The following is a 144,179-nucleotide window of genomic DNA, read 5'->3' on the forward strand; positions in this document are numbered from 1 at the left end:
GGAGCAAAGAATAATGCCTGGCAGTGTTTGCAAAATAACAGAAAAAAAACATCCGCATACATCTGTATCGAAGGAGGCCGCAGAGAACCCACTAGTCTGTGCATTTGCATAAATAAACCATTTGGGTGGCGTATGTTTTTTTTAAAAAATAAAAATTTACATTTATATTTCACTATCACAGGACTTCACAAAGCGCTTCGCAGCCAATAAAATACTTATGAAGTGCAGTCATTTGTAATGTAGTAGCCAATTTGTGCACAGCAAGACACAGACAACAATGAAACAATGGAAATTTATTATTGGATGTTGGTTGAAGAATAAACTACTGGTCAAGGTAGGCATTCTTCCATCTGCGAGAGATGCAGCCTCAGAACTTTGGTGTGGTCAATTGAGATCATCTGCTGCACTTCTTTTGATAGCTGAACAAACCGATTCTGGAAAGGCAAAGTCTGCCACAAGTGCCGCATATGAAGTTGTCCCTTGCTGGTACTGCACCATGACCTCATCTGACAACTTGTTTGGAGGGCTGGAGTTTGCTTTGAAGCTTCTGAAACCACATGTCCTATGGTGCCAAATTTCTGCCCAACAGTTAGCTTAACATACCTCATTGGGAAACTGTTAGAGTCTATTATAAAGGATGTAATAGCAGAGCATTTAGAAATGCATAATATAATAATGCAGAGTCAGCATGGCTTCATGGAGGGGAAATCATGCCTGACAAATGTATTAGAATTCTTTGAGGAGGTAACAAGCAGGATACATAAAGGGGAACCAGTGGATGTTGCATATTTGGATTTCCAAAAGGTATTCAATAAGGTACCACACATAAGGCTACTTATTAAGATAAGAGCCCATGGTGTTGGGGGTAGTATATTAGCAAGGATAGAGGATTGGGTCACTGATAGAAGAAAGAGAGTTGGGATATGGGGCCATTTTCAGGATGGCAACCTATAACTAGTGGAGTGCCACAGGGGTCAGTGCTGAGGTCTCAATTATTTACAATATATATTAATGACTTGGATGAGGGAAATGAATGTACTATCACCAAGTTTGCAGATGATACAAAAATAGGTGGGAAGGTAACTGATGAGAATGATACAAGGAGTCTGCAGAGGGATATAGACAGGTTAAGTGAGTGGGCAAAAACTTGGCAGATGGAATATACTGTGGCAAAATGTAAGGTTATGCACTTTAGCAGGAAAAATTGAGGAACTGAATATTATTTAAATGGAGAAAAACTGCAGAAAGCTGCAGCACAGAGGGATTTAGGGGTCCTTGTGCATGAATCCCAAAAAGCTACAATATAAGTTCAGCAGGTAATAGGGAAGGCAAATTAAATATTGGCCTTTATTTCAAAGGGAATGGAGTATAAAAATAGGGAAGTCTTGCTAAAGCTATACAAGGCACTAGTTAGGCCACACCTAGAATACTGTGAACAGTTTTGGTTCCCTTATCTAAGAAAAGATGTACTGGCATTGGAGGCAGTCTAGAGAAGTTTCTCTAGGTTGATCCCAGGTATGGAGGGATTTTCTTATGAGGAGAGGTTGAGTAGGTTGGGCCTGTACTCATTGGAGTTTAGAAGAATGAAAGGCAACCTTATTGAAACATGTAAGATTCTTAAGGGTCCTAACAGGGTAGATGCTGAGAAGTTGTTTCCCCTTGTGGGAGAGTCTAGGACCAGAGGGCATAATCTCAGAGTAAGGGGTCACCCATTTAAGACAGAGATGAGGAGGAATTTCTTCTCTCAGAGAGTAGTGAATCTGTGGAATTCTTTATCACAGAGGACTGTAGAGGCTCGGTAGTTAAATATATTCAAGACTGAGATAGACAGGTTTGTAATCAGTAAGGGAATCAAGGGTTCTGGGTTAAAGACAGGAAAGTGGAGTTGAGGATTATCAGATCAACCATGATCGCATTGAATGGAGGAGCAGACTCGATGGGCTGAATGGCCTAATTCTGCTCCTACGTCTTATGGTCTAACAGCTGGTGTCACCTTTTGCATCTACCATCAGCTAGAGCTTCCCACTTGTCATAATTGATGTTGTGGGATTTCATGTCTCTATTGACAGCATCCTTGAATTGGAGATTAGGGCACCTTTCTAGTCTCCTGGCACGGGCTACCTCCCCGTACAGCATCTTTGTGGGGATGCGGCCATCTTCCATCCTGTGCACATACCTAAGCCAGCGAAGTCTTCTTTGCTTCATTCATGCTAGCATGCTCAGCATTTTTGCACTAGAAAGGATTGCTTCACTGGTGACTTTATCTTTCCATTTGATTGCTGAGGTTGCATCATAGATACCAGAGATGGAAGTTATTGTACCTTCTTTCTTGATAGGTGTAAGTTGTCCAAGCTTCACTGCTACACAGCAATGTGTTGAGGATACATGCTTTGTAAATGAGGTTCTTGGTCTTGTGGGTCAATTTGTTTTTTCTCCATGCCCATTTTGTTAATTTGCCAAAGTTGGTGGCTGCCTTTCCAATGTGTGTGCTGAGCTCTTTGACAAGAGACAGGTTGTCGGTCACCATAGACCCAAAGTAGCAGAATTCACTGACTGCTGCCAGTGGTTTGTTATTGAATCTGATCATAGGCAGAGACATAACACCCTGCCCTATAGCTACAATTTTCTTGACACTGATGGTGAGGGAGAACATGACACAGGCATGGGACAGATTCTATGAGCTTTTGGAGCTGGTTTTCTGTCTGGGCAACTAGTGCAGCAGCAGCATCATCAGCATACGGAAGTTCTCTGATCAGGACATGCTGGACTTCTGTCTTGGCTTTCAGTCTTGATAGGTTGAGGAATTTCCATCTGATCATGTGCGCGGAGGTACATTCCTTCCATGTCAGCAGGGAAAGCACAGGTCAGAAGGACCGAGAAAAAGATATAAATCAGAGTAGGTGATGGTTGAAGAAAAAAGTATTGGTCAACGCACCAGAGGGAACACACCATTTCTCCTTTGATTAATGCTCTGAGATTCTTTACATCCACCTGAGAGGGCATGGGGCTTTAATTTAACATCTCATCTACACATCCAACTGCAAAGCACTTCCATAGTACTGCACTGGAATGTTAGCCTAGATTTTGTACTCAAGACACTGGAATGGGATTTTATCCAACAATCTTCTGACTCAGAGGTGAGAATGCTATCAGTTGAGTTCTTGTTGGCATGCTTACTATGTATACACATATAAATGCTAGTTTTCCCTTTTCAGTAGAGGACAGAGACTCACACTTTATGAATGAAGTCAGGTCCTTTGTCTGTTCTCAGCGCTTTGGTGAAGTTGTGCACAGCAGTAGATTTGCAAACCAGGACCAGCTCCCAATACTTAGCAATAACAAAATGGATGCCTAACTGGAGCCAGTGGCATAACATTAGAGGCTATGTCCTCAACACATCCCTGAAGTGGTCAAACATTCCAGTCAACTCATGGGAGTCCCTGGTTTGTGACTAACCATCATGGTGAATGTTCATTCAGGAGGGCATCGACCATATTGCGAGACTTCATTGGGAACACAGAGAGGTAAAGTTGAGGCATCAGAGAAAATGCACAAAACTCCAAGAAATTCATCACTCCAACCCTCCAAGCACCACCTGCCTCACATGTGGTAGTGTCTGCATATCACATATTGGACTTGTCAGCCATCTCAGAACCCATTGAACCAAAGTGGAAGCCAGTCATCCCTGGTCCTGAGGGACTGCCTAAAAAAAAGAAGACAAGTCATCGCAACAGACTGCATTGAATTTGAGTCAAAGTTGATTAAAACGGATGTGAAGGAAACAAATTAGGGAAAGAGAGATCTCTTCGAAGGAAAGGCAAATTATACACAAGAAAACCTTTGGGAGGCAAGATCCAGTGAAGGAAGGTAATGGGAACTTTTAAGCCATGAATATTGGGACAGGAGGGAAAATGACAGATGGATTGTCGGTCAGAGAAGTTAAGGGAAACCAGTTTATGTGTGAATAGATTACTCAAAATTCTATCAAACTAAATTAAAAGGATAGCATTATTTGTTTTTTCCACATTCATATCATGTTTATTTTCTGAGTGACTAATTTTATTTAGGGTAGCTGCAATGTAATTTTAAGCTAGTTTATAATTATATTTGAGAAGTAGCTTTGCAGATCAGCACTGTCCAGAATGTATTAGTATTTTATTATCCCACATGAACAATGTTCTAAATCAAAAACAGAATTACCTGGAAAAACTCAGCAGGTCTGGCAGTATCGGCGGAGAAGAAAAGAGTTGACGTTTCAAGTCCTCATGACCCTTCAACAGAACTGTTCTAAATTGTGATGATCAATTAAGTCCAGAAGTTATGCAGATATGTAACTCAGCACCAGGGGCTTCTCAAGAGAGAGTGTAACACAGGACTGTCTTGTCTGTGAACTCTTCTCTGTTGTTAGAGAGAGGCAGCGGTTTTGGAGTATTATCAGGGTGATGCTCTGGGGACCCAGGTTCGAATCCCATTTGAATAAAAATCTGGAATAAAAAGTCTAATGATGACTGTGAAAAACCCATCTGGTTCACTAATGCCCTTTAGGGTAGGAAATCTGCCGTCCTTATTTGGTCTGACCTAATTGTGAATCCAGAATCACAACAATGTAGTTTAGTCTTAAATGGCCTCTGAAATGGGTAAGCAAGCCACTCAGTTGTATCAAACCACTAAAAAGTCTAAAAGGAATGGAACCAGACAGATCACCTCGCTTCGACCTAAGTGCCAGAAATGACAATGGCAAACTCAGCCCTGTCAACCCTGCAAAGTCCACCTTACTAACATCTGGGGGCTAGTGCCAAAGGTGGGCGAGCTATCTGACAGACTAGTCAAGCAACAGTCTGACATAGTCATACTCACAGAATCATACCTTATAGACAATGTCCCAGACACCACTATTACCAGCCCTGGATATGTACTGTCCCACCAGCAGGACAGAGCCAGCAAAGGTGGTGACACAGTGATATACAGTTGGGAGGGAGTTGCCCTGGGAGTCTTCAACATTGACTCTGGCTCCATGAAGTCTCATGGCATTAGGTCAAACATGTACAAGGAAACCTCCTGCTGATTATCACGTACTACACCCCTCGCCTCCTCCCACCACTTAGCTGATGAATCAGTACTTCTCCACATTGAACACCACTTGGAGGAAGCACTGAGGGTGGCAAAGGTGCAGAATGTACTTTGGGTGGGGGGCTTAAATTTCCATCACCGAGAGTGGCTGGATAGCACCACTACAGACCAAGCTGGCTGGGTGCTAAATGACATAGCTGCTAAATTAGGTCTTTGGCAGGTGAGGGAACTAACATGAGGGAAAAGCTTACTTGACCTCATCCTCACCACCCTGCCTGCTGCAGATGCATCTGCCCTTGACAGTATCGGTTGAGGTAACCACCGAACAGTTCTTGTGGAGATGATGTTCCGTCTGCACATTGAGGATACCTTCCATCATGTTGTGTGGAATTACCACCATGCTAAATGGGATAGACTTCGAACAGATCTAGCAATTCAAGGCTGGGCATCCATGAGGCACTATGGGCCATTAGCAACTGCAGAACTGTATTCAATTACAACCTGTATCCTCATGGCCTGGCATATTCCCCGCTCTACCATCGCCACCAAGCCAGAGGATCAACTCTGGTTCAATGAAGAGTACAGGAGAGCATGATAGGAGCAGTGCCAGGCATACACAAAATGAAGTCTCAACCTGGTGAAGCTACAACACAAGACTACTTGCATGCCAAATAACATAAACAGCAAAGCAATAGGCAGAGCTAAGCGATTCCACAACCAAAGGATCAGATCCAAGCTCTGCAGTCCTGCCACATCCAGATGTGAATGGTGGTGGGCAATTAAACAACTCACGGGTGGAGGAGGGTCCACAAATACCCCCATCCTCAATGATGGGTGAGCCCAGCACATCAGTGCAAAAGATAAGGCTGAAGCATTTGCAACAATCTTCAGCCAGAAGTGCTGAGTGGATGATCCATCTCGGCCTCCTCCAGAGGTCTCAACATCAAGAAATAGCTGAAGGCACTGGATACTGCAAAGGCAATGGGCCCTGATAATATTCTGGCAATAGTACTGAAGACTAGTGCTCCAAAACTTGCTACTCCCCTAGCTAAGCTGTTCCAGTACATCTACCCGGCTATGTGGAAAATTGCCCAGGTATATCCTGTACACAAAAAGCAGGACAAATACAACCCAGAAAATTACCGCCCCATCAGTCTGCTCTCGATCATCAGTAAAGTGATGGAAGGGGTCTTCAATAGTGCAATCGATAGGCACTTGTTCAGCAAATAACCTGCTCACTGTCAGTCAGTGTGGGTTCCTCCGTGGCCATGCAGCTCCTGACCTCATTACAGCCTTGGTTCAAACATGGATAAAAGAGCTAAACTCCAGAAGTGAGTTGAGAGTGACTGCCCTTGACATCAAGGCAGCATTTGACCGAGTCTGGCATCAAGGAGCCCTAGCAAAACTGGAGTCAATGGGAATCAAGGGGAAGAATCTCCACTGGTTGGAGTCATACCTAGAACAAAGGAAGACGGTTGTGGTTGTTGGATGTTAATCGTCTCAGTTCCAGGACATCACAGCAAGGGTATTGTCCTTGGCACAACCATCTTCAGCTGCTTCATCTATGACCTTCCTTCAATCATAAGAACAGGAATGGGGATGTTCACTGATGATTGCAGAATGTTCAGTACTATTTGTGACTCCTGAGATACTGAAGCAGTCCAAGTCCAAATGCAGCAAGATCTGGACAATATCCAGCCTTGGGCTGACAAGTGGCAAGTAACTTTTGCGCCTCACAAGTGTGAGGCAATGACCCTCTCCAAGAAGAGAGAATCTAACCATTGCCCTTTGACATTCAATGACATTACCATTGCTGAATCCTCCATGACCAACATCCTGGGGTTATTATTAACATAAGCTGAACTGGACCAGCTATTTAAATAGTGTGGCTACAAGAGCATATCAGAGGCTAGAAATCCCATTGTGAGTAACTCTCCTCCTGACTCCCCAAAGCCTGTCCACCATCTACAAGGCACAAGTCAGGAATGTGATATAATACTCTCCACTTACCTGAATGAGTGAAGATCCAACAACACTCAAGAAGCTTGACACCATCCAAGATAAAGCAACCTGCTTGATTGGTGCCCCATCCATAAACATTCACTCCCTCCACCACTGATACGCAGAAGCAGCAGTGTGGACCATCTACAAGATGCACTGCAGGAACTCACCAAGCCTCCTCACACAGCACCATCCAAACCCACGCCCGCTACCATCTTGAAGGACAAAGGCAGCAGACACATGAGGTTACCACCACCTGAAAGTTCTGCTTTAAGCCATTCATCATTCTGGCTTGGAAATGTATCGCTGTTCCTTCAATGTTGCTGGGTCAAAATCCTGGAACTCCTTCCCTAACAACACTGTGTGTGTACCTACACCACATGAACTGCAGCAGTTCAAGAGGGCAGCTCACCACCACCTTTTCAAGGGCAATTAGGGATGGGCAATAAATGCTGCCCATCCAGCAACTCCTGCATTCCATGAATGAATAAAAATAAACCTTCACTTTTCAGGAGCGTAACTTTCATTATTTTGAGATTTTCAATGGCAGCATGCATGCATAAGCCTTCCAATTGTCCCCTGGTTACATTTTAAGTAAAAATGACCAATTTCTGATAACTGCATTTCAGCTGGAAGTAATGTTACCATTTTTCACCAAAGCCATTTGGATGCAGCTTAGGAAAGCTCTTTTTACAAAATATAATTTCAGCTATTGTTTGTCCTCAATAATCAACTATTATGAAAAGTTTATTTATATTATTACAGCCTCTGTTGCAGGATTCACTGACTCTTGCCTCTATGCCAGCTCCTTAGTTCAGTGCAGTACCTTCAGTTACTTATTCTCTTGTACTTATATTATATTCTGTATGAAAAATTGTACCAAAGTTGTGAATTAAAATTTCTATAGGTATTTAGTATCAGGCAGTGGTACACATAACTTGTTGGTAGTCTGTTGCTTCTAAGTCACAAGGTTGTAAATTCGAATGCTGTGCAACACAGCTGGAGGCCCCGGCTTTTAAATAATATGTTAATCTGAGGCTCTCTTGGGTGAACATAAATGATCCCAAGGCACTATTCAACCATATTCTTCAACCACTATTATCTAGTCATTTATCTCATTATGTTTTGGGACCTTGTTGGATGGAAGCTGATTGTTGCAGTTGGCTACAAAACAACTGTAACAACGTAACAAATAACAAAAAACACATATTATATAGCATCCTTAAAGTAGTAAAATGCTCCAGTCATTTCACAGGAAGATTATAAAGCAAAACTAGATATTCAGCCGCATTAGACATGGAGCTATATTAGGTCAGATGGCCAAAACTCAGCCAAAAAAGTATGCTTTAAGGAGCGCCTTAAAGGAAGAAAGAGAGAGAGAGAGAGGCAAAGAGGCTTCAGGAGGGAATTCCAGAGCTTAAGGTGCAGACAATTTTAGTGATGGATCAGACTTGGGGTCAAATACAAAACTAACGTTGCAGTTTGATTTAGTTTCAGACAGTTGCCAGGGAGGGGGATAGAGTTGATAGTCAGGGAGCAGAGTTTGTAAATGGGGGCTGAAGACAATGACTTCAAACTTCGCAATATTTACTTGGAGGAAATTTCTGTTCATCTGGGACTGGATGGCAGATAAATAGTCCAATAATTTAGCAAGAAGGAGGAAGCGAGACAGGTAGTGATAACATAGAGCTAGGTGTTGTCAGCATATATGTGAGAACTAAAGGGCAGCAGATAGCTCAGAAATAAGAAGGAGCCAAGGATAGATCCTTGGGTGACACCAGAAGTGTGCAGAAGTGGGAAGAGAAGGTAAGAATGGAACCATATGAGTGTATTCCCACCCAGCTGGATGATAGTGGAGAGGCATCGGAGGAGAATGGTGTGGTCAACCATGTGAAAGGTTGCAGACAGGTCGAGAAGGGATAGTTTAACTTTATTACTGTCATGTATGATGTCATTTCTGACTTTGATAAAAGCTGTTTTGATACGATGGCATGGGTGATTGGAGGGATCCTGGGAAAGATGAAGATGGATTTGGGAGGCAACAATACTTTCAAGGACTTTGGAGAGGAAAGGTAGTCTGCAAGGATGATGGGGGTCAAAGGTTTGATTTTTGAGGAGATATACAGGAGAGATGGCGCCTGAAGAGAGAGAACCATTAACCATATCAGTTACCATGAGGACCAGGATGGGAAGTTGAATGATCAGCAGTTTAATGGGAATAGGGTCGAGGGAGCAAGGGGCGGGGGGCCTCATGGACAAGATGAGCTCAAAGTGGGCATAAGGGAAGATAAGAGAAAAACTAGAGAAAGAATAGGGTTCGGGGCTAGGGCAGGAGGGTGGGCTAATGGAAGGGAGGGAAGAGGCAGCTGATAGGATGAACTCAATCTTGGTGACAAAAAAGTCCACGATTTCTTTGCACCTATTGAGGGCAGATGAAGAGAGAGGTTGAAGAAGATAGTTTGCAGTAGAGAAAATAATTTGGTGGTTCTCTTTGCATTCCAGGGTGATCCTGGAATAGTGAGTTGTTTTAAGAGACAAGAGCAGGATCTGATCACGCTTTGTGGTACAGTCAGATCTGGTGGTGAATAGCTAAACTATTTGTTTCCACATCCCTTCATGCCTGTGCCCCTTAAACTTGAAGGGATGGAATTAATGGCCATACTGATAGGAATAGCCAGGATAAGAAAGACTAATCATTTTATTTGGGACTAGGGCATCAAAGGTAGAGGTGAGGGTGCAGTTGAGCAAATCAGTAGCTGCAGAAATGTTGTTGCAAATGGAGGACCAAAGGTTAGACAGCTAAAATTTTTAAAGTGCATTTGTACATGATTTGGGAATAGTTTTTTTCCAAGGGCAAATACAGAAGTACATCTGGCTGGGACATGGAAGGGGATTGTGGGTGAAGTGTGATGCAAGGAAGAGATCAGAGATGGCCTTACCTGTGAGTGATATGATAGGAGTAGCAACACCATGTGAAATGGCAAGGTCAAAGTCAAAAATAATTTAATGGCTTTAAAACAATTTGGGATATCCTTATTTGTGAAAGGTACTCCATAAATGAGACTTCATTCTTTCATTAATGCAGTGAACATCTTCATCCCATATCCTGTAATTAAAAGGAGTGCTTCAGAGTCTTTCCATCTCTGACAACGAACCTGTAATAGTGGACCAATGAGAAAACATCTCTATCAATGATCAAGGCAGATAGTCATATTACAGTCTACCTCATAGCACAAAACTCTAGGCAACCTGGTTGGTTCTGTTTCAGTTCTAAGTTTAAGACCAAAAAGATTCTTCCCTAAGGTTCAACAATCATATGGCATAACTGGGGTTGAGGGCAACACAACAATTGGATGTACGATTGTGAATAACTGGCCTTTGTGCTGGAGTGATTCATCTAGGAAGGCCAGTCTTACAAAGAGTATTGCTAATCGCAAAGCTTGGAAATATCTCTGTGCAACTACTAGTAGGACAAACTTGATGGTGGATGTTGTGGTCAATGGTACATAAATTGGAGCTGGTACCTATTAGCAGCTCATCCACTAGAGCATGATCCTTGTAAGTAAATTGGGAAGGAAAGTAAAGTCGTTACATGTAAACAGAGTGCCTTTGACTCCTTATTTGAAGCCTCTTCAGAGCTACTAAGAAGATTGATTATGATATATGTTACAAATTTTTCAGAAATTTCCTTTGTTGTAACTACAAGAAGGTAGCTTGTTTATATGAATGGGATCATGTTGTAATTATATTATTGTATATTGTAATTTTGATATTGTGATTATGTAATGGCCAGCCTGTACTACATCATGATGCACTTTCATTCTTTGGGAGTAGGTTTTGTTGCATGTGTTTATATCTGTTACGTGGCGAGCAATGATAGATTTCTTCATCATGTTACGATCCATGTAGATCCTGATAACTTTTAAAGAAAATATTTAAATTTCCAGTGACTGACTGAAAGAATAACACAGCATGATTTCAAGTTTTAAGACTTCCATTGTAACAAAGGAATTAAAAGTAACATTGGCTAGCTACTCGTTAGCAGGCAACTTATATTTTAAACCATTCTTTCATTAATGCAGTGAACATCTTCATCCCATATCCTGTAATTAAAAGGAGTGCTTCAGAGTCTTTCCATCTCTGACAACGAACCTGTAATAGTGGACCAATGAGAAAACATCTCTATCAATGATCAAGGCAGATAGTCATATTACAGTCTACCTCGTAGCACAAAACTCTAGGCAACCTGGTTGGTTCTGTTTCAGTTCTAAGTTTAAGACCAAAAAGATTCTTCCCTAAGGTTCAACAATCATATGGCATAACTGGGGTTGAGGGCAACACAACAATTGGATGTACGATTGTGAATAACTGGCCTTTGTGCTGGAGTGATTCATCTAGGAAGGCCAGTCTTACAAAGAGTATTGCTAATCGCAAAGCTTGGAAATATCTCTGTGCAACTACTAGTAGGACAAACTTGATGGTGGATGTTGTGGTCAATGGTACATAAATTGGAGCTGGTACCTATTAGCAGCTCATCCACTAGAGCATGATCCTTGTAAGTAAATTGGGAAGGAAAGTAAAGTCGTTACATGTAAACAGAGTGCCTTTGACTCCTTATTTGAAGCCTCTTCAGAGCTACTAAGAAGATTGATTATGATATATGTTACAAATTTTTCAGAAATTTCCTTTGTTGTAACTACAAGAAGGTAGCTTGTTTATATGAATGGGATCATGTTGTAATTATATTATTGTATATTGTAATTTTGATATTGTGATTATGTAATGGCCAGCCTGTACTACATCATGATGCACTTTCATTCTTTGGGAGTAGGTTTTGTTGCATGTGTTTATATCTGTTACGTGGCGAGCAATGATAGATTTCTTCATCATGTTACGATCCATGTAGATCCTGATAACTTTTAAAGAAAATATTTAAATTTCCAGTGACTGACTGAAAGAATAACACAGCATGATTTCAAGTTTTAAGACTTCCATTGTAACAAAGGAATTAAAAGTAACATTGGCTAGCTACTCGTTAGCAGGCAACTTATATTTTAAACCATTCTTTCATTAATGCAGTGAACATCTTCATCCCATATCCTGTAATTAAAAGGAGTGCTTCAGAGTCTTTCCATCTCTGACAACGAACCTGTAATAGTGGACCAATGAGAAAACATCTCTATCAATGATCAAGGCAGATAGTCATATTACAGTCTACCTCGTAGCACAAAACTCTAGGCAACCTGGTTGGTTCTGTTTCAGTTCTAAGTTTAAGACCAAAAAGATTCTTCCCTAAGGTTCGACAATCATATGGCATAACTGGGGTTGAGGGCAACACAACAATTGGATGTACGGTTGTAAATAACTGGCCTCTGTGCTGGAGTGATTCATCCAGGAAGGCCAGTCTTACAAAGAGTATTGCTAATCGCAAGTGACTTTTAAAATGACTGACAATCCCACAGCACAGTTATACTTAATGCCATCCCTTAAGTTGACACTTCATTCTCCAGGGACCAGTCCAAGGATATTCTCAGCTCCTGATAGACTGCTTTCTTTTTATTTTCCTAGCCAGGTAATTTCTAATCCCAGAACTGACTTTCATTGTGAGGGTTACGCTGGAGATCCCTTCCCTCTAGCCCAAGCTAGGTAAATCTTTTAGCTTCTTTTAAATCCTGACGAACTTGGCCTCTTCAATCTGATATGAGCTCCACCCGTGTTTCATGGTGACCAAATAAGTCAATATTTTCTCTGCTTCAGGTGTAGTACTAGCTGCCCCTACCTCTTGCTCTCTCACAGATAGCTGCAGGCTGACTTGTCTATGAGTTTTAGAGATATCTTAGAAAACGCACTACCCAATACTACAATGGCTTCTGATTGATTTTTCCCTTCCCAAAGCACATCTCCATGGTAATGTGAATCACGTGGTCCTTGTATCCAGGTAGAAATGCTAGTTAGCTGTCTTCTATACCACCAATTCCATTCTATCTAGGAATTAAACAGACAGTTTAATGTATAACAGTTTATAAAATTTGACATTCCTAACACCTCCCTATGAGACTTGGAGACTAACAGTCCACCCATAATCATCACAGGTGCCTTGCCATTGCCCACAGATGTGAACTTCTTTCCTGTAAGTCAACCTGGACCCCATCCAGTCTTCTTGTTGTTCAGTAGAATTTGGAGCAGTTCATATGACCATGTCCCCCCTATTCCTCCATTTTGCCTTAAATTAAACAAACAATCCCAAAACATAACATAATTTTGTATTCGTAACAACCACCATCCTCAAAATGTTCACCTATGCCCTTCTCTCCACCGATTTATAATTGCCCTGGTGCTAACTACTCCTTGATAGGTCATTCATGGTGACAGCATTCATGTCACCAGAATATCTCATTATTGTAGGTATCACAGCTATTTCCTGTTGCCATCTTATATCTGGTATTAGCACATCCAGCAAGATTCAATAGATAGAGGAGGAACATTCACCAATCTTTCCTTCCCACTTGGACCAATTTTAGTTCCCCCACTGTAGCCCTGCCTAAAATAACCAAACACACTACAAATTGCTGGTCAAACCTGTGACCTTTCAGATCTGTACAACCTAGCAATAGTCTGGATGAAAGAGCTGAGCCATCACAGTAACAATACAGTTACTGAGAATGTTGTCCAATTTATATGCTTTTGTGGAAATTGCACGCACTTTGTTGAGGATTCCGAATGTTGGTTGAATATTATTTTGAATGCTGATGAGTATGTTATTTACTCACAAGTATTGGTTGCTTTATGTTTCTCCTTGTAGAAAGAATAAAACAAGCATAAATTGTAGTTTTCAGCTGAGGACAGTGCTTATGGATCTGAAGTAGTGTTGCCTTGGTTACTGACGTCATGATTGCATGACAATGCAGGTCAGTTAGAATTTATGCAAAAGATAGTCTAGACAATTTTTCCCAAAGCAAAATACTGCATTACATAGAAGTTTATATTGCTCTTTGTGTATATACTGAGATACCTCACCAGTGATATTGAATTTATTTCATAAATGATAAGATTGGCAAGACCTGCAGTAGTGAGTCAATTGTGTAGATCTTTGTCAATGGTATTCAGTTTACTGTATCTCTGATACTAAAATAAATTCTTCTCAATTTTCTCACATCCCTCCTGAAGTCATTGACTCCTTCCTTGCATTTGGTTCCATGGGAGCCAGTCATCCTCCAGTACATTATCCAAGCGATCATTGTTCACTTATGAGGCCAAACAGTAACCGTCAAGTATCTATTATATCATAGCATGACATCACAGTTGATCCCAATTATATCTTCACCTTATGTCCACATTCCATCAGGATTGTTGGATGGTAATCAAGAGCAGGTAAATGCTGTAAAAGTAGATGCAATGCCTCAGAGATAGTGAGCAAAAATAGAATCAAGCAATCATTGTCTGATGACTCCTATTCATAGTGAGATAAGGATATTGCTGGAACTTTCAAACAAGGACCAAGATATAGCCTGGCTGGTGGTGAGAAGGACCTTCCCTATTATATACTTTCTGCATGCCTGGAATCTCACTCCCTCCGCACATTGCCCTTGAGGTGGCTGTGATGGGGAACAGACCATTGTTCATCTCCCTCTGGAATGTGCCTTTGCAAAGAAGGCCTGGAAAGATATGCAGAGGTTTTTGTCATGGTTCATCCTCTGTGCCACAGGACTCTATTCTATGTGTTCCCAGGGACACGCACCGAGATAAACATTAACTGGCTGGTGGACTATCAATTTGGTGAAAAATGCTCTTTGGTCTGCCCAAATCTTGCTGGTCTTCCAGTGCAAAGCATTGTCCTCGACTGAATGTTGCAGACTGACACGTTCCAAGGTCCAGGGCCATGTGCTGAAGGTCAGCCATGGTACATCGAGGGGCTGGAAACTGGGTAAAACCCCTTAGGCTGTATGTTTGACATGTAATGAATCTTGTAACTATTTTGGATCTTCTGAGCAGCGGCAATGATGGTCAGATTGCCCCTGTGTTCAGAAATTTCCCTGGCTGGACGCAACTGTGCATTTCTTCTGGGGCTTTCCAATCCTGACTTTCAGAGAAATGTGCAATGGAGTGTCCCTCAGAGAATTCCATTTGAGCAGAGTGGACTCTGGAGAAAACTGGACGTGCCCCCTTTTTACAGCACTAGCTGCCATATGGTAAGTTTAAAGGTCCAGCCTTTGAATGTTAGTGAATGGATGAGTGAACGGATGAATAGGTGAGTGGGTGAGTGAGTGAATGGGTAGATGGGAGAGGTGGGTAAGCAAGTAGTGTTGTATGTTCATCAGATCTCACTATTATACAGGTATGTGGTTAGGGGGTCGGTGGATGAGGTAGATAAGTGGTTAAGGGGATGAGGCGGATAAGTGGGTGAGGTATATAGGGTGGGTATGTAGATAGGAGGTAGGTGAGTAGGTAGGTAAGTGGGGAGTTGGGTCGGGTGGGGTCAGGTTGGGTTGAGATGTTAGTCAGGTGGTTGGGTTGGGTGGGGAGGGTAGTTGCATAGGGTCGGGAGGGGTAGTCAGATTGGGGGACCGTTGGGTGGTCTGGGGGTTAGCTGGGTGGTCGGGATGGGTGGTCAGATTGAGGGGGTAGTCGGGTGGTCAGGGGCATAGTCAGGTGGTCAGGTGGGTAATCAGATTGGGGAGTAATTGCGCAAATAGTCCCCAACAATTGGGGATGATAGTTAGGGGGGCTGGTTGGGTCGGGTCAGGTTGGGAGAGTAGCTGGGTGGTTGGGAGGAGTAGTTAGGTTGGGGGAGGGTAGTTGGGTCAGGCCAGATGGAGTAGTCAGGTTGGGGGTAGTCAGATAGGGTTGGGAGGGGTAGCCAGGTCAGGCCAGATAGTCTGGTTGATTCAGGAGAATGGTCTGCTCGGGAGAGGGGAGTTATTCAGGTGGTTGAGGGGTTAGTTGGGTGCTTGGGAGGGGTAGTCAGATGGTCAGGGGTAGTCAGGTCAGGGGAGGTAGTCAGTGGTCGGTAGGGTAGTGGTGTCAGGGGGTGGTCAGGTCAGGTTGGGAAGGTGGGTGTAGTCGAGTGCAGGACCTGGGAGAAAGGGGGGGCAGATGGTGCCAACCACTGAGGCCCGGAGCCTAGGGGCGGGGTTGATGAGTTTCTCATCATCCACACTGAGCAGTGTCATGAAGAGATATGAATGGCTATTAATGTTATTGGAAATTAGTTTTTAAAATAGAGTTTAGTGGTGTCTGTGTGTGTGTCTTAATTGGATTAAAGCCAGCTAGTCTGAGTGCTTTGATGTATAGAAAGAAGTAAGTTTGAAATGGTAATTAGATAAACATGGGAAAGTTTAGAAACATAGGTGTCAAGGGGGCAATTTGCATTTTCAAATAAACCATTCAAAAGAATGGGTGAAATCTTGCACCTAGCTGGGAGACACCAAGTAATGTGTTTATATTACTAATAAAATTAGTGGGATGAAAATGTTATTGTTAGAAGATGTGCCGTTAAAAGCCTAGGATACCATGGAAGATTTCCATTTAAAGGAAAAGCTAGGTATAAATAGAAAGGAGTTTGTGTGTGTAAGTCAGAGGCATTTAAGATCTAACCAGCCTGTAAGCCTACAACCGTGTCTGCGAAGGAACCAAATTGCAAGGAACCTCATTTTCAATTTGTAAGGTCAATTGTGCTTTGTCTGGTGTCTGTTTAAAATCTGGGTTACTGTTGCCTTGGTGAAGACTTACCTGGGAGTGATTAATTTGGCGATTTGTTTAAAAGTTATTATGGTACTAATTTGTAGGTATGTGTATGTGTCTAATTTGTTGCTAAATTAATAAATGTTTGATTTAGTTTTATATAAAAAACCTTTGGAGGCTTAGTGATTTTATTCCTGAATTCAGAGCTGCAAGTCAAACATATCAATTGAAAATATAAGTTATGACAGTTGTTCAAGTTTCCTCTGGGATTTAAACAACTCAGTCTTTACCAACTGCTGTGTCATAACAGCAGCCAGAGCTGCAGATCTGAAAGACCGGCTTATAAAAATGGATCTCTCAGGTTGCGGGTTCCGATTCTTTTAAAGCCAGTTGGTTAATGTCAGGGCAAATTCACTGAACTACTGCTCTACTTCTGACCTTTGGGCAGCTTTGTAATTCTGATATTTTTTTCAAAAGCTTGTTGAAAATCCCAAAGTCAGCAGCAGCGCAGCAACTGACAGCATTCTTGCTTGAAAAATGGTAAGTCAAATTCCTGTAATTTTAGAACCAATTGGATGCTGTGTGTGTTTGTGGGGCGGGGGGGAGCAGTGAGGTTAGAGGGGAGATTAGGGGAATTGAAGGGGGTTGGTAGAGTTTAGAGGGGGTTTGGAAGGGAGGTTAGAGGGGGGTTGGAGGGAGTTAGAAGGGTGTTGGAGGGGAGTTGGGGGAGGTTGGAGTGGGTGTTGAGGGGGTTGAAGTAGAGATTGGAGGGGGTATTGGTGCAGAGTTGAATTGTTTTTGTAAATGTAGTGATTTCTTTGTAGCCACTTTCTTAACATCAGATGATTGCTCTGTGATTAATTATCCTTAGAGAATCAGCATTGGGCTTTCAATTTCGCCATTGTTACAGTCACTCTGCCTACTGTAGGTAGGTGTAATGAAATAAAGACAAAACCTACATTTATCCAGCACCTTTCACAATGTCCCAATTCACTTTATAGCCAATTAAGTACTTATGATTTGTAGTCATTGGCATAATCTAGGCAATGTTATCAAATGGCAGAGCAGGCTCCTGCTCCTAATACATATGTTTGTATGTCATTCTGGGATGGATGAAATGAACTGGGTTAGATGGCCTTTGTCATCTATAATTATTTTGTGAACAGAGGGTGGAATCATGGCTGGAGTTCTGTTTATTTTGTTGCTAATGAAAGTTTACAGGAGTCCATTGTGGGCTCATAGTGAATCAATAACCTGTTTTACACTGCACATAATTCCCTAGAGTCTTTTCCATTGACTTCAATCTTGTCATTTTGTCTACTTGCCTAGTATCTCATTCTATCTTGGTGCTGTTTATGAGTTTTTTAAATTATTGGAATATTGCAATAAAATTGTGTTGCATAGTAGATATTGAAAGCATACTATAGTGAGAAAGAGCCATCAGCCGAGTCTTCAGATTTGTTGATCAAGAAAACACAGATATAATTGTGAACAATTCAATCTTTTTTCCTCTGGCCCCTTAAAAGTTATGTTGCACGGAGATACCTGAGGAATCCAATGCTTCTCACTGACAATGAAGACCTATGTTTGTTCAATCATTCCACTTTGTTACTCAGGAATTGTTTCTACCCTGTGAGATTCCTGATAAAATAGAATCCAATTACACCTCTTGTATGAAATAATTATATGAATAATATCATGCACCCAGAAGGGAGAAAGTCTTCTACTTCTACAGAATGGAAAAGATCTTGTGTAGTTTATCTGGGTTGCAAGTATTGAATCTTTCCCCCAAATATGAATTTACTGTCACTGTGTCCATATGGTGCAATGTGCAAAACATGTTAATGAGGGAAGAGGCAGTAACCAAAACCAGTGTCAACATCTGCACAGTTTTATAAATAACTAATGGATTATTTTCCTGTCAAATTAACAATATTGCACATGCTGCTAAAGTAAAATTTGTACTCTCTGGTTTGTGTAATAGTTGCTGTGGGGTCACATATAGGCTGTGCATAAACTAATACTGCATTATATCATTGCTGCTCTTAATATTAATGACCCATGCTGCATATATATTGAATGATATTTGTAACCAGATGCGAACAATGGGCATTATCATTTCACTAGGACCTTCTGGTGATTGTTGGTGAATTGATTGGTGAACCTTGAAAGGAGAAAAAATATCATGCATGATCGAGGGAAAGGGTTAAAGTGGGGGGGGGGGGGGGCGCTGGGGGCAGGAATAAGGGGGCTGGAAGCAGGAGAAGCGCTGGGGCTCATGATTTCTCTCCCTGGTCCTGCTTGAGTAGTCAGGGGGATAGTAAGGTTGAGGGTGTGGTGGGGAGGGGATATAGGTCTTCGGGAGGGGTAGTCAGGTTGGTGGCTAGTCAGGTCAAGGGTAGTCGGGTCAGTGGCTTAATCAGGGGGCCAGCGGGGTGATTGCAGTCACCCAGATTAGCCACATCCGTTTCTCATTTACATGCTGCCCCTTGGTGACATCATCCTTAAAAACAACCTTAGTTTCATAAGTATGCTGATGACACCCTGCTCTACTTCGCCACCAGCTCTCTCGACTCCTTTTCTAGTGCAAAATTATCAGATTGCTTATCCAACATCCCGGAAAAGATTAACAGAATTTTTTTTTTAAATTATTCTTTTATGGAATTAATGAAGGCATCACTGGCAAGGCCAAATTTTGTTGCTCATCCCTAATTGCCCTAGAACTGAATGGCTTGCAAGGCCATTTCAGAGGGCAGTTATGAGTCTGGAGTCACATGTAGGCCAGATCAGATAAGGACAGCAGATTTCCTTCCCCCAAAGGACATCAGTGAACCAGGTGAGTTTTTAAAAAATTCTTTCAAGGGATGCGTCACTGGCAAGGCCAGCATTTTTATTGCCTATCCCTAATTGCCCTTGCAATCCATGTGGTGTAGGTTAAGGAGGGAGTTCCAGGATTTTGACCCAGTGACAGTGAAGGAATGACAATATAGTTCCAAGTCAGGATGGTGTGTGGCTTGGAAGGGAACAGGTGGTGGTGTTCCGATCTATCTGCTGCCCTTGTCCTTCTAGGTGGTAGAGGTTGTTGGTTTGGAAGGTGCTGCTGAAGGTGCCTTGATGAACTGCTGCAGTGGTACACACTGCTGTCACCGTGCACCAGTGGTGGATGTTGGAGGTGGTGGATGGCCTGCCGATCAAGCGGGCTGCTTTGTCCTGGATGATGTTGAACTTCTTGAGTGTTGTTGGAGCTGCACTCATCCAGGCATGAGGGGAGTATTCTATCACACTCCTGAGTTGTGCCTTGTAGATGTTGGACAGCCTTTGGGAAGTCAGGAGGTGAGTTACTCTCCACTGAATTCCCAGCCTATGTCCTGCTGTTGTTGCCACAGTATTCTGGTCAATGGTACAGCAGTGTGATCAGGGCCCATGGAAGCATACTGTAGAAGAATAGAACATCTTCAGGAGAGGAAGAGGGAAGAATATTAGTAATAAAAGACGAGCATAAAGTGTTTGTACATCTTAAGCCCTCATCCAGCTCAAAGTGCTGACTCTATGCATATTGCTGAGGTCAGCATTATTTGCATAATAAGGAGAACTTAGGATTGCCAACCCTCCAGGAATAGCCTGGAGTCTCGAGGAATTGAAGAGCAATTTTTAGGACACTGCCGTCTGCAATCCTGGAGAAAAATGGGACATTAAAAATATAGTTTTTTTGTCATTTTCTTTGAACATTTCTCTTTACCAGCTATAAAACTATTGAAAATGGGGAAAAAAAGGCTATTTGGCAGTCAATCAAGGATCATCCAGTTGGGTAATAAATCCTTTTGCTTTCCAATTGGCATAGGAAGGCAGTGCGTTGCAAGGATGGACATGTTGGCAGACTAATGGCTGGAACGTGAGGACAGGTCATGTGATGAGACCTCCAGGAATACATTAATCACAGTTGGCAACTCGAGGTGAACTCCTGGTTCCACCTGTCATTGGAAGCACATCTGACAGAAAACGGGGCACCAGGTGCAGTTGCAAGATTCAAAAACCTGTTGCATGCAAAAGAGCAGCCATTGTAGTTTATAACTTTTCAAGGTGGCAGGATTTTTTGCTCATCTCCAACGTCTGATAGGAATTCTTCAGCATAGATAGCACCCATGTTTTCAGGCTAAACATCCTGCTGCAGGATGCAGGCCTCTGTTCAGGAAAGAATGTTGCAGCTTTCTGTGGTGCTCCTCCAGTTATTCCCAAAAAATTAAGTGCAGGGGCATTCCTTTAGGGAAATTCAGTGCACAATTATTAACAAGGTTGAGGCAAAAGCAATTGTTCTTGCAAATCACGCAATGACTGACGACTATCGAAGAGTATAAGAAAAATTAAAAATGACGATGAAATACTTGTATTCAGACGTTTCAAACATTCCTCATATATGGCTCTGTGAATATACTTCCATAGAATGTACAGTTCCTAATCATTTAGACACCCATATGAAACTGTTGATGGATAATTGAAACATGCTATACTGACATAAATGTGGGAATCTACTGTGGACAACATTATGATCTAAGTTTGAACTAATTTACATACTTCCACCCACAAAACTGGTAGAGGTACATAAAAATTATTTTAAAACTAAATCTACAGTATTCATAAGTCATGGTGTTAATTGGTTCTATAATTCTCACATTCTTGGCTTGGTAGCTGAAGGTTATGTGGTCAAGCTAAGACTTGAGCACGTAACCAACCATTTAAGTTCTGTATTGTTGGAGATGCTTTCATTCAGATGAGATGGGGAGGTGATGGTGTAGTGGTATTGTTGCTAGGCTAGTAATCCAGAAATCCAGGGTAAAGCTCTACTGGGTTTAAATCCTGCCATGGCAAATGGTGAAATTTGAATTCAATTTAATGGAATTAAAAGTCTAATGATGACCATGAAACCATTGTTGTAAAAACCCATCTAGTTCACTAAAGGGAAGGGAAGTGCTGTCCTTACCTGGTCTGGCCTACATGTGATTCCAGACCCAGAGCAATGTGGTTGACTCTTAAGTGCCTGAGGGATGAGCAATAAATGCTGGCCAACCAGTGATGCCCATAAATGAATAAAAAAAAATCCCCTCTGGCTTCTCAGGGGATGCTAAAAATCCCTTTGAAGAGCAGAATAATTCTCCCAGTGACCACTGTGTTTCTTTTATGCATCAAAAGTAATTTTTTGGTTGTCCTGTGGATATGACAGATGCTACAGAAATTCAAATTGTTTCTTTAAAAATTAATTCTGATGGAAAATAAAGTCAGTAAAACTCTCAAAATATGATGTTAACTGGCTTTGCAGTATTCCGGGTTTTTTTCTCCTCCCTCCTTTCTCAAAAACATTCACCCTTTACTGAGTTATGAATCCAAGGACATTCTGGTTGGGCTGATGGTGTGTTTCTGTACCGCCTTTCCTTGGTGCTCTCTGATACTTCACCCAAGTATCCGTTACCTGTTGTGTCTGATAGCAAATGATATTGGGTTAGATTTTGCAGTCAGCAGCGAAGTGACGGTGCTTACTGCTGACCTCGAAGAAAACTTCCCACAAAGATCTAGCAATCTCTGTGACGTAGACTTCCCCTTTATGGGAGTCAATTTGAATCGCCAAGGGGATCTCCAGGTGCTCAGCAAGGTATCATCAAACAGAGTAAGTAGCCAATCACTTTGAAGTATTCTCACGGACAGCAAACCATGAAGTATAAACCATGGAATCCCTTCACTTTTCATTTTAAAGTTTTATAGATGGCAAAATAAATGATTAGGGCATTCACGAAATTAAGGCAGATGCTATGATATCATAAAAAATGTGAAATGTCTTATAATGGGGTATTTGACATTCAACAAATATAAAATTTCTTTTTCAGTAAGGCTGTTTAAAAGTAATTGTCAACTTAACACACCATTAAAAACCTATTTACACTATATTCAACAAGATGTAACATTTTCAAGGATTTTTACAGCAAGACTATATGATATCTAATTGATTTTGGTCTCGGGGCACCCTAGTGGCATGTCCTCTGGAGAAGTGTAGAACCACTGACAGCAATTTCTGGATTTCCACATTTAACTATGGAAGTGAAGTTTCTCGAGGTTGCTGTTAGTTTCAATGGAGTAATGATGGTGAAGCTGACAGATTTGCTGTCAGTATTACTGTAAAACCTTGGCCTTTATAGCCAACTCTGCTCTAGTCCTTACCTGACATCCACATAGTTCTATTTCCAGCAGAGCTGGATAGCAAACAGGAGCAGTTGATATCAAGCCCATGATTTCTTGCCTCATCATTAAACCTGCCTGGAATCAGTTACTTCAATAAAGACCAGCGATCCCCTGCAAAGTTATTCAGCATAACCTAAAGGATTCCTAGAACAGACAGAAGTCTGATTAAGAACTCCTGTGAGTGGAGAAGTGTACAATGCATTGAATGACAATGATTAAATGTCAGGGTCAGACTGGGTTTTTCATAAGCAATGCAGGAGCAGGAGGCAGTTAATGCTAAGGATGTACATACTCCATGAACAAAATTAATACATCTTTCATGTGACTGATTATATTGTTATTTTAATGAAACTGAGTTTGAAGAAATAATTACTTAATTTTGCCAAGTCTAATTATTTTTTCCCTATTTGTAATAAGAACACAAGCAGAAGTTATCTGGTTGATGAGAGATGTTTTAATGGATCCAGATGAACAAGATTTCCAGAATCTAAGTTTTTTATTAATTACTAAATTAAGCTTGAGAAATTAAAGATCTATTTGAAACGTATTTTAAAAAGTGTATTAGCTTTGTAGCAAACCGCATATTTTAGGGCAGCTTAATTAAAATGAATAGATCGCAGAATAAAAAATAAATAAAATTACATAAATACTTACTCTGCAAATAGATAAATAAAACTGCATGTAACATGTATAGTGAAATAAATATGTATTGCTCATAGGCTAGTTACGTAAATTAATTTATGCAGATTACTGCTTTGGTATATATACAATAATTAACTAAGCACAAGCAACCAACAGTATACAGGATATACATTATATATACCTATATATAATGTAGAAAGTGTTATATATAAAGTTTAAAAAATATATATCTGAAGAAATATATAAAATTGTACAGAACTGAATAGCTTTAAGTTTATAATTTTATCAATAGTTAATTATACACAAATGTGCTTGTAAATATGTTTAATTATATATATCTTAAAAACAAGGTTACTATAAGTGAAACTGGAAATATAGGTATATATTCCCTATAATTATAATTATAAAGAATTTGCATTTATATAAATGTCTGTCACAGCCACTGATTCCAGTATGTTTCACAGTCAATTAAGTACTTTTAAAAAATTTATTCTTTCAGGGGATGTGGGCGTTGTTGGCTCAGTCAGCATTTATTGCCCACCCTTAAATGCTATTGAGAAGGTGATGGTGAGTCGCCTTCTTGAACTGCTAGAGTCCATGTGGTGTAGGTACAGCCACAGTGCTGTTAGGGAGGGAAGACTTTGTAGCAGTTTGATACAACTAGCAGTTTGCTAAACAATTTCAGAGTCAACCATATTGCTGTGGGTCTGGAGTCACATGTAGGCCAGCCCAGGTAAGGACAGCAGATTTCCTTCCTGCAGGACATTAGTAAACCAGATGGGTTTTTAAGGCAATCGTCAAACTACCAAGACAAGCTTTTTTTAAAATTCGAGATTTATTAATTGAATTTAAATTCCACCAGCTGCCGTGGTGGGATTCAAACATGTGCCCCCAGAGCATTAGCCTGGGTCTTTTGGTTACTAGGCCGATGACGTTACCACTACACCACCGTTTCCGCTATGGCTGGTCCAGTTCAGCTTCTGGTCAATAGTAACCCCCAGGATGTGATAATGGAAGATTCATAAATGGTAATGGCATTGAATTGCAGGGGTAGATGGTTGGATTTTTTCTTGTTGAAGATAGCCATTGCCTGGCACTTGTGTGGCATGAATGTTATTTGCCACTTATCAGCCCAAGCCTGAACATTGTGTAATCATCAATGAACATGTCCACTTCCGATCTTATGTTGGAGCAAAGGTCATTGATGAAGCAGCTGAAGATGGTTGGGCCCGGTACACTACCCTGAGGAACTCCTGCAGCGATTTCCTGGGACTGAGATGATAGACCTCCAACAAGCTCAACCATCTACCCCTGTCTTAGATATGCCTGCAACCGCTAGAAAGTTTTCCCCTGTTTCCCATTGACTCTAGTTTCGCTAGGGTTCCTTGATGCCACACTCGGTCAAATGCTGGGGCAGGGAGGTTCATTGATGGTCTTCTTGCCAGATGCTAATTGAGACCCTCAAGTGAACAATTAATACCCACTTAAGGGCCTCATCCAGGCATTGCTGGTACTTAAACAGCAGTGTGCGGGAAAGTCACCACAAAAGAAGCCCGAAAAGCAAACCTTGGCTGTTTGCTTGCGGGTCCCCAGGGGGTATCCCTCATTGTCAGGTGCACCTAAAAATGAGGTGTCAAACTGGTGAAGCTACAACACAGGGCTACTTACACGCCAAACAGCATAAACAGCATGTGATAGACAAAACTAAGTGATCCCCCAAACACAGGATCAGATCCAAGCTCTGCAGTCGTGCCACATCCAGTCATGAATGGTGGTGGACAATTAAACAACAGATGAATCGAGAAAGAGGTGCAAAGGTGGCAGGGTCCCCACCCCACACCTTCTAACCCAATTAAATGTCTCCCCATCTCCAAATTCACCTCTGGGGAAGCCATTAAATCCTGCTCTATATCTCCAGAGGTGGCTTCAATAACAACGTTTAGAGTCAGAGATGAAGGTGCTAGCCCTGAGCCAAGGCTGACACTATTTAAAATGACATATATGAGGTCTAACTGGGTTAGAGTTGTGGGCCAAGGTCAAGGCACAGAACCAGGTTATAGAATACCTTATTTGGCTGAGCCAGCCCTGGGTTTGGTGGTCTTGGATGCACAGGGGAAGAGATTGCGATGAAGTATCTCAAGTTGTTATGAGGGCTATGGGTGTAGGTTGAGATCTATCCTTGGATTATAAAATCATAGAATGATGCAGCACAAGAGAAGGCCACCATGCCAATGCTTGCTCTTTGGTAAACTATCTAATTAGTTCCACCCCCTTGCTCATTCCCTGTAGCTCTGTAAATTGCTTCCCTTCAAGTATTTGTCCAATTCTCTTTTGAAATTGAATACTCTATCTGCTTCCACCACCCTTTCAGGCAATGCATTCCAGATCACAAAAAATTGCTGCACAAGAAAATGTTTTCTCACTTTGCCTCTGGTTCTTTTGCCAATCAGCTTAAATGTGTGCCCCTGTTGACCGACCCTTCTGTCACTTAAAACAGTCTCTGCTCATTTATTCTATCACAACTATTCATGATTTCAAATAACTCTATCAAATCTTCCCTAATCCTTGCCTGGTCTAAGGAGAACAACCCCAACTTCTCCAGTCTCTTTACATAACTAAAGACCCTCATCCCTGGTATCACTTGAATAAATCTCTTCTGCACCTTCTCCAAGGCCTGAGCATCCTTCCTAAAGTGAGGTGCCCTGAATCGAACATAATGCTCCAGCTGAGCTGAACCAGTGTTTTATAAAGGTTAAGCATAACTTCCTTCCTTTTGTACTCTATGCCTCAATTAATAAAGCCAAAGATCTCGTGATTTTTAAAAGCCATCTCAATATTTCCTGCCAACTTCAAAGATTTGTGTAGGCACACCCCTGCTCCTGCACCTTCTTTAAAAATTGTACCATTTAGTTTATATTGCGGCTTAAGGTTGGAAGTCAGACTTCAGGGGTCTTTAAATACATAGGTTTAGACATTAAGCAGAGCAAGTGACAAACCCAACGAGAGGAGATGCAATTCTAGACCTAGTCTTGGGGAACGAAGAAGGGCAAGTGGGTGAAGTGACAGCTGGCGACCATATCAGAGACAGTGATCACAATTCAGTCAGATTTAGCATTACCATGGAAAAGGACAGAGGTAAGGCCGGAGTAAAAGTCTTGAACTGGGGGAAGGCAAATTTTGCAGAAATGAGAAGGGACTTGGCTAAGGTGGACTGGACAGCACTGCTGGAGGATACAACAGTGGAAAACCTGTGGGAAGCACTAAAAAGCAAGGTCCTAATTGTACAAAGTAGACATGTCCCCTACAAAAATAAGAGTGGTACTGCCAAATCTAGACCTCCCTGGTTGTCTAGAGGAATACAGGGGAAGATCAAACAGAAAAAGAAAGCGTACAATAGGCACAAAGAACTAAGCACTGCTGATAGCCTAGACGAACACAGGAAGTGCAGGGACGAATTAAAAAAGGAAATAAGGAAATCAAAGAGAGGGCATGAAAAAAGATTAGCAAGTAAAGTTAAACATAACCCAAAGATGGTTTACCAATACATTAATGCTAAAAGGTTTGTTAAGGAAAAAGTGGGACCTATCAGAGATGAAGGTGGAAACTTGTGTGTAGATGCAGAGGCTGTGGGAAGGGTTTTGAATGAATATTTTGTCTCCGTGTTAACAAAGGAAAGGGAGGATGTAGATATAATAGTCCAGGAGGAACACTGTGAGATATTGGATGGGATAGTCATAGAGAGGAAGTACTCGAAAGGTTGAAATCCTTGAAAGTTGATAAGTCGCCAGGGCCAGATGGATTGTTTCTGAGGCTGCTGAAGGAAGTCAGGGAGGAGATTGCAGATGCTCTGAGGATGATTTTTCCAATCTTCACTAGATACAGGGGAGGTACAGGAGGACTGGAGAAATGCAAACATAGCTCCATTGTTTAAAAAGGGATCAAAGGAAATGCCAAACAATTATAGGCCAGTTAGTCTTACATCGGTGGTGAGAAAATTGGTAGAATCAATCCTGAGAGATAGGATTAACTGTCATGTGGAAAGGCATGGACTAGTCAGGGATGGTCAGCATGGATTTGTTAAAGGAAGGTCTTGCCTCACAAATTTGATTGAATTCTTTGAGGAAGTGACAAGATGGGTTGATGAAGGTAGTGCAGTGGATGTTGTGTACATGGATTTTAGCAAGGCATTTGAAAATGGCAGACTAATCAGGAAAGTAAAAGCCCACGGGATTCAGGGTAATGTGACAAACTGGATAAATGGTTAGCTTTGTAACAGGAAACAAAGGGTAATGGTCGATGGATGCCCTTGCGAATGGAAAGTTGTCTCAAGTGGTGCTCCACAGGGCTCAGTGTTGGGACCCTTGCTGTTTGTGTTATCTATTAAAAATTTGGACGTGAATGTGGGGAGTACGATTGGGAAATTTGCAGATGATACAAAGATTGGCTGAGTAGTGGATAGTGTAGCGGATAGCCATAATCTCCCAAATGATATAGATGAGTTGGAGTGGGCGGTAAGGTGGCAGATGGATTTTAACATAGAGAAGTGTGAGGTCATACATTTAGGGACGTCAAACAGTTACAGGGATTATGAAATAAATGGGAATATATTAAGAGCAGTAGATGAAGTGAGAGATCTTGGCGTACAAGTACACAGGTCCCTGAAGGCAGCAGTTCAAGTAGACAAGGTTGTAAAGAAGGCATATGGAATGCTCTCCTTCATTGGTAGAGGTATAGAATATAAAAGTAAGGGTATAATGTTGCAATTGTATAAAACACTGGTGAGGTCACAACTGGAGTATTGTGTGCAGTTCTGGTCACCACATTACAGGAAGGACATAATAGCTCTGGAGAGAGTGCAGAGGAGGTTTACAAGAATGTTGCCGGGGTTAGAAAAATGTAGCTACGAGGAGAGATTGGATAAGTTGGGGTTATTTTCCTTGGAATAAAGAAGGCTGAGAGGTGACTTGATTGAGGTGTACAAAATTATGAGGGGAATAGATAGAGTAGACAGGATAAAATTGTTTCCCTTGATGGAGAATTCTAGAACCAGAGGACATAGATTCAAGATAAGTGGCAGAAGGTGTAGGGGGGGCATGAGGAAGAACTTTTTACGCAGAGGGTAGTGGGTGTCTGGAATTCGCTGCCCAAGTTGGTGGTAGTGGCAGAAACTTTAAACTCTTTTAAAAAGTACCTGGATCTGCACCTAAAGTGCTGTAAGCTGCAGCGCTATGGGCCGGGTGCAGGAGGGTGGGATTAGAAAGGGCACTTGGGTGTCTTCGGGCTGGCATGGACAAGATGGGCTGAATGGCCTCCTTTTGTGCTGTAAGTTTTCTATGGTTCTAAGTCATGAGTGACATTGAAGCAACAACCTTATCTAGAAAACATTAATCGTATTCCAATAAATCAGGTTAGACCCTTACAAAAAATATCCTGCGTCCAAGGAAGAAACAGGCCATTTAAGAAGTTTGATCAGGCAGTTGGACGGGTTATGCACTCAGACCAGATCTGACACTAGTTATGATGTTTTGGAGCTGAGTACCTTGATGAAATATCCTACTATTGAGGAAGTTCTGAGAACAAAATAGGTGATAGGCATTAGTTCACCCATCAAGATAGTATAATTCTGTATAGCTATAACACTGATGTGGAAGGGACTGGAAAAGTCTGATGCACTGAAGAGCTATCTTGAGAATAAAACAGCTTGAGGTAAAAGATTAGCTTTGGACTCATTTTTCCATGATAAGCACTTATTGTGAGTAATATGCAGCTCTAACAATTTGCCCAGTTCCACTTCTCTCATGATTGTAATTTTCTTGAATTCCTCCCTCCCTTTCATTTCCTGATTTACAGCTATTCCTGCGATGTTACTTGTATCCTCTGTAGTGAAGACTGATGCAAAATACCTGTTCAATTCATCTATTCCCAAAGCCTCTCCTCTTTGAAAGCCTCCCATTGTCAATTTAGGTTTTCCAACCAATTTTTGATACCAGACCACCTGGGATGGATCCCTTTTCAACTTACTAAAATGTGCCGACTTCCAGTCGTCTTTTTGTTGGTTGAGATGCATCTGGACCAGTTGGGGATGCAATGTCTTAGGTGCATATGGAATGGTGAAGCAAGCTCGAAGCAGAGTTTCAAGTTGATCCAAGCCATTTGCTGCTCTGTTGCATTGTGGAGGGGGAGTGACTAGTTCCAAAAATATGATAAATCCCCACCTAGTGCCCAAAGTGTGTAATTACACCATAACGACAATGATACCGTATAGGAACACTGGCCTGGACTTTGCTCTTAGCAGTGAAAAAATGGCTTTGCCATTCACCTTGCTGACAGCCGTGACAGACTTTTCATGACTTGTCATCGGAGATTTCCTTGCATCTGGCATCTTCTCCATTGTGGCACCCCGGTTTGTGAAGAGGGCTAGCGACAGTGAGATTCTTCAGTTGATCAGACTTGAGAATCCTCACTGAGGAGTGCTTGGTGCAATCCAGGATGTATAAAGCAGGAAATATAGATTTAATTGATATAGAGAAAGCACGATAAAGACTGAGAAATACAGATGGGATTAAGGGAGAGAGATCATGTGTGAGACAAGGAAAAGTGAAAAAAATTTAAATCTCCAACACTAATTTTCTTCTGAGTGAAAGAGATTTGACTCTTTCAAAATTAATTCTTCAGAAACAGAAGTTGTAACAAGCAACAATTATTTTTGCTTATTATGCCGTTAATCACTCACTCCTAAATGCACTAAATACACTTGCCCTAAATTTTTTCAACCTTTTTTAGTGCAAAAATAGCAGGCAAGTACCCCAATTTCCCACCATTGCAGATCATTTCATTGCTGAGCCAACTGGCAAGAATTGAAGCAGCGCATCATATCTGACTGTAAGCTACAGATTGCCATGTTTAACTACACGTGCATACTCCAGATGTCAATTTTCCTATATTATGAAAGGAGTGCTCATAGCCTCAACTTATTCTCATCGCAAATTCTGGATCACAAAGAAATGGGGACATAGGAATTTACAATGGGAAAATTGGACACAAAAGGTGGCCAAAAATGCAATTTTTAATTAAGAAAATCTAATGAGACTTAACATTTTTAACATCTCCATGGCATTGCATTTACTGAGTTAAGACCAAATGTAATTTTCAGGTAAACAAATTTGAGGCTGGGAGAAAAATGGAGCAGGGCTTGTAGGTGTAATTCAGTCTCTATTTGAAATCATAATGCCTGTACTTCTAAATAATAATATGGAATCAGAAAATGCCATTTATAGTGAAACATCAAAACTAATGACAATTTGGGAAGGCAAAAAGTACAGTTAGTTAGAATGTAGAAGTTTTTTTTCTGCAGTGTAGACTGAGTAGGTGTGTTGCAAAACTGAGATACTACACCACTTCCACTGAGAGGAAAGTATAATTACAGTGTGACAGGTTTACATAGGCAGTTTCTATTACAAACATGGACATAGAAATAACTAATGAAAAACACTGACACAAAGGTGCAACAAAATCATGCTGACAGAATTAAAGGACTTTCAAATGTCTTTTGAAACTCCTGAGAGACAATATCAATAGGCATTCTCCGATCCACTATTCTAGTTACATTCAGCAATGACCTTCACATATTCATTAATAGCTTTTTTTTTATAGAATTGTCACGGTTTGGAGACATCATATGGAGTGGGAATTGCAGTGATGGTAAGTTTTACTTAATTGAAAACAATATACCAAAATGACCAAAATTAAGATTTTACAACTGGTGATGAAAACTGTTAGCCTATTCATGGGTAATTTGAACACTTGATTGTCTTTGTTCCTTCATATGGAAAAATATTTTCAGGTTTTTTTATGCATACCATTAGAGATGATAGAAATCACACCACTAACTTTCCAGATTAGAGCACTTAACTTCTGCAGTGAAATAGGAGAAGTGCCTGTAATAAGCAATAATATAAGACTGCAAATCCATGGCTAGGACAGTCAGTCAGGTCAACTTGAAAACAAAAAAATCTTCATTCATGCCTATTTGTGGAATTCAAACAAATAACTTGACTTTTATAGTCAACAGCAATACATGCTACAAATTACGGTTGGTAATAATAGATGATGAATATTTAATGCATGATATTCACGTTAAAATAGTGGGAACATTAATTTTTAAAATAAGGTTATCATATGAATATGCTTTTGATTGGTCTATTATAATAGACCAATAACAATTTCTGTTTTAAGGTGTCAAAGACAGAAGATGTTCAAATGCTTAGTACATTGATTAGCATTCAATAAAGGAAAACGTAAGCTAATATTTTGGCAAGACAATTCATCGGACCCCAATTTTAAGTCTTTATTTTACTAATACTGATTTCCCCATTATCCCTCCCCAAGGTACTTAAGAATACAAATTACTAATGTAAATTTTTAACTTAGTCAATTTAAACTGGTCAATCCAAATAAATCCATGGGTTACCCTGGCCCTAAGACAATTAAAAGTGCAGTAGTAAATCAGTTTTGTCTTGGAAAATTGAGTGCTGGGCAATATTAGGTGTGTGTTCTAAAATGTTTCTGTTCATAAATAACAAATATGAAGCTGTACTTTGTATTTCCAGGTAGATCTGATTAATTGTTTTAACCTAGGGGTTGAAATCTATCAATACTCCAACTTGGACTATGTAAAATGTTATTGGAATACATACAACTTTTATTTTTTCCTTTGAACTCCACACCATGTTGATCCAAGATGGCCACTGCCAATCATATCTGGAACCAGTTATTTTGGAGTAGGCAAGAACACTTGTTAAACACTCTTTGCCTCCTTGTTGAGAAATTTCAAACATAAATCTACATCCTGTCACATCATAATTCATTAGAAGTAATTTGTTAAATTGATATACACCTGCATGAGGCAAGTTCTACTATAGTTGTATTTGAAATTTTGCAATTATAATACTTTTTTGATCACTTGGCAATTTCAAAACTCTTCTAGAAGGACAAAAGCAGCAGATGCATGGGAACACCACCACCCGGAAGTTCCCCTCCAAGAAACTCACCATCCTGACTTGGAAATATATCGCCGTTCCTTCACTCTTGCTGGGTCAAAATCCTGGAACTCCCTCCCTATCAGCACTGTGGGTGTACCTACACCACAGGGACCGCAGTGGTTCAAGAAGGCAGCACATCACCGACTTTTCAAGGGCAACTAGGGATGGGCAATAAATGCTGGCCCAGCCAGAGACACCTACATCCCGTAAATTAGTAAAAAAATTGAGACCTTCCACTTCTGGAGTAAAAAAGATGGTGTGTTTTATGTTGTTGCAGGCAAAGCTTCATCCATTTTACTATTTAAAAAAATAGAAATTTTCTGTCTTATCCATTCTTAATCTCTATTCCATGCACCATCTCAGATGAAAAGGGTTATAATAATCCATTTTTAGCCTTCACCAATATCACTTGAAAGTTAGCTGCAAAAAAGTATGCAAGAGTGACCTGGAACTGACTTGCCCTTTGATTTTGGCAGTGATGCACTATGACTAAAATGAGGAAATTAGCAGATAGGACAAAAGGACACACAACTCCACATTTGACCAGAACCTAGTGCCACTTCTTAGATAGTACACTCTTCATATCTAAAATTTGCTTTATTTTTTGCAGAGAATAAGTAGATTAACAACAGACAGATAAATCCTGCACATGCAGAGTTATAAATGTTGTGAGGTATAATGTTCTAGAGAGGGTTATTATTGAAGTGCAAGAACTCTGATCCCTATAGTGTCAGAATGCTTTTACTTTGATGGAAGTGAATCATGGAAACAGCAGATCACCAAAACTTTAAAGTAATATCATTGATGTGTAAGATGTAGACAATGAAGCAATTACAGAACATATAAAGCAAAAGTACAAATAAAGAAGTAAGTGTGTTGCAATGAATAGTATCTATTGTAAGATTCACCAAACCAGTCAAGATATTAGATTGCAGAAAAAACAGCAGTTGGTTTCTGCTTACAGCTTCAATTAGACAGAAATGTATAGTGGTTTTATCCACCTTTCTGGAAGGATTGCTTTTTAACAAAGTCCTACCCTTCTCGCGTTGGGAAGAATCTAGTAAAATGTTCCATGAACTTGGCACATTAGAAATCCCTGAGATAACTTTGACAAATACTAAAACAAGATCAGCCAGCATGTGAATCATCAGAAAAAACAAACTCTGCCCAACTGTCCACAAAACAAAACTTAGGTTGGCCATCCGGCGTGATACAGTCTCTATGAGAGCCTCACACACATGCAGTAGCAGCCACAATAACAAAAAGCTCATCAAAAGGAAACCTTGCACTTTTACCCAGTCTATAACCAATGTCCTCTTCTTCATTATGTAAACACCTGCCTGTACACCAGCCATGTAAACAGCTGTGTATCCAAGCATTGAAAAGAGTCCTTCTCTGTTGGCATTAATGAACCCAACCCTCGTGCCTTTGCCATCACTTCCATGCAATATAAATTGCTTCAGATTTGTAGTTTCAAGGACTAATTGATAACAGATGGCAATGCTAGCTGACAAGATCCAAGAACTTCTAACAGGACATAATATCATAAGAATAGATGACAGGATCCTAACTATTGCCAGTGTGAAGAAGAAGTTCCAATGTAAACCATATTCAGATATGTGCTCATGATAATCCACTGCTTTAACACTTATTAGACGAGCTACTCCTAAGAAAACCAAGGGCCAAACTGCTATGATCTGTTTAATGACAAAACTAAATTTGGAATGTGATATATTTTTGTTCCTCTGTCTTACTTCAGGAGAAACAAGGGCATTTGCAAAAACAAAAGCTGCCACTCCAAAATCCATAATTCCAGTCCCATATGTTTCAGCTTTAGCATAGCGTCTTGGAAATATTGGAAAGTCCACAGCTAGAATGCTGATGCCAGTCTTTATGTTAACAAAGACCCGAAACAAAGTGACAAAGGGAATGTAATTCATATCCAAGCTGGTTTCCAAAAAAGATCCTATGACTTCTTTGAAGTGTTGATGGGAATACTGTTTTCTTTGACTGTATATCTGAAACAAAGATAGCACAAGTACAGCTGCTAGAACCAGCACCACCCAATGAAGTATATCTGACAAAACCGTGCAGGACAATACAAGAGATGCCACCAGCACAATAAAATCAATCAACAGCAGTCTTTTCCATGATGATGATGATGATGATGCTGCACTTTGTCCAACAAAATACATTAATATTAGTCCTCGGCAGGTAACACATAATGCAGACAGAATTAAACCCAATAAATTCTCAGCCAATGTAGTACCACTTAGGTTACTGATAAATGCTTCTTTGAATTCTTTTTGTGCCATATTGGAATTGATCATGTTTCCTGAAAAAGTCAGCTGGTGATATGCTGTATTTGGTAAAAGATTATTGAAAAACAAACCAGAGTATATAATTGATTTACTAATCCTACAAATGTCATTGGCCTGAAATGTTAATTGTCTGTCTCTTCACAGATGTTGCCTCACCTGTTGAGTATTTTCAGTATTGTTTTTATGTTATGCCTAGAATTAGGATAGGTTGTTTCTGTTAGGTCAGCTGGGGAGATAAAATAGATCTTACTAGATCAAACATGTTTTTAAGAGTCATCCTATAACATTCTTGTATCAGATGCCCATTTTAAAGGCATTCTCGATTTTGTCCTTATTCCTTGTCCAAAAGAAGTTACTCCTGAGTTTTTGGCTATTGCAGTGCTTAGAAATGGGCATTGGGGCAGTTCACCCAGAACAAGGAAAGCATCTGACAGCCGCCTGATGGCACAGCCGATACTGAAGTTACCTTGTGAGGCACTGGAGGTATAAACCCAAGTCTTCGTGCTCTGTGTTTGTTCACATTGTCATCCCCACAAACAGGCAAAGGTACCATCCAGTGAGCGCCACAAGAAGCAATGAATCACATCTAAAAATATATATCAATGTCAGACCAACACGTTCGGATGAAGATTATTTTGCTCAACTGTGTCGTTTACCAACGAAGCTTTTTCACGGCTGTTGAGGGCGCTGGACTAGGCTGGTGCTCACCGCCACTGCGGCCGAGCACAAAGACCGGGATAGAGCGCGGCTGCTCATCCTGAGGCGGCGAAGCTCCCGCTCCCGGCTGCTCATCCTGAGGCGGCGAAGCTCCCGCTCCCGGCTGCTCATCCAGAGGCGGCGAAGCTCTCGCTCCCGGCTGCTCAGGCTCCGGGCCTAGCGGGGACTGAGGTGAAAGGTCAGGGGAACGGGAACAGCCGCCAGATCCCGCGAGATCAGCCGGGAACGGGGAGCGGGAATGGCCGCTTCTAGTATCCCCGCTGACCGAAAGCGGAGAGCACATCCTCCAGCAGCAGGGAGCCAGGTAAGAGCGGCGGGCAGGCAGGGGGACCTGTATGGGCTACAGGCGACTTGGGGGGCGGTAAGGGGGCTGGGGATAGGGCGCTCATTGCTGGGGGAGTTAGGGACAAGGTAACAGGAGGTTGGGAGACAGATTTAGGGGCTGAAGCTGCCACATGCCACCGCCTGCTAACCCCCCTCTATCCGGAGTTCACTGCACTCGGGAGTGTGAATGAGGCGAAGTGGTTTTATTTTCCTGTAACAGGAATGATCCTCACAAGGGCGATGTCACCTTCATGTGTCCCATTGCATTGAATCTTTCCCCAATTTCTGTATGGATTGCTCTTATTTGATTGTGAGGCAAACTACAGTTTTTTTGTTTTAAACATTTGAAGTGTGTAAAGTTTGGGGAAGGGGGGGGGGGGGTGGGTGTGGTGGAAAGGGTATAAAACGATGCTAAACTCTGGAATATAGAAACGCTGCCAATCTTAACCTGGGAATTTGAAATCACAAACATGGTAACGGTGACTAAACATCAGTTGTTCTTGATTGGCTGAAGGGTGTTTTGAAGTCCGTGAAAGGTGCATAAATACAGGTCTTTCCGATATTAAAGTGTCTGGTCACCAAACTAATTTATTTTCAAATGGTGACTTGTTGCTAATCTCTGGAGAATAATCAGTATGATTATACATAGGGGTCTTCCTTTACTTCTCAGACAAAGTTGGCATTATATCGACATTGAGATGCAAATTTGCTATTATAATAGCAGCATTTGTTAAATATTTAGTCTTTTTGGTCATGAGAAGCCCAGGCAAGAAAAGGGAAAAAAAATCCAAGATTCCTAACTGTAACGATTAACCGATGCCCAAAGTAAAAACCATTTGAATTTTCATAGTATTTCCAAATCGACTTTCTCTATCCCTTATCTGTCAGGAACTGTGTGTGGGTAACAGGATCAAGCTCAACTGTGATGTATCCCACAGCTGATTGGCTTGCTATCTGGACTAATGCCTGAGGAATGACAATTCAGGTTAGCTATAGGGGGTGACTGGTAATAATGAAAATACTCTCCTGAACAACTAGCTCTTTCCGGAAAGGAGGATATTTGATAAAATTTTGTTTTAAGAAGAGGAGAAACTTGATCCAGAAGAAACTTGATTTTTAACCTCACCATGGCTATCATAGAAATATAAAGCTGAGTGCATTTCATTTGTGACAAAATTGTACAATATGCCCTGAACATGCTGATGATTCCTTGAATATATTTTAGAATTGCACTTTAAATATTTTTTAAATTGTAGCTGGTGTGGTTTCTGCTTTACAAAGACTGGGAGTGGTAACCGCACGATTCAGTGATTTGTTTGAACTTGCATTGCTGGATTTTGAGTAGTTTTATGCAACCTCTTACGATAACATGGTCATACATTCATAGTTTAAATAACAGTTTAAAGTATGTTGAAAATTATATATACATATTAAATTTGGCTTTACAGTGGAAATAAGTTAATGGAAAGGTTGTGTCGGAGTGTTTATTGGCGGAATTTTTTCGAAGCTGGTAGTTGAGCCATTAAATTCCTGGTAGGCATGGCAATATTGCTGTTTCGAGGATCTCCTCTGAAACAGTAAGAATGGGCTCGTCTCCCTTACTGAGTCTTGCTGTGTCTGACTTTATGGAAACAGTCAAGCCCTCAACAGATTTTGAGTCTAACTCCACCCTGTTGAAAAATGTCACGTTGTCATTAGTAGGATTATAGAAATTGTTTCAGAGTGGGCTGTGGGTGTTCTGTTACAAAAGTAGCAAGCTAGAAGTGACTCACAGCAACCACGATGCATACTGTGAAGTTACTGTCCTGGCTTGTGAGCAATTCCTTGGCTGCGGTGCGTGGATTTCACTCTCGCAACTTCCAATAGTTGTAACTTTTAAAATTTTTTTATTTGCCCTTTGGGTAAGCATTTAGACAATTGTAAAACTATTTTAAAAGTATGCAAATGTCACAATTGAGTTCTTATGGATAGAATGCAGTTGTTCAACATTTGGGCATAGAAACCTTGGGCTGAATTTTCACGATGGCGTGAAGACAGGCCGCGTTTCCTGCCATCAGTGAGTGGGGAGCTAATTGTAATACATTAGCACATAATTAAAAGGCTATACTGCCATGTTCCTGGGACCTTGCCGTTTCGTCCATCCATATCAGCGGGAAAGCGCTCTAACGTGCACTTGGCGGCTTTCACTTTGGGGGAACTGAGGTGAGTGAGCAGCAGCGTTCTCCACAGCTCACCTGTTGTTTACAGGCCTCTGGCACGGTGGGGGCGGGGGGGATGGGGGAAGGAAACTGATGCCTGGTCCCGCACACAACTGCTGAGGAGTGGATGGTGTCCGGGGGCAAGTGCTGGCCAGCCTCAGAGGCGACTGCTGAGGGATGGGGGTTGTCTGGGGGGGTAAGTACTGGCCAGCCTTGGAGGCAACTGCTGGGGTAGGGGGGAGTTTGGGGGGGAGGGGGTCAAGTACTACCCTGGCGCTGCATCCCGCACACAGGCAATGGAGGTGGAGGCAGGGTAAGCGATGGAAGTGGCCACGCATTAGTGACCCCTCTATAAACTGACCATGCCTCTGCAACTAAAACAGAGCAGGTGCAGCCACAGTGATATGACTGGGGTCAGGCTCCTAGCCTGCCCGCCCATGCAAGCAACGCGGAGGCACCAAAGGCTCCATACCTGAGCATCCCCTCTCCCTGCCCCAACCCCCCCAGCACATTCTTCGAGTCCACCACCACTTTATTGGATCGTGGAGCAGTTGGTCTGCACACGTTTTACAATCTCCTCGCCAATGCTGGCCATGTAGCATTCACTGCTGGAGGTGCTCACAGCCTCTTGCAATCTCAGCATCCCAATTTGGACCAGTGTCCCCCATGTCGCAGGTTGACAGGGCAGTCATGCAGTGCACTCATCTCTGGCCGTCCGAGGGGTGACCAGCACTCTCCGGGAAGCGTTAAGGGGCGGTCACGCAGGGCCAGGAAAGGTGCTGAGTACAGCCGTGATAACCATGTCTCTCTCTCTCTCTCTCTCTTTCATGTTTCAGAAGGACCATGTCAGGTTCATGGATCCTGGTGATCTGGCTGTATCCTTGATGGCCTACAGAGACCATAGAAGACGGAGGAGAGAGCGACTGAGGTACCTGGCTGCACAAAGGCAGGAGCAGCAACCTCATGAAGGAGAGGCAGCAGGGGCTCCCATACACGCTGCCCAGGAGCGACAGTGAGCTTTGGCTGGTCAGCACCTAACGACACCCAGGGTCTACAGATGCCGCCTGCCATTCCTGTAGATGACTGAGAACCAGTGTCGCCGATGACTGCTCATGTCTAGGGATCTGGTGGCTCACATCTGCAGCTTACTGCAGGACTTGGCACCAAGGGGACATGGAGGGCATCCACTGCCAGTGGCTGTGAAAGATGAAGCAGGTGCACTCGGGAGGCCCTCAAAGCTGCCAGATTTGTGGAGGATGACGACATGCAGTGATGTGTCCCCATAGATCCTTACATCGCAGTTGTGAACGTTTGACTCCAGTCTGGCTTATGGTAGCACCAATACCCTCTGTGAGAGTGCTCTTGTTATGGAGATGCAGGGGAGACGTTAATAGTCACACGATCGCAGGAGCATGATGACAACGTGTAGTGAGGACACCATAAATCTTCATATAGTCTCTGAGAATGTCTGACTCATATCTGAGCGAGGGCAGCTCCCTTGCACCCCATGATCAGGGCCATCTTAGGGATGCAACCATGAAACTTAGGACGCACCCAATGCTGTGTCTGCCTTCAGCATGTCAGCCCTTCAGGAGCTGGTGCACAACATCACTGGTTGCAGATGCTGGTGTGATGAGGGCCAGCCCCACCTTAAAAGGTGCTGAGTATGAGAGAACTCTGTGGCGCCTGCCTACTACATTCTGGCAGCAATGACCAGCACTGCCAAGGTGCAGGCATCAGTAATGTTTCCAGGGAGTGTGAGGCTGAATCATCACTGTGGTCTGAAGGCCACACAGAGAAGAGACCCTAGACCGAGACACCTACCCTTTATCTTGTGCAGAAAGGTTCACATCTGAGTGACAAGAACACTGCTCATCAGAACAAGGAGCCATAGGCTGGGAGACATTCTTGGGAGTTTATTGATGATAGTGAACGGTATGTACAAGTGATTAACACCCGTGCCCAGGCAATGCGACTAATTCTCCTTAGCTTTCCTAACCCTGCTGCTATGTCTTGGTGCTCCTCGGACATCCATAGCGGATGTGGAGGCAGCTTGCTGACTGTGACGCCCTGTCTGTGATGACTTTGGCGGGTGTCCTCATGAGGGCTGAGACTTGGAGGGCCTCTTCCTGCTTTTAGGGTCCTGTTGTGTGGCAGTGGCACCCTGCTCAGCCTGTGAAGCTGAATCTGCGGAGGTCACAGGAAGAGGGATGTCAGATGGGCTGGTCACTCCCAGAGTCAGCTGGGTGGATGGCCCCGGAGCGTGCACCTGCTCATCTTCTTCCCTATGGGTGTCTGAGGGCCCCCCAGCTGACTCTGTGAGCAGAATGGGTAGCTGGAGTGAGATCGAGCTGCCCAGCACCCCTCTCGCGTACACACTGTTGGAAGTCAACTATGGCATCAACGATGGAGATAAGCCTGCACAGCAGGAGTGACACCCTGGAACAAGGTCTCCATGGCAGCTGCCATCTTGCCAGTGTTGACCTTGGTGCGTAGCAATGCCGGCGCTATCACCTCAGCCTGAAGATGGATGGACTCCTTCATAGTGCCTTGCAATCTGAGGAGAGCAACGGACATCTTTTCCTGTTGTTCCATAGCTTTCCTTTGCAGCTCCAGCAACTGTGACATGACTGAGTCCAGGAACTCGTCAGCTGACTCAGACTCAGCAACGTTTAGGCCTCCAGCAGCCTTAGGAAGTCCCTGCTGGATCAGACAGTGCGATGTGCTCACCAGATTGTGATCTTGAGGCTACTCTAAAGCTAGGTCCCACCGAAGTGTGTGTCTCTGTGCTGGTGGAGGGTGTCGGTGAGCGCTGTGACTGACATCAGGGAGGTTGCCTTGAGATTCCTCTTCAGAGATTTCTTCGAAGCTTTCTTGGGGGCTCTGGGTCATTAGATCTGTTGGCTGTTTGGCAGATGTGCCTGTGAAAGCAAGGGGAGATAATTAGTGCATGGCAGTGGCCTGTGAAAGAGGACACATCACTTACGGCATGGTTGTCTGATGGATGTTGCACTGCTGGATCCTCACTTGGTAGAGCAGCACTGACCTCACCGTCAGCACAGACCAGTCCTAGCTATCGCCAGAATTCTGGCATCTCTCCACTTGTCTGCGACTATTCCCTCCTGTTGTGTGCCAGTTTGTCCTGGCATGGATAGAGATGGAGAAAGTGTATCAGGCCCTGCTAGGCCAGCTGATAAGTATGCCTGGCCTGTGTGGCTGGTGAGTGGTCCCATGGACGGGATGAGGACAATGACGGTGAGTGTGAAAGAGTGAATGGTGTTGTCATTGGCAGTAAGTGAGGCCTGTGGATCTGCGATGGGTTTGAGAGTGTGAGAGTTGGGAATGATGAAAGGAGTGACTTACCCTGGCGGATTGGAGGACATCATTCATCCTTTTTCAGAATTGGGTGGCTGTCCTCCTCTGCAGGGCGTTCGTGCTGATCACTGCTGCCACCAACTCCCAACCCTGGTTGGTGACATTGCTACCCATCCTGCAGCCAGAGTGGGGGTAGAGCACATCCTGGCAGGCCTCCATGGCATCCAGCAGTCGCTCAAGGGACCCGTTGTTGATGTGGGGGGCTGTAGACTTTTTGCCATTGCTGGCCATATCTCCTAGGCAGTGGTGGTGAGCTGGTGGCAATAAAGATGGTGGCTGGCGTGTTGCAGCATCGAGGTAATGATGAGCAGGCGAAAGAGAGCACCCCCTGCCATGGAAACGGCGGGTTTCATGGGAGTGAATATATAACGAGGCAGGCTCGGGAAGAAACGACGTGAAAACCAGCCATTTTCATTGGCGGGTAGGACTGCATTTTACCCGCCCGCTAACACACTTAGTGCAATTCTGGGTAAATTCCACCCCTTATGTTGTGCACAGATCAGTGTTCAATGGTTCATAAAGCAAATTTTGTGGTGACACCAAAGTTGGAGGGCACTTCATTGGAAAAGACCTCTAGCACAACGAAACATTGGATCTTTATTTGACTTCAGTCTAACGTTAATGATTGCTGGAAATATGATTAAATTTTCATTTATTTTCAATTGATTCTTTATGCTTATTTGGGAAAATTTGTTTTGAGCTATTTGCTAAAATAGCTCAAAACATCCTCCAGGTGTAGAGGATGGTTTTGCAAACTATTGATCTGTCTAGTAAATCAAAACTGAGGCTAATGATCTGGTTGCAGATACAAGTTTTGGAATGTAACTTGGAGAGGGACAAATGTATAAAAACCAAGCAGAGGCACCACACTGGCTCATAAACCAGACGGAAAAGGGTACATTTAAATATTTCTTCGTCCTTTTGGAAATTGAAGATTTTTGTAAAAATCCTAGTTTTAGAAAAGAAACCCAGAAAATTAACAAAGATTTGCCAAAACAATCACTGGAAGTGTGTAACTTGATTCGGTCATGGTGGCATCTAGTGTTATACAATACTGGCTTTGACTGAGATAATCTATGCTCACGGATATCGTTTCAATATTCTGCACCCACTGAGTTTCTGATGTTCCACATACAAATGTTTATATTTCAAAATACCTGTCCATTTTTCTTAGAGAGAAAAACATGTCAATCTAATCATTTGGTAATTTAATAAACTATGCAAAAGCTTAAGATGTTTGACCACTTTTTGCCCAGATTGAACTCCCAAAAAATGTTTGTAACTGTCACAGTAAAATTAATAAGGTTATCGGAATAAAGCTTTCCAGATGTTCCAATTAATTTTTGGAGCTGAAATTTTCATGTAGTGTGAATGCACCTCCTGAGTCCTGGACATGTATATCATCTAGAGAGTTGTAGTGGAAGATATTTGTAGAATAAAATTGGCTAGAAATGGCACGGATTATCTTTTCACCCTTTTTGTAGTGTCTGCCACATATTTTGAGAAGTCTTTATCACCTCACAACTAGTGTCAAAAAGAAAACAAACATATTGTGCTAATAATTTGTTTGAGAGAAAATTTCTGATTTTTGCTGTGGTCTCTCTCTCCCCCCCCCCCCCCCCCCCCCCCCCCCCCTAATTCTTGCTCTTTAAGGTGTTGGCTTTTTACTTTAGGATGGTTACTTGCATGCTACTGGACTTCCAAAATATTTAAGCAGCTGCTGCTTATGTGTGAGATCTGCCAACGAGTCTCGGCAGGCTATTTAAGCTTGAAATACTGTAGCTGTGTATGAGCCTCTTCTTGCCTGAAGTTTGCTAGTTCTAGCAGTGGTTCCTGGTTAATGATTGGGAGTGATCAGGAGCTCTGGCTAATTTCAGTAGTTTTTTTTCCACTTTTCATAAGCCAGGGGTATCAAGCCAATTACGGTATTGCCTCCCAGGCTGAGACCAACTAGCACAAACACACTGGGGGTTGAATCCAGGAACCAAGCTTGATTTGTGTGGTTCAGCTTTTTCCTCATTTATCCTTTGAAACATTGGAGGAGTTGGTTTTCAACTTTTAAAAGCATTGGCCAATTTTAGAAATGCTGAACAGGCAAATAAAGCACAAAGCAAGCTGAAGATGTTGGTCAGAATACAAACTTGCAGAAACTCTGAGGTTATGCCAAGATGAAATAGTTGTCACAGCTAATTCTATCAGGTAAAATGAAGAAATACAGATATCTTTATGATAAGGCTAAATAATGTGTGGGAATAAGCCCTTTGGTTCCATGTTTAAACGCTTGCAGTAACCCCTCTGAATATAGTAAATATGTGAGAAGGTTGAAGCAGGTGTGGAATTGGGTGAGCTCTTTGCTATTTTTGAAAATAAAGGATCAAATCTGTGACTGATGGAACCATATTTTGGTTTGTTTTTGAAATATGTTACTCGTCATTAACAACAATCAAACTGGTAGGCTCAAACTGCTACTGTTCGTTGAAAATTCTGTGCTTAAAGCTGTCTGAGCTAATAAAATGTCAGCTAACTTTAATAACTGACAGAGTTTGAAAACAGATTGAGACTTACTGATTACAGCAATTATCTGGAAAGAGGACATAAAATTATTTTCTAATTATTTTGTTTCAGAAATGCAAAGAGCCTTCCTTCTAACAGATAATGCATCTACATACCTCATCAGAGGTATTCTCTGGAGAGCTGCAGACCACATTCCCAAATAAGAACATAAATTGTTCAATAAAATTCTTTTGGCCCCGAGTGCAATAAATACACAATATATTTATGGACAAAAATGTCTGGATTGATTTTTTTCGCTATCGTACATGTAGTCCAAATGAACATGAAAGATGTTTTATATTTGGCTGTTGAAATATGGAATAAATTGAAAGTGTCTCAAATGTACTGAAACTATTTGGAATTAAAAAAATGAACAGAAGACATGGAGGGTTCAGCTGTACTTGAGATTGAAGTAGATTGAGATAAAAGGTAGGAGTATCAAACAGGTAATACAGGAGTGGATAAGTATGGTGTAATTAGATTGGACATGCATTGAGTAACTAAGGCCATGCTGGAATGGATGTGTATTAACTGACTTTGGGTATCATGCTGCAGGAGATGAAGATCTCAGCTGAGTTAATGTAAAATAAAGGAGAAAAATGAAATGATGAAAAATCTGTACATCCAATAAGTGTGAGGAACTTCCAAACTTCTTTGTCCCCAAGATTTGAGACCATTGTTCAGGTGTCTCTGCTGTATTCCCTCTTCTCCATGCTCACTTAGCACCCTGCACCTTTGTGCCTTTCTAGTTTCTCTTCCTATCTTTACCATTTCTCAAAACCTTACCTTGGGTCCATCCATCTGTTACAATTCCACATCAATCTCTAATCTCCTTTTGCTCTCTAAGGTCCTCATATATGTCATCAACTCCCAGACCTCTCCCAAAAATTCCCATTTCAATCCCTTCACTAGGTTTTAGTCTGCTCACGGTACTGACACTACCCAAGCCATAGTTACAAATAACAACTTGTTTATTCTTCTGTATCCTCCTCAATCTTCCATAGCTTTCAATATGGCCAACCGCACCATTCTCCTCCATTATTTAGCTCATTGCCCTTCTGGTTCCACTCCTACTTGTCCACTTACAAACTCAAATCTCTAGTCGAGGCTTGTTCCCAGCCAGATAACGTCAACTCAAAACTCCCTGCAAGGTCTGTCTTAATCCCACTCTTTAATTACAAGCTGATATCATCTGCAGGCATAGGTCAGCTGCTACATATATGCTGGTATCATTCATTTTGACCTATCACTTCTCTCGATGACTCCCTATTGCTAGACAGCCAATTTATGCCAAGCCAAAGTTGGATTTGAATAGGATATGGATGGTGCATGAGGAAAGAAAGGCAATGTTGAAGAGATGTTATTTAGTGGGGAAGAGAACTTGAAACTGAGGGTGGAGTTTTATGCAAGAAATTAGCTTGGAAAGTTGAAGGCGGGGGGGGGAGGGGGGCGGGGGGTGCGCTGCTGGCAGATAAAGAAGAAAGATGACTGAGTGAGAGAATCTTGTGGGATGGATGAGAGACGAGAGGAGGTCAGGAACAACAGGGGAGAGGAGAGTGAAGTAGCAGCAGAAGCAGGTATTCTCAATCGTCAAAACGGTTTATCGTCACTGTTGTAGTGCCTCTCTACTTCGCTTTTCTCCTCTAAGGCACCTCTTAAAAATACCTTTTTGACTAAGCTTTTGGTCATCAGATTTGAATATTCCCTTATGTGGCTTGGTGCCATGTTTCCTAATGCTCTTGAGAAGAGTTTTGGGATGTTTTATTATGTTAAAGGTACTATATAAATATAAGTTAAGGTAGGAATATGGCAGTCAATTTGTGCACAGCAAGCTTCCAACTGTGAAATAAATGATCTGTTCATTAATTTTTTTTCTATGTGTTGATTGAGGAATATTAGCCAGGACACTGGGGCAACACACTTGCTTTTCGAACAGTGTCATGAGTTCTCACATTCACCTGGGAGGTCAGACAGGACCTCTGTTTAATGGCTCATTTGAAAGATGGCACATCTGACAGGCTGGCACACCCTCAGTAGTGCACAGGGGTGCCAGCCTAGATTTTGTGCTCAAGTCTCTGGAGTGTGGCTTGAATCCACTGGGCCAAAGCTATGCCACTTGGGATTTGATTTTAAGAAGTGAAGATAGTGGTTGTTGCTAGACGGAGAGAATCATCATCAGCAGCAGCAAATAGGCGAAGGGCCAAGACCAAGGGAGGAATTAAGTTTCAAATTTCTCCACAGCTTTAATAAGACACCAGAACAGCCTTGCCCTGAGGGGTTGCAGTATTAAATACAGGCATTGTATTAATCAAACTGATTTGCAGTGTCCTCCATTAATGCAGGTCAGCATTGTTTGATGTGGAAACAATTCCTGATATGCAATAGGCAGGACATGTTGAGAAAGGCCAAGCTTGCTTCGAGCATCTATAGTGCTAACCTGTAAATGTGCGCTTATTTTGTGCTGAAAACTTTGTTCCTTGTGTGGGCAACCACGTGCTCCCTGATGTTTCATTTGAAGGGAACTAATTGCTTTGCAATTTTGTATCATATTTTCTACCATACTTAATTTAAAACTAATCTTATGTGAGGCAGCTCTTACAGAATTGCAGTCTTATTCAGAAGAACTGTAATGACTCGAAGGAGGTGACAGGTTTCAACAAGAAACAGATACATTTTATTAGAGAGAGCTTTTCAGGTGCTACATGCTCAATCAGGACTCTCCTCAGGAAGCTCCTTCCCTTTATTGGCCACGCCAAGGCCTGATTGGTCAGAGCATCACGTGACTCCGGAAAGTCAACAGGAGAGGCTATAACTTCAGTTACTACATTCCCTCCCCCTTTAGTTTTTTTTTACAACTTCTACTCGGAAACGTTTGAATATCCAACAACATCAAGTCTCTGAGGTGCTCTCATATGGCTAGAGCGGCATAGCTTTATCACTTGAGGTTCCTCAACAGGATCTAGAACTGCATCATGGGACACGTCACTACAAAGTGGCAGTTCTGGCTTTGGAAACTACAGACATCAGGCATATCTATTCTAGGTCGGTCAGTCACCTCAGGAATTGAAGGTTCAATGTTAATCACAGGCAGAATAGTTGGTTGTTGGAATGTATCGCTAGCACAGATATGATCTATGTGCTAACGAACAATTCTATCTTCCACTTGTACTTGGAAAGATAATGGACCAGTCCCTGAGACAATAATTCCAGGAACCCAACAAGGTCCACTTCTAAAATTTTGCATGAATACCGTGTCACCTACACTGCGAGTTTTACTGTGTATATCATGGTTCAAGTTTTGATTACTCTGATTCCGCTCTATCTTCCCCTCTAAATTTGGGAACACCAGGCTTAACTGTGTATATAGGCGGCGTTTCATCAATAATTCAGACGGTGTTGAAACCATAGTCGAATGTGGCGTTGTATGATAACTGAGAAGAAAGCTGGAAAGTCGAGATTCTACTGATCACCTTTACATACCAGACTTGAAAGTTTGTACAGCTCTCTCAGCTAAACCATTTGATGAGGGATGGTAAGGGGCTGTTTTAATATGCCTGATTCCATTCAGATTCATGCATTTCTGAAACTCTGTGCTGGTAAAGGCTGTACTGTTATTTGAAATGATGATTTTAAATAGGCCCTGTATGCTAAAACAGTGACACAGCTTCTCAATAGTTGCGTTCGATGTTGGTGATTTTGCTTTGTATACATCCATCCATTTAGAATGTGTATCTACAATCAGCAAAAACATGGTATCTAAGAATGGTCCTACATAACTGATATGTAGTCTAACCCAGGGTCGACCAGGCCACTCCTATGAATGCAGAGGAGCTGAAACAAGCAACTTCTGTTGTTGACAATGAAGACAGTGCTTGACCATGCTTTAAATGTCACTGTCAATGCCCGGCCACCAGACATAGCTTTGTGCAAGCATTTTCATCTTTGATAGCCTGGATGCGCACTGTGAAGCTCGGTCAAGAGTGGTTCACTACCTTGTGATGGGACGACAACTCTTGATCCCCATAACAAAATTCCATCTTGACAGCTTAACTCTGTTTCTGGCATGGAATGGTTTCAAATCTTCAATTATAGGTGAATTTGACCATCCTTGCAAAACAAAGTCTCTGACTTTCGACAATATTGGATCTTTGTTCATCCAATTTTTAATTTGCTTCACAAATACAGGCGAAGAAGCCAAGAAATTCAGTAATAGCACAACTTCTTGTGGAGCAGGAGCATGTACAATGCTGTCTGGTAACAGGAGACAACTGAGTGCATCTGCATTTGCAACGTGTAAGCCAGGACGGTACATATAAATATACTCATATGCAGGTAATATCAGAGCCCAACATTGTATTCTTGCTGATGCTATTGGTGGAATGGTTTTATCCTCACTGAATAAACCCATTAATGGTTTATGGTCCGACACACTGCTGAAATGTCGTCCATGTAGGTACTGGTGGAATTTCTTCACTCCAAATACCACCGATAAACCTTCCTTTTCTAACTGGTAGTAACCCTTCTTGGCTGTGGAGAGGATTCTTGAGACATAGCCAATGGGCCTTTCTGGTTCATTTTCCATTATATATGATAACACGGCCCCTACAACATAAGGAAAGGCATCATGTCTTAATACCAACTCTTTCTATGGGTCGTAGTGTACCAATAAACAAGATGAATGCAACAGTTTCTTTACTTTCACAAAGGCTTCTTCCTGTTGTGAATTCCATGACCAACGTTGATTCTTTTTTAACAACAAGTGTAATGGCGCCAACACAGTTGATAAGCTAGGCAAGAAGCGGCTATAGTAGTTGATCATACCTAGGAAGGAGTTGAGATTGGTTACATTGGATGGCGATGGTGCATCTTTTATTGCCCAAACTTTCTCTTCTACTGGATGCAAACCCATGGCATCCGCCCTGTGACCCAGGTAAGTAACTTCTGGTGCTTGAAATGTGCATTTTTCTTTCTTTAACCATATGTTGGTTTCCATGAACCTTCTTAGCACCTCCTCCAGGTGGGCCAAGTGTTCAGTATCTTCTAGGTATACCACTTGGGGATGTCCTTGCAAAAGACTCTGGAAGGCTATAAGACGTAGGAATTGAAGTAGGCCACTCGGCCTATCGAGTCTGCTCTGTCATTCAATGAGATCATGGCTGATCTAAGAATCCTCAATTCCACTTTCCTGCCTTTCCCCATAACCCTTGATTCCCTCACTGATTAAAAACCTGCCTATCTCAGCCATGAATACACTTGACAACCCAGCCTCAACAGCTCTCTGCGGTAAAGAATTCCACATATTAACTACCTTCTGAGAGAAGAAATTCCTCCTCATCTCTGTTTTAAATGGGCGACCCCTTTATTCTGAGATTATGCGCTATGGTCCTAGACTCTGCCACAAGGGGAAACAACCTCTCAAGCCCCCTAAGAATCTTATATGTTTCAATAAGGTTGCCTCTCATTCTTCTAAACTCCAATGAGTACAGGCCCCACCTACTCAACCTCTCCTCATAAGAAAATCCTTCCACACACACAATCAACCTAGTGAACCTTCTTTGGACTGCCTCCAATGCCAGTATATCTTTCCTTAGATAAGGGGACCAAAACTGTTCACAGTATTCTAGGTGTGGTCTAACTAGTGCCTTGTGGATTGTGCATGCAGACAATACTCCAGAGGGTAGGTGAGTGTACTGATGAAGACCCTTTTGTGTGTTAATAGTTACATATTCTCTCAAAAGTGCTATCCAGTTCTAACTGTTGGCTCATATCCAATTTTGTATAGGACTTGCCTCCAGCCAGCTTTGCATATAAGCCGTCTATCCTTGGAACGGGGTGCTTATCTAGTTTTGCTGCCTTATTTACAGTCAGTTTATAGTCCCCACAAATACGTATGGTTTGGGCAGGCTTAACCACTGGAACTATGGGTGCTGCCTACTCTGAGAATTGGGCAGGTTGGATGATGCCCAGCTTTTCTAACTGACATAGTTCTGCATCCACCTGCTTCAATGCATAAGGCACAGGTCTGGTCTTAACTAAACATGGTGTCACCTGAGGATCCACATATATATTGTGGCCTGCATGCCTTTTAACTTCCCTAATTCATCCCAAAATACCATGTTGTATTTCCTTAGCAGTTCAGGATCTCTTGTTTTCAGGTAAAACATCTCAGACCAGTCAAGCTTGATTTTCTGTAATCAGTCTTGGCCTAAAAGACTGGGTCCTTCTCCTTTCACTATTATCACAGGAAGCTGGGCTGTCTGTTGCCTATAAAACACTAGTACCATGATGATGCCTTTTAACTGAATAGATTCCCCAGTGTATGTCTTTAATTTAGCGGTTGTCTGCTCCAGGTTTATTGGCTGTCTGCCTTCACCAAGGTATTTGAAAGTGTGCTCTCCCACCACTGTAGTTGAGGCTCCCGTATCCATCTCCATTATTAGAGGCTTCTCATTAACTTGGACTGTGACAGGGATGGGTTCGGTTTTTACAGCGGTTATGTTATACAGGGAATAAATGTTGGTGTTGGCAGCTTCAGATTCTGCTGTATTTTTTAATTCAATCATATTGGTTTGCTGCTTTATGGGCTGTTTCAATTTTGCCCTGCATTGCCTTATTATGTGACCATTCTTGTGGCAATAATGGCATTCTGCCTCCTTGAATTTACAGGAGTCCGGTCCGTAGTCACCCCCACATCTACAACAATTTAATCTTGAAGTTGCTGCTGAAGCATTCCTACTAGGCCTTTTCATGTTTCTAACAGCAGATATTGCACCTCGCTTTGATGCTGTGGGTCTGGTTTCGCACCACACTCGGCAGTAGGCTCCTTCCCTACATGAAGAATGACACCATGTTGTATGTTGCAAAGCCTGCGAGTCTCTTAGCGCTTTCCATGGCGAGGGAGATTTCTAGGGTGTGCTTAAAATTGAGGTTGACCTCGGTGAGTAAATGGTGCTGTATGGCATTGTCCTGAGCTCCACAAATTAATCGGTCCCACAGCATGTCATTTAATGTGTCCCCGAAGTCTCAGTGTTCTTAAGGTTCACTACATAGGTTGCGACGGACTCTCCCGGATTCCTAACTCTGGAATTAAATTTAAAACACTGCATTATTATAGATGGCTTCGGCTGGAAGTGCATTTTCACGAGATCCACTAATTCATTGTAGGACTTAGAATTGGGCGCACTCGGGGCTGTCAGATTCCAAATGAGATTGTATGTCTTACTTCCACATACACTCAGAGGATGGCTTTCTGCTTTTCCTCCACGGTAATTTCATTTGCTATGAAATGAAATCTGAGGCGCTCCAAATACTAGCTCCAGTCTTCCATAGTCGCATCAGAAGGATTGATTCTGCTGAAGAATGGCATGCCTGGTGAGTAGTCTTTTCTTTTTCTTAAGTTTCGATGTACTCTATAACAAGGCAACAAGGCGAGGTGAGCATCGGAGCTATCCCACTCTCGTAACCAAATGCAGACAGGTTTCAACAAGAAACAGATAGACTTAATATTATAGAGAGCTTTTCAGATGCTACATCTGAAAAACGAGGACTCTTGTCAGGAAGCCCCCCCCCCCACCCACAGATTGCCCGCACTTAGGGCTCATTGGTTGGAGCCTCCCAGAACATTACGTGACCTCTGATAGATAGCAGGAGGGGCTCCTCCTTCAGTTACTGCAAGAACTGAACTAAAAATCTGACTGACTCGGCTGATACTCACAATAACAAGATGTTGCGTTCTGTTCCAGTTGGTCAGGGGAACTTTGTATCACACTTGATGATGAATGTGAGAACAATATGGCTGAAAACGCTTTCATTCCTGCGATGATTCTGCTGTATTCAAGCATTCTTATACTGTTTGACCTGCTGTATGACATTGGAGCAACAGTAATTTTTTTTTAATTTGCTGACAAAAATAGCCCTGCTTAACATTTTTTTTAATGGAATTGCGGGCTAGATTATTTATTCTTTCAATTTAAAAGTGCTCTAATTTCTCTCTGCCCCCTTTTCAATCTTACCAGCCTCCACAAGGGCATAGATCCAAGGGGTCCTTGTCTTACAGGCAGCAGATGTCCTTGTACATCACTGAAGTGACTATTTGTCACACAAGCCAGGTCACTGAGTGGACTTGCAACGTTGTGTAACCTGGTTATAATAACCATCAGGGGCCCGATTGCTCAGCTAGTTCTGTCCTCCTTTACCTGATGTTCACAAACATGAATTTTCCTGGAGGATGTCATGCAGGATTGGAAATCCTCGCTGATTTTATGTCTTCCCCATCTGTATTGCTCTGCCTGAAATTAGCTAACTCAACGTAGAATTGGGGTTGAAACTGGAAATTCCATAAATCGCATAAGAATGATTGACCCGCCAAGAAAAATTGGACGGTTTAGTCATTTAGGGCAAGGTATAAGGTGAATTCTTTTATATTTAATGCCCTTGTAAAAGTTTGTGTTCTTCAATATGCGGTTTTATAGTGCTTGTAAACAAGCAGTATTTTAATTTTAGGCACCTGATACCAATATTGAGTGTTCCAAGGTCACTTGTTGCTCCCTCCTAGTTGTATCTCAGTAATACTCAGTATAGCACTGCTGTACCATTGTGACCACTTCCATTTTTCCACATGCCATCCATCCTGTACCATTCTTGAAAGAGATTGCCAACAAGGATGATTTATTGTAGTCCCACATAGGGTCCTGTCGGCCAGCATGTAGAGGAATCTTTCACCCCATTGTTCTAAGCAGGATTTGAACGGAGACCCCAGAGTTGAAAAGCAGTGTTCTACCTATCTGTGCAACCCCAATGCCTCAGCTTCATATGTATGCAAAGAACAGAAGTAGGGACCAATGATTTTTTTTGCATTCTTTTAAGTTCTAACTCCTTTTGTTTTCATAATACCAGATTTATTATAAACTCAAATTGAATGTTTTTGTACATTTTAGATTCCGTATCGCTGACCAGTTTTCACAAAAAGAACAAACTGGGGTTTTCGTAATAATGAGTACTAAGGTTACAAATTCAGTTCAGTAGTTTGAGTAATGAGTACTGAAGTTACAAACTCACTTCAGTAGCATGCAACACAGTTGATGGCAACATAACAAATGCAATAATGCACCAATACGTTGTATAACTTCCATTCTGTAAAAAAATTGTATACAGCTCCCTTAAGAGGAATACGAGTTATCAAAAAAAAATTAAGCAAGTGGGTTCACACTCTAGAAAAAAATACATGTTGAATGTTTTATGGTTCTGTTTTCAGAGTAATGGCTTGAAAAAGTCCCAAAAGATCTCAGATCACACTACATTGAATCATGCACTCGAGGAGATAAAAGCTTTTCTCGTTAATGAAGATGAGTTGCATCACTTTGATGACCTCACTAAAGTCAACCCAGTGACAACTACTACAGGTATCTATTTAATTAGATGGTGACTTGTTTTTTGTGGGGTATTTGTTTTTAAAATACTGTATGTTTAACTATGATTCTGATAGGACTATGGCCCATAACTCCGATCTTCAGGGTGTTGTACCCAGGGGAAACCCCAAAGGTGTGCTGGGACCCCCCCCAACCTACCTTGCAAACTTCTGATGGGCAATTATCTTGCACTGGGAACCATCCAATACTCTGATTTAAACCAAAGACTTTACATGGTTCCCACTGTCTTACCAGAATAGTTACCCAGGGAAAGTTAGAATTAAAACTACTTATAACTTCTGAGTAACTGTAGTACTGACCACCGCCACGAGCCCCCACTTGATCTCCAGACTACTCTCACATCCCTTCCTGAACTCCATCTCCTCCCCGACTACACTCCTGACTACCTTCCCAACACCCTCCACCCTCGGACAACCATCCCCATTCCCTGACCGTCCAGACCCCTCCCTGACTACCTGGACCCCTCCACTCAATTGCCCCAACCTCCACTCTACTGACTGCATGACCCCCGTCCCCGATGCATCCTACCCACTTACCCCATACAGCTACCTCATCCCTGGATTCTCAAAGTGGCCGGACCTTTAAACTTACCAGCCTTATGGCATCTAGTGCCATAAAACAAAAAGGTGTGGCGTCCTTTCCCTGACTCAACTGAGAGGATCCCTGAATGTCTGCACTGCACTTTTCTCACCTGGTCCAAGTTGGAAGGTCAGGCAAGAAATGTGCAGCTCCTGACTAAGGTAAGCAAAAAGAAGTGGAGTGGCAATCTGACTGTGATTGCCACTCCATGGAAGTTCTGGCCCACTATCCTGTATATCAATAATGGACAAGAAAAGTACATATTATTAGGTGAGGTAAAACTGTCAATATGAAATAAGACATTTTGGAAATACTTAGCAGTTCCATTATCTTCTGAAAAAGAAGATTGGTGAATTTAAGGATGGGGCTCCTTCAACAGAACTACTTTTAGAAGAATGTGCTGGCTTGACAAATCAAGGTGATGTTTCTCCCTGTATTCATTATCCAATTTCAAGGTTGAGAAATTATTACAATACAGTGGTGTGATTATCCTAATTAAAAAGACCAAAGTACATTCTAAAGGAGATGTAGGGTGAACATAGGGATTTTATGCTTAATGTACATTTTCTTTGCAGATACAGAATTATGATTGAAATAATTTTGATTAATTAATCTCTGTACAAAATGAAATGCATTAGAACTTGCAGTATTTTAATACTAAGGAATCTGCATAAATTCATGTCTTTCTTTTCTGCCTCCCAGTTTTAAAATGTCTGCATGCAAGATATGAGACCAATGTGTTTTACACCAATGCCGGTTGTACGCTGGTGGCTCTTAATCCATTCCAACCAGTGCCTAACTTGTATTCCCCTGGCATTATGAAGGAATACCACACTGCGTCTCAACCACAGGTAACTCAAGTATAGAGTAGTGATATAACGTGCTTGAAACAAGAATTAATTGGAATGCTATTCATCCTTGATTACGAATTCTATAACTTCTGTAATGAAAATATTAACATTTAATTTGTGTCCAGTTTATTTTAACTATTTGTTCAATGTAATGTAAGCTGTGGCCAGACCACAAATTTGCGCAGACTATTTAAACTTGTTCTTAAAGTTGAATAATTGAGAAAAATCCCCCTGGTTTCCAGGCCATGTGTGTTGAGAATATAGGAATAACAGCTTATTTAATTTGTCTGTTGGTGATGATGTGATCAGAGAACTAAATTTGATCGCCATGGAGACATGTTTATTAGCAGCAGCTGCATGTTCACATTTGTGCTTGCCTAAATGTACCAGTTTAATAACAATAATTCAATATTTTTCACTGCTTTTACTACTATAGTGTCTGTTTATACAAATGAAAATGTCAAGAGATTAAGTCTTTCTATTCTTTAGGAATTGAAACCGCACATCTTTACAGTGGCTGAGGAAGCCTTCAGGAACGTACAGAGCCTCATTGAACCAGTTAATCAGTCGCTGATTGTCAGTGGAGAGAGTGGTGCTGGAAAGGTAAGAACTGAACTTGAGGAATGTAGCCAGATCCACTAATAAATAAACCTACCTCATGCATAAGGTAACTGGTGTGGATATGATTTTGGCAAATGGATTTTGATCATTATAAGCAACTGATCATTAAAAGTGATGAATACAGTAAGATTCAATTGAACTGGCTTTATTGATATGTCTCTCTTTCAGTAATGGGGCACAATCATGGTACAGTAGGTCCAATACTTTGTTATATTCTTCAATAATGTTTTGATGACAAATTTCTGGTCATGCAATTGAAATCAAGTACTTAAGTGCTCCAGGATTTTATGCACACAGTTTTTCTGCTAAATTTACCAGGCAGGAAAATGACCAGAACACAACCAAGTAAAAATGCATACTTGTTACGGATGGCCATGTTTTCAAAATCCATAAAGGAGACTCTCAACAGAAACCAGTTTCTATCCTTTGTAACCATATCTATTGATATTTCTATTTTGCAGACCTGGACATCTCGGTGCCTTATGAACTACTTTGCCACAGTCTCTGCCTCATCTATTTCTGCTAAATGCCAAGAAAATGTAGAAAAGATAGAAAAGAGAGTATTAGACTCCAATCCTGTGATGGAGGCATTTGGTAACAAAGCTTTCTGCTTTTATTAAATTGATGTTTGAGAACTTAGTGAAATATTTTGACTCCTAGGATGAAATATTGCTTTTTATTGGGATCTGGAATCTAGGTCTAATTACTAACCAGTAGAAGTGATCCCATTAATATTTATGTCATCACATTAAGTAATCAGATCCTTGCTTGACATATTGGCCTGTGCACTGCAGATTCTTTGATGCGGCCAGTGTTCTCTGAGATAACTTGGAAGGAACCGGAGGCATAAAAATTAGTGCTGTGGTGACCTTCACTGACCACTGGTAGTGCAGCCCTCATGGTCAGTGTTTGCAGCTCTATATCCAGCAGCTGGCACTGCTTCCCTGGTGAAACAAAGTCTGCAAATGCATCCTAGAATACTGCAAGGTAGATGTGGCTAAGTCACATGCAGCTATGTGGGTAAGGATGAGTGTGAACTGTTCCCCCTCTGATGTAAGAGAACCTATGCCCCCCCCATTGCTTCTTTCTTCCTCCTCTATAAAACTGGACAGAGAAATATCCATGGCAGTTCCCATATCAGAATTTAGCCTATAACAATTGAAATACAACTTTTTGCACATTCTTAAAAAGAAACAAAATATTACTTGCCTTCATCATAAATTTTATATGAACAAGCCAAACATACAGCACGTTCCCAGTGAGATATTTGGATACCACCATTGGAATTTGTTTAGATCATATTTTTGTGACGTTTATTATTTTAATTGATACTAATTCATTCTGTGGGAAGTGCTTCCAGCTAATCAAAAATCACAGTCTTAGCCTTAGAATTTGAAAAACTTTCCTAATGTTACAGAATAGTCAGGAGAAAGAAGTGTATATGAAGAGATTTAGACAATTTGGCCATGTGAAATGAACAGTCTAAGCAGCACTATTTGAAAATTAGATTGAGATAGCACGTCTTGTACGTTTGCCAGTTTACGTGCCAAAACTAACAGACCACAAATTGTGTTCATAATTTTAATATGTTGAGTTACCATCTCGGCCAATCTGTTTGAGATGAACAAGGAAATGCTTCTCTAATGGAGTTAATATATTTAAAAAATGGTCAACAAATCCTAAATTGACCATTCTGCACCACCTAGTGGCCTACTGTAGAACATCACTGGCTTAAATATTGGAATAGGCTGCATGCTCACTCTTGTGGTCAGGTACAGTAATGACGTGTCACAGAATTGTGGGTGGTTGGGGTAGGAAGAAGAGGCAAAAGAAAAACATAAAAATGGGGAAAGAGGAAAAATAACTTAAAAAGATGCAATTAATAGAACTCCATTTTATTTTCATTTTAGGAAAACAAGTTTGCCACTAATATATTTTGGTAAAGTCTGGATGTATGTTTGGTAAGCAGTGCAAAGGATATGGAGTTAAAGCCAGTGGAGGTAGTGGCAATATTTTTCTTGGAGGCTGTTATGCCACGGATGGAAAACTGGTTATTTGCAAATATAAACACTGCACAGTAATTGGCAGAGACTAGTTAAACAAAAGTAAGATCAAAACGAAATACACATGAAATATTTGTAAGAGTTAAAACCATGATTCTGGAGGGAAATATGTAGTGTCTTAAATGGATAGTGTAGATAATGAATAGATTTGTGTCATGGATTCAGCAGTGTGAGGGACTATTACATCATTTTAGTTGGGATACAAAAAAAGGTTCAATGAATTAGCTCCAGTCGCCTAGGTGTTAACTATGACCAGACCTTGGACAAGCTGCAGCTAGCACCTGGGGAGGATGTTCAGTGATTGGCCTGATCTGCTGAACAACACAGTTTTTGAGGCACACTTGGCCAATTGAAGATGCTGAATTTGTTTAATGTTGGATACCTTCAATTCGACTTGTATTCAGCTTTTTAAAAAGAAGTAAAGACTTGCTCCATTCCTTTTTTGTTGAACTAATCTTGTGCATTAAACTAAAACTCACTAAGGAGAGCATAGATGATGAGGTAATTGATTATCAACACGATTTACTATTTCACAGGAAATGCTTGTACACTACGGAATTACAACAGCAGTCGATTTGGCAAATACATCCAACTGCAGTTAAACAGGTAGTTTTACAGACCAGTTATGTGGGTGCATTTATTCAATCTGCTCTTAAATTCTTCAAAATCATTTTCAAAAGACATACTTTTCATTGTATAAGCCCATTCTTTTATTGGTGCATGGTTATTATACAGATGTATGGAATGTCATTTTAATGACCGTACTTCCCTGATACAGGTTGTTGTGTTAGTAGATGATAACATTGGAACAAGATGAGGCCATTTCACCCCTTGAACATGTTCCATCATTCACTGAGATGGCTGATCTGTGACCTAACTCCATGTACAATTCCTTGCTCCATATCCCTTAAAACTTTTGGTTATCAAAGATCTTATCAATCTCCTTTGCAAATGTAACAATTGATGAAGAATCAAATTGCTGTTTGTGGAAGAGAGTTCCAAGCTTCTACCATCTTTTGGTAATTTCACTCCTGAAAGGTCTGGCTCTAATTTTTATCTTATGCCCACTCATCCCCAACCAGTAGGAATAGTTTTTCTCAATCTACCGTATCTGTTCCTCCTAGCAGCTTGGCAACCTTGATCAAATCATCCCTTAACCTTCTGAATTCCAGGGAATACAACTCAAGTTTGTGTAATCTCTTCTTGTAACTTAACTCTTGGAGTTGAGGAGTAATCTGGTAAAACTACATTGCACTTCCTCAAATGTCAATACATCCTTCCCAAGGTGTGTCAAGATCATCCACATTTTGACCCTTATCTGTGCTGAATTATCTGATCTATTAGGTTGGACTGTATTTGCCCTAAGTGCCAATAGGTTATTTCCTATTAAGTAACAGACATTTCTGGAAGTGTAAAAATAAATTGAAGACAGGATTTACCTTGGTCATGATGCCCTTTGTGGAAAAATAGCCTGCTTAATGCTATCTCTTTTGAAGCTTGTGTCTAAAGAATGATCACTTGGGCAAAGTAGGTTCTGAAATTTCTGTACCCGTTCAAGTTGCAAAACTGCTTACCAATTTGTTCTAGGCACTGTAAAAACTCAGCAGGTCAGGCAGCATCTATGGAGAGAGCAGTAGAGTTAATGTTTCAGATTGATGATCTTTCAGAACACTTTATTTCAATTTTCTAGCATCAGTTGTATTTTGCTTTTGTTCTAGGTGCTGCCTATTTTAATATCCTTCTTGTGCAACCAGAGTTGTCTTGTTTTTCTCCTCTTTTCCATTCAATCAGTGCTAACAGATGCTTTATTTTCCAGATCACAGCAGCTGGAGGGAGCCTCTGTTCAGACTTACCTATTGGAGAAAACACGAGTTGCCTATCAAGCTCCATCTGAAAGAAATTTTCACATTTTTTATCAGGTGAGGCATTGATTCTGTAAAAGGTGGTTTTCAGAAGTTTAGTGAATGCTAATGCAAGTTTGAATTTATATTGAAAAAGTGGGGGTTGGTAGGTTACTGGCGTAGAGTTCATAAACCAGTACCAATTGCTATCAATTTTGCTACATTTCACACAGTGGGTGAGTAGGATAAGAAATGGCAATTTTTGATGTGGAGGTTTATGTTAGGATGGTGCACGCTTTGAGACATATGATGAAACAAAATCAAAATGCTGGAGCCACTAAGCAGTTTGCCTTGGGGCACCTGTGGGCCATACAGACCAAGTTAATGTTTCAGAACATTAATGAAGCATCCACATCTGACAGGTTAACTTGTCTATTCTTTCCACAAGTGCTGCCTAACCAGCTGCGTGTGTCCAGTATCTTCTGTTTTGTTTCCAATTTACAGTTTCTTTTTTAATTTTTGTTCAAATAGATGACTCTTCTGTTGGTTTATCTTAGAACTATAAAACCCAGAACTGATGTCCGTGGATAAGCTTCTGATATTGGTTTAGGTTAATTTTGAAGGTTTGCACTGGAATCTTGGAAATATATCAGTATAAGTGAGGACTTGGGTTCTAATTTTTCTTTCACCCTAAAAGGCACTTACATAGAGAAGCAATGTCAGACGTTTAAGAGGGTATTTCAGAATACTCAGAATAAGTATATTCCTACTATAAAGAAAAATTCTAAAGGGAGGATCCACTAACTGTGGCTAACTAAAGAAATTAGGGAAAGCAACAAACTTAAGGAAAAAGCATATAACTGCGCAAAGATGAGTGGCAGGTCAGATGACTGGCCAGAATATAAAGAACAGCAGAGAATGGCTAAAAGGTTAATCAGGAGAAAGAAATTAAGAGAATGAGAGGAAGCTAGCGAGAAATGTAAAAAACAGATAGCAAGAGTTTCTTCAGGTATTTAAACAGGAAAGGAGTAAGGTCCTCTAGGGAGTGAGAATGGGGAGTTAATAGTAGGTAATAAGGAAATGGTGGATGAAATGAACTAATATTTTGCTTTTGTCCTCACCATTGAGGATACCAAAAACATTCTAGTAATAGCTATAAGCTGGGAGGTGGAGGGGAGAAATTACGTTCACTAGGGAAGCAGTACTGACCCTGATGGAGCTGCAGGCTTACTAGTCTCTGGGTCGAGATGGACTTCATCCTAGGGTCTTAAAAGAGGTGGCTAAAATTCGCTAGATTCTGGAAAGGTTCCAACAGACTGGAAAGTAGCAAATTATAAACCCTCTATTCAAGAAGGAAGGGAGGCAGAAAACAGGAAAGTGTGAGCTATTTAGCTTGAAGTCTGAGGTGGGGAAGGTGTTAGAGTCCATCACTAAGGAGGTTATAGCTGGGCACTTAGAAAATTCAAGGTAAGCAGGAAGAGTCAGCATGGTTTTATGAAAGGGAAATCATGTTTAGCCAATTTATTAGGGTTCTTTGAAGGAGTAATGTGCGGCAGAGAGAGGGGAGCCTGTAGATGTACTGTACTTGGATTTCCAGAATACATTTGATAAGGTGCACATCAAAGGCTATTTTGGAAAATAAAAGCTCAGAGTGTAGGAGGTAACATTAACCTGGATAGAAGATTGGCTGGCTGGCAGAAAACAGAGAGAATGCCTTTGTCTGATTGTCAGGATGTGACGAGTGGAGTCCCACAGGGGTCTGTGCTGGGGCCTCAACTTTTTACAAATTACATCACTGACATAGCTGAGAAGAGTGAAGACATAAAAACAAAAAAACTGCGGATGCTGGAAATCCAAAACAAAAACAGAATTACCTGGAAAAACTCAGCAGGTCTGGCAGCATCGGCGGAGAAGAAAAGAGTTGACGTTTCGAGTCCTCATGACCCTTCGACAGAACTTGAGTTCGAGTCCAGGAAAGAGCTGAAATATAAGCTGGTTTAAGGTGTGTGTGTGGGGGGCGGACCCGCCCCCCACACACACACCTTAAACCAGCTTATATTTCAGCTCTTTCCTGGACTCGAACTCAAGTTCTGTCGAAGGGTCATGAGGACTCGAAACGTCAACTCTTTTCTTCTCCGCCGATGCTGCCAGACCTGCTGAGTTTTTCCAAGAGTGAAGACATGTTAGCTAAATTTGTAGACGACACAAAGATAGGTAGGACAGTATGTTGTATAGAAGACATAAGTTCGTAGATGGATATAGATAAGTTGAGTGAGTGGGCAAAAATCTGACAGATGGAGTATAATGTGGGAAATGTGAAGTTGTTCACTTTGGCAGGAAGAATAAAAAAGCAGAGCATTACTTAAACGAGAATGACTGCAGAATTCTGAGGTGCAGAGGGATCTAGGTGTTCTCGTGCTTGTGTCTCAAAAAGTTAGTATGCAGGTACGGCATGTAATCAAGAAGACTAATGGAATGCTATCCTTTATTACAAGAGGAATTAAACATGAAAGGAAGGATGTTATGCTTCAGGCATTGGTGAGACTACATCTCGAATACTGTGTGTAGTTTTGGTCTCCTTATTTAAGGAAGGATGTAAATACATTGGAGGTGGTTCAGAGGAGGTTTACTAGATCGATACCTGGAATGAGTGGTTTGTCTGATGAATACAGGTTAGACAGGCTGGGCTTGTTTACACTGGAGTTTAGAAGAGTGAGAGGTGACTTGATTGAAGTATGCAAGATCCTGAATAGTCTTGACAAGGTGAATGTGAAAAAGATGTTTCCTTTTGTGGGTGAATCCAGAACTAGGGGCACTGTTTTAAAATTATGAAGTGCCCTTACAGGTCAGAGAGGAGGAGAATTTTTTTCTCTCAGAGGTTGTGCGACTTTGGAACTCTCTGCCCCAGAAGACGTTGGAGGTGGGGTCACTAAATATTTTAGGGCAGAGATAGATAGACTCTTACCTGGAAAAACTCAGCAGGTCTGGCAGCATCGGCGGAGAAGAAAAGAGTTGACGTTTCGAGTCCTCATGACCCTTCGACAGAACTTGAGTTTGAGTTCAAGAAAGAGCTGAAATATAAGCTGGTTTAAGGTGTGTGTGTGGGGGGCGGAGAGATAGAGAGACAGAGAGGTGGAGGGGGGGGTGGTGTGGTTGTAGGGACAAACAAGCAGTGATAGAAGCAGATCATCAAAAGATGTCAACGACAATAGTACAATAGAACACATAGATGTTAAAGTTAAAGTTGGTGATATTATCTAAACGAATGTGCTAATTAAGAATGGATGGTAGGGCACTCAAGGTATAGCTCTAGTGGGGTTTTTTTTATAATGGAAATAGGTGGGAAAAGGAAAATCTTTATAATTTATTGGAAAAAAAAAAGGAAGGGGGAAACAGAAATTTTCTTCCAATAAATTATAAAGATTTTCCTTTTCCCACCTATTTCCATTATAAAAAAAACCCCACTAGAGCTATACCTTGAGTGCCCTACCATCCATTCTTAATTAGCACATTCGTTTAGATAATATCACCAACTTTAACTTTAACACCTATGTGTTCTATTGTACTATTGTCGTTGACATCTTTTGATGATCTGCTTCTATCACTGCTTGTTTGTCCCTACAACCACACCGTGCCCCCCCCCCACCCCCCCCACCTCTCTGTCTCTCTATCTCTCCGCCCCCCACACACACACCTTAAACCAGCTTATATTTCAGCTCTTTCTTGGACTCAAACTCAAGTTCTGTCGAAGGGTCATGAGGACTCGAAACGTCAACTCTTTTCTTCTCCGCCAATGCTGCCAGACCTGCTGAGTTTTTCCAGGTAATTCTGTTTTTGTTTTGGATTTCCAGCATCCGCAGTTTTTTTGTTTTTATATATATATATAGATAGACTCTTGTTAGGCAAGGGAACCAAATGTTGTCAGGGGTAGATGGGAATATGGAACTTGAAACCCAAACAGATCGACCATGATCTTATTGAATGGTGGAGCAGGCTCAGAGAGCCGAATGGCCTACTTTTGCTCCTATTTTGTATGTTCGTATGTTGTTGTTGTCATTTCTTCTGCCTGAAAAATCCCACTTAGAGGAAAAGATACTGTTATTTCTGAAACACTTTCTAGATTGACACATTTTGCTATGTTTGAAACCAAACTGACATAGAATATGATTTGAGGCCTTCTCTTTTCAAAGATTGAACTTAGGCATTTGAAAGAGCTCTTGGGCTGCATTGCTGCAGAACCAGAAGCTTATTGCTAATGTACTTAGAGGTTTGTAATCAATATTTCCGCTAAGCTGTGCAACTTCACAGTCGTGCAGCAATTGGGAATATGCCACAGAGGGGAAAAAACAAGCTATGTCTCCTACAAGATGTAGTCATGCGCAATCACAGATCAATCTTAAAGGACAGTGCAGTGTAACAAGCTTGCCATTCATAACGAACAGAAGCTAGAGGAAATGTGGGTTGTAATGAAGCACAAACAGTAATGAAGGTAGTAGGAAAATTGAAATACTTTGCTGCTGTCTTGGATAACTTCTTTGTGTTTTGTTGAATCCATCAATTTAGCAATAGTCCAAATGCTGGAACTTACTAATGTAATGTTTCCTCAGGTAATGAAAGGAGCCACTGAGGAGCAGAGGTTGGAGTGGGGTCTTCCTGAAGCAGCAGAATTCTTCTGGTTACCAAATGCTGACAAAATGTTAGAAGGTTAGCAAGATTGTCAAATTTTGCCCAATGCTGCTTTTGAAAGTAGGCAATCCAAAAATACCTGGAAAAACTCAGCAGGTCTGGCAGCATCAGCGGAGAAGAAAAGAGTTGACGTTTCGAGTCCTCATGACCCTTCGGCAGAACTTGAGTTCGAGTCCACTCGAACTCAAGTTCTGCCGAAGGGTCATGAGGACTCGAAACGTCAACTCTTTTCTTCTCCGCCGATGCTGCCAGACCTGCTGAGTTTTTCCAGGTAATTCTGTTTTTGTTTTGGATTTCCAGCATCCGCAGTTTTTTTGTTTTTATTTTTGTTTTTATTTTTTGTTTTTATTTTGTTTTTATCCAAAAATACACTCATTAAGTACAATATACCTACAGTTTTATCATAAGCGGGCAATCTTCTATGACATTATTCACAGGAAGTTGGATGATACCCTGCTTTATCACCATTCTACCATGTAATACACAATGTATTATTGAATCTGGTGAGGCGGAGGTGTGTTTAAGCTATCCTCCTTTTTATATCAGAGCCAATTCTTATGCATAAGCCTGGCCTGAGATCATTCATTTAATTTATCGGTCAGCAAGTCACATATTAAAGAAAAAACTTGCACATTTATAGAATACATCTGATGTTTAAAGAATGAGAAATAAATTGTTTCTTATTACCTTCACCAATTCTCTCCCTTCTCATTATTTGCTTGACCTGTTGATTCTTTGCTGGAATATGGGAGTCCTATGAGGAGAATCCAAATATTGAGTTTCAGCAGAGTATTTGGCTAAGGGAGCATTATAGTTATGGTTCATCCTGCCCTTACCCAAAGTACATTTGAGCATTTTCAATTGGGGTTTCTGGAGAGTGACTGAGGGTGAATCCCTGAATTATTTTTTCTTCCTTACCTAAGTCTGTCATTTGAAGCCAGTTATAACACATGGATTACTGACCCTGCTTGGTGCAGCTAACTCACCACAGAGCAAGGAGCTAACCTAGAACCTTCCTATTCTTTTTGGCTCTTGGCTTCTATCTGAGTAAAGCATGTGAGATTGGCTACCCTTGTGAAACTTTTTATTTACAATGCAGTAGTAGGGAGGATTCTGTAACCTCTGAAACAGATTTGTCATTAAGCCATTTTTAAAGGCTGACATTCTACCTTGTTTGTCTGCCTTATAATGTGGTAATTCTGCCAGGTAATTCATGGAACAGATTTCTAAGTGACACTCTTGACTAATTTAATGTCTAAATGACCAACCAAGAAGAGGAAAAGAACCGTGAGGAGGTGTAAATTGAGCATAGTATGGAAGTTTCATGGTTTATGCAGATAGCTTGGCTATCAGTCCAACTGTTTCAATCTCTTTCTATGTTGTTATGCAGAGGACCAATTTGAAGAAACCAAAGATGCAATGCTACATTTGGGTATTGACCGTGGCACACAAGAGCAGGTGTTCAGGGTAGGTGAATCAATCATGATCCTTTGCAATTTCTCTCTTTTTAAATTAAACAGTAACTCATTAACCACTTTATTTGTTTTCATATTTTTTTAAAAATTATTTTTGTAAAATTAGAGATGGAAGCTGTCCTTTATCCAAGACAAGTTTAATTTTTCTCTTCTAGTAACAACTATTCAAACTTGTACACTGAAGAAAAATGCAAGTAGTTTATTTAAAGTATTCATTGGCATCTTGAGCTTTGAATCAGCTTATTGTTCCTCACTCCAGGGTAAATATGGTTGAGTGTAAGTAGGATAGTAAAAATCTTGTAATACTTGGTTGATTGGTAAAGTGATGAGCTCTGGGTCCAAGGTCAGAAAGTGTCACACAGGAAACGATTACAGCAGAATATGGAAATGGGGGAGGATAGGAAACTGGATTTAAAATTAGTTAGGAAGAAGAAAACGGATACCAGAATTTGAGGACAGTTTTTCAGAATGTTTGGAAATAGGTAATGTTGTCCTGTGGGTTTCATCCTTGTTCACAAAATGAAAAGGGGTCAAAAAAAAGGAGCAGTAGATGAGGAAAACGGAGGTGAGGAAAACTGAGGATTTAGTGCTGAGCTGTGTCTTGTGGGTAGGAGGGGGAGGGTAACAACACTTAATTAGAACATTGAAGGTAAACTAAAGTTTCCATCTATGAACAAGAAAGCATATAAAAACTTTAAACAAAGTACTGAAAGATATAAAAGTAAATTTGATGTAGTTTAATTCTGTTGTCCTCCCTTGCATGTTTTTTTCTATCTTCATTTTGTCAAATATTTTAAACCAATATATTTAGCATGGAGAAAGATGGCAAAAGTGTTTGTCGGCACAATTCTTGCTATTTTTCTATTTGTTTTGTGCTTTTCTTTTTCTGATAGGTTCTAGCTGGTCTTCTAAATCTTGGCAATGTGCGATTTAGCGTGCCTACCGATGAGTCTCGCCCTTGTGATCTCAAAGAAAAAGCTAAATGTAAGAAAAGTCAAATGGATTATTTATTTTCAAAAGCATGTTTCCATGAATTCTGAGGAAGTTGTGCTTTGAGAAATTTCCTGAAGTTTAGAGGCCAGTAACTCAACCCTTTTTTTCCTTTTAATTTTTTTCTGAAAAAAATCAGATTGTGTGCTTTGTGTTGACATGAGTTTTCCTCCTGGCACTGGGGATAGTCAATATGTGGCCTTCTGATTTATTTTTATTTTTGGGCTACTGCATTAATCAGAATCTCTGTTTCCTTCAGGCTTTCTTAAGAATACTGCAAATCTACTCAAGGTTTCTGAGGAGAACTTTTTGGAACAGCTCAGAGTCCGGACTATTACAGCAGGCAGACAGCAACAAATCTTTAAAAAGCCTTGCTCTAAAATAGAGTGTAGCACGAGAAGAGACTGTGTGGCCAAAGTCATCTATGCGAAGTAGGTGGCCCTTTATTGAGAATTTGAAGTCATGCTATATTTGTTAATTCAATTGAGCAAAGTAGTTTTCCCTTTGGAAAAGACAATAAATGGAGCATTAGAAAAATAAAAATGTTGAAGTTCTTCTGCAGTTGCCTGTGATTCCATGCTGGGCTCCCTGTTGGTTCAGTAAGTAAATGTACTCACAATGCGATAATAAAGCTAGCTAGACCATATACATTACAATTGGTATCAATGAGATTGGGATAGAGCAAAAGGATTCATAAGGGGGGTACCTTATTGTCAGAGGTGCCGTTTTTCAAATAAGATGTTAAAATCATCTGTTTGTTAGTGATATCATTTGAAGAAATGCACAAAGTTCTCTCATTTTTGGTAATCTTTTCTGCCTCAACTACCGCCAGTAATAACTAATTTGTCGGTCATTCATCTCATTTTCTATTAGTAAGATCTTTCAATGGACACATTGTTTAGGGCATTGCAAGTGTAATTAATTAGATGTGAAATGCTTTGGAATATCCTGAAGATGTAGTAGTGCATGTTTCTTTCTCTTCTCTAAGGGGGGAATTGAGAAAGCACTTGCATTTATATAAAACCTTCTGCAGAATCTTGCCCTTGTCGGGTGGGCTCGGCGGGGGTGGTCGGGAATCCACCACCCATGATTGGGATTGGAAGGCAATTTCACGCTGGTGGGCCAATTAAGATCTACCCAGCATGAAACGTGAGCAGCAGTGCTCAGCACTACCTGTGCGGGCGGGGGGAGGAGGTCGAGTGCGAACAGAGCTGCCTCAGGGAGAAGATGAGTTATGGAAAAAAATAAAGAAATTAAAATGTAATAAACATGTCTCCTCATGTGACTCTCACATGAGCAGGGACATGTTATTAATTAAATTTTAAAGTTTTTATTTTAGTTTTATTTGCTTTAGGAAACCCCATTCTGCCCGTGGATGAGGTTTTCTAAAAAGTGCAAAGGCCGCTTGGCCTTTTTGCCTGCCCGCTAACTGTAAGGTTGGACGGGCAGCGAAAAATTTAACTTAATTGATAATTTAGTGGTCTTAACAGGCCTCTTAATTGTTGTCGGGTGCGCTCGCGTCATTTCACACTCCAGCGGATCGGACGTTCATCTGCCCGCCGAGCTAAAAATTTTGCCCCTTATCACATCTTTAGGTTGTGCTGAACTGGACACTGGGAGATCTCTCTATGCCTTTCAATAATACCAGGTAACCCTTTATATCATCCGAGTTGGAAGATGGGTCGGCACAACTCCTTTAGTACAGCAGTGAAATTACCAACTGAGACCAACTTACGCATATAAATCTGTTGCAGTAACAATTTTTAGTATTCTTGATATTGTTCGTTTCTAACATTTTTGTTTTGGGTATTTTGCAGGTTGTTTGAGTGGCTGGTAAAAGTTATAAATGGCTCCATATGCTCAGATTCTTTCAGGTGGACACATTTTATAGGTATTTATGATAGCTTAATTACAAAATTGAAATCCTGGAATAGTTCTTTCTGTGACTTAATGTTACTGTTACGTAATAAGACAATAGAACAAGGTTATATTCCAAATAAACTATCAAACATAAAGTTGATCTTGCAGGAGAATGAAAAGGGAGATCACTTGCTGGAAGTACTCAATTTAACAGAGAAAAATATTATACAAATTTTGCTCTGGTTTTAAAAATATATCTTTCATTTGAAATATACTTCATTGAAAATGAATTTATGTTTCTTGCATGTGAATCGGAGCACTAGATCGAGACTGGGTCAAGTGTCCATTCATTTCATTTGGGCAAGTGGTTATTGTCCTCTGATCACTCAGATTGTCTTTTGCTGCTTCCTGGGGTTTTTTTTATAGACCATTTGCAATACTTTGCCAATAAGCTAGGTTACAGGCATTATGTGTAGAAAATGGTGATTGGTCATAGGTTGTGCTGTGCCACCTTGGCATCTCTTGCCTTACATTTTATTTATAAATTAAGCATTAATTCTACAAACTATTAGATTGTATAAGAATGGGAGCAATCATCTGACGAGGGACAAGTGATTGTAGAACTTGAATTTAAAACAGTTAATTTGAAAGTTTATCCTTGTTATATGGGCCATCTAACTTATCACTTTTCATTTTTGAAAAGACTTCAGTTGTGCATTGTTGTAAATGTGTATGCATTTAAGAAAAATAATGATGTTCAACACTTTCTTGTTTGTGCAGGTCTGTTGGATGTATACGGATTTGAGTCATTTCCACAAAATAACTTGGAACAGCTTTGTATTAACTATGCAAATGAAAAACTCCAGCAGCACTTTGTGGCACATTATCTCAAAGCACAGCAGGTACTCCAGCTCACTGATGCAGTGTATCTTTAATACGGCATGACACAGATGCTTCATCTGGAATTGTTATATTATGTGGAGGGTATCTGGAAATAATAAAACACCTACAATTAACTACTATGAACTAGCAAAGCTTGTTGGGATTCAATGGGAGACTTAAAGTTTGAAACTAAGGATGTGTTAAAATCAGGTGTAGGAGTTCCAGACATGAAATAATCTGCGTAAAGCTCAGTGGTAAACTGATGTGTGATTCAATCGCTATATGTGTACACTCTATTCTTCCCAATCTCCCTTGTACTCAAAGATTTCTCAAAACACTATAAAAACTAGTAGATGCAATGACATCTTCCTGATAAGTAATTTTTAAAATGAATGTTCAATTGCCTATTAGGCAAAGATTATTCCTAAACAGAGTAACTTTTGATTGGATCTATTCAGCTAGCTTTTGTACAGTGAAATCTATGACAAGTAGATGTAATTCTATTGACTCCACACATAAGGAGAGTAGGGAAGTAATGAGAGGCTGCGAGTAACATATACAAACAAACATATACAAACAGGCTATTTTCACAAATGAGATTTGGCTCAGACCTCTGGAAACTTTGCTATATTTTTGTATTTGAAGTTTTTTCACCCCCTGCTATCCTATTCTTTAGGAGGAATACAGTGCAGAAGGTCTGGAGTGGTCCTTTGTTAGTTACCAGGATAACCAGAGATGTTTAGATCTGATTGAGGGAAATCCCATCAGCATCTTTTCCCTTTTAAACGAGGTTGGTTGTTTCTTCAACTTGTTTTTTTGTAAGCATGTGCTGAGTAGAAAGCACAGATTGAAAGGTCACAGTGGTTTGGTTACTTGTTACAACCTTGTTAGTTGATTTGTCACACTAGGAGATTTATGGTTAAAATAAAAATTGACTTACTTTTGTCTCTGGTGAAGGAAATGAGTAAGAAGCAGAAATCTTTTCAGAAGTTTCAGTGATCCAATTATCTTTCATTGTACAGGACATCTCCAAATCCTTTGGCAGAATGTGACACCATGTACTGCTGAAATCAAAACTCACCAGAGTCTTCTCATTTTTCTTTCCCAGTACTTCAAAACTTTGCAATTTCTTACCTCCAATCTTTCATTTTGCCTGCAATCTTCATACATTCATAGTACAGTAGTATGTCAAATACTGTCCAAAAAACCAGAGTTGTCCGAAAACTAGACATTTTTAGAATGTGCCATGCGTCAATTTTGAGTAAAGTTAAAAAATGTAATTTACCTGGACAATTAGGCTAGGTGTTGCGTTGGTGGAGTATGGTGCCTGATTAGTTATCCCCTTTGCCGCTTGCGCGCCTGTCTGTTTCTGTGCCCCGAGCGACTCTTGACCCATAGAACCATAGAAAAGTTATGGTGTAGAAAGAGGCCATTCAGCCTATTGTGTCTGCACCAGCCAAAAAATAGAAAAAAAAAAGAAATTAGCCATGCATTTAAATCCCACTTTCCAGCACCTGATCCGTAGCCTTGCAGGTTACAGCTCTTCAGGTGCAAATCCAAGTACCTGTTAAATGAAAGCAAAATACTGCAGATGCTGGAAATCTGAAACAAAAGCACAAATACCTGGAAAAGCGCAGCAGGTCTGAAAACATCTACGGAGAGGAATACAGTTGATGTTTCAAGTCCGTATGACTCTGATGAAGAGTCAAACGGACTTGAAATGTCAACTGTATTCCTCTCCGCAGATGCTGTCAGACCTGCTGAGTTTTTCCAGGTATTTTTGTTTTTGTTACTTGTTAAATGAGTTGAGCGTTTCAGCCTCAAGCATCAATTCAGGCGGTGAATTCCAGATGCCCACCGCCCTATGAATGAAAAAGATTTTCCTTATGTGTCCTCTAATCCTACCAATCACCTTAAATCTATGCCCCCAATAATTGACCCCTCAGCCAGGGGAAACATGTCTTCCCTGTCTACCCTATCTGGGCCCCTCATAATTTTGTACACCTCAATTGGGTCATCCCTTGGCCTCCTCTGTTCTAAAGAAAACAGTCCAGCCTATCCAATCTTTCCTCACTGTTGCAATTTTCAAGCCCTGGCAACATTCTTGTAAATCTCCTTTGTACTCTCTGCAGAGCAATTATGCCCTTCCTGTAACGTGGTGACCAAAACTATACAGAAAATTCCAGCTGTGGCCTAACCAGTGTTTTATACAGTTCCAGCATTACATCCCTACTTTTGCATTCAGTCCTCATCCAATAAAGGATAACATTCCCTATGTTTTTTTTACCACCTTATGCACTTGTCCTACCACCTTCAGGGACCTGTGGACATGCACTCCAAGGTCCCTCACTTCCTCAACCCCTCTCAATATCTTCCTATTTATTGAGTATTCCCTTGCTTTGTTTGCCCTCTACAATTGCATTATCTCACACTACTCCAGATTAAATTCCATTTGCCACTTTTCTGCCCACTCAACCAAACTATTGATATTATTCTGGAGACAACAGCTATCCTCTTCACTATCAACTACACGGTCAATTTTTGTGTAATCTGCAAATTCCTGATCATGCCATTTAAGTTCAAATCATTAATATATCCAGTAACCAGCAAGATCCCCAACACTGAGCCCTTGGAATGCCACTGGGAACCACTTGCCATTTGCAAAAACATTTATCGACTATTTCCCTTTGCTTTCTGTTGTTGAGTCAATTTTGGATCCAACTCACACCTTTCCCTGTATCCCATGGGATCTCACTTGTCTGACCAGTCTGCCACGTGGGACCTTGTCAAGTGCCTTACTAAAATCCATGTAGACAATATCCACTACACTACCCTCATCAATCTCAATCCTCCTGTTACATCCTCAAAAAATTCAATTAAGTTAGTAAGACTTGAGTAAGACTTTTCCCTTAACAAAATCATACTGACTATCCCTGATCAATCTGTGCCTTTCTAAGTGCTGGTTTATCCTGTCTGTCAGAATTAATTCCAATAATTTGCCCACTACCAAAGTCAGACTGACTGGCGTATAATTTTCTGGCATATTCCTCACACCCTTTTTAAATGTTGGTACAATGTTCGCAGAACTCCAAACCTCTGGTACCTCGCCTGTATCAAGTGAGAATTTGAAAATGATCCTCAGAGCATCCACTATTTCCTCCCTGGCTTCCTTTAACAGCCTGGGATTCAGACCATCTGGCTCTGGTGATTTATCCACCTTCAAGGATTTCAGTCCCTCTAATATTTCCTCTTTCGTTATGCTTATTATTTCACACTCCTCCTCTTTAACTAGAATGTCTGCATCATCCATCTCCTTAGTGAAGATAGAGACAAAGTACTCATTCAGGATCTTGCACACACCTTCAGCATCAATGCATAAGTTACCATGTACACCTCTGATAGGTCCTACCCTTTCCTTTGTTATTCTCTTGTTCTTAATGTACTGGTAAACATCCTTGGGTTTTTTTGATTTACCTGCCAATATGTTTTTGTATCCCCTTTGCTTTTCTAATTTCCTTTTTTACTTCACCACTGTACTTTCTATACTCCTCTAGATTTAAACAGTATTAACCTTTTTTGTGACTGTCATAAGCTTTCTTTTTCAGCTTTATCTTACCCTGTATGCTTCTGGGTAACCAGGGAGCTCTAGATTCAGCTGTACTACCCTTTTTCTTAGTGGGCTCAAGTCTACACTGTGTCATGGAATCATGCTTTTGCATGCTTCCCAATGATTTGTCACAGTTTTCTCTTTAGTAACTTCCCACCCGATCTGGCTTGACCCAAACGGCCCATGGCCCGAACTGCCTGACCAGAAATCCGGCAAGATCTGAAATCTGGCACAGCCACTGTCTTGAGCTTGCTGGTTTTGAGACACTATGCCTATACAAATCACATGCTGCCTAATAGGTATCTTGTATTTTGCCTCCTTTCTTTTATTTTGGTGTCGTGAACATTGTCTGCTTAGCTCAGTGATAACTCTCTCACCTAAGTTGGAAGATCAGATGTTCAAGTCTCACCCCAGGATTTGAGTGCATAATATAGGCTGACACTTCAGTACACTACTGAAACAGTGCTGTATTGTCAGGGAGGAAATATTAAATCAATCTTCTGTTCAGATCAATATAAAAAGTTTGATGGAAATACTCGAGGAACAGTGTCATAACTAACATTTTTTCATCAAATTTTTTGCATAGGAACAGTCCAACTGGTCTATTCCGAAGTTAATGCTCCACACAGGCCTACTTCACCCAATGCTTTCTGCACAGCCTTTTGTCCCCTTCACCTCATACTTGTCTAGCTTCCTCCTAAAGACATCTACACTATTTGACTCAACTATTCCATTTGGAATCTGACACTCTACGTTTATCCATCAAATGACATCACAAAAACTATTGATTAATCATTTGTGAGATTTTTCTCTGTGTAAACTAGCTGGTGTGCTGATCTAACACTGTGAAAGGTCATCCATTGGTTGCCAAATCCTTTGGGTGTCCTGAGGATGTGAAAGGGATTTTATAAATGGAAGTTTGCTATTTCTGTTTTTTGTTGTTGTTTCTGTTGTTTATTCCTTTTCATTCATTCTTTCTGCATTCTCTTATTGGTTTCTACAGGCCTAAGTTTGTATATTTTATTTGAAATTGGGAATGAGGTGCATAGACCTGCATAAATTATCAGTGCATATCCATTGGATTGAAAAAGTAAATTGAGGTGCTGTATTACTAGTTTGTTTTTTATTAACTTTCCAGGGAAGTATTTACTCTCACAGCCTGACTGTGGTAAACATGAGCAGAACTAGCATCTAATTATCTTTGTCAACTATTGTCAGACGAACTTTCTTTCTTGGACTCAAAATGTAATCTTAAAAATTTAGTTCCATCAATTTCACTAACTTTGCTCATGCCAAGATCAATGCCACATTTACTAGAACAGGAACAGCAACTTGCATTAACATGGTGTACAACACAGAGATAAGCCTTTTGGCCCGACTAGTCTATGCCAATGTTCATATTCCCCACAAGCCTCCTCCCACCCTCCCTTATCTAACTCTACCCATATAATCTTCTATTCCTTTCTCTTGTGCTTATCTGCCTTCTTCTTGAATGTAACTATGCTGTTTTCCTTTCTATACTCTTTGTGGTAACCTGTTCCACATCCTTGCCACTATTAGTTTTTTTATTTTAAAGCTTCCCCAATTTTACTATTGGATTTCTTAGTGATTATATTTATAACATTTAGTTTTGGAAAGCCCACCCCATCCTCAAATGGAAACACTTTCTTTACATCTGCTATATCAAACTGTTTCATTATCTTAAAGACCTTTATCAGGTCAAATATTGGGAAGGCTGAAACCATTATCTTCAGTGCCCATTCCATTTCCTAGCTACCAACTCCATCCCTCTCCCTGGCGACAATCTGACTAAACCAGTCTGCTCGCAACCTTGGTGTCAAATTTGAGATGAGCAACTGAACGCATAATTGCGCTGTATCAAAGAATACCTATTTTCACCTCTGTAACTTTGCCCCTGCTGAAACCCTCATTCATGCCTTTGTTACCTCTATACTTGACAGTTCCAACACACTTCTGGCTGGTCTCCCACATTCCATCCTTCATAAACTTGAGTTCATCCAAAACTCTGCTGGCCTTTTCTTAACTTGCATGAAGTCCCAATCACAATCACCTACCACTTCTGTGTCCCCTGCATTGGCTCATGGTCAATCAATGCCCTGATTTTTAAATTCTCATCATTATTTTCAAATCCCTCCATGACCTCTCTGTAATCTCCTTCAGCCCACAATTCATCTAGTTTGGGTGCCTTAAGCATTTCTGATTTTAAATCGTTCCAGTATTCGTAACCGTGCCTTCGGTTGCCTAGGCACTAAGCTCTGGAATACCTTCTCTATGCCTCACTACTTTGCTTTTCTCATTTAAAACACTCCTTAATATCTACCTGCTTGGCAGAGCTATAATCAATATGTAGCTTGGTGTTGCATTATGTTTTATAATGCTCCTGTGAAGCGGCTTGGGATATTTCATTCTGTAAAAGCTTGATATAAATATAAGTTGTTTTGTCATCATCACCCTCAGCCTTCTCTTTTCCAGAGAAAAGAGCCTCAGCCTTTCTTGATAAGTACATCCTCTCAGATCTGGTATAATGCTTGTGACTCATTTTTGCACCTTTTCCAATTCTATACCCTTTTTATAATATGGAGACAAGAACCACTTAAAAATGTGTCTCAACTTTCTTTTATCTCCACTGAATAGCATGCTGCACCAGGTGTGAGCTGGCTGCTGCACCAGGTGTGAGCTGGCTGCTGCACCAGGTGTGAGCTGGCTGCTGCACCAGGTGTGAGCTGGCTGCTGCACCAGGTGTGAGCTGGCTGCTGCACCAAGTGTGAGCTGGTTGCTGCACCAAGGGAACCAATATTGATCATTTGAATTGAGAATCAGACTTCACCAGTCAAGACCTATTTGCAATAAGAATTTGAACTAACCAATAGTGGACTTTTGCACAATTTCATTTGAATCATCAGATTATTTCAATTAAGTAGCTAAGAATTAAGAATAGTCAACTGTATTCTTGCACCTTATGTTGCCTTGGCATTTCTCAGCATTTTGGCACACTTATTTAGGTGATGCTCATTTTTTCTGTATGTCAACTTAAATTACCACTTTTAAAGAGAGAAGATGCTTTCATGTAGCACATTTCATAACTTTGAGACATTCCAATGTGCCTTACAGCCAGTTAATTACTTCTAAGTGTATTCTCTCTTGTCATGTAGGAAACTTGCTATGTTTACCATAATACCTTTGAACAAAATTTTGTACAATGCCAGATTTATAGAAATCCACTTGCACTGAATTCTGTATTGTGAAACTCATATTGTGGTGGATATTCTAACATACCTGGTGGTTGGCATTATTAAAATTTGTATCATTTTACCAAACAGCTCAATCAAGCCTTATTGCACAAGCATTGGTATAACTTCATTTTCGCTAACTCTTGTTGTACGTGAGGTGATGGGGGACGGGGTGGGGGGGAGGGAACAATTTAAAATTGTGATTTTTTGAAATAAAACACTTCATCATGCTTTGTGCCTTTTTTTAAAAGTGAAATGGATTTTTACCTAATTTCTGATTTTTAAAAAAATTATTCTAGCTCCTACAAGCATGGATGTTATGATGCTTTATTTGTTCAATAAATTATAGTGATGGGTTGTATATATATATATATATATATATATATATATTTAGTAAATGCTCACCGATTCTTCATTTGAATTTATTCATGATCTCTTCTCCTGTAGGAGAGCCGTCTCAACCGACTTCCAGATGCAAACGAATTTAAAACTCGCCTCCAGGCAGCCTTGGCCAGTAACCACTGTCTGAGTTGGAATGTGTTTAGCAAGGTTCCCAATTTCATAGTGGCTCATTATGCCGGCAAGGTTAACTACCAGATTGAAGGAATGATGGAAAAGAACAAGGTAAGGAAAATTGAATATTCCTGAGATGGTCACTGCAGACTCGGTTAATGAGGTATTTACAACACAGCACTTCCTCATTCTTGCACTGAAGTGTCAGCCTGGATTATGTCCTCAAAGTCCCTACTTGGGTCTTGAACCTGCAGCCTTCTCAGTTAAAGTAATGCCTGATGTATGTGTAGTGTCCATCTTGTCTTGGCTGTTTTTTTTTTGCTTTTGCTTTGTCCATCAGCTAAAACAGAAATACGCTGAGTTTTAAAGCATATGTGAACACACATGGATTTGTGTAGCGTGATGGGAGTCAGGTATGATTTCCCTTGCTACACTGAGTTTTTCAACTTGATTAGTACTGCAGGGGAGTGATGAGCAAAGGTTTTTCTCCATTGCGGGGAGAAAATTGAGGAGTCTCTATCAGTATCCTTTACTTTACCTGGTACACAGTAATTGTGTAGTTTGAAGGGAGGGAGTGAATAATGTGTTTTTATTTATATTCGGTAAATAATTATGATTTATTATGTTCAGTAGATGATGGCATTATAGAATGTTCTTTCTATACTGTGTCCAAAAAATAAGTTACTATAGTATTTTTGATAATTTGAAAGGTTACTCGGTGCAATCGTGCTGATAACTTATTCTCATGTACTTTTATTAGTTATTTTAAGAAATTCCTTATTTCTCCCTCATTGATAAAGAATTCATTATAAATATTTATGAGGTGCCTTTTTAAGATTATGGCCTCGAGATCCTTAAAGGCAAAAACGACACAGCCTTTTGTTGCAGCTGCTGTCTCTTGGTGTTTTCTGCAGACTGAGGTTACCTTGTTATGCTCAGTAATGGCATGTCATATTCATAACTTCAAATATGGACTCTGTTTGTATTGAAGTTTATGGAGCTATCTTTTGTTTAAAATGGCCACCAAGGGTCAAGTGACCTTTGCAATTTCAACAGACCACTTGAAGCTTTCAGAACGTTCCTAATAAAATCACCCTGTTTGGAGGCCTCCTCCCCCATATACCCACCCCTTATTGCACATGCCTAGACGGCACACCTCTGTGGAAATCACACTGTCTCATAAAGACATTGAGACCCATTTCAGACTAAGGAATGTCGACACCCATATCCTGAAAGCATCCAGGACTGCATTCCTGGCTTGAATAGGTCTTTTCAGAAACATAGAAAGTAATGGTCTCAAGCATGCATGGGGCTGGGAACAGTGGCACAGGATTTGGTTAATCAAAGTAAGGCCAACGCCATATTCGGAAGGGAGTTGTAAGCAGCAACATGGTGAGGAAGCCACATTTTTAGGCTGTCCCCTTTCTTTCAGGCAGTCTGCAGAAAACATCAAGAGACAGCAGCTGCAACAAAAGGCTGTGTCGTTTTTGCCTTTAAGGATCTCGAGGCCATAATCTTAAAAGAGCCAGCCAACCTAAGGAAATTTAACCTCGTGATATGAAAACCTCAAGTGCCTAGTTTTGTGACCTGCTGAACATTCATCTGATCTAAGTAATCCTGCAACAATCCAGATATCTGACTTCAGCTATTAACAATTCAAGAGTGAAAAAAGACCCCTTCCTGTATTGGCCCCACAGTGATTTTTTTTTTAATTCATTCAAGGGATTTGGGCTTCACTGGCTAGGCCAGCATTCATTGCCCATCCCTACTTGTCCTTGAGAAGGTGGTGGTGAGCTGCCTTCTTGAACCGCTGCAGTCCATGTGTGTAGGTACACCCACAATACTGTTAGGAAGGTAGTTCCAGGATTTTAACCCAGCAGCAGTGAAGGAACAATGATATATTTCCCAGTCAGGTTGGTGTGTGGTGAGGAGGAGACTTGCAGGTGGTGGTGTTCCCATGTGTCTACTGCCCTTGTCCTTCTAGATTGTCGTAGTTGTGAATTTGAAAGGTGCTGTCTAAGGAGTCTTGGTGAGTTTCTGCAGTGCATCTTGTAGATGGTACACACTGCTGCTACTGTGCGTCAGTGGTATTGGGAGCGAATATTTGTGGATGGGGTGCCAATCAAGCAGGCTGCTTTGTACTGGATGGTGTCAAGCTCCTTGAGTGTTGTTGGAGCTGCACTCATCAGGCAAGTGTAGAGTATTCCATCACACTCCTGAATTGTGCCTTGTATATTGTAGAAAAGCTGTGGAGAGCCAAGAGGTGAGTTACGTGCCACAGTGTTCTTAGCCTCTGACCTGCTGTTGTAGCCAGAGTTTTTATATGGCTAGTCCAGTTCAGTTTCTAGTCAATGGTAACCCCCAGGATATTGATAGTGGGGGATTCAGCAATGATAATGCCATTGAATGTCAAGGGGTGATGGCTAGATTCTCTCTTGTTGGAGATGGTCATTGCCTGGCACTTGTGTGGCGCGAATGGTACTTGTCACTTGTCACCCAAGCCTGGATATTGTACAGGTCTTGCTGCATTTGGACATGGATTGCTTCAGTATGTGAAGAGTTGTGAATCGTGCTGAACATTGTGCAACCATCAGCGAACATCCCCACTTCTGACCTAATGATGGAAGGAAGGTCATCGATGAAGCAGCTAAAGATGGTTGGGCCTAGGACACTACCTGAGGAACTCCTGCAGTGATGCCCTGGAGCTGTGATGACTGACCTCCAACAACAACGATCATCTTCCTTTGTGCTAGATTTGACTCCAACCAGCGGAGAGTTTCCCCTCTGATTCCCATTGACTCCAGTTTAGCTAGGGCTCCTTGAGCCACACTTGGCCAAATGTGGTCGTGATGTCAAGGGCAGTCACTCTCACCTCACTTCTGCAGTTCAGCTTTTTTGTCCATGTTTGAACCCAGGCTGTAATGAGGTCAGGAGCTGAGTTGCCCTGATGGAACTCAAACTGAGCATCAGTTAGCAGAGCTAAACTGTTGATGACCCCTTCCATCACTTTACTAATGATGGCGAGTAGACTGATGGGATGGTAATTGGCTGGGTTGCATATGCCCTGCTTTTTGTGTGCAGGACATACCTGGGCAGTTTTCCACATTGCTGGGTAGATGCCAGTGTTGTAGCTGTACTGGAAGAGCTTGTTCTACCATGAACCCAACACGTGAACTCTGAACTGTTCTTTTGGTTAACAACTTGTAAAAGTATACTATTTTCTTTAAACGTGTGTGTGTGTAGTAGTAGTAGACTTTCTGGGTGAATGCATGAATAAATATCCTCTTAAACCCACAAAAGCTTGCTGCTCTTATTTGTATTGACTACATACTCGCTGCTCTTATTCAAATTGACTACATACTTGAGGGGGCTAAGAGATGCACGCACCTTCCTTTCCAAAATCACACCAATTATGGACAGTAAGGAAAGGGGGTATTCAGTTTATCTCTCCACCCTTGTCTGTAACAACAAATTGTGTGTTAATGATATGGTTCTGTGTATAAAAATAAGTAATCACAGCATTGCACTATTATTAGCATTTTAAGTAATTGAACATTGTACTAAGTGCCATTTTAATAAAACTACAGGTTTTGTTAAAAGAGCTTTGCTGTTAACATTGCTGTGATCACCTTGCAGCAAATGGACCATTTTATATATTGTAAATCAATATGTTCTTGCTGCACTAGGATCCTGTCCCACCAGAGCTGGTTCAGTTGCTACAGAAATCTCAGGATGCCTTGCTGAAGGAGCTTTTTCCTGTTGAAGGGAAGGCACACGATGATAATAAAGCTCAGAACAAAGCAGCTACTGTGGTCTCCAAATTTAAGGTCTGTTTGTATTAACATTGTATTTCTATAACTGACCAATACAAAAAGTCTCTTGTAGTTCTGTTCTCCAACGTTTTTCCACTTCTTCCTTCTCCTTTAGGGTTCACTGGAAAGGCTAATGCGTATATTGAACAGCACCACACCTCACTACATCAGATGCATCAAGCCTAACATGGACTGCAAACCTTTCCTTTTCAGATCAGAGGAGGTACTGTCATAAAACAAGAAAAATTGCTCTTGTTGATGAAGCTATGAGCAATAAACTAGTTTTGACTATTCAAGTTTAGCTGATAAAACTTGAATTAGTTTGACTTATGATGGGTTATCTGTATATTGACATATCGGCTTTCAGAGGCTGTAAAATAGAGATTTGGTTTAAAAAAATTCTAGTTGATAGTTTTTACCCTTTTAGGCAATGATTTCTGTTAGCGCTGAGAGTTTAATAAATAATTTTAGTTTAGAGTTTCAAAATATTAACATTGTTAAATGGAGATACTAGTATTTTTGAAATGCCATAAACTTCAGGCATTGTGTATTCTCCTTTAGTAAAGTTGTATTTCTGAGTTTAACATTTATTTGCACAACATTTCAAATCGATGCTTTGTCTGAATACAATTTTACTGTAGGTGCACTATGCTTTTGTCCATGGTACAACCAGAAGGAAGTTTACATCAAATGTTTGGGATTACATAAAGCTTTTTTTCATGAAGTGATTTGTTTGCTTTAGATTCTCAGCCAGTTAGAAGCTTGTGGTATAGTTGAAACAATCAACATCAGTGCAGCTGGATTCCCTATTAGGTATGTTAACCTATGGCTCCTTGTGTGTCATGTATTAATTGCCTGAGTGGAATAAGGGAACTTGAGCTCATTATAGCTCTTGATGTATGCCTAAAACGTAATAGAACATAATATATAATATCTATGGCCTATTTGTTCCTAATGGGCTATGAATATCTAATTGTGGAAATCACATGCTGAAGAATCTACGAATCGGACCAGTTAGAGAGAATACTGATTGATTTGATGGGGAAGATATAGCTGCCTTGCATGATTTGTAAACTACGTTTTTGTTCACTCCTGGTGTCTAACAATACTTTGTGATGTAGGGTCCCATACCAGCATTTTTTGGAACGCTATGGACTCCTGAGAACACTTTGGCAACTGAATTTAAATACTGCAGCTAGCTTTAATGGATGCTGTCCTGCAAAAAAGAGGAAAGGTTTGTTATACCTGTTCTGTTGGCAATTTTAGGAGCAACATTTACAACATAAACTGTAATTCAGCTAAATGATTCCTGTTTTAATACTGTATTGATAGTGCAGCCTTATTTAGAGCAAAATAACTTATTTCTACACTGTTAAGTTTAGTGTTGTGTTTTTATAATTGGTGCCGTATTAGATTTGTTCTCTTAATTTTCTCTTCTTTTTCTTTTCTTTTTTTCTCCCTCTCTCCTTTCAGCTTTTGTTAATTTGAGTTCACCAATTCCTACATTTTCTGTTTGCTGCCTTCAGCTTGTTAATTGACTCAACTTTGCTGCGGTATCTCTGATGCTTTCTCACATCTGCCTGTAATGAAGGTGCTGTTGCCTTGGAAATGGATATCGTTTGCCTTTGCAGGTTCATCAACAGATGGCAGCACTGAGGCTTTGCAGTTCACTGTGCAGGACATTCTCACTAATGTGTTAGCTGGCCAAAGTGCAATATCATCCTATAAGCCAACTGAGAACAGGTCATGTAACTCATTGGTACATTGTGGCAAAACAAAAGTGTTCATGACTCATAGTATGGTAAGCTGCCTAAATTATCTTGAAAAATTTTCTCTCTGGTTGTATATTTGATTTTTCATTTAAGAACAGGAGCAGGCTATTCAAGGCCTCAAGCCTGGCTACCATTCAAAGCATGCAGGGCAGTCATGATCACAAACTCCATCCACCTGCCCTTGCTTCATATTGGCTAGCAAAAATCTATCATCTGAGCTTGCATCTATTGCTTTTTATGGTTGTGTGTTCCACAACCATGTCACCCTTTGTTTGAGAATATTTCCTAACCTCTTTTCTGAATGGGCTTACTCTAATTTTAGGATTATTTCCCCTTGTCTAAGACTCTCCCACCAGCAGAAGTAGTTTCTCACTCTCTACCTTGTCAATTTCTTTCAAAATCCAGAATAATTTAATCATATCACCTCTTAGCCTTCTATATTCCAGGAAGTGCAAGCCTAGTTTATACAATCTCTCCTTACAATCTAACCTTGGAACCCTGGTAACATTCTGGTCAAACTGTGCTGCACTGATCTTAAAGCCAATGTAACATTTATAAGGTGTAATGGCCAAAACTATATCCAGTGATGTTGATATTAAGAAGGGCTTTGCATAGTTGTAGCAAAACTTCCCCCTTTATAATCTAGGCCTCTAGTGATGTAAAGACTAATATTCTATTAGCCTTTTTGATTGTTTTTTTCTACCTGACCCCTAAATCTCTTTGGACCTCCATTATTGCTAGCTTTACACCATTTTAAAAAATACTTGAATCTATCCTTTCACACTTACCTATGTTGAAGTCCATCTGCCACAGTTTTGCCCCCTCACTTATTGTATCAATGTCTCAGTAATTTTATGCTCCCATCTACACTACTTATTATGCCACCAATCTTGGTGTCATTGGCAAACTTGGAAAAAATGGCTCTCCGATGTGTTATTTAACTCATTAATAAAAATGATGACATAGTTAAGACCCCAGCACAAATCTTTGTGAAATACCACTAGTTCATGTCCTTCTAATTCGAGTACATCGCCGTTATCCCAACTCCAAGTCTTCTACCACCTAACTAATCTCTTAACCATGTCAATAATTTGTCTTCAATATCATGAGCTTTAATTTTAGCTGATGGTCTCTTATTTGGAACCTTATCAAATGCCTTTAAGTCCACGTAAACTACATCCATAGACATTCGCTTGTCTACTACATTTGATGTGTGGTTGTTGTTGCAAAGCAGATTATGAGGGGATGTAAATCTTTTAAATGATTATTACATGTTTACATTAAACCCCTTTTAGCTCGAAATGCTTGAAAGTGCAAGGAGTCAAATACTTTCCAAGAAAGCACTTTGTATTCAATATAGCTGGCGAAGATATCGTCAAAGAAAATTAGCACGGTTAAGGCGAGCAGCAACTATCATTCAAGCAGGCAAGTATTTCAACTTTATAATTCATTTTCTAAGTGATTTTAGTGATGAAATGGAACACAATCCATTTCAGGAATTGGTGCTTGCCTCAAGTGTTCCCACCTCTTGTTTATCATGAATAGGTGCAGTTAAATCTCCCTCTGCTCTGCCTAACAAGTTGCCTGAGCTCAGCCTTAGAAGCTTTGCATTATTGTGACATTACCTATTTTTCTCATTTCCTTATTAACTATTGGAATTTACCAGTTGGCATTAAATTAGGAAAACAACACACAAGTTTTTTTTAGTGTTAGTAGTAGCTGAGTTGATACTCCCCATGCATATAACATTGGGCTGAATTTGTAACCTAGATCCAAGAGAACATAGGAACAGTTATAGGCCATTAAGCGCCTCGGGCCTGTTCCACGATTCACTAGGTCAAAGATGATCTGTACTTCAGCTCCATTTATCTGCCTTTGATCCATAATTACACAAGCATATGAAGTAGTAGGCCACTCAGCCCTTCGAGCCTGCTCCGCCATTCAATAAGATCACGGGATTTTCTGATTGTAACCTCTCGCCTATCCCCGATAATCTTTCACCTCCTTATTTATCAAGAATCTATCTACCTCTGCCTTAAAAACATTCAAAGATCTGCTTCCACTGCCTTTTGAGGAAAGGTGTTCCAAAGACTTTCAACCCTCTGTCTTAAATAAACGCCTTATTTTTAAACCCTGACTCCTAGTTCTAGATTCTCCAACAAGAGGAAACATCCTCTCCATATCCACTCTGTCAAGATCCCTCAGGATCTTATGTATCAATCAAGTTGTCTCTTACTCTTCTAAACTCCAACTCAGCCTAGCCTGTCCATCCTTTCCTGTTAAGACAATCTGTCCATTCCTGTTATTAGTTTAGTAGACCTTCTCTGAACGACTTCTAATGCATTCACATATTCTTAAATGAGGAGACCAATACTGTACACAATACTCCAGATGTGGTCTCACCAGTGTCCTGTACAACTGGAAACATAACCTCCCTACTTTTATATTCAATTCCCCTCTCAATAAACGCTAATGTTCTATTGGCTTTCCTAATTACTTGCTGTATCTGCATATTAGCCTTTTGTGATTCATGCACTTGGACACCCAGATCCCTCTGCATCTCAGCTCTGCAATCTCTCATCATTTAGATAATATGTTTTTTTTTTATTATTCTTGTCAAAATGGACAATTTCACATTTTCTCACATTATACTCCGTTACCAGATCTTTGCCCACTCACTTAACCTGTCTATATCCCCTTGTGTCCTCTTCACAACTTACTTTCCTACCTATCTTTGTATCATGAGCAAATTTTACAACATACCTTCGGTCCCTTCATCCAATTAATTTATATAAATTATAAAAAATTGAGGCTCCAGCACTGATCCCTGTGGCATACCACTTGTTACATCCCACCAACCAGAAAAATACCTAGTTATGGCTACCCTCTGTTTCCGGTTAGCTCACCAATCTATTCCTTGATTTCCCTCTACCTAATAAAAATTGGTCTGTCTTGAATTTGAATATTTCAATTGATCCAGCAATCACAGCCTTTTGGAGAGTGAGTTTGAGATTTCCACTACATTTGTGTAAAATAGTAATTTGACCCCTGAATGACCTAGCTCTAATTTGAAGATTATGCCCTCTTATTCCATATTCCCCATGGAGGAAATATTTCCTCTCTATCTACTGTATCTACTCACTTTAACATTTTAAACACAGAAATTCTCACTCAGCCTTCTAAACTTGAGGGATTATATAAGCCAACTATATGCAAGCTGTCATCATATTTTAATCCATTTAACTTGGTATCATTATAGTCTATTTGTCATGTAGCCCTTCCAAGGTCAATATACCCTTACCTTTGCTGAGTTCCATTGCCTGTATTTGAATATAGTACATCTATTGAGGTGCATATTCTGTACAACTGAAGCATAACTTTCTTCACCCCTTTGTCTCAAGATCACCTGAAATAAAGGCTAGCATTTCATTAGCTTTTTAAACTACATTATATGCACACCCACTTTTACTGATATGGACACTTAAATACCTTTACTCCTCTGCAGTTCCTACTATCTCAACATTTCAAAAAAATCTGATTTGTTTTTCTTAAATCCAAAGTAGATGACTTTTCTCTCATTGAATGCCAGGTGCCACAGTTTTGCCCACTCACTTAATCTGTCTTTACCTCTTTGTAACTTCCTAATCCCATCTACACAATTTACTATGCCTCCTAAACTGATGTTATACATAAACTTGGATATACAACACTCTATTCCTTCATCCCGATGATAAATTGCAGTAACTTCCCCATAGCATGTTAAGCTAGCAGGTCCGCGATAACCTGGTTCCCCCCCTTCTTACATCTGGAGTCATATTTACAGTTGGCCAATTCAAGTGCACAATTCCTGAATGTAGAGCTGTGGTAAACTATGATGGCCACATCTTCAGTTTCCTTAACTATTTCTTTTGATACCCTGAGGTTTGGAGATTTATCTATCTGAAGTCTGAAAGATTAATTCCATCATGGTTGCTGTCATAACAAAGGGCTGTTAGTCCTGCAACAATTACTTCCATGTGATTTTGTTTTAAGTAGTTTCAAACAACAAGTTGTAATGTATAATACTGCGATTCTAGCATGCATCTGTGGAGAGAGAAACGGTAACATTTCAGGTTAATGACTTTTCATCAGAACTCAATCTCACAGATGCTGCCATATCTGCTGAATATTTCCAGCATTTTCTGTTTGTATTTCAGATTTCCAGTATCTGCAGTATATTATTGTTTGTAAATTTTAATACATATTGAATAAAGTGTTGCTCTTACACAACTGCTCTCCAGCACTTATATCAAAAGACAAACTAGAAAAAGACATTTAAGTAATACAACCTGGTTCCTAAACTGCGGAGTGATCAGTTCTCAGTCTTCAGACCAAAAAATCATGCATACAGCTGTCCGTAGTGGACTTTTAATGTGCTTGTATCCCTCACCTCCCTTATCCCAACTTCAAGTTTAATTTTTATTCTTTGCCCCTGCACCCACCACTTCCCATCACCATTCCTGGCTTCCAGCTTCAGACTCAACTTCAGCTATCCTCACCACCTAACCCAGCCCTACCATCCCTAACTCAATTCAAATGTTTGATAGTCTGCTCTGCTCATCATAGACTTAAAGACAAGCATCAAGATATGCAACTTATCAGCAAGCTGACTGTCTATAAAAATATATCATGTGTAAGGTCTTCAATTCCTATAACACACTGGGACTTGATATACTCCCAAAATAGTTTTCTAGGTAACTCTTGCCCAAATGCAACAATTGTTTTTCATTTAATTTGTTAGAAAATTGGTAGTAGTAGCAGCTATTAATCTTTCTGCAAATGTTCCTTGTCCAACAGAAGCAAGTCTGCTACCTGCCACATACATGCTGACATATGCACAAATGGGACTCTTAATTTCAGCTTCCAACTGAATGTAGGGGAACTTTTTTTATAAATAATGAAGCTAGATCAGTACAAAAGGTTTACATTCATATAGGTTGTAGCAACTCATTTTCTGTTTTTACAGTGCATTCTTGCAAGTTTACAGTTCATTTATTTGTTTCACTGCAGCTATCAGATCGTGGTTGACCAGACAGTCAATTAAAAAACTCCATCATGCTGCCATGGTGCTGCAACAAGCGTGGAAAACCTGGAAAGTGAGCTGCAATTTTGAAATTAAAAATACTACTGTACTTAGCTTAACTAAATAATATAATACAATTCAAAATTAACCTTTAAGTTACTGAAAATGCATTTCTGAAGAGGTAGATTTTATCACATTTTAAAATTTACATACATTTCATAAATGTCTTGATCCAGAACTATGACATTACAGTACAGATATTGGATCAGCCTTTTGTAAAATGAACAAATCACATTTTTTGGAGTATCAGTGTGGACTCCAACATATGGGAGTTTAAAAGTTTCTTTAAGTAATTAGCTATAAAATAAAAATCTTGGCATTCGTTCAGCATGAATTGCTGCAATGTAAGTTTCTGAATCCATATTTTACTTTCACGTTTTTGAACAATAGAAAGAAAAATAAAACTAACTTTCATTTTTTATAACATTTTATTATATCTTTGAGCTGTCTCGTGAATCTTCACATTTAGTGAATTATTTTGGCGTGTACTCACTGTTCAGGGAAGAGGAGCATTTGATTTATCCCTAGGATAAATTGATTTATCCCATACATGTTAAACAGAATTAATGAGCAGTATACTTTTTGGTTGTGGTGGTTGAGTGTGGAATGTTGGTTAGGATGCAATGAGAACTTTCTGTTCCTTTTGCCTACATAACAATGGGTTTACTACAAAACAAAACCCTTAGATATAAAGTGTGTTGTGAAGTGCTAGGAACATTAATTGTTATATAAATGCAATGTTGTTCTTTTCTTTCTCTTTTAATGAAGTCATTGCACCTTTTTGCGTGCTTTGAAGAGACTTTTTAATGTCGCTTTGGAAAGACAGCATCTCTGACAATACAACACTGCACTGCGGTGTTAGCTATGTATTATATATTGTGTATTCCAGACCTGGAGTGGGACAAATGCGCAACCTTTCTGACTCAGAGTTGAGAATGCTACCAAATGAGCAAAGTGAGTTTAACTATTTGACTAATCTCTTTTTAATTGCTAAAATGTTTAGATTAAAATGGAAGCCTTGGCAGCAGAAGAATTGGATGATGCAACAGATTTTAAAGAAATGGAATTGGTTCCAGGTTCTCCTGTTCGCTCTCCTTTATCTCTGTCATTACATGATTCACCGAACAAGCTTTCCCAAGGTACTCAGTTCCAAGATCTAAAGTTATTCTGCTGGCCTCTGGGTCTAATCATGTCATCTTTTTGCATTATTGGAATGATTCCATCTGTATCTGGAACACTTAAGGCCTTTACTCGACTGGCTGCCTTGAAGGTGAGATGGAGAAGTAACCATAAGGTGGAACGTAATCAGTCTGACCAGGGTATTGCTTCTATTAGAGCTTTACCTGAGGTAAGGAATATTTTTTATGTATAAATTAAATGATATTTGTATCTACATTAAAAAGTAAATGCCTTATTTGAGAGTAATATGCTAAATGGTGATAGTTATACTCTATGCACATGATGATTTTGTTTAATGTAATTTAATTTTACATTTACTTTATTTTCCAGGTACAAGTAAAGTTCCACTGCAGACGATCTCCATTGCTTTTTGCTGATATTTATCCAGAACACCAAAAATGCACAATCATTGGTCTGAACCAGATTTTATTGGAAAAGATGTAAAATTAACCATGCCCCTGTAAAACTATATAGGGAAACTTGTTACTACATTCCCTTGCAAGAACATTTCTGATGCTGGTAGAAGCCATAGTCAGAAACGTTGATCAGATTAGTCCCTGATCTACATTACTGATGGATTGTAATGAGGTTCGGATAAAATTAATTTGTAATGCAAGAACATAAATCTACCACCAAAAACAAAAATCAGTTTTGACTTCACACCTATTGAGCAAAATTCAATATGCACATGTGTCACTGGGTGCGTGTCTCTTACAGGGAGTGTGGGTGTGTGTCTCTAGGTCTGTCTCTGTGTGTGTGGGTGTGTCTCACTGGGTGTGTGTCTGGATGTGTCTCTGGGTTTGTGTGTGTCTTGGTGTGTATCGCTGGGTGTTTATCTATGGGTGTGCGTCTGGGCATGTCTCTAGGGGTGTGTGTCTCTGGGGGTGTGTGTATGGGTGTGCATCTGGGCGTGTGTCTAAATGTGTCTCGGGGTGTGTGTCACTGGGTATTTGTCTCTGGGCATGCATCTGGGTGCGTGTCTAGATGTGTGTTGGGGTCTGCGTGTCTCTCGGTGCATGTCTCTGGGTGTGTGTGTCACTGGGCGTTTGTCTCTGGGAGTGTGTCTAAAAAATCTGATTGAACTTTATTGTTCAACAAAATGTAATTTTAGAGAAAACAAAACCAGAACAGTGCAATACTGCGATTGTCTAGAGAATCTAAACATGAGGTGGAAGTCTTACCCATGTACTGCCTGTTACTGCACACTACACTTTCTATCAAGTCTGTGCTTATACTACCTTTCTGATGAAAAATTCAATCCAGAATATCATAGTTCATTACTCTTTCAATATATATGTTGGTATACATGTTGAAATCCATGTTGCACAAATAAGTGCCTTACCTCAGGTTAGTTGATTTGAACAAAATCCTACAATTAATGTGTACTCATAGGAACACTACAGTTAAGAATTTCTTTTTGCAGTTTTTTTTATTCAGGCTCCTGAAATTGGAGAAACTTAAAATATTTTCTTATTTTTCTGAATGTAAGACACATTTTCAACCTGACTCCTAACTCAGGAAACTTTAAGAGTTTTGTTTTGTTATTTGGTTTTCTGCAGCCTTTCCTAATTAAATTAAATAACGCTACTGTGTTTTTCTTCATAGTTGCAAAACATGATTAGGAGCTATGACATTCTTTGGGACCAGACCAAGAGAAATAATTTTATGGACTTCTTAATGTAGAGTACTGACTGTAAAAAAAAAATACACTGAAAAGTTTCAAATTTCTCTCTTGCATGGCATTGATACTCTTGGGTATTGTGGAAAGACCTAGCTATCTTGTCTTGATAAATCCCTAGACATACTGGACACTAACATTGTAGCACACTAAATTATTTCTAGATTGCTGTCTTCTAGATAGCTATAAGATTTTTTGGACAAAAATATAGGCTGTATAACTCTTGTTAAACAAATTATTTCTCGATTGCTTTTTAGACAGCTATTAGAATTTCTGGACAAAAATATAGGCTGTTTGGTTTGCCACATTTTGTGATCAATGCTGCTCTGCAGTCAGCCAGCCGGCAGTCCTTGTTTAAGCAGGGTATATGTCCACTGACTGAAGGTCCATATCAAGGGAGAAAAAATTGTTTGATTGGAAGCTAATGATGCTCAACTCACTAAGACAAATGGATTGAAGTAGCAAGAAAAACATGGTTATAAACTTGATGGGGGTTGAGCGCTCTGAGGACCCAGGTTCTCTCGCAAAGTAACCATACTTTTAGAAAAGTGCTTATTTTTCTTCTGCTTTCTGCCACTGTTGTCATTTTCTGATGGTGTGTGATCAGGCCTGCAACTTTTCACTGAGAGTTGAATAAGTATTTGGGATCAGCCCGGTCACTTCCTCCAGTCACAGTTGAATATTGGGTTCCACATCCTCCAATTTGCTGCTATGCTCTGTATCACTGAGTTGCTACGTGTACATTCCTTTGTTGAAACTACATCCAAGGACTAACTGATTTGTCATCTCTATTCATAACACTATATTCAACTGTTATTCATGGAAATAACTTAAAATATATGTGTATTATGAGCAGTCTTGATAGTATGATGAGGGCTGCAAAAGTTTTAACTGGACGATAAAGTTGCACTAAGTATTAACCTTATGGATTAATGTAAGTAAAAATGTTTAGTTTTAAAAATATTATTTGCCAAATTGGTATTTTTCATTGAAAAAAAAATCCATGTTGAAACCTATTACTGATGGTAGGTAATCCTCCAGGGTAATGGTAATAACTATTATATTCTTATCAGTCAGTGACAATGGTGCTGCAGTGACATTGAACACCCCTAAGATATACATTTTTGGGTGCTGGCATGCATTGTATTTTTATTTCTTGTGCAGTGCAATCTCAGGCAGGAATTCCTTCATTTCTCTATTCTAATTACTTCAAATCAAGGGCTGTTATTAAACAAAAAACATGGGATTGTTGATTAAATTTGTTTCTTTCAAAATCACCTGAGTGATAAATGAATTAAGTATTTATATACTGTTATATATTCAGTGAAAGCAAACTCTATGTACAAATGAGAAACTGATTTATGTTGTATTAAACATATACCCCTAAACATTTTGGCATTGATTCTTTAAATAGGGGATGGGAAGTCTCTAAGCTGTTTTGCTCATCTCTTCAGCTTGTATTTTCTTGTGGACTGATTATCTTACTTTTTCACATTTGTGTTGCTTGTAAACATTTTAATCAATCCTTAAATTGATTTCTATCACTCCAATTCCATACAACTTTAAAAGCCAGGAATTTTGCTGATCAATCAGCCTGAGAAAATTAAACTTCGCTTTTCAAAAAATTGCTGTAGGATTTCCTCAGGACAACTTCTGAGACTTCACCATCTTCAGCTGCTTCATTAATGACCTTGCCAAAATGGGGATGATCATGTTGCATACAGTTCCATTTGCAACTTCCCAGTAAATGAAGCAGTCTGTACCCACATGCAGCAAGACCTGTACAACACTAGGATGATTAAGTGGCAAGTTATATTCTAGTCACACAAGGGCTAGGCCAGGACCATTCACAAGAGAGAATCTAACCATTCCCCCTCCTAATATTCAATGCCACTATCATTGCTGAATTCCCCCACTATCAATATTTTATGGTTACTGTTAACCTGAAGCCTAACTGGACAAGCCACATAAAGAATGTGGTTACAAGGCCAGATCAGAGGCTGGGAATTCTCTGCTGCATAACTCACTTGACTTCCCAAAGCCTGTCCACCATCTACAAAGAATAATTCATAAGTATGATAGAATATTCCCTCCTTATCTGGATGCGTGTTACTTCAACAATACTCAAGAAGCTCAACACCACCCAGGACAAAGCAGTCCACTTGATTGGTATTCCTTCCACCACTAGTGCACAAAGGTTGCAGTGTACCATCTACAAGATACACAGCAGCCTCTTACCAAGACTCCTTTGACTGTACCTCCCAAACCCATGATCTCTACCACTCAAGGCCAGCAGGCACATGGAAACACATCCTGCAAATTCTCCATGTCACCCACCATCCTAAATTAGAAATGTATTGCTGTCCCTTCAGTTACAGCATTAAAATCCTGGAATTCCCTTCCTAACACCAGTATATGTACACTATAATGGATTGTAGCAGCTCAAGGTGGCAGCCACCAATACCAAGTAATAAATGCTGGCCTTGCCAGGGACACTGACATCCCATGAATGAAAAAATACTGGCGTTAGTTTTTGTCTTTTGCTGGTAATTGAAGTTAGCCTAGAGCTCAGAGGCATTTTTTTTTGAGTAGTGGTTTAATATGCTTTGACTTCTCTTTGACACACTATCCATTAGTTATATTATTCAGATATGACTGGTTCCACATGTACACTAACACTTAGCTCGCTATTTAAATGGTAGAAACACACACACTTCTAAACAAGCAACCACTAGTAACATCACTCCAAAATCTCATACTTAAGAAAATCTCATAGTATTTCATAATTTATGAATGTAGTAAACATTTAAAGGCATGAACTAATCTGTTACAACCCACATGGAATTTGTGAAGGCCAGGTTGTGTTTGACTAATGAGCTTATACACTGATTTCCTTAAAAGTATTAAAACAATTATTCCCTTTAAGTCATGGCAGCATTTGATAAAGTTACAAAAATCAGCTCTGAAGAAGTCATACTGGTTCTCTCTCCACAGATGCTGCCAGACCTGCTGAGTTTTTCCAACATTTTCTGATCTTATTACAAAAAATTAAGATGCAATATTTAAGGGGACAGGTAATAGTTAGGGTAAGTTGATTTTTTTGGGACTAGTGACTATATATATATGGCATTTCAGAGTTCTTTTCCAATTATAAGTGATTGTACTGAACCATGATACCAAATGAGAGAATGATAAACTGAGCTAGAATACAGAAGATTAAATCAGACATAGGTTATTCAAGTGGCCTGCATCTACCAACAAATAAAATATAATTGGAAAGAAAAGTTAAAAGGAAATAAAAATAAAGATCTGTTGCTTCACTCTTTAAGCACAGGAGTACAAGAGAGAAAATTGGATTGTGTGTTTTATTTGCCTTGCTTTTATATACCATGACCAATTAATTTGTTTCAAGCCATTGGTTAGTCACCGGTATTAGACTATATTTTTCTTAAAATAACATTGCTGAAGAATAAAAATTTTATTACAACAGTTTAAAATCAAACTTTGGAGAACAATATTTCAGTCTTTCACATCACATTCAGTAAGTTGCTGAATACCCAAGCTGTTTTTTTTTTTAAATCAAGTAGAAACAATTAACACTAGAGTAGTTATACATTTTACAAAGTAATTACAAAAATATTTGCTCAATGATTAAAAAGTTTATACTAGGAGGCAAAAATTTAATTCTCTTTCTCTGGGGGTTCAACTATTTGTAAACACTGATCTGCAAATTCCACGAAAATTGGTTCTTGCATGGCTGTCTTCATGATGCTTTCTTTATCCTCTGCCTCGTCCACTGTTAATAGCAACTGTTTAAGGTGAGGGTTACAAAGTAAACTCTTCAACTCCTCTGATTTTGCTGTTGGAATGACAAATAGAATGAATACGAATGTAACAACACATCAAATTTAAAACTGAGGCTTTAGTGCCAGAAGCCCACTCTGCCACCCACCCATCTACCTCAGGCTTACTCCCAAATTCTAGGGAATGTGGTTGGCAGTCAGCATCTGTGAGGGTATTTCAGAAGCACTTGCCCTGGTTCATGAGGAGAAAAGCAAGGGCAATATTTATAGTAATACCACCATTAGTAGGGGCTAAATTAAAAAGCAGAACCAGAAAGGTAATAATCTCTGGATTACTGCCTAAGCCATGAGCAAATTGGCGCAGGATAAATAAGATTAGGCAGTTAAGTGCGTGGTCAAAGACTGATGTGGGAGAAATGGGTTTTGATTCATGGGGCACCGGTACCAGTACTGGGAAAGTGGGAGTTGTACCAATGAGACAGTCTTCACCTGAACTACGCTGGGTCTGATGGTGTGGCAAGTAGTATAACTCGGACAGTTGAGAGGACTTTAAAAATAAATTGGAAAGGGAGATCAAGTAAGGGTAGATGTGGTAAATTAAAGGGAAAGGACATGGCAATAGTACAGGGTCACGACATGGATAATGATAACCAGAGTGTGGCAGGAAGGGAAAAAGCCTACAAACTTAAAAGTGCATTGGCAGCTCAGGCCAGAGTTTGCAAAAATAGTAACTAAAGGCTCTGCATCTGAATGAGTGTAGCATTCGTAACTGAAACAAATGAATTGTTAGCTCAAGAAGAAATAAATATGTATAACCCAATAGCCATTACATGGTTGCAAGGTGACCAAGGCTAGGATCTGAATATTCAAGCGTACTTGACATTTCAGAAGGACAGGAAGCTTGGAAAAGGTGGTGGGGTGCTCTTAATTAAGGATGGCATGAGCACAATACTGACAGATGACAATTTTAACTATCAGTTTGAGTAGAGATAAGAAATAGCAAAGGTAAGAAGGCACTCGTGGGAGTAGTTTATAAGTCCCACAATAGTAACCACACTGTAGGATGGAGTATACAGGGAGAAATAATAGGAGCTTGAAAGAAAGATACTGCAATAATCATGGGTTATTTTAATCTGCATATAGATTGGACAAATCAGATTGGCAAAGGTAGCCTGGATGAGTTCATAGACTGTTTTCAGGTTAATTTCTTCAAGCAGCACATTTTAGAGCCAACCAGAGATATGAAATGAGGCAGGATTAATTAATGTCCTCACAGCAAAGGAGCCTCTAGGTAGCAGTGATCGTAACTATTAAATTTCACATTCAGTTTGAAGATGAGAAGTGTGGGTCTAAGACTAGTGTATTAAACTTAAGTAAAGGGTATGAAGACAGAGCTGGCTGAACTGAACTGGGAAATTAGGTTAAAGGGTATGACAGTAGACATGCAAAGGCAGACATTTAAGGAGATATTTCATAACACTCAACAAGGATTTGTCCCAGTGATAAAGACTCTAGGAGAAGGATGTACCATTTGTGGCTAACTACAGAAATTAAAAATAGTATCAAATTTAAAGAAAAAGCATACAACTCTGAAAATTAGTGGTAGGTCATAAGATTGGACAAAAATCAGCAAAGAATGACTAAAAGATGAGGGAGAAATGAGAGGAATGCTAGTTAGAAATATAAAAACCATAGTAAGGACTTTCTGAAGTATTTAAAAAGGAAAAGAGGTTAAAGTTAGGATTAGTCTTCTAGAGTGTGTCTGGGGAATTAATAATGGGAGATAAGGAAATGGCAGAAGCGTTCAGCAGATATTTTGTATCTGTCTTCCCTGTAGAGAATACAAATAATATCCCAGAAACATCCTTGCAAATCAAGACATGAAAGGGAAATAGGGACTGAACACAATTGTAATCACCAGGGAAAGGGTACTGAGAAAACTATTAGTACAAAGGCTGATATGTTTCTAGGACCTGATGAACCGCTTACTAGGGTCTTAAAAGAAGTGCTGCTGAGATAGCATTTGCATTGGTTATAATTTTCTGAGATTCAGGAAAGATTGGATAATAGTGAATGTAACTCCTTAAATCAAGAGAGGGAGACAGAAAGCATGAAACTACAGGCTAGTTAACCTAACAGCTGTCAAAAGGAAAACACTAGAAACTATTAAGGAGTTTATAGCAGGGCACTTAATCTTAATGCAATCAGGCAGAGTCAACATAGTTTTGTGAAAGGGAAATAGTGTTTTACTAATTTATTAGAGTTCTTTGAGGAAGTAACAAGCAAGGTGGATAAAGGGGAACGTGTAGATGTTGTGTATTTGGGTTTCCAAAAGGCATTTGATGAGGTGCCACATCAAAGGTTAGTTGCAAAATAACAGCTCAGGGTAACATATTGGATTGGTTAGCTAGCAGGAAGCATGGATAAATAGGTCATTTTTGGGTTGGCAAGCTGTAACCAGTTGAGTGCCACAGGGATCAGTGCTGGGGCTTCAACCATTTATGACTTGGATGAAGGGACTAAATATTTGGTTGCTAAAGTTGCAGATGACACAAAAATAAGTAGGAGAGTAAATTGTGAAAAGGACATGAGTCTGCAAAGGGATATAGATAGGTTAAATGAGTGGGCAAAAAATTGACAGATAGAGTATAATGTGGGAAAATTTGAATTCATCCTCTTTGGCAGGAAGAATAGAAAAGCAGCATGTTATTTAAATGGAGAGATTGCAGAACTCTGCCATACAGAGGGATGTGGGTGCCCTGGTACACAAATCACAAAATGTTAGTATGTGGGTAGAGCAAGTGATTAGGAAGGCAGACGGAATGTTGTTTATTGCAAGGGGAATGGAATATAAAAGTAAGGAATTTTTGCTACAGTTGTACAGGGCTGTGGTGAGAGCACATCTGGAGTACGATAGTCTCACTTAAGAAAGGATGTAATTACATTAGCAGTTCAGGGAAGGTTCAGTTGACTGATTCCCTGGCCTACTCATTATTTGTGTGTTTGTATATACGTACCCACATTCGTATGATACTTCAAAGATGAATCCCAGAGATCCAGCATGAACTGAAGCTTTAAAACTTACAAAATTCTCCTAAGCATACGGGTAGTTTAGAAGAGGGAATTGATCCCCTCTACAACTTGGGCACAGGTGTGGGTTGGAGTCCTCAGTGACCACTACAAATACTATCACACGTGAGCCAGCAGAAGTGTAAATTAATGTTTCCCCTTTAGGTCTGAGAGAAGACATCACCATGCAGCATTAGTCACCTGAAATAGGTTTTAGCTGCAATGTCCAAGAACTAAACCACCTACGTAGAAATCAGGTGCTTAAACACCAACTATTAAATCAATTGGTTCTAGTTACTTGTTCTCAACAACAAATACTAGAAAGCCAGTTTTATTTTTTGCCATCAATTTTTTGTTCTGCATACCCAACAGTCTCAGTTTCTCTAGTGGTACCCGATCAGATTCTTCATCATCATCATCCAAGATATCATCTGTGGAGGAGTAGTGACCTGTGAACATTTAAAAAAGTTTTCACCACAACTTATTCACAGGATTAGAGGCTAATTCCTGCACAAACTAAAGAACCCCACAGTAAAACATTCTTTATCGGTCTTTTATAGGGAGCCTAATTATTGTCTCTGTAGAAATATATATTTACAACTCCAGATGCTCAAAATCAAACTAAAATCTGGGAAAATGCTGCAGACCATTACACCATCAGCATTTTAAAATGAGAATTGGATGCATGTATAGTGTGGATAAATTGAAACTTTAATCCATTCTTTCTCCTTCAGATGCTTCCCAAGTTAATTTTTATCACTCCCTGTCCTGACCACCCAGTGGTGCTCTCCTGTGTTTGCATTTCCACCCAGCCCCTATTCCTAATTAGGAACTTAGCAGAAGGGCATTGAGCAAGTTCAAGGCTCAAGCAAAAGAGTGCAACTCAGATGTCATCAGCATAATACAAGTTGAGGAGGTTATATTTACATTAGCCGATTATAAAAGTAATGTTTTATGTTAGCAGCATTTATTTGCATTAGCTTGCTGCAACTACAGTAAAACTCATTCATCTGAACTTAAAAAATGCTGGAAAAACTCAGCAGGTCTGACAGCATCTGTGGAGTGAAAGACAGAATTAACGTTTCAAGTCCGTATGACTTCTTCAGGGCTAAAGGGATGTAGAAATGTGGTGAAATTGTTTGGGGGGGGGGGGGGGGGGACAAGTGAAGCTGGTTAGAAGGCCAGCGATAGGTGGAGGCAAAGGAGAGATTGCAAAAGATGCCATTAACAAAAGGTCAAAGGGTTGTTAATAGTGGTGGTACTGGCTAAAGGAGGTGCTAATGGTGACATTAAAAGTGGAAAGCAGAATGTGATAATGGCCAGACCAGGGTAAGCACTCCGGGAAGTGACAGATGACATTTTGGGGGGGGGGGGAAGAGACGGTGGTGGAAAAAACAATCAAAAATAGACTAAACTCTGGGGATAAAATAATGAATAAAAATGGAATTAAATTTATAATAATGAAAATAAATCGAAAAAATAAAAATGAATATACAAAAAAAGATCAAAAAGGGGTGGGGCTGGAGAGAATGTTCATGGTTTGAAGTTGTTGAATTCAATGTAAAGTCCGGAAGTTGAGTTTTTCGAGCATTTTTTATTTTTGTTTCAGATTTCCAGCACCTGCAGTATTTTGCCTTCATCTGAATTTCCCATGTCCATGCCCACAAAATATTTTGTTAAAATTAGGTTTTAAAATTGGATCCAAAACAGTTTTTGAAAGCTTACTGTAGTATCTGAACTCACAATTATGGCATTGTAGATATTTCTCTTTTAGTCACCATGGCAAAAATTATATCTTACCATTGCCATCTTGCTGTATTATTTCCTTAAAAGCTGGAGAACATTCTGAAATTGTTGACACTGAACCAGACTCCTGTGGTTTACAATCATCTAGTAAAACAAGGCAACGTTAGTCATTTTACAGAAAGTACATACAAAAGGATTCATTGTCCAACCGTTAAAAGTTTAAGAAAAAATGTCAGTTAGGAACACAGACTTGTCAGAAACTGCAAGATTTCATACTACATAGGAATTACAGCTGTAATTTAGATGGCAGAATCTTTTCAAGACTTCAGTTACAATTGCACAGGTGGGAGATAGTGTAGTATTTGCAAAGGCAAATTTTAATTTGATCTTGTAATCCATTGCTTATGTAAACTGCATGCTTTACCTCACAAATAAAGGAGATATGACACCTCTGCTTAAGATCAGAACAAAGTGAGACAAAGAATGTCAAAAGAGTAAAGAACGAAAGGTGAAAAGCTTTCCATTCACTACCTTGTTTTAACAATGCAGGTTATGGCTAACAATCATCCTGGCATTTACATTTCTGAAATTCCAAGCAAGACCTGTAGACCTCCAATCCAATAGTTATTGCCTATCATCCCTCCATCAGAAGAAAATTAATTTAGAGGATTACAACCTGCTCTTCCAGCACAGCTTTTCTTTGGAAAGCTGGATATTTCACAACCAATCATCTAACTTCAGCCACACAGTAAAACAACTAAAATTGTTATTCAACAACTTTAATGAACCACAAAGAATAATCCATACCTTTGTGTTTCTTGTAACATCCTACAGAGCAACTGAAAATAAATACAAAACCAGAATTATAATTAAGTCAACAAATAACTTAAAATGTTGCTAACAGTATCCACAATGTTCACTTTAAAATTTAGCTGCTGGGTGCATTTTCAGTGAACCGTTCCTTCAATTTTTTTTGAGACCAGGCACAAGGCCTGCATGGTAACTTTTTGACTGCACAGCCACCCAATTTAACAGGAGCAATGGATACTACATGACTAGTTAGCAAAATTCAAGACCAAAGGATTAAAGGGATAGTGGCAGCATTGATTTAAAAAACTGGCCAAGGGACAGAAAGCATAACTGTTGTGGTGACTAGCTGTTTCTCAGACCAGAGAGAAGTAACTAGTGGTGGCCCCAGCAGTCAGTATTGGGACCCCTGCACTCTAATGCTATATATTGATTACTTGCACTTGGGTATACAGGGCATAAAGTCAAATTCTGCAGATCATACAAAACTCAAATGTAGTCATTAGTGAGAAGGATAGTAACTGACCTCAGGAGGTCATATACAGACATGCAGGGAAATTAGGACAAAACATTTGTAATTGTAGAAGGATCAGTAACCACAAACATTACCAATTTAAGGTCATTAGCAAAATAACCAGAGGTATCAATTTTTTTTAAAAAAAAAGGTGCACCCAGTTATAATGATCCAGAATACAATGCCTGAAAAAGTGGTGGGAACAGATTCAATAGAAACTTTCAGAAGGAGAATGATAAATACTAAAATGGGGAAATGCTGCAGGGCTATGGGGAAAGAGCAGGGAAGTGGGATTAATTGGATATCTCTTTCACAGAGGTAGCTCAGGCGCGATCAGGCCAAATGGTCTCCTTCTCTGCTGTATATCAAATTATTCGCAGTTTCACAATAGTTAAATAGAAGTACATGCAGTATTTACTCCAACCGCAGAATACGCAAAACAGGCACCCATCTCCCTAGTAACGTGCAGGTACTCATTCCAGCACGGGGTTCAGAAAGTGAGCCGAAGAGCTGAGGTGTAAAGTGCAGAGAGACCCTATCTCAGCTGGATCATCTGTTCAGCAACTCCGCTATTCGACTTCGAAGGTATCACAGCTAAGCCTGGGCAAGGCTTTGATCAGAGGCCGAGTATTACTCCCATGGCCGAATAGCCCCTATCCCAGTGCAGGAGGGCGAGTGGAACCCTAGCCCAGCAACCAGCCCAACAAGTAGAAATGAGCTGCTGGTTCGAAGCAGCCTGGGATCCGTGGCCTTTAGCCGGAGCCGTGCGGCCTCGGATTCGAGTTGTAACCAACACCGACATTTACCGCTATTGCCCGGCTTCAGGGCCGATCTGGCTGCGAGGCCGGGCCGTACTCACTAGCGCAGACTGCAGCGCGGACACCGGTATTTCGGTGGCTGCTCCTCACACACGCGGCAGACCTTCATCCGACGCTTCAGCTTCCCATAGACAAGAGTTATACTTCCGCCAGCGCTGTCTTTCCCCAGCCACGCCCCTACTACCCAACCCCGCCCAGCCCCTGCTCTCTCAAGCCTGTACTTTCCCCCACACAACCACTCCCCCCTCTCCAGCCCCACCCTGCACTCCCCCAACCACCTGGTCCCTGAATCCCACTCCCCTTCCCTTACCCTCCCTCTCCCAACCCTGTCCTCATTCCCCAGGCCAGCACTGCTCCTATCCCCAAGCCCACTCCCCCTCCCCGACTGCTTCCCTAGCCGCACCCCCAATCGCCCTCCCACTCCCCGAACTCCACTCCCTCAATCCTACTGAGTGCCTAGAGATTCTGGAACTAACGGGTGTGTCTCAGGACTGTCTTAGTACTGAGATGATGAGAAATTTCTTAACTCAAAGGATTATGAATCTTTGTAATTCTCTACTGCAGAGTGTTGTGGATGTACATTCATTGAGTATGTTCAAGGCTTAGATCAAAGATTTTGGACTCTAAGGCAGTCAAGGAACATGGGGATAGGGTGGGAAAGTGGAGCTGAGATTGAAGGTCAACCATGATCACACTGAAAAGCAGAGCAGTTTCAAGGGGCTGTGGAGCCTGCTGCTGTTCCTATTTATCTTATGTTCACATGAATGCAGAGTACAAACTCTATGTCCTTCATCCAATCCTCTATCCATGCTAATATATAACCCCCCAACCTAAGAGCCCTCATCTTGTGTAACAACCTTACATGTGGCACCTTAATGAATGCCTTTTGAAAATCCAAATCCTTGGCCATTAGGTTGAGAGGATTTCAGTTTTTAATCAGATTAATTTTTCCAGCACTTTTTCTTTTCTAATATTAACTACTTTGAACTCCTCATTTTCATTATTTCTGGTATGTTTTTTCTGGCTCTAATGTGACGACAGACACAAAATTTGTTTAACATATCTGTCATTTACTTTGACCTCATGATAATTTCTTTGTCTGAATGTCTAAGGAACCCACGTTTACTTTCACAATGCTGTTAATTTTTACATATTTGTAGAAGCCCTTTCAATCTGTTTTGATACTTCTCGCTGGTCTACTCATCTCCTATTTTTTCTCTTTTTATCAACTTTTGGTCACCTGTTGCTGGTTTCTAAAAAATCTCCCAATCCTCAGGCTTACAACGCTTTTTAGCATATTATAAACCTTCTTTGGAATTAATTTCTTCAGTTAGCCACTACTGGATCGATTTTCCAGTGGAGTTTTTATTTCTTGGTGGAATGTATATTGTTGAGAATTGTGAAATATTTCTTTAAATGTTTACTGTTGCTTTCCTAATATCAGGCCTTTTAATTTAATTTCCCAATCCACTTTAGCCAACTCATACCTATGTAATTAGCTTTATTTATGTTTAATACTCAACTTTGGATTTCTGTACATCACTCTTAAACTAGAGGAGGTCTTGTGGCACAGTGGTAGTATACTAAGCTCTGGGCCAGAATCTCTGGGTTCAAGTTCCACGCCAGGACGTGTTGACCATGGAAGGGGTATTCACAATGTGGTTCAACAGATTGAAAATCAGATGGGTATCCTTCCACCACCTCCCCACTATTCCCCAAAGGGAAACAAGTACATGTTGAAGATACACTTAAAAACACCTTAAATTCACATGTGAAATTCTATGATATTATGGCCACTCTTCTCCAGAGAATCCCTTACTATGAGGTTACTTATTATCTGTGTCTCATTATACAAGACAAGATCTAAACTAGCCTCTTCCCTGGTCAATTCCACAAAGTATTGTTCTAAGAAGCAGTCGTGAATGCATTCCATGAACTTGTCCTCTAAACTACATTTGCCAATCTAATTTTTCCAGGCTTTATGAAGATTAAAGTTCCCCATGATTATTGCATTGCCTTCATTACAAACTCCTCTCATTTCTTGATTAATATTTTGTCCAAAAGGATAGTTTCTGTTAGGAGGCCTGTAAACTACTCTCGCTAGTGTTTTCTGAACCTTGTCGCATATCTCCACCCATACTCATCCTATTTCTTGTTCTTCTGAAACAAAATCCTTCATCACTATGGCCCTTATGTCATCCTTTATTATCAGGGCTACTCAACCTCCTTATCCATTTTATCAGTCTTTTCAAAATGTCATGTAACCTGGACTAAAACATAAAGTGCTGGAAATACTCAGCAGGTCTAGCAGCATCTGTGGACAGAGAAAAAGAGTTAACATTGAGTCAAGTATGATTCTTCTTCAGAATGTGTCCTGGTGTCCGTGCCACATGTCTCAAAACCCCAGTCTCCCACACCACTCTTTGACCCATGCGTTCAACGCTTTGATCCATTTGACCCTATGCCAACTTGCAGGTGGCTAAAGTAGAAAGCCAGAGATAATTATCTTTGAGGTTCTGTTTATTCATTTGGATCACAGCTCCTCAAAATCCCTCAGCAGGAATTCATTGCTCATGCTACCTACTTTGTTGGTACCTACATGGACAACTGGATGCTACCTCTCCCACTCTTCAGTATTCTTCAGCTGTGAGATGTCCTTAACCCTGGCACTGGCCAGTCAACAAAACATTTGAAATTTCCAGCCATGGTTGCAGAGAACAGTATCTATTCCGTGACTGTCCTGTCCCCGGCCATTGTCATATTCCCTTTCACTCCTCTCACTGAGGAGAGATTGAGGAGACTGGGCTTATATTCTCTAGAGTTCAAAAGAGTGAGAGTTGATCTCATTGAAGCATACAAAATTCTTATAGGGCTCAATAGGGTAAATGCAGGAAGAATGTTTCCCCTAGCTGGGGGTTCTAGAACCAGCGGACACAATCTCAGAATAAGAGGTAGGTCAATTAGAAATAAGGAGGTATTTTTTCAGTCAGAGGGTGGTGAATCTTTGAACCTTTCTACCGCAGAGGGCTGTGGAGGCTCAGTCATTGAGTATATTCAAGCTAGAGATCAATAGATTTCTAGATATTAAAGATAACAAGAAATTATGGGGATAATGTGGGAAAATTGCATTAAGAAGATACAAACAAACAAGTTAGGAGTAGGAGTAGGCCATTCAGCCCCTCAAGCCTGCTCCACTATTCAATAAGATCATGGCTGATCTGATCCGGCCGCAACTCCACATTCCTGCATACTCCTGATAACCTTTCATTACCTTGATTATCAAGGATCTATCTACTTCTGCCCTACAGATATTCAAAGACTCTGCTTCCACCACCTTTTGAGGAAGTGAGTTCCAATAACTCACAACCCTCTGAGAGAAAAACATTTCCTCATCTCTGTCTTAAGCAGGTGATCTTACCTCACATTCATCCTGACCCCCCCAGGACCTTATATGTTTCAATCAAGTTGCTCTTACTCATCTAAATTCCAGTGGATACAAGCCTAGGCTATGCAACCTTTCCTCATAAGACAAACTGCCCATTCCAGACATTAGTCTAGAAAAGCTTCTCTGAACTGCTTTCAAAGCATTTACATCCATTCTTAAATAAGGAGACCAATGCTGTTAACAGTACTCCAGATGTGGTTTCACTAATACCCAGTAAAACTGAAGTATAACCTCCCTACTTTTGTATTCAATTCTCCTTGTAATGAACAAAAGAATTCTATTAGCTTTCCTAATTACTTGCTCTACCTGTATACTAACTCTTTGCAGTTCATGCAGGAGAACCCCCAGATCGCTCTGCATCTCAGTTTCTGCAACCTGTCAGCATTTAGATAATATGCTTCTTTTTTATTCTTCCTGCCAAAATGGATAATTTTACATTTTCACACCTTATACTCCATTTGCTAGTTCTTTGTCCCCTCACTTAACCTACCTATATCCCTTTGTAACCTCCTACTGTCCTCTTCACAACTTATTTTCCTACCCATCTTTCTGTCATCAGCAAATTTAGCAACTGTACCTTCAGTCTCTTCATTCAAGTCATTAATATAAATTCTAAAATGTTGAGGGCCCAGCACTGATCCCTGTGGCACACCACTCATTACATCCTGCCAACCAGAAAATGACCTATTTATGCCAATCTTCTATACATGCCAATATGTTACCCCTACACCATGACCTTTTATTTTCTGCAATAAACTTTGATGAGGCACCTTATCAAATGCCTTCTGGAAATCTAAGTACAGTACACCCACAGCATAGCACATGTTACTTCATCAAAGAACTCCAATAATTTGGTTAAACATGATTTCCCTTTCATAAAACCATGCTGATTCTGCCTGATTATCTTCAATTTTTCCAAGCCCTGCTATACCGTTCTTAATAATAGCTTCTGATATTTTCCCTAAGACAGGTGTTAAGTGAACTGGCCTGTATTTTCCTGCTTTCTGTTTCCCTCCCTTTTTGAATAAATGAGTTACATTCGCTATTTTCCAATCTAATGAAACCTTCCCAAATCTAGGAAATTTTGGAAAATTAAAACCAACAATTCAACTATCTCACTAGTCACTTCTTTTAAGACCCTAGGATGAAATCCATCAGGGTCCCGGAACTTGTCAATCTGCAGGGAACCCCGGACATCATCGCGCCCCATTTAAATATTCAGGAAGGCGGGTGGACAGCGAAATCAGCTGTGCACCTGCCAACTTGTCAATGGCCAATTGAGGCCATTGACAGGATAATTAAGCCAATTAAAGGCCCTGCCCATCCAACCTTAAGGTTGGTGGGCAGGTCAGGAGCCCCGGCGAGCTTCGGAAAAAACATGAAACCTTATCAACCAGCGGGATGAGGTTTCATGTCTGTTTTAAAAAACTTTATTAAAGTTTATGTGATTTTTATTAACATGTCCCATCTTGTGTGACATTGTCACATGAGGGGGACATGATAATAATTTTTTTATTTTTCTGTTTTTCAACTTACAAAAACTGTCAGCGATCTCCCTGAGACAGCACTTAGTCTCAGGAAGATGTGTGCTCTTCTGCGCGCATGCGCGAGAGAGTGCACTCTGACAGTTGGGGAATCCCCCCCCCGGCACAGAAAGCGCAGAGCACTTCCCGTCGGGCGGCCCGCGCACTCAAAATGGCGGCGGGGCCTGTTTCAGCGGTTGCGATTGGCTGCCCACCCACCGCCGAGCCGGTGGGGCCCGCCCACCCATCAAAGGCAAAATTCTGCCCAAAATGTCAAGGCACTTCTCCCCCTCCCTGATGTTGCGCCATAATCTTGGAGAATGGCGAAGCAGGCTCCAGGGGCTGGCTGGCCTGCTCCTGCTTTTAGTTCCTCTATTCACTTGAACGACCTTCAGTACCATGGTTCCGTGATCAGTTTGCTCATCTACAGTGCAGACAACACACTCATCCACATAGTTTGGTGAGTGTGCATCCGACTTGGCTGTGCGCCCGCTGAACTGTCAAAGGCCTATTAAGGCCATTAACAAAGTAATTGAAGTTGTTACGAAAGCTGCCCATCCAACATTAAGGTTGGCGGGCAGGCAAAGAGCCCGGGTGGCCTTCGCATTTTTCATGAAACCTCATCCATGGGCAGGATGAGGTTTCATGAAGGGTTTATAATTAAATAAAATTTTTTGGAAAGGTTAATGCACATGTCCCAGCTCATGTGACTGTGTCACATGAGGGGCCATGACCTTAATTATTTTCCCCTTTATTAACTTTTTCTGAACTTGAACTGATCTCCCTGAGGCAGGCCCTGACTCAGGGAATCCCACCTCCCCTGTCCGCACAGGGTGCGCTCAACGTTTCCAGGTATGTGTCACTCTGGGTGGGCCTTAATTGGCCCAGCCACGTAAAATGGTGGCGCTGACCCGATCGGGGGCACCAATCGGGTTCGCGCCTGCTCCCGCCCGTCCCTGCACAACCCCCCTGAAGGGGGGAAAATTCTTCCCTTGGTATGTAGACACTTACTACAGATGTGGTTGTCTTGGATCACAATGCTGTTCACAAATTTCTACATGCTGCAGTGCCGACATACTAATTGCTCTGCATTTATTTAACTAAATAAAGCTTATGAATATAATCGACTTATCTTAAAGGCTTTTTAATTAATTATGTCATTGATTTAATTTAAACTATAGATAGATTAAATATTTAACTGTAACATGAATCACAATAAATATTGGAGGTGAAAAGCAGCACCTCCTTTCCCCTTTGTGCTAAATTCCCATTTTCACCAAATTCCCAACTTTTACATTCTGTTTATAACCCACTCTGTGCATCAGTAGGTGCTATTTACTTTTATACACTTTCTCCAGCCATATCCAAATTACAAGTGGTCACTCGGCTCCCTATTCACAGTAATTAGGTCCTATTCAGGCAATCACTTTTGTTGTGTGCTCGGGGTTTAGATGGGGTTTTGAAGATTGTCTAGTCTCCCAAAAGTATGCAGTTTGAGTCCGTAGTTTCTTTAACCATAATTGTTTATTTACAGCAAGTATTTACACATTTGAACTTCCACACGAGGTTAGATCTTCTCCCTCTTCCATATATCTCTTAGTTCTCAGTCATGTGATCTGACATCACGTATGCTTCTGATGCTAACCTTTTATTCTGTGGGTTGGCCATTAAATGTTCACTGCCACTGACAGACAGTTTCTGTTAAGTATTGGCTAACTTGCAGTTTCCTTTACAGTTTTTAAATTTCTAAGTTGAATTTAAAAAGTTAAACTAAACTTCAGTTTGAGATCACTCACTTACGCCTTACCACAGAGTTCCACTCTCACCAAGTTCTCAACTTCTACACTCCGTTTATGAAGATCCCCATTCTCTACCCACTCTCTATATTGTGTGGTGAAATTGGCCATCAAGCTGTCAAGACAGCCAAAAAGCAAATTGAATCAGAGCAAAAACAGAAATACCTGGAAAAACTCAGCAGGTCTGGCAGCATCGGCGGAGAAGAGCAAAGTTGACATTTCAAGTCCTCATGACCCTTCAACAGAACAGGACTCGAAACGTCAACTTTGCTCTTCTCCGCTGATGCTGCCAGACCTGCTGAGTTTGTCCAGGTATTTCTGTTTTTGTTTTGGATTTCCAGCATCCGCAGTTTTTTTGTTTTTATTTTTGACTCCAAGCAACAGCTCCTTCCTCAGAACTGAAGTATTTGTATCTTGACAAGAATTTAAGGTTGTTTATTGAACTACAGTTGCAGATTGCCTCCTTTGACATTGTCAGAGCATCTGAGTTAGCTTATGAAAGGAACACAGCCAAAAATGAAGAAGCGGAACAGGCAATGAATGAAGTTTAAAAATGGGAGATAATTTGGCAGGAAAAACAAATGAAGGCAAATGAAACTGGGGTTAAAATAACTGAAGGAAAATGATAAACACAAGACAGACTACAGAGGTAGTAAATAATGAGGAAACACAGACAAAACAAGAAACCCCAAACAATAACCCGTCTTTGCTTTAGTTCTGACTACTCCCTTCTAGTTTCACTGTTTAGCGCATTGGCTTGAATCCAAGGCCATTTTCAGTAACGTGAAAGTATAGTATGTTTATTTTTTAATCTTAAGCAATGAATTTTGCCAAAAAACCAAGTTCCCAAGAAGCAAAACACATTTTGAACATAATATTTCATGATCAAATTGCATGTCTTGTTTCCAAAACATTATTATAACATGAAATTCTATTCATGCTTTATTTATTAACTGTTTTGGAGTGGACTTAAACATCTTGCAACTCTTCAACAATGTTTGAGAGGTTGCTATTTGATTTAACTAATTGCTAAATATTTTAGTTCCTATATTTTGCCAAACCTCAGCTAATGTTTATAATAACTGAAAACACTTAAATCCCTTTTAATCCCTTTTATGTAATCATTGTTCTAAAGCATGAACACATTGAATCAATCTCTCAAGTGTTGCTTTTTGTAATAAAAGCTGCTGCGTTAAATGTACCATGCCATCTGTGAACATATAATCAAATATTCATAAAGATGAGAGAATTTTAAAATGTGGGCTGTGGGAGTCATTGAAAAACAAATGGTTTTATGATAGTTCTCCTTAGTAACATCATGCTATCACGATGTTATGAAGTATTTGCCTATGCTGAGTAATTTCCTGAAAGCTAATGACATTTTGTGCCTTTATTTGAAGATGAAAAATGTTTTAGAGATAGGACCAAGCTCCAAATTAATATTCAAATTTTATTTTGCTGATCTGTCTTCACTATTTAAGTAACAAAGGCTGATTTTTGATCAAGGTGCTGTCTGTATTTATAAAGCTATGTGCGTTTTTTGCTACATAATTGCACAAGAGTCTTCACTTTTCTATTTTCTTTCCAGTAAAATTGTGCTGATGTGTACTAATTAATATTCAAATAAAGATAAAAGTCACAAAAGGAACACATGCCCAACCTTTGCCCTGCCACGGGGAATTATATAATGTTGGTAAGTAGTGCAGCATTCCTAGCTATTAGTGTACTGTTAAGGACATTAGGGCCAGAATTTTCTGGCTGATGCACGTCAGCGCATAAAATGACGTGCACTGATGCTGCACATGTGTGCCGACGTCAGCGTGCGTCATCGCGATATTTCGGTGGGTGGGCGCAATCAGTTCGCCCACCATTAATTGAAAAGCTCATTAAGCCCCTTAACTTGCCAGTTGTGTACCATTTTGAGGGGCCCTTGTGAACTTTGGGTCAGCGCACGGGCCTAACAGGAAGGCGGGTAGGAGATTATTTAAGAAAACTTTTGCAATGTTGGGATATGTGGACTCAGAGGGGTTGTTCATGTTTTTCATGAAGTTATAATTGATGAAAGTGTTTAAAACATACCTGTGTGATTGTTAGTAGTTCTCATAATGTCCAACAGGTTTTTGTGTAAAGTGAAAGCATTCTGCTGACAGCATTCTTTTTCAGCCTTGCAGCTTTCTGGAGGCCTCCATTTAGCCTGGGGTTATGGGTTCTGACCTCTCCAGTGGAGGCAGCTCCCCTGAGGAGGAAGGGAGGGATAGAATCAGGAGGAGGCCAGGACTGGACAATTAGCCTCCAAAGGAGGCACCTTTGGGTGTCCAGGCACAGGTGCAGGCAGAAGAGGCGCAGGGCCAAGAGGTCGTCCAAGGTGCAAGGGGCCGCAGACGACGCCACTATCCTGCTGCCAGGGTATACAGGCGGCGAAGCAACTACCTCAATATGACTGAGGTGCAGTGCCGAAGGAGGCTCCGACTGTCAAGGGGTCAGTGAACTATATTTGTCAGATGATTGGGCCTGAGATCTCCCCTAACTGTGTGGGAGGACACCCCATACCAGCGGCTCTGAAGCTCACAGTTGCCTCCACTTCTGTGCATCTGGCTCCTTCCAGGGCTCAGTGGGTGATCTTTGTGGTGTCCCCCATTCAGCTGTCTACAGTTGTGTCAAACAAGTTATAGATGCTCTGTTCAGACAGATATCCATATTTATCCACTTCTGCTGTGACCAGGCAAGTCAGGCACAGCGAGCCAAAGGCTTTGTGGCCATTGCTGGCTTCCCCCGTGTCCAGGGTGCAATAGACTGCACACATGTGGCCATCAAGGCGTCAGCAGGTGAGCCCGATGCCTTTGTCAACAGGAAGAGCTTCCACTCCATGAAAGTGCAGATAGTGTGTGATCACAGGATGCTGATTCTACAAGTCTGTGCAAGGTTCCTAGGCAGCTCCCACGACACCTACATCCTCAGACACTCCCAGGTGCCGGGGCTCTTCAGTGCTCCGGCTCGGCTGGATGGTTGGCTGGTGGATGGCAAGGGCTATCTCCTCAGAAGGTGGCTCATGACGCCAGTACGCCATCCAAGAGCAGAAGCTGAGCATTGGTACATTGGGAGCCAGGGCACCACAAGGGCTGTGGTGGAGAGCGCCATCGGTCATCTCAAGATGCTCTTCCGTTTCTTGGACCACTCAGGAGGCGCATTCCAGTACCCCCCAGATTGCATCTTTCTGATAGTGGTAGTCTGCTGTGCCATGCACAATCTTGTGCTGGAAAGGGATGCAGTTGACGATGAAGACCTTGACGCCCTCGATGAGGCTGCACATGATGAATCCAGCAGTGCCTCAGAGGATGAGGAAGCACAGGGCATTGATGAGGGGCACAACGACGACCCGTGTTTACACCAAGAAGGCAGGGACACCCAGGACAATTTAATCCAAAGAACCTTCAGCTAGCTCCACACACATGGATCAGCAGGAGCAGCATTGCCTGGAACTTCCACATGTGGCACTTAGGTGCTACCTCTTCCACCTGATCAGCTGCAAATAAGGCCGTAGTACAGAAACATCAATCTCCACTCTAACACTCATGATATTTATGTGAAAATGAGAAAAGCACCACAATGAAAAGACGTTCAGCCATGATAACAAAGGTGGACTTTATTCTGTCCACAATTAAAGCCCGCATGATTATTTGACAATGTTACAAAAAGGGGTCCCTATTATAAGGCCAACACAAAATCACCAGTGACATACCTGGGGAGTGCCTAAGGTGCCTTATGTTTTAGTTTCCGGGTGCTACATCTAGGTGCCACCTCATCGCTCGGAGAGGCTTGTGAGACAGCCTGCTGAATCTGCTGTCCTATTGGCCTAGATGACCTCGGGGGGTGTCCTCTGGCCAGTGGAGCCTGTGATGGCCCCGCCTGGGAGGGAGTGGCCAGCTCCTGAACTGGCACCTCCCCAGTTTTTGCAGCCTCAACAGAAGCAACGTTGACTGGCAGAGGGGCGGAGGAGCTGCTGCTCTCATGCGGAGCACCATGAGAGGAGATCGCAGTTACGTGAGGTCCAAATCTACCTCCCTGCTCACTGCAGATGCATGGGCACTGAGTGCCGGTGCTTGGTGTCCATAACATCTCCCACAATGGAAAACACCACCTGTGGCCAGAACCACTGTGAGGGCTTGCAGGTCAGAGTGTAACCAATCATATTTTGATCCATTTAGTGGAAGCCCCTCTCTATGAGAGTTGCCAATCTCTCATTGAAGGAATCCTGATGCTCTGCCCTGAGTGCAGATTCTTCGCGCACACTCTGCCTGGACTCCTCCGTCGCAGAGAGCAACTGAACCATTCCCTCATAAAACACTGCTAGATGCAAACGCACTTCCTGCCGCCTTTCCTGCAGCTGCTATTATGGGGACAACTCCAGAGGCATGTCATCAGTGCCAAACTCAGCATGTGCCTCGTCCCCTGCAGCCCTCCAGCTGCTGGAGCCATCGGCACTCTCTGACCCTACCATCTCCTCCAGCGATCGTGATGTGCCCTCTCCACTGTGACCCGGGTCACTAGTCGACGGTAAAGTTCCCACCGAGGTGTGTGTATCTGCACTGGTGCCTGGCTGGCTGAAATGATGTGTCGCAAGTTGCACACGTTGCCCCTCAGGTGTGGAGGGGGGGCTGCATTGAGGTTGTGCGGGTCGCTCTGATGGTGATGCTGAAATTAACAACAAGGACAGTGCATCAGTTGGTGTGCATTCAGTTCAACCTTTCATCCCTTTCCCCCTCAGCGTCATAAGTCGCTCACCCTTAAAGACCCTTAAAAGAAGAACATTGATGAGGTCCAAATGAGTCAAGCCGGGCCCCAAGCATTAAATGCACATGCAAACATGCTGGTTAGATGGCCTCATGAATGGCACATGGCTTGTAAAGAAGCAGAGGAGTGGGGAGAGTGCAGAGATACCAGATGTGGATGCATTGTTGCCTAGATAGTTGCGCGGCTGAGGAAACATTTCAAACAGTTGTGTCATTTTCTGCTGAACTCAGGAGATTGAGAGGTCATATTATTGCCCTTCATTCTGTAAGGCAACATTTCCCCTTGGTGCAGGGATGAGTAACGTGGTGATATTCATCTAAGTTGAGTGCCATGAGGTTCACAGCTGAGGTGCTGAGGACCTTCTGGACAGAGTAATGTGGGGCTCACTGGCTGAAAGGGTGCAGGAGGTCCCAAACCTCCGAAAATGGAATAAGTTTTTGGGTGTGCAGCAGCAATCCAATGGCATGTGAGACCATGGTGATACTGGTCACAAATGGGATAAGGTGACTTTGGAAGGTGGTGGAGAGGCTATTTCTCAAGGGGACGAAGGTCCCTCCTGTATGACCCAGACGTCAGAATGTCTCAGTCTGTGAATGAGCAGTGTTGTAGCGTTAACAATTGCAGCAACCATCAGTGGTTTGGATGGTGGGCACAGAGTGGATGGGACTGTGGACCTCAAATACCTGTCCGCTGGACCCCAGCCTCGTCGCCCCCGGCTGCCCTGGCCTCCTGCCTCCTAACCAGCTCCATGGCCTGCTCCTCGAATGGGGTGAGGCGCTGGAGGAGGGTGCACCCATCACCAGTCCTCAGGCGCTCCCAGACATTGAGGTTACTTTTTGCCTGCAAAACACATAAGTAGATTTACTGGGGCAGGTTGCTCATGTACTCTGCATGCATATGCAGCACCCCAACCACAGTGAGCCATCTGAGGCCTCCAGCAGCTCCTGTCCACACTACTAGTGATGAGTCCCCAGAAGATAGTACAGCTGGTCCCAACCACCTCCCCCAACGGCTCCTTTGGACATATTTGGCGTCCATCACTTTGAATAGCACACGGGTCCTAGCGCCCATGGAAAGGAGGATCAAATAGGCGCAGCGCCGATGCCAGCAGATGGGACTTGCCCAAAAGACCTGGAGGCACACCTTGGATCATGTCATTACCATCATTATGACATGTGTTGGAGTTCTGAGTATGTGTCTACTGGCCTCCCCTGCAGCTTGCCCCCAAACTACTCAAATGCCACAGAAACCAACATATGCTGTGCAGAAAGCCCTTCTTCTTCTCAACCACTAAGGCTGATGTAAGCATTGTCAGTACCCATTTGCCCGCCCAGCGTGTGACAGATGTCCTATGCAGTAACGGCAGCCAAACATGGTGGGGGGCGCAAAGGCTAAGGCTGCCTTCTGCCTCAAATAGCGCAGGCAGACATGGTACTCACCTGTCCGGAGCACAGCAAATCATTGAAGTGCTTTCAGCACTGAGTGCCAGTGCATCTGATGTTATCATGGATACTTACAGCCTTGCCCACCTCCTCCCACACCTGGCTGGTAAAATGGGGGGCCCTCCTCCTCCCATCCCCAGGATACAGAACATCACATCGCTGGCCCACCTCTTCCAGGAGGACAGCAAGGCATGCATCCAAGAATCTGGGTGCACAGTGACCCCCCGCTGGCCTCTCCTGCAGCCTGCCCCCCTCCTCCTCCATCTCCTCCTCCTCTGCCATCCTTGGAACATTTCTACCTCTCTGAATGGCCATGGTGCACTGCTTCAAGCAGGCAGCCTGGCCACTCTTTAAACAGGCGGCTGGCTCCCCGTTGGAACCGGCAGTCTGAGGCCGCCCCTCCCGTGAATATTTTCTCGTTCTCCACGGAGTCACAAAGCCACAGTGCAGGCCTTAATTGGCCCACCCGCGGAAAATGGTGGTGCGGCCTGTTTTGCCAACGGCAATCGGCCGTCGGCCGCCGCCCGCTGCTGAGTCGGTTGGGCCCACCCAACTGATGAACGTAAAATTCTGCCCTAGACGTTTGGACTTTGACCAAATAAAGTGGTTTGCAAGCTGCCGAAGCAGCTGTCATTATTTACAGATCATCAGAGTTATTTATGCACCCTTAAGTATAATTAATTTAAACAAATCATCTTTTGTTGTACTTGACAAAAACTTTGAAAAATGGGAGTTGTTTCACCATGAAGTAGACTTTAATGCCAACAAGAAATTTGCCAGCAATAAGCTATTAGCTCTTCCTTCTTGGAACACTGCATTCAAAATTCCACAGTTTTCCACTTCTAACATGTTATGGCAGGTGGATCATAAATGCCAAGCTGCCCAAATCCCATAGGGAAACTTGAAGCAGTCATCACAACTGTTTGCAATTTGTACTTATTTTGAGATACAAGCTTTGAATTCAATAAAAAAGCCACTGAAGCTTAGAGGTTTTTTACATTGCTAAATTAAACATTTATTAATAAAAGAAAAAGATTTTAAGCACTTACATATGTCCAAGAATTACTAATTTAATAACTGTTAAATCCCCTAATTAATCTGACTCCTAGTTACAACTCTGTTAAGGCAACAGTAAAAATGCTGTTTAAAAATTTTAAAAGATCCAGGCAACGTAACACGATACCCTGAACAGTTGAATTCAAAGTGAGTTTTCTTAACTTCAGCGTTTTGTAGACAGTAGTTTGGCACAGAGACTGGAGGCTTTTCACACTTGTTAGATCTTAGAATGCCTTCCCTTGCACACAGCCTTCTCTCCTTTATACATATTTTCCCCTTTGAATGCAAATTCCCATTGTTTCACTAAGTCTTTGGACTTTACCTCTCTAATAATAAAAATCTATCATAATACCAATTTTACCAGTAATCTTTGGGAAAAAATAAACACACTGTTTCTTAAATTCTCCTGGCTAGATGAGTCATTTCACCCCCTCTTTTGAGTTCAAGCTAGTATGGTTGATTTAAAAATGCAAATGTTCCCTTTACACCCCACATTCTAAAACTTTCCCCATGTTTACCTATTTAACATTTCAAACCTAGTTTATCTTCTGATACATCAAAGCCTTCGGAGCAGCTGCCTTTAATTCAATTAAAACTTCCCTCCAAAATGCACAATCAGTCACAGACCCAGAGACACAGACCCCACTGTTACTCTACCATAAATTCTAATAACATTATGAAAATTATTATACCTTCGTGACAGATAGGACTTGTGCCTTTGTGACAGTAATCTATCGTTTCAATGGCAGATCAAACATATGCTGAACTGTTTAAAAAGGACTTTTTAAAGATGTCACAAAACTATCATATTTTTCACAGTTTTAGTGTGGGATATTGTAAAACAGGCTTATGTTTGTGTGTGTGGATGGTTCTGTCTGTGTGGCTGATTTAATTAAATTAGAGACAGATAGATTGCAATGTCGAAATTATCAACAGAATTAGGTGTAAAAAGGCATTTGAAATGCTAGTGAGTGAGCTAGGGTAAAGGCAACAGATAGGGTGTGAATGAAATTTGCATTTTTAGGTAAGTGGTGAGATGCTTGTGTTTCAAAGAGACATGGGACAGAATTTTTGGCTTGATGGGTGGGGGCGGGGCCCACTCACTGAGGCATAAAATGATGCAGGGTGACATCAGGCGTGTTTCCTGATGTCACCACGCATCATTTAGATTTTCTGTTCGCCGGGCGCGCAGCCAACTTGTCTGCACGCCCGCCATCCTGTGAAAGGCCTATTAAGGCCATTTAAAAACTAATTAAACTAATAAACTGAGCTGTTCGTCCAACCTTAAGGTTGGCGGGCAGGTGAAGAGCCCAGGCGGCCTTCGGATTTTTCATGGAAACTCATCCACGGGCGGGATGAGGTTTCGTGAAGTGTTTATAAATTGACTAAAAATTTTTATAAAAATTTATTGACATATCCTAGCTCATGTGACACTGTCGGGGGTGCCAATTGGGTCCGCGCCCGCCCCCGCACAACCCCCCGATGGGGGAGAAAATTCTCCCTATGATAAGGTTTTTACGACGGGCAAGTTAAATAGGGCAAGTTTGTTTCATAGATTTTTCCCGAAAGTGCTGACCATAATGATGACACAAAAAATTTTTATATCATGGGAAAAGTAAATTCCAAAGACATGGGAGAACAATGGGATTTACAAATCAAAGAAGCAGAAATACATTCAAAGAAGGATGGAATGCTGTATGAGGTGTGGCCACGTGAGATCCGAAAGATATACCGTGTGAAACAGACTTGGGGGAAAAAGCCTCTAGCCACTTTGCAGAAGTTTGCTGTTACAGTAACCAAAGTTGCATTAAAAGTCTTTAAGAATTCCACTGTTGAGTGGGTACTTGTGTAGTAACATTGTTGGATTGTCTTTATAGGGCAGAATTTTGCCCTTGATGGGGCTCCACTGGCTCGGCGGCGGGCGGGCAGCCGATTGCCACCGCCGAAACAGGCCCCGAAGCCATTTTGAGTGGGCAGGCCAATTAAGGCCTGCCCAGCGGGCTGCCCGACGGGAAGCACTATGTGCTCCCTGTGTGACGGTGGGGGGGAAGGGACTCCCCAACTGTCAAAGTGCGTTCTCTCGCGCATGCGCGAGAAAGAGCGCTCATCTCCCTGAGACTAAGTGCTGTCTCAGGGAGATGACTGTCGGTGTTTTAAATATCAAAAATAGAAAAATAAAAACATTATCAAAATGTCCCCCTCATGAGACAATGTAACATGAGATGGGACATGTTAATAAATATGACAAAAACTTTATTAAACTTTTTAAAAACAGACATGAAACCTCATCCCGCCAGTGGATGAGGTTTCATGTTTTTTCAGAAGCCCGCTGGGGCTCCTGGCCTGCCCACCAACCTTAAGGTTGGATGGGCAGGGCCTTTAGTTGCCTTAACGATCCTGTCAATGGCCTCAATTGGCCATTGACAGATCGGCGGGTGGACAGCTGATTTCGCAGTCCCCCCACCTTCCTGAATATTTAAATGGGGTAGGATGGCGTTAGGGGTTCCCCCGATGTCATCCTGCATCATCTTTGCGTCGGCGAGCGGGCCCCATCCCCAACTCACCGACGGAAAAATTCAGGCCTATAAGTTTGCAATCTATTTTGGACTGTTGCCTTAAAGGTGCATAGTTTGGAATCTGGTTAATTAGGAATTTTGGGAATTGTTATAATCTGGTTGTAATCTGGTGTATATGTTTTATCCTTTTCTTTTGTTAATGAATGTTTTAATTTAATTTTTGAAATCTCTAAAGGTGTTAGTGGACTCATTACTTCTGAATTCAGTGCACAAACCTTCTCGTAATCAATACAAGTTGCAAAACAGTTGTGATAGCGTGGCCAAGTTTCCCTTGTGGAGTTGGTCAACCTGGCAAATACCCACTGATGTATCATAATAAAACTGGGGGCTCTTTGTGGGAGTTTTGAAATTCCTTGATTGGCCTGGAATTGATGAATCTTAAGGCTATGAGTATGACAAGAAGATTGAACTCAGGACTTAGTTTTGAGGGATTTTAAAGTGGTTAGACTGCAAATATGGCTTTAACCATTGCTAAGACTTTTCTGGGAGTGCAAGATATAATTCTGATTGGTTTATGAAAAGTAACTAAGGCACATTTAACAGAATTGGTGGATGAGTTGCAATTGCGGTTATCCGCAGAAGCAAAGAAAGTAGACAGAATTGAAATAATAGCGCAGCATTTGAAATTGGAAGGGATATTTGAAACTAGTGAGTCACAGCTGGAGATAGTGAGACTTCAGCTGCAAATGAAAAAACTTGAATTGGAGGCGAAAGAAAAGGAGAATGAAAAAGAGAGGGCTTTTCAAAGAGAAATGGAAATGAGAAAACCTGACCCCCCTGGGGAGAAGATAGCAATGGAGGAAAGAGAAAAAGAAAGGGAAACAGATTATCAGCTTAAAAAGCTGGAAGTTAAAAAAGAAATCTCAGACGCTGAGGAAGGTTCTGATGTGGAAATAGACACTTTTGACTTAAAACCCAGTAGGGAGATGTTTAAGTTTGTGCAGGCTCTTCCGATATTTGAGGAAAGGGATGTAGAGGTGTTGTTTATTTCATTTGAGAAGATAGCTAAGCAGATGCAATGGCCACAAGCAACCTGGACATTGCTTTTACAGTCTAGGTTGGTAGGTAGAGCTTATGAGGTATATGCATCACTGTCAGAAGAAGTTTCGGTGGATTACGAGGCAGTGAAAAAGGCTTTTTTGAGTGCATATGAGTTGGTTCCTGAGGCATATAGGCAGAAATTTGGGAATGTAAGGAAGCAGCCTGGTCAGACTTATATTGAGTTTGAGCGCGTAAAACAAGTAATTTTGACTAGTGGATTTGGGCGTTAAAGATAAAGACAACATATGCAGCTCTTAGAGAAGTAATTCTTTTGGAAGCATTTATAGATTCAATTACTTTGCTAGTTACAACTCATGTGGAAGAACAGAGGGTTAAAACAGCAAAACAAGCAACAGAGATAGCTGATTATTAAGAGTTAGTCCATACATCTATACCTATAATCCATATCTAATACCTATACCTAGATATAGATCTATATCTATATAGGATAAAAGAGCATAAGAAAAGCAGCAGAGACACAGGATAAAAGAATACGAGGAGAGTGAAGACACAGGACAAGAGTGTGTGAGGAGAGCGGCTGAGACACAGGATAAAAGATGGCGAGGAGAGCAGAGACACAGGATAAAAGAACGCAGGGAGAATGGGAACACAGGACTTGCGTGAGAAGGGCAGCAACGGTGGGAGATAAAAACTGGCAGCAGAGAGCTCGTTCAACCTGTTTCTATCTGTCGGAGCCAAAGTGTGACATCACAGGAAAACAGGCAGGTGATTGGTGATTATCTCTTCCGTGTCTTTTTTGATTGGCCAGGTGGTCTAAATCAGGAGACATTATTACAACTGAAGAGTACAGTTAAGAAATTCATGTTTAAGATATTTAATACCCAAATGAATTAATTAAATAGCAAAGAGATGGTTGGGCAGGCAATGTGTTGCAGCTGTAGCATGTGGGGGCTGGTGGACACCGGTGCAATCCACGGTGACCACATCTGCAGCTAGTGTTGGGTGCTCGAGGAACTTCGGCTCAGAGTTGATGAGCTGGAGTCCATGCTGCGGACACTGTGACACATCAGGGAGGGGGAGAATTACCTGGACACTGTGTTTCAGGAGACAGTCACGCCCCTTTCATTAATTATATCAAATTTGGACAGTGGTCAGGGACAGGAGGGTGTGACTGCGAGTGACGCAAGTATGGGGGTTCAGAACTTATCTTTGGAGGAGCCTCAGCCAGTGGCGTTGTGAAATAGGTACGAGGTTCTTTCTCCCAGTGTCAACGAGTGCACAGACTGCAGGGAGAATGAGCGAACTGACCATAGCATTGTGGTACAGAGCGCCATTCAAGTTGAGGAGGGGGAGGAGAAAAGAGAAATGTAGTAGTAATAGGGAATAGCATAGTTAGGGGAATAGATACTGTTCTCTGCAGCAAAGACAGAGAGTACTGAAGGCTGTGTTGCCTACCTGGTGGCAAGGTTAAGGACATCTCTTCTGGGCTGGAGAGGAACTTAGAGTGGGAGAGGGAGGGTCCAGTTGTCGTGGTCCACGTAAGTACCAATGACATAGATAAGACTAGGAAAGAGGTTCTGTCGAGGGACTACGAGCAGCTCGGGGCTAAATTATAAAGCAGAACAACAAAGGTAATAATCTCCAGATTACTACCTGAACCACATGCAAACTGGCATAGGGTAAATAAGATTAGTGAGGTAAACATGTGGCTCAAAGATCGGTGTGTGAGAAATGGGTTCTGATTCATGGGGCATTGGCACCAATACTGGGGAAGGAAAGAGCTGTTCCAATGGGATGGAGTTCATTTGAACCATGCTGGGACCAATGTCCTGGCGAATCATATAGCTAGGGTTGTAGATAGGGCTTAAACTAATTAGTTGGGGGGAAGGTTCAATTGAAGGGAAGTTTAAAAAAATTGAGAAAGAAACGAGAGAGTAGGATAGTGAAGAGGCAACCAATAAGCAAAGTATGACAGGAAGGGGCAGAAAATATAAGCAGAAGAGTGCAGCAGAAATTAGAACCAGAAAGAGTAATAATAGTAAAAAGTCAAAGCTTAAGGCTCTTTATCTGAATGCAAGCAGCATTTGTAACAAGATAAATGAGTTGACGGCACAAATAGAAATAAATGAATATGACTTGAAAGCGATTACAGAGACGTGGTTGCAGGGTAACCAAGATTCAAAGGTATTTGATGTTTCTGAAAAATAGGCAAAATGAATAAGGAGGCAGGGTAGCTTTGTAAATGAAGAAGGTATCAGTGTGGTGGTGAGTCACTATATAGTTGCAATAGGTGTGATGTGGAATCAGTTTGGGTGGAAATAAGGAATAGCAAGGGAAAGAAGTCATGGGTGGGAGTCATCTATAGGCCCCCGAAGAGTTGCCTCACTCTAGGACAAAATATAAATCAAGAAATTATGGAGGCATGGAAGGAGGGTGCTACAATTGTCATGGGTGATTTTAATCTGCGTATTGACTGGACAAACCAGATTGGCAGGGGTTACATGGAAGACGGATTTGTAGAGTGAATCAGGGATTGTTTCTTAGAGCAATACATTGCAGAACCTACCAGAGAACAGGCTATTTTAGATCTAGTAACGTGCAATGAGATAGGATTAATAAGAGATCTCATGTTGAAGGATTCTCTAGGGGGTAGCAATCACAACATGGTAGAATTTCCAATTCCGTTTGAGAGCGAGCAACTTGGGTCTCAAACCAATGTCCTCAGCTTAAGTAAGAGCAATTACAGAGGTATGAAGAAAGAGATGTCTAAAGCAGCTGGGAAAATAGTGTAAGGGGAAGGTCAGTGGCAGATACTTAAGCAGATATTTCATAACGCTCAGCAAAAATTTATCCCAGTCAAAAAGAAGGACTCAATGAGAAGGATGAACCCCCATGGTTAAGAAAGGTGGTCAAGGGGCATATTCAATCAAAAACTAAGGCATACAAAGTGGTGAAAACTAGTGGTAGGCCAGAAGATTGGGAATTGTTTAGGAACCAGCAGATAACTAAAAAGCTAATAAAGAGGGAGAAAATTGATTATGAAAGTAAATTGTTAAGAAATATAAAAACAAACAGCTAGAGCTTCTACAGGTATATAAAAAGGAAGAGAGTGGCTAAAGTGAGTGTGGGAACCTTGGAGGATGCGATTGGAGAATTGATAATGGGGAATAGGGAAATGGCAGATTACTTAAACCAATATTTTGCATTGGTCTTCATGGTGGAGGGCACTATAATCATCCCAAAGATATCAGATAAACAAAGAGCTAATGGGAGGAAAGATCTTGTAACAGTCTCTAACACGAGGGACAAAATATTTGACAAACTAATGGGACTAAAGGCAGATAAGTCACCAGGACCTGATGGCCTGCATCCAAGGGCTTTAAAGGAAGTGGCTGCCGACATAGTGGAGGCCTTTGTCGAAATATTCCAGAACTCACTGGATTCCGGGAGGGTCCCAGCAGATTGGAAAATCGTTAATATGATGCCCCTGTTCAAGAAAGGAGGGAGACAATAAAGCACAAAACTATAGGCTTGTCAACCTAACATCTGTCATTGGGAAAATGCTAGAGTCCATTATTAAGGAAGAAATAGCAGGACATTTAAAAAAGCTTAACATAATCAAACAGAGTCAACATGGTTTTGTGAAAGGCAAATCATGTTTGACAAATTTGCTACAGTTCTTTGAGGATATAACAAGCAGAGGGGATAAAGGGGAACTGGTAGATGTAGTGTATTTGGATTTCCAGAGGGCATTCGATAAGGTACCACATAAAAGGTTATTGGACAAGATAGGAGCTCACAGTATTGGGGGTAATGTATTATCATGGATTGAGGATTGGTTAACACACACAAGACAGAGAGTCGGGATTAATGGGTCTTTTTCAGGTTGGTAAGATGTAACTAGTAGAGTGCCACAAGAATCAGGCCTAGGGCCTCAACTATTTGCTATCTATATTAATGACTTGGAGAAGAGGGCAGAGTGTAATGTATCCAAATTTGCTGATGGGTAGGAGGGCATGTTGTGATGAGGACATAAGGAATCTGTAGGGGGATATAGAAAGGTTGAGTGAGTAGGCAAAAACTTGGCAGATGGAGTTTAATGCAGAAAAGTGTGAGGTCATGCACTTTGGCAAGAAGAATCAAAAGACACTATTATTTAAATGGAGACAGACTCCAAAAAAGTTCAGCACAGAGGGATTTGGCTGTTCTTGCGCATGAAACTCAAAAAGTTAGCATGCAGTTGCAGTAAGTAATTAAGAAGGCAAATGGAATTTTGGCCTGTATTGCTAGGGGGTTGGAATTTAAAAATAGGGAAGTCTTGTTACAACTGTACAGGGCGTTGGTGAGGCTGCACCTGGAGTACTGTGTATAGTTTTGGTCCCCATATTTAAGAAAGGATATACTGGCATCGGAGGCAGTTCAAAAGAGATTCACTGGGCTGATTCCTGGGATGAAGGGGTTGACATATCAAGAACAGCTAAACAGGTTAGGCCTTTATTCATTTGAGTTTAGAAGAATGAGGGGTGATTTTACTGAAATGTGCAAGATTCTGAGGAGGCTTGACAGGGAAGAAGTTGAGAAGATATTTCCATTAGTGGGGGAATCTCAAACTAGGGGACATAGTTACAGAATGAGGGGGCACTCATTTAAAACTGGGATGCAAAGGAATTTCTTCTCTCAGAGGGTAGTGAATGTCTGGAATTCTCTGCCCCAGAGAATTGTGGAGGCTAGATCACTGAGAGTATTTAAAGAAGAGGTAGATAGATTTTTGAAATGTCGGGGAGTTGAGGGCTGAAGAGTTGGCAAGAAAGAGGAGTTGAGGCCTGGGGCAGATCAGCCTGATCTTACTGAATGGCCAGGCGGGCTTGACGGGCTGAATGGCCTACTCCTGCTCCTATTTCTTATGTTCTTTGTCACTCATTTAAATCTGAGGATAGCAAGCAGGGAGGTGAAAGGAAGGTAGTAAGCCAGGGAAGAGAAGGAGCAGTTGGAAATTTTCAGGAAGTTTCTCCTCAGACAAAAAAGGAAGGTGCTGAGGGTAGAAGTGACACTCGAAACCTAAGCATTTTCATTGTAATAAGGTGGGGCACACAAAGTCAATGTGTTGGAGGTTACAGGGAAAACCAATTGCAGTAGTTGGAGTGCAGAAAGTGTCTGGAAATAAGAGAACTGTGGGTTCTGAGATCCAGGAACAAGAAAAGCTAGTTTGTGCACAGGTGAAGCAGGAAGAATTAGTGATAATTTAAAGAAGTGGGAATGTGTTCACAATTTACCCAAAGGTGTTCTGAATGGCAGGTTACAAAAATGTTTAAAGATTTCATATGTTAAGGGGAAGTCTTTCCATGCGTGCAGGGTATAGCAAGGCAAAGATATTAACATTTTGCCGGATAAAGGGATTTGTCAATCCTTAATGTTATGGGATAGTGCTATTTGTTGTCCAGAGGGACTATTGCAGGAAAAAGTGGTGATAAGTAGAATTCATGTAGATGCAAAACCTATTCCATTGTGGAAGGTAAATTTAAAAAGTAAGTTGAAAACAGTTGAAGTGATTGCTAGACTAGTGGAGAAAATGCCAATTGCAGGGGTTCAATTTATATTAGGTAATGATATAGCTGGATCACAGATGTTGGTGATGCCTACTGTAGTCGGTCAACCCTGTGGAGGTGCATTCAACAGAGATGTTGCAGAAAGAGCATACTGGATTGTTTTCAAATTGTGTAGTAATAAGATTTCCAGGTTGAATCAGGAGCTGAATAGGAGAAAGGAACTTGGTGGAATTGAAACCACTAGAGAAATGGTACTGAGCAAATTGATGGAGCTGTAGGCTTGCAAGTCTCTGGGTCCTGATGGACTTCATCCTAGGGTCTTAAAAGAAGTGGCTAATGAGGTAGTTGATGCGCTAGTGTTAATTTTCCAAAATTCGCTAGATTCTGGAATGGTTCCATCAGACTGGAAAGTAACAAATATAGCCCCTCTATTCAAGAAGGTAGGGAGGCAGGAAACAGGAAACTATAGGCCAGTTGTGGGGAAGTTATTAGAATCAATCATTAAGAAGGTTATAGCTGGGCACTTAGAAGAGCTCAAGACAACTGGGAAGAGTCAGCATGGTTTTTCTGTGAAAGGAATAACATGCTTAACCAATTTATTGGAGTTTTTGAAGGAGTAATATGTGCAGTGGATAAAGGGGAGCCTGTAGATGTACTATACTTGGATTTCCAGAAGGCTTTTGATAAGGTGTCACATCAAAGATTATTACAGAAAATAAAATCGCATGGCGTAGTGGATGGCATTTTACCATGGATAGAAGATTGGCTGGCTGGCAGAAAGCAGAGAGTATGCATAAATGGGTCTTTTTCTGATTGGCAGTATGTGATAAGTGGTGTCCCACAGGTGTCTGTACTGGGGCCTCAACTTCTTACGATTTACATCAATGACTTAGGTGAGGGCAGTGAAGGCATGGTAGCTAAATTTGCAGATGACACAAAGATAGGTAGGAAAGTATATTGTGAAGAGGACATGAGGAGATTGCAGATTGGTATAAATAGGTTGAATGAGTGGGCAAAGATCTGGCAAATGGAATTTAATGTGGGAAAATGTGAAGTTGTTCACTTTGGCAGGAAGAACAAAAAAGCAGAGTACTACTTAAATGGAGAACAGTTGCATAATTCTGAGGTGCAGAGGGATCTAGGTGTTCTATTACATGAGTCACAAAAAGTTAGTATGCAGGTACAGCAAGTAATTAAGAAGGCTAATGAATCCTATCCTTTATTACAAGAGGGATTGAACATAAAAGTAAGGATGTTATGCTTCAGTTATATAGGGCACTGGTGAGACTGCATCTCGACTACAGTGTACAGTTTTGGTCTCCTTATTTAAGAAAGGATGTAAATGCATTGCAGGTGGTTCAAAAGGGGTTTAATAGATTGATACCTGGAATGAATGGGTTGTCATATCAGTTTAAAATTATGCCATTTGGTATGAAGAATGCCAGCAACATTTTAAAGTAATTGCAGGATTGAGTAATTGTGCTGGTTATATTGATAACTTGGTAATTTCCTGCAAAAGGGGGAGGAGCCTTTACAACATCTGAGCGAATTGGTTGATCAGCTGCAAGAAGGTAATCTGGTGGTGAATTTGGCTAAAAGTGAATTTGCAAGAGCACAAGTTACACGTCTAAACCATGGTGGTTCCAAGAGATGTGAAAGTAAAAGCCTTCATGAATTTCCCTGTCCTCCTCCACGAAGACTGCGAGGCACTCGTATGAGAAATGGGAGGGCCGGGTGCTGACCCGACCTGCCCTCCTGCCTGATGTCTCCAGCCGCTGTTGAGGCCATTGCTTCAGTCTCCAGACCGCAGAAAGATTCTCCCCTGGCAGCCTTCAGAGATCTGCCTCTGCCGATCTTAAACCACCCACCGGATTGCCATTGGACCCGGCACCCGATGAGCCTCCGCCCCCATCCCTGCCCCTGCCCGGCCCTTCAAAATCATTGGGAAGACACGTTTCATACTGGGCGGGCCTTAATTAGCCAGCCAGCATGAAATTGCGGTCGTGGGCCGATTGTGGTTGGGGTCTTGTTTCCCGACTGCTCCTAGGGCCCTCCGATTGTGCATGCCCGCCAAGGGAAAAATTCAGGCTTATGTTTTGTATATTTCACCCATCAAGACCAAAACCTTTGAAATTCTACATCATATACCTGATATGATATGAAGTTCTATATATATATATATACATATATATAGTGTCCTTATTGCAAAAAAAGAGTATTAACATTTTTCATTTATAAGTTATAATTCACTTGCTTCAATGTGATATAAATGATACTTAATAACAGTTTCTATTAGTCAGCATTCAGCCAAAGAACAAATCACAACTTTTTCTTATAGTTAATGAATTCTCCTCTTCCAAGTGGATTACAATTGTTACGCTATTGAAGTAACTCCTCTTGACCACCATCCCTAGCTCTCCCCCACATTCAAAATATCCTCACAGATATAAGTGCTACATTAAGATGGTCAAATCTTTCAAATTTGATGAGCTATCACCAGCATAGCAGGCACACCCAGCCCAGAGGAATATCATCGGCAGCCCTTACAGCTTAACCTTCAAAATCTGAGAACACAATTTTAAAGGCAGATTCAAACAAATGCAAAGAATTTTTTTTACCTCCTTATAGTTTGGGCCGAAGTGCCAATCTATTTTAAGAGTTTAGGAAAAATTGGTGGTCACATGAGTAGTTAGAATAGCAGTAATGTTGCACAAAAATTGACATTCAGGTGAAGAAATATGCTAAGGGTACATTTTTAAAAATTCTTTCCTGGGATGTAGGCATTGCTAGCTAGGCCAGTATTTATTGCCCATCCCTAATTGCCCTTGAGAAGGTGGTGGTGAGCTGCCTTTTTGAACTGCTGCTGTCCATGTGCTGTAGGTACACCCATAGTGCTGTTAGGGAGGGAGTTCTAGGATTTTGACCCAGTGAGAGTGAAGGAACAGCGATATATTTCCAAGTCAGGAAGTATCGTGGCTTGGAGGGGAACTTGCAGGTGGTGGTGTTCCCATGCATCTGCTACCCTTGTCCTTCTAGGTGGTGGAGGTTGTGATTTGGGAAGGTGCTGTCGAAGGAGCCTTGGTGAGCTGCTGCAGTGCATCTTGTAGATGGTACAGACTGCTGCTACTGTGCCTTGGTGGTGGAGGGACTGAGTGTTGAAGGTGGTGGATGGGATGTCAATCAAGCAGGCTGCTTTGTCCTGGATGGTGTCCAGCTTCTTGCTTTCTGAAGATAAGACACTGAAAGATATGAAATTTAACTCATTTTAATTTAGAAGAAGAAAATAATTTGGATTCCTGAAGCTGTTATAACAAATATAACAATGCTTTTCAGCACATTGCCTGATACAGTTCTATTTTGGATATAACCTACAACCTCTGCAGGAGAATTTGTTAAAAAAATAAGGTAGACCTTATTAACACCTTTTCTATTCAACATCAGTGTGACAAGTTTTTTTGTGATTCTCAACTAAGTATATGGGTAATGCTTAAAAGGCAATTGTTGTTGTTTAGAGGTCATTGAGATGACAACGAGGACATTCTATAGCCGTCAAATATTTTGCAGTGCACATCAACTTTTGTCCAGAAGTATTGGAGCTAAAAATCCTTATAGCATTGCTTCAAATAGATGCAAATATTCCATATTTTAAGTGTTGAGACCAACTGATAATGCATTGCGCTTAGCATATAATAATGCTCTAAGGAAGCATTGTGGGACCCAGGACTTGCAGTTATGTTGAAGTCGTCAGCCATTCCTGCCAGCAGGATAGCAAAATCCCATAGAATAATGCCTGTGATAAGCCGAAATTCCGCACTGGTAACTCTGGATTAGCCAAAATTGTCTAAACTTATCATATGACCATGCCAACCAATTGGAGTGGAGTTGGACCACACAAGAGCACAAAATCATGAGCACTGAGCAAATCATCATTTGACATGAAGACCTCCCTGTGAAAGGACCTGCAAAACCTGTGAGTGTGGCTAAACCTGTTGTTGATTGGAGAGAAGGTAAAGTTGATACAGCATGTCAAAAGTCATGGTGCAAAGCGGAAAGTAAACCTCGTGAGGGAGTGGGAGATTTTGCCATCAAGATTGTCCCCCATTATGAAACACCAGGTGAACATCTTGGAACAGTTGGTGAAGCAGGCATTCTCTCTAGCAAGAAAGAGGATGAAAGCGGCTGCCTATTAGGATGTTGAATAAGCTCTGTTAACATGGTTAAAGGTAGTTTAATCAGAGAACATTCCCATCTTCAGTCCAATCCTACAAAAAGGTATGTTCTCCAACCGAGGAACCCAAGGAGGCCGATGACCCTGAAAAGTCCAAAGAATGTCCGCCTGCTTGTCCGCCTGTTTCCCGAGTTGATACCGCATAGAGATCCTCTGGGACTTTGCAGCACAAAAACACTGAAAACAAGTTTTGCTGCATTGACAACATGGGGACTGTATTGCACACATCTGAAAACTGCACACTAAGCAGAAAAAGAATAGAGAGCAAACTCCTAGCCTTTTTCAATGTAAGGCACTGGCCTTTTGCAAGGTTAGGTCGTTGTAAAGTGTGAACAAATTGAACAGAGTTTCACACATTTAGTATTTTATTGTGTTTCCATTTGACATTTGAATCTGTTGTTTTTGACATAGACCATGTTTTTAAGCATATTAGGTTACATAGAGATGTATTCTTGTGGGAATGGGGTCTCCCCGGCTGTAACAAATATCCGGTTAACATGCGTTTGGAGGTGGATCCTCCCGAATTCAACTTTTTAAAATTAATTTATTGGTTATAGGCATCGCTGGCTAGGCCAGCGTTCATTGCCCATCCGTAATTGCCCTTGAGAAGGTGGTGGTGAGCTGCCTTCTTGAACTGCTGCAGTTCTTGTGGCCTAGGTACACCCACAATGCTGTGAGGGAGGGAGTTCCAGTTTTGACCCAGTGTCAGTGAAGGAATGGCGATATATTATGAAGTCAGGATGGTGTGTGGCTTGGAGGGGGACTTGCAGGTGGTGGTGTTCCCCTGTATCTGCTGTCCTTGTCTATCTAGATGGTAGTGGTCGTGGGTTTGGAAGGTGCTGTCTAAGGAGCATTGGTGAATTCCTGCAGTGCATCTTGTATATGGTACACACAGCTGCCACCATGCATCAGTGGAGGAGGGAGTGAATATTTGAGGATGGGGTACCAATCAAGTGGGCTGCTTTGTCCTGGATGGTGTCAAGCTTCTTGAGTGTTGTGGGAGCTGCACTCATCCAGGCAAATGGGGAGTATTCTATCACACTCCTGACTCATGCTTTGTAGATGGTGGAAAGGCTTTGGGGGAATCAGGAGGTGAGTTACTCGCTGCAGGATTCCTAGCCTCTGACCTGATCTTGTACCAACAGTATTGATATGGCTAGTCCCGGTTCAGTTTCTGGTCAATGGTAATTCTCAGGATGTTGATGGTGGCGGATTCAGTGATGGTAATGCCATTGAATGTCAAGGGGCGATGGTTAGAATCTCTCTTTCTGGAGATTGTCATTGCCTGGCACTTGTGTGGCATGAATGTTACTTGCCACTTGTCAGTCCAAGCCTGGATATTGTCCAGGTCTTGCTGCATTTGGACATGGTCTGCTTCAGTATTTGAGGAGTGGCGAATGGTGCTGAACATTGTGCAATCATCAGCGAACATCCCCACTTCTGAACTCATGGTGGAAGGAAGGTCATTGATGAAGCAGCTGAAGATGGTTGGGTCCAGGACACTACCCTGAGGAACTCCTGCAGTGATGTCCTGGAACTGAGATGTTTGACTTCCAACAACCACAACCATCTTCCTTTGTGCTAGATATGACTCCAACCAATGGAGAGTTTTCCTCCTGATTCCCATTGTTAGGGCTCCTTGATGCCACGCTCAGTCAAATCCTGCATTGATGTCAAGGGCAGTCACTCTCACCTCACCTCTGGAGTTCAGCTCTTTGAACCAAAGTTCTAATGAGGTGGGGAGCTGAGTCATTATCATTATTTGCATTACTGCAGAGCTGCACCCCCATCTGTTATCTATGGCTAACAGTCAAGGAACTGTAATTGAGCTCTACCTAAGTATATACTATTAATCCCTTTCTATCTATGGTTCTACATGAGGAAGGACAGGGTCAGGGGAGTCACATAAGGCTGGTCTTATTATCCAAGATGATTGCAACCTGATGAACTTTATCCAACTGCATTCTGCAAAGAGCCAGTGCTAAGGAAAAGGTGGGAAGAAAGAACCAGTGGCACTCAACTAATGGCAGGAGAAAATTCAACCACCAGCGCCGACCTGACCTGAATTTGTAAGCATGCATTATGATATGCCTTGTGTTGGTTCCATGCTTGGTGTTTATTCATCATCATATTTTGTAGAGCACAGGGCAAATGCTTTGACATGGCAGCAATACAATTGCAGTGTAAAACATGGGCATGCCTGTGGATTTGGAAAGTAGATAAGCTGTTTCAAGAATGCCGTACAGTCTCCCTTTATGTTTCTCCACTAAGCTTACAATGAAGTGCTATTATGATGCATTGTAGGTAAAATGTAAGCACAATTTAGCTGTCGAACTTTTTCGACACCAGCATATTTCTTCTTCATATTCCCTGGGAATCTGGTCACAGGTGAGAAAGCAGCACTCTTTAAGAGAAGTTTGAGGGATGACCTGATCGAGCTTCTTAAGGTTATGAAAGGGCTTCCTAGGAAAGGTGTCGAGAAAATGTTGCCACTTGTGGGGGAGTCCAACCCAACAAAATTACCCTTCTCTCCAGCACCTCCTGCAGCAATATCTCCAAAACTACATCCCGGAAGGGTGACATTTGTTCTCTCGGTCCTGCCAAAAGTACTCTCTCAGTAACAGTGTCTCGCTTCAAGGAGATCATCAGCCCTTTATGGCCTTCTGGTTTCAGACAATGCACCCTTTTGCATCATGCATGGTGCACTGGGTGTACTGTGTACAAAGGAAGTAACCTTGCATTATTGGATATCAGCTCTTAGCACAACAGAGAAGGATTTCTGTTGCAGTGGTACCAGGCCCCACAAATTACTGTTGATCCTCAAATGATGCAATGTTCCTGCCCTGTGATTTTAAGTCATCTGGGTGTTAGTCTGTCTGCCAAAGTTGAATTTCCTTGTAACTCTTTAAACTACAATATGCAATTTACCTTCCTCAGACAATTTTATGCATTTCTTATTTCTTTCTCCTTGTACATGCCTAGCAACATTAATAGAAAGCTTGGACAATGAGAAGCTTGCCTCTCGAATTTATGATGAAATTTGTAATAATCAGTATTTATTATTCAATCTCTTCTGATATTGCTCACACTGGAGTTCAGTTTCTAGTATTTACTGTAGCTCCACTGCAATCTAAGCATGACATTGCCTTACCCTTCTCTGTAACACAATTATTAAAACAGTATATCAAATGACTGAGTAGACGTTGATGATGTTCCACAGAAGCAAACAAGAAGCTGAAAGCAAAATACTGTAGAAATCTGAAATAAAAACAAAAAATACTGGAAATACTCAGCAGGTCTGGCAGCATCGGTGGAGAGAGAAACAGGGTTAACGTTTCGAGTCTCTATGACTCTTCAGATGGACTTGAAAAGTTAGCTCTGTTTCTCTCTCCACATATGCTACCAGTCCTGCTGAGTTTTTCCAGCATTTTTTGTTTTTATTTAAGCAAGCAAGGAAGTGTTGGTAATAGATAGGATATAGGGATTTAAGTTTAGTTTGGGCTCAAACAGCTGATGAATTGTTTGCTGCAGCCTGTATAAGTAACTAGGGAAGGTGAGTAGGAACATTACAACATGAAGTGAATAAAATAGTTCTAGCTTCCTCTGTGTTCAATTGGAGAAAAGTTTGCCCATCCACAATCCTTGGTTTGATGTCAGGCAAGCAAACATGACAACATAAAGATGGTCATGGAGCTGAGGGTGGTGGTAGACTGCTACAACTGTGTTTTGTTAACATTTATCCAGAACCTAACACCACATCAATAGGTAATGTCACTAAAGGAGAGGCCCAGCAGGAGAATTTTTTGTAGTCATTTCTAACAAATAACCAATTATCTGTCCAAATTTAAAGTGCTTTTCCCCCCAGGATTGTATTTTTACTTTGCTTGTTAAATGACCAATGTTATTTCAAGGATAACTATACACTTTGACCTGCGTGAAGGAGGAAAATTGAACATAATGTAAAGGCACTTTACACTTCATTGGTCAAATATTTGATATTTCAGCCACTTGGAAATGCATATAAACAACATTGGCACATATTATTGCCACGTGTAGGAATATAGGACCAGGAGTAGGCCATTCAGTCCATCGAGTCTGCACGGCCATTCAATATGATCATGGCTAATCATCCACCATAGTACCTTTTTCCCACACTATTCCCATATCCCTTTACGTCATTGGTACATAAGAATCTGTCAATCTCTGCTTTAAATATACCCAGTGACTGAGCTTCCACAGCCCTCTGGAGAAGAGAATTCCAAAGATTCACAACCCTCTGAGTAAAAAAAATGTTCCTAATCTCGGTCCTAAGTGGCTTCCCCTTTATTTTGAAATTGTGTCCCCTGGTTCTACACTTCCCAGCCAGGAGAAACACCTTAACTGCATCTATCCTTGCTATCCCTTTAAGTATTTTATAGGTTTCAATGAGACCATCTCTCATTCTTTGAAACTCTAGAGAATACAGGCCCAGTTTCCCCAATCTCTCTTCCTATGTCAGTCCTGTCATCCCAAGAACAAGTCTTGTGAATCTTCGTTGCACTTCCCCTATGGCAATAATATCCTTCCTAAGGTAAGGGGACCAAAGCTGCACACAATACTCCAGGTGCGGTCTAACCAAGGTTTTAAACAATTGAAGCAGGAGTTCGCTACTCCTGTACTCAAATCCTCTTGTGATAAAAGCTAACATTCCACTAGCCTTCCTAATTGCTTGCTGCACCTGCATGTTAGCCTTCAGTGACTTATTGATATTGATGTCCCTTTGTATATCTACACTTTCTGATCTCTCACCATTTAAGAAATACTCTGCATATCTGTTCTTCTTACCAAAGTGGCTAACCTCACAGTTTTTCACTATGCTTGCCCACTCACTAAGTCTGTCCAAATCCTCTTGAAGCTGCTTTGCATCTGCTTCATACACACATTCCCACATAGTTTTGTGTCACCTGTGAACTTGGAAATATTACATTTGGTCCCCACATCCAAATCATTGATGTATATTGTGAACAGCTGGGGCCCAAGTGCTGATCCTTACGGCACCCCACTCATCACACCCTGCCAATGCAAGAATGACTCGTTTATTCCTAATCTCTGTTTTCTGCCTGTTAACCAATCCTTAATCCATGCCAGTATATTACCTTCCATCCCACGTGCTTTGATTTTGCTAACCAACCTCCTGTATCGAAAGCTTTCTGAAAATCCAAGTACACTACGTTCACCGACTCCCCTTTATCTATTCTGTTAGTAGCATCCTGAAAGAAACTCCAACCAGTTTATCAAACATGATTTCCCATTCATAAATCCATGTTGACTATGTCCAATCAAAGCATTATTATTCAAGTGCCCATTTATCGCATCCTTTAGAATAGATTCTAGTATTTTCCCTACTGCTCTTACAAGGCTAGTAGTTTCCTGTTTCTCTCTCCCTCCCTTCTTAAATAGGGGGTGATATTTGCTACCTTCCAACCTATAGGAACTACTCTAGGATCTATAGAATTTTGGAAGATGATCACCAATGCAGCCACCATCTCCATAGCTACGTCTTTCAACAGTCTGGGACGTAGAATATCAGGTTATCAACCTTCAGTCCCATTAATTGTATTCCTAATACACAGATGTTATATTTTAAATAACCATGCTGAATATCGAAAAATAGCTTTCCAAATGTTACAACACTTTTCAACATAACAGCAATGTTTTTTGTGAATTATTATTAAACAATACAAAGAGTGCTTTCCTTGTAGCTCAGTTAGTTTATCCAATGAATAGCTAGGAACCAGGATAGCCCAGATTCAATCAGTGTTCAGTTCTGATCTCAGACTAGATGAGAGTTTAATGCTACAATTGGCTTTGGTGTCTGTGGCCTAAGAAGGACACGTGATGATCCCCAGTAACCTGTGTTCTAAGTTGTGAATTCTGTACCCTTAGGATATAATCAGCTGATTTGTGGTGGATTCTATGAGCGACTAGCCACACTGTGTTACCTGTAAATGTTCATGAATGAAAACTTAACATTTGAATGAAATAAAAGAAGAAATGTGGCAGCTATGGAACAACCCCCAGGAGGGAATTTGGCAAAAAAGCTCTACTGGGAGCTCATTTCAGCTGGGAGACCAAAAGATCTTGAAGCAACATCTTGGATAAAATCAGCACTAGTGATGTGATTGTCATCTCACACAGGGCTAAGATACCATTAGCTGCGAAACAAAATGCCAAATTTTTTCTGACAGTATAAAACCATACTAAGCCTGCGGGAAAAGTGCTGGAATTTTAGAGCAGATGATGCAAATGCAATGCTCAGGCAGCACCCCAGCAAATTTCACTTTTAGAAAGCGTGAGTGTATAGAATTTTACAGGACAACGGAGTAAGATCAAGACAGAGAGCCTAAAATATATCTTGAGAGATCGCCTGCCGTACTTGCAGTATTATACTTTCCACGTTGGTAGCGATATTTTTGGACGGGGTCCCTGTTTGCCGCCACTTGTTTCCCAGTGGGGAAGTGCATTATTGCTAATATTTTCATTTGGAGCGATGTCTTTTTTTAGTTAGGGGAGATCCGCCAAGTTTCGGGAGGAATCCAGGAAACTGCGCCTCCAGAGTTTGTTCGAAAGAGGGGAGAGAGTTGCTCAGAGCAGAACAACATCTCTTCACTTTAGGCAGATTTATTTTTTATTCCATCTCACATTTCTCGTCGAAGTTGAGTAGACCAGAACCGCTGTACTCAAATTAATTTATTTAGTGCACAGATTTGGAAAATCAAGCTACCACATTACAACAGTGATTTGTTTAAATGAATATAATCCTCATAACGAGTTTTTAACCGACAATGAAAATCTAAATACTTCTCGAGATCAATATCGTCAATGGCGCCAATTGATCTTTAAGTAAGAGAACTTAATGGCATCGAATAGTTGATATGGCAACGGAGGTTTGCTAAAAACAAACGGCTGGTGCTCTGAATTACAGTATAATATATATAAAGAAAACAGCTAGTTAATTTAACCCTTTGAACACCAAATATCCGGTACAGATTGCAAAATATGTGACATCTTCAACCACGGATAATTCGGCTATTCCACAGTGCACTTCCAGCCCGGGTGCAATGTCAAAACCGCTTTACGTCAGGGACAAGGCAAGGGATCTGCTAACAACTGACAGTATAACTTCCAGACACAATCCTTCGTCCCAGGTGCTCGTTCCTCGAGAATTTTTGACGATTGAGAACTGTCCTTAGCTTCAGGTATATTGAATGAACTAGGAGAGAATCATGAATTTTTTTTATTTTACAGTTACAGTAAGCAGTGCATAGACACATAACAAGATTCAATAGAAACGCTCCTCTGGAAAAAACTGATTGTTAACAAATGCAAAACAAAATTACTGTTTTAAGCTTTACAGATTTGGACTATCGATCTGAAGTAACTTATGGATCCTTTGTTTTTTGGAGCCGTTTAACCTACTGTTCATGAATTCCTCAGTTGATACCAGCTGTCCAGATACAATAGCGAAGTAATAACAGAAAGTACAGGAAAAGCTTAGCAGGTCTGGCAGCATTCGTGGAGAAACTTTCCAGTCCAATATGACAGCCCTTTACCTACTTTTCATGAATTCCTACCCCCCTCCCTTCCCCTCAGTTGAAACCGGCCTTATAGATATAACAGTCAAATTCTGCGAATGCTGGAAATTTGAAATAAAACAGAAAACACAAAATGCTGGAGGTATTCAGCAGGCCGACTAACATATGTGGAGAGGGGTTAAAGTTTGAAGTCAATGAAATTCCAAACGCATAGAGTACACTGTAGTTTGTCTCTGTCCACGGTGCTGAAATGTAGTCACTGATCCACGTTGCTCAATGCGCAACACCTCTCTCAGTGTCTTTCCTTTTCACGTTTATATAAGGATATCCCGGTAAATGCAGAGAATTCAGGCATTGTTTACAGTTTGCATGTGAATTTTGTTGTTAACATGGCATCTGAAGGAACCGATGGTGTTTCCCAAGCTCTTTAATTTGTGGGTATAGACAATGGGATTAACTAAAGAGTTTAGCGTTATCATTATAGCGGTGACGTTTCTGAAAACATAAACGTGGATATGAAGATCCGCGAGTGGAGAGCGATCGAGTGCATCCCAGAGGACACCGGAAAAGAACGGCACGTAGGACACCACGGTCATCATCCAAATAATCACACTTGTCTTTGCCACATGGGCTTCGGCCATCCTGTAACTGTTACTAACGTATCCTTGGGCTGCAATGATGCTCTTCTGTCTCTTTAAAATGACAATGATGGCAACGTAGGTGAAGAGTAAACACGCGAAAGTTACCACACAGTTAGGAATCGTAATAAAGATCAAGTAATCGATGCAAAGAGGCCGATAGAGAGCAGAAGATGCTTCTTCTTGGCCCAGGCAGTTCCAACCCATCAAAGGCAGTCCGCCAAAGAGCACCGCCAGGAACCAGCTGGTTCCAGCCGCCAGCCAAGTCTGACAATGGGAGATCCTGTATCTGGGTCTCAGACAGTCAGCCACTGTGAGGTACCGCTCAACGCCAATGCCGATCAAGTTGTAGACGGTGGACAATATCGAGATGGCAAGGATAGCGTAGGCATGTAGCAGCTCCTCCGAACCGTATACAGTACTCTCCGGCTCTGCAATAAAGAGTAGCGCGATCCAAAAGGAAGATGAGCTTGACAGGAGGTCGGACAAGGCCAAGCTCCCAAAGAGAATGAAGATGGGTTTGTGCTGATGCTTTGCAGAGAGAATGGCGAGGATCACTGAACAGTTGCAAATGATAGAAATTAAATTGATGACCAACTGCGGGATTCCCAGCGATAGGACTAACCAGTAGCTCCAAGTCACCGACTTATTGGTGTGTCCCAGGGAGCCATTTGATATATGGTTCATTTTGCTGAATGTGCAGATGGTGATCCGAATATATACAGGTTCAGTAAAACAGGTTTCGTCCCTGCAAAGCCCACGTTCACACCGTGTTTTAGTGGGCGAATTGATTAACCATAGTCGAAGTTCCTGGTGGGTCTGGCGATATTGCGTTTATACAGAGAGTATAAGTTCCTTACTTGGTTTCCTTCGTAATGGGCAGATTAAATACTCGGCGCCATTTGTCTTATCTTTATGTGGAGGAGGCTAAATATATATTTACAGTTGGAGAGTGGTTTATACCGCGACTTCATTGTACAGCAGATGAACATAATCTCCCTGACACTGGTAGCATCATAGCAGCAAAGTAATGTGAAAGCGTCATATAGGGAGTGTTATTGAATTAGGAGTAGATGGGATTCTACAAGGCAGCAAAAGAATTTCAAAAACTATTCCCTCCACCCGAGATGATACACATCATTTTTGATTTAAGTTAGAAAAAAAATCGCATTTCTGAAAGTGTAATTGGATGGGTTGAATGAAGAGTGTCTTTTAGATGAAACATTGATTTTGAATTCCATAAAAATGCAAACAAAAACAGAATTCTAATTTTAAACTTAGCCTTATATTTGATATTCTGTATGTAGTTTTGAACACAGCCCAATCCCTACACACCCATAAATACAAGCACACAAGCCCAAACACAGATATACACACCTCACCCACAGAAACACGCACACTCACACTCACAGATACAAACACACCCCCACCCACAGAAACACGCACACACACTCACAGATACCAACACCCCCCCAATCATAGATACACATCCCCCACCCCCAGAAACACACACACACACACACACAGATACAAACACACACCCAGCCACAGATACATACACACCCCACCTACAGAAATACACACACACTCACAGATACACACCCTGCCCCAGCCACAGAAACACACAATCACAGATACAAACAAACCCCCAACCCACAGACAAATACATACCCCACCTATACATACAGACACACAGACCCTAACTGCAGCCACATAAACACCCACCCACGGCAACATTCAGACATACACTCAGATACACATATCCACATATACACACACACATCCATCCAGATACACACACACTTACAGATCCACTTACAGACACATCCACTCACAACTAAACACAAACATTCATAGATATACACACACACATCCATCTTTTTTAATTCATTCACGAGATGTGGACATCGCTGACTAAGCCAGCATTTATTGACAATCTCTAATTGCTCTTGAGAAGGTGGTGATAAGCTTTACTTCCACAGATACATAGACACACAGATACACACTCATCCATCCACATATACACACACACACACATTCATAGACACATACACATCCACACACCAACTCACAAATATACACACATTTCCATCCATAGATATACACACATATACATACTCTCAGATACACACATCCAACCATCCACAGATACATGCACACTCAGAAATACACATATATCCACAGATACACACAACAGATACACACAGACTCACAGATCACACACACTCACAAATACACACACACACTCATAGGTTCACACACGCACACTCACAGGTTCACACATACACACACACACAGATACGCACACACACACATACTCACAGATACACACACATCCATACCCACAGATGAACACACACATTGCCCAGAGATACATGCATACACACTCATCCACAAATACATTCTTACCTACACCCACAGATGCACACTAAACCCAACCTACAGTATATGCAAAACAAAAACAGAATTACCTGGAAAAACTCAGCAGGTCTGGCAGCATCGGCGGAGAAGAAAAGAGTTGACGTTTCGAGTCCTCATGGCCCTTCGACAGAACTACAGTATATGCAATATACCCAGGCCCACAGATACAAATAACATCACTACACACAAATACACATACACCACCCTCCCACAGATATACAAACAACCCACCCAAATATACATACACATGCTCACCCACAGATACATATACAGCCCCACCCACAGATACACACACAGCCCCACTCACACATACATATACAGCTCTACTCATGCATACACATACAGCCCCGCCCACAGAGTCACATACACCCCAAGCACAGATTCTTTGGCACTCTCCCATCCACCTCCACACATTTACTTACACACAGACACATACATGCCGCACACATAGTTGATATGAGGATTTTTAAATGTCTCATTCCCTGTCCCCTCAGAATTTTTTTCTCAAAAGCATTTCATGATGTTACCTCCCTCCTTACTTTTAAAATCCTCCTAAAACCTGCCTCTGAGGTCTTTGTGTCTATCTTCCCCTCCTTTCAATTTCCTTCACTGCATGCTAGGTGCATTCCTCCCCGTGACAACCCCTGAGAACAGGTTATGTGATAAATGCTGTATAAATGTAAGCTACTGATATACAGAAGAATTTGGAAGATTGTTGTCCAGCTTTTCTCCCCTCCCCCATTTCAGCTATGCCATCCTTGCCGAGGGACAGTTCAATTAGTAACAGCAGCTTGGAAGTGCTCATGTTCCACTTGTGGACCTTGACAGTGAGTATTGGCACTGCTAAGATAGCTGCCTACAGTTTCATTAATATAAATACATATATTTATACTGAGTACTGCTGAATAAAATGGAAGACTGTGAATCAAATTGCAATTTATGCTTGTGGCAAAAAAATGTTGTTTCCTGATCAGAAATCTTAGGTGTACAAGAAAAGAACATTTTGGTCAGAGAGTGAAGTCCATGACTGAGCTGTCAGATGGATTGGTGGAAAAAGCAGAGCTAGTTTCAGGAAGGTGATCACCAACTTGTCACTGACTACCTTGGGAAGAGATTAATCTTTTTGCAAAGACCTACACATGAAAACAAAAGCAAATTTCTGCAGATGCTAGAAATCTGAAATAAAACCAGGAAATTATGAAAATTCTCAGCAGGCCAGGTAGAAATTCTGGAGAAAGAAATAGAGTTAAAGTTTTAAACCGAGGATCTTTTGTTGTAAAAGTCTGAGGAAAGGTCATTCATTTGAAATATTATCTCTGATTTTCTCTCTTCACAGATACTGTCTGACCTGCAGAGAATGTCCAGCATTTTCTGTTCCTACACACAAAGTTCTGAATTAAATAGTTGCCCATAAACTAACTTGGTTCAATTGCTTTTATTTCAGATTTCCAGCATCCACAGTACCTGGCTTTTGTTAAAGGCAAATTATATTTGATTAACTTGATGGAGTTCTTTGATGACATAACAGAGAGGGTTGATGAGTGTAATGCAGCTGATGTTGTGTATGTGGACTTTCAAAAAAGCATTTGATAAGGTGCCACATGATTAACCTGTTAGCAAAAATTAAGCCCGTGGGAATAATTGGGCATTGGATGCATGAATATGAAATCGATTAAGGGACAGAAAGCAAAGTGTACTGGTGAATGGTTGTTTTTCAGAATGGAGGGAAGTATAAAGTGGTGGTATCCCCTAAGGGTCAGTATTAGGACCACTGCTCTTTTTGATATATACTAATGACCTGGACTTGGGTGCACAGGGCATAATTTCAAAGTTTTCCAATGATACAGAATCATAGAATGGTTACTGCACAGAAGGAGACCATTCACCCCACCTTATCCATGCTGGGTCTTTGCAAGAACAATTCACCTGATACCATAGCGCTGCAACTTTCCCATAGCCTAGCAAATGTTTCCTCTTCAGATCACTATCCAATCCTCTTGATAAATACTTGGAGAGATAATATTTGCAGGGCTATGAGGAATGGACAGGGGAGTGGAACTAATTTAACTGATCTGTCAAAGTACTGGCACAGGAACAATCGGCTGAATGGCCTCCTTCTATGCTGCACTATTTTAAGATTCTGTGAATAGTGAATGATGGGGTGCTTTGATGTTAATGAAATGTTATTAACTTCTGAGCACTTCATGAAATTAAGAAAATGCTGTTGAGATATTTTGACCTTTTATCACTTTATATTACTGTTATTGACTGTTTCACCCCATTGAACTAAAAATAACATAATTGCCTTGGAATTTGGAGGATTATTGTCCAGCAGGCCACAAACCAGGGACTGAAGACAATAGTTTTAGTTAGAGGAAATTTTTGTTCATCTAGTACTGGATACCAGGCAAGCAATCTGACAATTTAGAGATAGTTGTGGGTGGGGGAGGGGAGGAGGGGACAGGGCAGCGAGAAAAGTGGTCGTGAGGCCCCACACTTCCTGCTACTGATTAAGATCAATGGCGATACCTTGGAAAATGTAGATCATTTTCTGTAACATGGGAACCTCCACTCGACAAAGGCATGCGCAGACAATGAAATTCGTCATTGCTTCCAGCTCAGCCTTCGGTCAATGGAGGAGAACCTTACTTGAGTATCAGGATCTCAAACCGGAGACCTAAGGCCATGGTTTATCAGGCAGAAGTGATCCCCACACCTCTGTATGCTTCGGAGACTTGGACAACCTACAGCAGGCACCTCAAAGCATTTGAAAAGAACCACCAGCGATGCCTTCATACAATCATCCAAATCTGGTGGCAAGAAAGGCAGTCCAACAGCAGCATCCTTCCCCATGCCAACATGCCCAGCATTGAGGCACTAAAAACCAGCTCTGCTGGGCGGCTGACACCAGATTCTTGAAGCAACAGCTCCATTTGGAGCTTGGTCACAGCAGGAGACTCCCAGGAGGACAGCGGAAATGCTTTAGGGATGTCCCCAAAGTATCCCTGAAGTGAACAAACATCCCACCAACTCATAGAATTCCCTGGCTTGTGACCAACCAAAATGGAGAAGCTTGTTCAGGAAGATAGTGGACACATCAAGCGACTTCATTGGGAGCATGCAGATGCAAAATTGAGATGTGGTGAGTGTGCACAAACCTCCAAGTTTTTTAATCTAACCAACCTATCAAGTATCATCTGCCCCATGTAGCAAGAGCCTGCAGTTGAGGCTGAACCAATGCTTTATAAAGGTTTATCATAACTTCCCTGCTTTTGTACTATGTTCTTCTATGTATAAGTATAACAGTGTTGATGTGTTGTATATGGACTTCCAAAAGCATTTGACTAAGTGCTACACAATAGATGTGCCGACAAAGTTGAAGTCCATGGAATAAAAGGGAAAGTGGCAGCATGGATACAATCCTGTCCGCCTTTTAAACCACTGTCTCAACTTGCCCTTCCACTTAGAATAAGGTCTCTTTGTTGCTGCAGCCCCCTCAGAATTGTACACTTTACTTAATATTGCGTCTCCACATTCTTCCTGCCAAAATGTACTACTTCACATTGGTCTGCATTAAATTTCTTCTGCCATCTGTTCACCTGCTCCACCAGCTTGTTTATGTCCCTTGAAGTCTATCATTATCATCCTCACAGTTCATAATAGTTTTAAGTTTTGTGGCATCTGCCAATTTTGCAATTGTGCCCTGTGCACCCAAGTCTAGGTTACTAAAATATATCATGGAAAGCAGTGGTCTTTGTAGCCACATCTGGGGAATCCTACTGTATACCTACCTCCATAATGAAAAACCATTCACCACTACTCTCTGTTTCCTGTCACTCAGCCAACTTCATGCACATGTTGCCATTGTCCTTTTCATTCCATGGCCTTCAACTTTTTTGGCAAGCCTGTTTCGTGGGACTTTATCAAACATCCTTTTTTAAGTCCATATATGCAACACCAACTGCATTACCCTCATCAACACTCACTGTTATCTCATCAAAAGTTTGATCAAATTGGTTAAACATGATTTGCTTTTAACAAATCCAGATTGTCTTTCCTTAATTAATCCACACTTGTCTAAGCGATGGCTAATTTTGTCTCAGATTATTATTTCTAAAAGCTTTTGGACCAGGGCTAAACCAACTGATCTATAGTTGCTGAGTTTAACCTCATACCCATTTTAGGATCAGGATCTAACATTTGCAATTCTCCAGTCCTCTGGCACTATGCCCTTATATAAAGAGGATTGGAACATTATGGCCAGTATCACCACAATTTCACTCTCACTTCCTTTAGCATTTTATCTGGCCTGGGTGACTTATCAACTTTTGAGGAATGCAACTATTCAGGAGTTCACTAATATTGGTTGCAGTATTAATTTACATCCTGACATTTTAACTCAAATCCCATTCTACGCTTATAAGCTGGAAGAAATCTCTCGGAACTTTACCTTCTTAAAAATTCTTCCTGGAAATTCCGGCTTTCAGTAGTTAAAGCAATGATTTGATCCAGGACAATGTAAACTGTGTGTGATCCATTGGAAGGAGTGAGCCTGGTGAAATGAGTAGCTTTCTCTCAATTCATAATTTTGTGTTTGCGGTAGTTTGGCTTCAATACTCAGTGCCAGCTGACATAGAAAATAGGCTTAGAATGTTTCAACATCTGAACATTTCCCAGTTTCAAAGGTAAATAAAAAACCGTTTGAATAGTTATAGCAGAAAAATATTTCATATTAATTCCATATGATTTTTATTGAAATTCCACGGGAGCAATGTCATCGCTCAGAACAGGTTGTATTGTTGTTTAAAAGTACAACTGCCATGGAGCTGGAGTTTGCAATCCAGAAAACAACTAAAATTAAGGTTCACACTTAGCTTTTAATGTTTTACATTTAATGATTGATCTGCTGCACATTATACAGAGTACGGAAAGTCATAGGATACAATTATATGATCCTACTCAAAGTCAAGATGATTGACTGGAAATAGGCTGTGTAATATTATATGAACTCTTAACATACCCG

At 41.1% G+C, this 144,179-nt stretch overlaps 3 protein-coding genes across 4 annotated transcripts; 1 reads left to right on the top strand and 2 right to left on the bottom strand.

Annotated features, from left to right (window-relative positions):
- Nucleotides 1-33,245: 33,245 nt before the first annotated feature.
- On the bottom strand, nucleotides 33,246-35,416 carry pigw (phosphatidylinositol glycan anchor biosynthesis, class W). The gene has a single exon (XM_041197223.1). The coding sequence runs from the start codon at nucleotides 34,991-34,993 to the stop codon at nucleotides 33,440-33,442; it is 1,554 nt and encodes a 517-aa protein (XP_041053157.1). The 5' UTR covers nucleotides 34,994-35,416; the 3' UTR covers nucleotides 33,246-33,439.
- A 480-nt stretch (nucleotides 35,417-35,896) lies between these two features.
- Nucleotides 35,897-91,749, top strand: LOC121283108 (unconventional myosin-XIX). 2 transcript variants are annotated; one of them, XM_041197220.1, is made up of 24 exons: nucleotides 35,897-36,005; nucleotides 53,405-53,552; nucleotides 54,861-55,009; nucleotides 55,499-55,612; nucleotides 56,092-56,224; nucleotides 58,230-58,299; nucleotides 59,510-59,612; nucleotides 64,142-64,238; nucleotides 65,611-65,687; nucleotides 66,589-66,679; nucleotides 66,945-67,116; nucleotides 68,503-68,576; nucleotides 69,326-69,447; nucleotides 70,104-70,217; nucleotides 76,733-76,909; nucleotides 80,485-80,625; nucleotides 80,726-80,833; nucleotides 81,353-81,423; nucleotides 81,732-81,844; nucleotides 82,242-82,411; nucleotides 83,678-83,807; nucleotides 87,432-87,517; nucleotides 88,508-88,852; nucleotides 89,014-91,749. In XM_041197220.1, the coding sequence occupies exons 1-24, from the start codon at nucleotides 35,940-35,942 to the stop codon at nucleotides 89,125-89,127; spliced, it is 2,985 nt and encodes a 994-aa protein (XP_041053154.1). In that variant the 5' UTR covers nucleotides 35,897-35,939; the 3' UTR covers nucleotides 89,128-91,749. The 2 variants fall into 2 exon arrangements, with proteins under 2 accessions (XP_041053154.1, XP_041053156.1); XM_041197222.1 differs by lacking the exons at nucleotides 82,242-82,411; nucleotides 83,678-83,807; nucleotides 87,432-87,517; nucleotides 88,508-88,852; nucleotides 89,014-91,749 and adding an exon at nucleotides 82,084-82,207.
- A 1,963-nt stretch (nucleotides 91,750-93,712) lies between these two features.
- Nucleotides 93,713-101,287, bottom strand: znhit3 (zinc finger, HIT-type containing 3). Its single transcript, XM_041197820.1, has 5 exons — nucleotides 101,160-101,287; nucleotides 99,787-99,818; nucleotides 99,034-99,123; nucleotides 97,599-97,682; nucleotides 93,713-94,220 (listed from the first exon to the last, which is right to left on the bottom strand). Exons 1-5 carry the CDS (start codon nucleotides 101,225-101,227, stop codon nucleotides 94,042-94,044), a joined length of 453 nt encoding a protein of 150 aa, XP_041053754.1. The 5' UTR covers nucleotides 101,228-101,287; the 3' UTR covers nucleotides 93,713-94,041.
- Nucleotides 101,288-144,179: the final 42,892 nt, after the last annotated feature.

This window comes from Carcharodon carcharias, chromosome 10 (assembly GCF_017639515.1).
Source record: "Carcharodon carcharias isolate sCarCar2 chromosome 10, sCarCar2.pri, whole genome shotgun sequence".
Classification (NCBI taxonomy): Eukaryota; Metazoa; Chordata; class Chondrichthyes; order Lamniformes; family Lamnidae; genus Carcharodon; species Carcharodon carcharias.

What these genes read in the sequence shown, in the direction of transcription:
- LOC121283108 (XM_041197220.1), top strand. Translation starts at nt 35,940, where the DNA reads ATGGCCGCTTCTAGTATCCCCGCTGACCGAAAGCGGAGAGCACATCCT. An exon ending in ATTATCTCAAAGCACAGCAG is followed by an intron (nt 69,448 to 70,103) that starts GTACTCCAGCTC and finishes CCTATTCTTTAG; the next exon opens with GAGGAATACAGTGCAGAAGG. An exon ending in AGCAACTATCATTCAAGCAG is followed by an intron (nt 83,808 to 87,431) that starts GCAAGTATTTCA and finishes GTTTCACTGCAG; the next exon opens with CTATCAGATCGTGGTTGACC.
- znhit3 (XM_041197820.1), bottom strand. Translation starts at nt 101,227, where the DNA reads ATGAAGGTCTGCCGCGTGTGTGAGGAGCAGCCACCGAAATACCGGTGT. An exon ending in AATACAGCAAGATGGCAATG is followed by an intron (nt 97,683 to 99,033) that starts GTAAGATATAAT and finishes AAATGTTCACAG; the next exon opens with GTCACTACTCCTCCACAGAT. An exon ending in AGAGAAACTGAGACTGTTGG is followed by an intron (nt 94,221 to 97,598) that starts GTATGCAGAACA and finishes TCATTCCAACAG; the next exon opens with CAAAATCAGAGGAGTTGAAG.
- pigw (XM_041197223.1), bottom strand. Translation starts at nt 34,993, where the DNA reads ATGATCAATTCCAATATGGCACAAAAAGAATTCAAAGAAGCATTTATC.